The sequence below is a fragment of the Copadichromis virginalis genome, linkage group LG9 (genome assembly GCF_057382275.1).
Source record: "Copadichromis virginalis isolate Kocher_CV1m ecotype Utaka linkage group LG9, C_Virginalis_male_GT1.1, whole genome shotgun sequence".
NCBI lineage: Eukaryota > Metazoa > Chordata > Actinopteri > Cichliformes > Cichlidae > Copadichromis > Copadichromis virginalis.
Genome location: NC_140626.1, coordinates 10,951,561 through 11,095,739, shown reverse-complemented (window position 1 = coordinate 11,095,739; position 144,179 = coordinate 10,951,561). Strand labels below are relative to the sequence as shown.

General features: G+C 42.2%; 1 protein-coding gene across 2 annotated transcripts; it reads right to left on the bottom strand.

The window, feature by feature from the left end:
• Window positions 1–61,514: 61,514 nt before the first annotated feature.
• Window positions 61,515–139,206, bottom strand: mmp16a (matrix metallopeptidase 16a (membrane-inserted)). 2 transcript variants are annotated; one of them, XM_085467726.1, is made up of 11 exons: window positions 138,695–139,206; window positions 117,783–117,931; window positions 116,564–116,578; window positions 116,159–116,281; window positions 109,153–109,457; window positions 89,890–90,051; window positions 85,397–85,608; window positions 73,532–73,670; window positions 66,932–67,082; window positions 66,266–66,381; window positions 61,515–63,844 (listed from the first exon to the last, which is right to left on the bottom strand). In XM_085467726.1, exons 1-11 carry the CDS (start codon window positions 138,818–138,820, stop codon window positions 63,510–63,512), a joined length of 1,833 nt encoding a protein of 610 aa, XP_085323852.1. In that variant the 5' UTR covers window positions 138,821–139,206; the 3' UTR covers window positions 61,515–63,509. The 2 variants fall into 2 exon arrangements, with proteins under 2 accessions (XP_085323852.1, XP_085323854.1); XM_085467728.1 differs by lacking the exon at window positions 116,564–116,578.
• Between the last annotated feature and the right edge of the window lie 4,973 nt (window positions 139,207–144,179).

Below are 144,179 nucleotides of genomic sequence, written 5' to 3'. Positions count from 1 at the left end.
GATTATCATCTGCAGCCTAGTGAATGCCCCATTTTTATGGCTCCTTTTAGCCTGCTGCTCTGACATTACATCAGTTACCTTGTCATCTCTATACATGCTTCTGTCACTAAGATGGATCTTGGCCCCACACACACACACTCACGCGCACTGTTCTCCATCAATTTCTGCTCCAGATGTGATAGCCAGAGTGGTGGAGTGGCTACAAATTATTCAAGATGTAATTTTCCAGCAGGGAAATCATATTAGAGAATCTTAACTTGAACCTAGGGGAAACTTCAAGCACTTCATCAAATAATGGGCATGGCATCCAAATAATATCCCTGACCCATTTCTGCTCTCCTGTGAGCGAAACCATCTCAACCACTAAGAAACGGGAAAATTTGGATGTTTGATCCTCCTGCCAGCCAGGTCCAGTTAAAAAACAGGAATATATGGCATAATTAGAGCTGCTAAAGAGGCTGATGACTGCTACAGGATGACTCGCTACAGTTCTGCTTACTTTCCTTTGATCGTGTGAATATAGCTAAAAGCTTCAAACCTACATTTATCACATGTATGTTTTGCTTTTGCTTTGGAGACCCTAACAAACGCCTGCTTTCTTCTGTCCACCGTACAAGCCTTCTATCAGACTGCACTACAGAGTACTCCATTACCTCTCTGCTAAGGAGCTAACCACTCTATCTAATCTTTGGTCCAAGGACAACACTGCTCTGATGAGACTGCCATATGATTTAGAATGGATCTTCAGGGTTCACAGAGGGTGTTTTAAAGCCCCCTCCCCTCATGTCTCGACAGCCATCAAGGTACGCCTAACATCCCTCTTGACCAACCCTGGAGACTTCTCTCAATGTACCCCAAAAATGAATAGTGGCCCTCTTAGTGCGCATTTCCATGATTGTTTGGCCAAGTTTCAGTTTTGCTCCTTCCATCTTTTATGCTGATAGTCTCCTTAAATTGAAGAAGGTCTAATCCATTCCTGTCTTTGCCAATATGGATTTGGATATCAGCTAAGTTCAGTGAATCAATCCAACTAGTGTGCCCAACTTTAAATTAGTGATTCGACTAATTGGTCAAGACAGGATGCAGATTTTTTTTTTTTAAAAAGACTGTCAATGTTAAAGCAGTGAATTTTGAAATAGTTGCAACAGGGCTGAACCCTACATTTCCTGTAATACAGTGCAGACACCTCTGCACACACTGACTAAGATCCAAGTCTAGGCCGAGAACAGTGGTCAGATCAGGGTTATTTATTTTAATTGAAGAATCACCAATCAGAGAAGACTTTTTTCCCCATTTCTAAAACATTTTCTGTTTCTTTTCATTTCAGATAAACATGCATAAGAACTTTACCTTTGAACGCTAGCGTGTTAATGAGCTAACCGCACTGACGTGTTGGCGCCATGCAACCCCACGCACGGGGCAATCTCGCGTTAACTCGCGAACGGAGATTTGCCTCGTTAATGCGGTTATGGCATCATTTAAAAGCGATTAAAGCTGACAGCACTACTTTGAATGCACCGTGAAAACTTTCTCAAAGAGAATTTTGACTTTAGCATACAGCTAGTCAGAGGCTACGTCTACACTAATCCGGATAAATTGGAAAACAGCGTTTTTGTCTGAAAATGCTCCACATCCACACTATCATTTTGAATCATTTTCATCCACACTGAAAACGGTCCAAGGACAACACAGCTCTGATGAGACTGCCGTATGATTTAGATATACTGCGCATGCGTGAAAAGTAAGATGATTGAGCTGCGTCTTTCCATCTGCCGTTTATTTACTTTCCGGCTCTTTGAAAAGTCACGGCAAAATTTCAAGGAAAAGTTCTGAGTTTATCCGGAGCTATCTGGAGCATGTACAAACTGATATTAATCTTTAGTAGGGCTGTCAACATTGAGAGCAAACAAAACAAGTGCTGTACAATGCCGTCCGCCCTCTCAGTTGAATTGGTCACATGACTGTATCATATGACTAAAATGCTTTTTGAAAGCCTCGGTTTTCATTGTCCAAACTGCGATGCGATTTCAAATGTATCCACTTTGGAGAGCGTTTTCAAAAAGCTTTGTTTTCCTTGACCAAAAACGCCGTCTCAGTGTGGACGGAAGGCCAGAACGGAGAGAAAAAGATGCGTTTTCAAACGAAAACACATTAGTGTGGACATGGCCTCAGATTAGTAAAGTAGCACCTTCACCACAACTTCATGAACGTTGAACTTTAAACAGTATATGCCTCAACACCAATCTGGATGATCCCATGGACTCGACATAATTGGAATACCACATTCACATAGACCCTTTCCACATAGCATTTTTTCTGGTATAAACATAACAAACTACTTTTTTTTGTATCTTTGCACATTACATTACAGAATGCTAAAACCTCAATGGTGAGCAGGGGGACTTTTCCGCCTTTTTAGCCCTTCCTCTTTCCTAAACCATTTTCTTTGTCGTACATCAACAATACGATGCTAAAGTTCACAATGAGGTATTTCACATTTTGGAAAGTTAATCTGACTCTTGTGTAAACATTTGCACGAGTTTGAAATTTCTCCATGGGTGGCGTCCGATGCTTGTCATTGAGCTTTAAGTGGCTACACCCAATTTGAGTCTATCCTGTAATCCACATTGATCCCCTGCTCCAGTCAGTCCCAGGCAGCTGACCAATAACAAAAAGGATATGGGTCATGGAAATGTAAACCGAGCCAACATTTCAGCTCAATCATTACAGTATAATTAGATTTTAAATGCCCCGAGAGAACTGTTGAGCTCCAAATGCAGTAATAAAATGCAGGTATTCAAGTATTTCCTGCAGTCCTAACTGTGCTGTCAGCGAGCACTAACACTGTACAGTAGTGTGATGCCTAGTTACATACTAGGAAGAGTACGGGATTTGGTGAATTGGATGATGGTAATTAGCAGAGGTGTGGACTCGAGTCACATGACTTGGACTCGAGTCAGACTCGAGTCATTAATTTTATGACTTTAGACTTGACTTGAAAAAATGTTCTAAGACTTGTGACTTGACTTGGACTTTTACACCAATGACCTGGGACTTGAATTGGACTTGAACCGGTTTACTTGAAAAGACTTGATATTTTACCCCAAATATAAAATTTAAGATGCATATTATATGGAGATTGAAAATGTGACGTCATTCAGGGGTAAACCGCAAAGGATTCTGGGAACTCGTGGCAAGAGGTACTAGCGCACGCAGGCTTTCAATTGAAATCAGTCACACAGCGATAAAAAGAAACACAAAAATGTCAAGAAGCTGTTGTATTATTAACTGCAATAGCCGGTCGCATAACAGCCACGGGAAGCCGACGGTCGGTTGTTATCGGATTACGTCGTTGAAGAGAAATTGTTCGAGCCATGTTTCCGAAGTAACAAAGACGCGACGGGTGGCCTGGATTGCAGCCATTCAAAGACCAAATATAACGTCCCAGAACCCTCCAGCTCACAGGTTAGTCTGCCCCAAGCATTTACACGAAGGTCAGTCTGCTGTTGTAGTTAATGCGTCATTTTCACAACATAACTGGTGATATAGGTTACAAGCAAGTCTGGCGCTGAACAGAAATTGTCGCGCTATGCTCCTTTATTTATTGTGCATAAATAGTGAATTGTCCTGACACAATATTGCGTTTCGCTTCTGTTATTATGGTACATTGACAAAAACTATACTTTTATTCACAGGATAAAACAGTTTTTTGTATCACTAATTGCCCAGTACGATTACAGCATCCAATATTATTGTCACTGCTACATTTCTGTGATGCTACCAGAAATTATTTCCACTACTAATTAATTACCGTTGAGCTCAAAGGTCCTATTAATAAACGGTTAAGGAATGTGTATTTATGACGACGATTTGTGAGACTGGTAAACTTATGATACGTACGATGGTCTTTCGTTCTACACGGTGCATTTCAAGGTCCTGCACCCATCCGTCGGTAAACTGTACCTGGGCTTGTTGCAGTGACCGGAAGTTACTAAACTTCATGAGTGTGTGCACTCACTCCAAGAACCATATAATTATAAATATGCATATAAATGTGCTACAATGAGATAGCTGACTTCATCTAACTAGCAAATGTTTTCCAGGCTACGTTGGTGATGCAGTTTTTTTTAATGTGTATGATATTTTTGTCATGCGATTTTAAAGCCGGTCCTACAACCGCATCCAAGAATAACATGCGGCTTATCTCAGAACTGTCGGTGAAAATTATTCTTGGAGCTAGGTTTAATTGAGCTGCATTTTAAAGAGGTGCAATTTCACAATTTGTGTATATTTTCTAAGTTCACTATTTTGTCATGTGTTGAGAAAAACACAGCTTTTAAAATTACATGGTCTAATATTTACATTTAGCATAACTGCAACATTATTTTTTCGTTTTTTTCTTTTTAAAGACTCGAAAGGACTTGAAATTCAAAATTTCAGACTTGTGACTTGACTCGGACTTTTACACCAGTGACTTGAGACTCGACTCTGACTTGCCTGACATTACTTGAGACTTGACTTGAGACTTGAGGATAAAGACTTGAGACTTACTTGAGACTTGCAAAACAATGACTTGGTCCCACCTCTGGTAATTAGGTGAATAATGACTGGAGGGGATAGGGGAATTGAAACAGGATAGAGCTCACTGTTTTAGATTATTACAAAGTAAAGAAAATCCCAGCGGAGGGCCGGGCAGGAAGAGAAGGAAGACAGTGTGATTTTGGAAGTTTAGTGCAAAAACTTGAGCCACCTGTTTCAGATCCACCTTGGGGGTTTTAAAGGCCCAATCCTACAGTTTCTTATTTTCCACCAACAACTGCTCTTTTTCCCTGAGATCATCTTTGGCCTCCGTGAAGGCCTACACGTTATGTGTATATGTGCATCCTAGCTGCGTTGGTCTTACAGCCAACAAACTTTTCACATCTGGTGAAAAATTAAGCATCTATGAGCTGGTTCCTAGAATTTTCCCTTTTTACACGTTATCCGGTCAGTCTAAATGGCGAGCTATTAAATAGTCCCCAATTACACTTCACATTTTATTTCCAACTGTTCCTTTTCTGCTTTTTGCAGCATTACTCACTGCCTCGTCAAAGACCGTTCTTTTTCTTGGATAGCCTTCTACATCCATCTACATGCAAACATTTTCAGTCCTCACCGGCTGCTTTTCTGTGCCGTTCTTCGTCCCGTAAAAAAATAAATAAATAATGAAATAAAAAGATATATTCCTCTTCCTTTGACTTCCTTTGTTTACTTGGAGCTGATGGCTGCCTTTATTTCACTCATAAATCTCGTTGTCAGTCTTTGACTGGTAGATTGAGCAGACAAAATGGGCTGCAGCTCTGAGCCTAGAAGGAGTTTGTTCCACGACATTACACTGCTGTTTGCAGGATGCCTCCATCCTGAGAGAAAAGCGGTCCCGTTTCGGCACGGCGACAGGAAAGAGGAAAATAAATCCGTGCAAGGCCACGCTGCGAAGTGTTGTAGGACATCGCTCGTCATTTTTACGATGCAAATGAGGTCATCTGTAAACTCCTACATAGCAATTTCCAGACATTTAGGTCTGTATTGTGAAAAATGTTTATTTGCTGAAGTTTCTGTTATTTTCCAAAGCAGTGGAAATCCTGGCACACAGCAGACAGACTTTCAGCAACAACTGCCATGTCTTGGGGATTATTTAACCTCCTGTTAACTGCAGTTAGTGCCTTCAGGTGTCTTGGTGTCTTGGTATGTACTCAAGGGTTTAGTCTTTGTTACCCGCCTCTCCATCATGTCATGAACCCTCACAGGACTGAGAGCTGAGGTGCAACTGGGGACCAAATGGGCTATTAAACCCACACCAACTGGTGTTCTGGTGCCGATGTTAAAAAAGCACCCAACAGCATTTGACTCAGCCCCCGTCTTGCATGGTCGATTTGAAAGCCAATTCTTCTGAAACACTTGGTTTAATGGAAGGCATCTGGATATTTGAGCGTCTCCTGATGACCCTCCTCGGACAATCTGAGACTCATGGAGCAGCAGGGAGAAGGGAAGAGGGGAAAAGAGGCAAAGAGAAAAGTCTAATGAGGAATTAGAGGAAATGAGAGGGAGCATGTGAACGAGGAAAGCAATATAGGAGATGTGAGCAGAAGAGATGACACAAAATGAGCAACCGGGGAAAGTGTTTTGCTTTCACACTAAATGATCCACCTGCTGAGGGTTGTTGTGGCTGCAGGGATGAGGTTTGTTTTGCCCTCGGGATGTTCCTCATCCTCAAAGTATAAGCTCACAGCTGGCTCCTCATTCATCCGATGGTAGTCTCAAATTTAGGAAAGTAAACCCGCAGTCAAATCCTGTGTTTTTTAAATTCCTGATATCTTTCAGATAAATACTTTCTGCAAGGTGTGCGAGCAATGCAAGTCCTACGGCAGGAACAAATGAAAAAAAGCGTAGAGAATTTTGTGTTATGTTTGTGTTTTACAATACACAATAGTTACAATAGTACACACAGAGTACTTGGTATTGGTCTGTGAAGTTGTACTCAGAACAGTGCCAGCATCGCTTGCTCACACAGTGATGTGAGCACATACACGGTCGTGTTTAATAGGTGTAATGTTCTCCCTGATTAACAAGCTGAGTTTTGCAACAGAACATAAAGCACAGAAAAGGTATCACTGGGTTCCAGGTGCTCGTACTGGTACTTTGCTGTTGTTTCAAATGTTAAAGGTCCCCAGCAGAGTGTAATTTACGATAGTTTACATCTCGGGCCACTAAAAAAGACTCTGTAGTAGTATTTTAGTGAAAGTCATGCCATAACAACAGGTAAAAACTACAGTAATACTTTGTAGCATATAGGACCACTTTACTGCTAGACCAATGCAATTTTTGCCCATGACCTTCACCCCTTTTGCCGATAAGTATGACTACTTTGGGTGATGTAGGTCTCTAAAAAACAAAATAAATACTGTGAGTATTTAAAAGTAGAATGGGAGGCAGAGCCTTCAGCTTTCAGACCCCTCCTCTGTGGAATCAGCTTCCAGTTTGGATTCAGGAGACAGACTCCGTCTCCACATACACCTCTCTGTATTTAATTATTAGTTATTATTCATCTCTGGCTCTCTTCCACAGACTGTCTTTTGTCCCATCTCCCTCCTCTCACCCCCAATTGGTGGCAGCAGTTGGCCGCCCCTCCCTGAGCGTGGCTCTGCTGGAGGTCTCTTCCTGTTAAAAGGGAGTTTCTTCTTCCCACTGTTGCCAAGTGCTTGCTCATAGGGAGCTGTCTGATTGTTTTCATGGGGTTTTGTCTATAATATTGTAGAATATAAAATGCCTTGTTGTGATTTTCAAAATTGTATTGAATTGAAAAATAAATCAAGATTAATAATAAACAAAAAACAAACAAACAAAACATGAAACCACGACTACTGTTATAGAACCTACTATTTTAAAAAGTGCTCATGTATACCAACTGGAAATAAAGCACCCATCAAAGCTACCACTGTGCACATATATGTTCCATAAGATCCTCTGCTGTGCATCGTCCTTGTTTTCTCCCTTTTATTGGGGTTTCGACTTCAGATTGAAAGAGGACTGTCAACACCTGGTCACTGAAAACCATTAGAGTCTTCAGAAAAGTCATTTATTAAGTCATATTGGTTTGCCGGCTGGAGCTCCACGGAGCAAGGTCGGCACTTCTCGTGTTCTTCTTTCTTATTCTCAGTACATCTTTTGCACGTGACAAAAGCAAAAGAAATGAATTCATGGAAAGAACACTTCCTCTGGCTATTGAGATGTATCCAAAGTAAAGAGAAGAAAAACAGTCTCTCAGCAGCTCGCCTTTCTCTTCCCCCAGGACATCTGAAATGTGCCCTCCCCCTCCCTTCTTTTCTTTGATATGGGCTTAGAGTAGAGGGGGAGGCCCCTCAGGTAACCAGAGCTGGCTCTTTGGACTGAAGGGCCAGCCTTTCAGAGAGACGGATGTGTCATTGAAGTCATCCAACCGTGACCTACAGGCAGGCAAGACAGGCTGGGAGGGTCTGACAAACAACCACCAAATCTCTGCATGAGAACGCACTCCGCCACCTGTTTTTATGCTCTTATTATAATCCTGTTGAGAGGAAGTTTCATTCTCAGTCTGGGAACCTGAGAGGACTTCTTCTCTCTTTTCTGTTTCAGTCTTCGCTTTCTTGGTGAATTACATTTGATTTTGAAATGAAACATTTTCCCATGTGTGGATTGAAAATGTTAAAAACCCTGAAAATGTATTTTGTCAAGCTTCTCACAGTGACTGGGGGCTTCCTCCTGCTGTTCCAAACTTACCCTTTGGTTACTGTACACATTTTTGTCAGATCTTTCCACTGGTTTGGAGAAAATACCACTCAGTACATTATATTTTCTCACCAGCCACAGGTTAGCAGTGTTTGACTTTCTCTGTGCAGTATGGAATTAAACAGTGATCATATAAAGTGCCTATAGCAGCGGTCCCCAACCTTTTTTTGCGCCACGGACCGGTTTAATGTCAGACGATATTTTCACTGACCGGCCTTTAAATAACAAAATAAAATGACACGACCAAGACAAAAACTGTGGTGTTTTGTAAATATAATAATAAATGCGGATTAACTGTGTAATTGTGTAACTTTATTAGCAGCGTCCTCCTGAAATGCGGCAACAACATTGAGCGTAACATCCTCCTCTCTGCCCCTTAACGTTCTCTGGTCGCTATGGTAACGTGTAAATATTTCTTTCAAAATAAGACACACAACTACAACACGGAAAAAGACCCAGGAACACAGAGTTAGCGATAAAAACCTTGAAAACTATCACCGCTAAGCCTCAACTCTCGCGGCCCGGTACCAAACGATTCATGGACCAGTACCGGTCCGTGGCCCGGGGGTTGGGGACCGCTGGCCTATAGAGTATTTCTGGATGTAAATGTGTAGAGCTTCTCTTTTAGATGGAATGAAGAAAAGCTGTATTGCCAGCAGCAGAAACAATACCTTGTCACACACGCATTTGTAATTCCGGCTTCAAAGATGTAGAAAAGCGCGTATCTCTGGAGCTTGTGTTTGAACAGACTGCTCAAATACAGAGACACTAATACAGATTATAAAGTCACTCCTCTCTGTGATATCTGGAGGCTTTATAAACACTGTAATATTATATATGTGGAGGTATATTCACATGTGGCTTATCTGTAAAACCTGACAGCTTTGGCATCTGCCAGAAAATCTTTGCAGTTTTATCATCTCTGTCATACAACGCACACCGTGAGAGTCGATAGGCAAGCTGAGAGCACCTAAACCAATGGCGGAGACTACTGATCCTAATGAAAACAAATTGGGATAAAGAAAATGATGGTTTCTGGGTAAACTTTACTTCTGTGCAGTATTTAGAGGGGTTGATTACAGCTGCACACGGTTTAAATTAAGCTGCTAAAACTACTGAACCGAGACAGAAATCTAAATAGTAATTTGTTGTTGAGGGAAATGTAATAATAATGCTACCATATTTTTTCCTGCTGCCCAACAGCAATAAGTCGCCATGAAAGTAATGAAGCCTTCTCTGACTGTGCACTCCAGAGGATTAATGCGAGCTGCCTTTTCTGGCCTAGAGACGATGAGCTTCCAAACAGCCTCCGCCATCTTTACACTAAAGCTCGCTGTCAGGCACAAGTTGATTTGTAGAACGGGCTGGGATACTGACTCGCACGTGTAAGGGCTATTCAATAACTGGGGCTTTACACATTATAGTTAAATGGGGTCATTTGGCAGCCCGTGCCTACTCTCCCGCTGTGTATCTCTGACAGGGATCAATAGGACTCATTCTGTTCCATTGACTTTCAATCACTTTCCTCTGAGTTCCCCTGTTGCCCCACCAGCCACCAACCGCTGACTCATTACAGGGCTGGGTAAGGGTAACTAGGCCTTTGCAGCTGATGCATTATGGTCTGAAGGCCCGCGGGCAAAAAACCATCTCATCCCCTCCGTGGCGCTCTGATGACAGGACGCTGGTGTTTCTGTGGTAAATTTGCCTGCCTCGTTCTCCGTGGAAACTTTTTCTCGTCAGAGAGCATCGACTGGCTGAAATCATTTTGAAGCCATCTGAATCTCTAGCGCTGTCACACTCTGTGGCAACGGGTGAATTTGCTGAACGAATAATTGCAATAATTAGTCAACGTTGAATGCAATTGATTCTATTTACAGCACCTGGGAGCCAAATGATATAATTACAGAGTCTGACGGAAATTTGAATTTGAAAAGCTGCACATTGTTTTTTTTAGCTAAGTTTAATTTAGAACTCTAAAGGTTTCTGTGTGATGTAGATTCAGTCCACATGATGTGCCTTAAAGACATTCTGTTTTCACTGATCAGTGGATATACTATACTGTTATACTATACATTATTATGACCATTATTGTCCAGAAGGATCATAAAGGGGGGCATGCTTTAGGGTGTGTATATTACTCCATGGCTGCTGTTTGAGTGTGTAACATCGGTCTGGTTGTAACGTCTGGTTTCAAAAAGCAAAGACAGCAGAAAACATAAAGGTGAAGGTTTTAAAAGCCGGACTTGCTGACAGTTGCTGACGTCACAGTGGCACCGTCCATCTTTTTTATACAGTCTATGGTCTGTAACAATGTTTTGGTGGGTGGTGCGAGTTGAAAACACAGACAGCTCTTTAAAACAACTTTGTTTTGCATTTTAAAACTTATTCCCACCACTGAGACTGCAGCACTGGCTGTTTTTCCAACAGAGGAAAAAGTTCCCATTGGAGGTTTAACAGTTTTAGATCATGTTCTCTGCACAGTGAAGTTATTTGAGCCCTTTGTTCAGCTGTCTGTGCACCTATCCCTACATCAGTGCCGAGGCCAACTAACATCACTTTCCTGTGAAAATGACTAGGAACTAAGTGAAAACCTGCTGCTGGGAGCCAGCGCTAACAACACACATCCCATCTGTTCCACTAGTTCAGCAAAAAAGAAAAAAAAAAGGTTTCAGGTCCATCTGAGCAGACACAAAAAGAAAAACAGATTCATCTCCTTTGGAAAATATTATTAAGCCTCCATGGCTATGTGTACACAAGGTCTGCCTGCTGCCAAGCACACAAACACAGATGAGTTTTTACTGTCTCTTCGGCTTCGAGTGAGAGGTCAGCTGGGAACATTTCCTCCTCCTCCCCTTCTTTATTCTCTCTGTGTCTGTCGCACTGCAAAAAGTATCCACCTTAGTTTTTATGTGCTGTTTTGACAACAGCTATCACGATTTCAAAACAGCCGAGTTTGAGGGAGTATGTGACAAGATGTTTGAATTCATACTGTGCAGCGCACTGAGTGACAAGCTAATGCTACATTCACACCAACCACTCGCAGTCACTTGTCCTCAAAGCAACTTTGGTGCGTCAAGACAACGATAAAACAGTAATAGGAAGAAGTCAGTCTGCTATCAGTCTGCAACTAAATAGAGTCGTGTTGGCAATTATTTGCAATCTGTGGCAATTAACTGTGATAATCCAAAACTGCAGATCTGTTGCTGTCGACATATTTTATACAGAAATTTACATAAATTCGTAGTCCAGTCAGAACCTTACAGATTTGAAAGAAAAATCTTGAGATTTTGCCAAAATTAGGGACGTCGTTGCTGCAGGATGGCAATTTAACTGCAAAATGACACAGATAGCATCGCTTGCATGTAGCAGTACAAGCAGAATATGACCAGCTGGTGACCAGATGAGTCAAGGCCTTGACTGCGAAGAGATGCATCGTAGACGAGTTGATTTCACTGTGGTGGAAAATGCCTGCGTTGAATTAGAACGACATTTTTTGCAAACCTTGGCCAATTTGTCTGAGAGTGACTGCAGTCAGTCCAAGTCAGACTGTGACTGTGTGCAGACAGGGATAAGCATTGCAGTCCAATGTGGTCACCCAGAGGCTGAGGGTGTTACACTCTTTACCTCTGGGCAACCAACTGATCACCACAGATACTTGCAGTCGGTCACCAAATGCAAAAAAAATACAACCACTTGTAACTGTGAGGCAGCTGCATTTTCTCATCAGTAACCTGATGTCAAGGGTGCTTTCCCACATTCACACAGATTGTTTCAGTGGCTTAGTTATGACTATTCACTGGGCAGGAGAAACAGCAACAATGGTTATGAGAACCACAGGACACACAAGGACAACAGTCTAGAAATGTTGAATTTAAAAGCTGAAACCTGAGCTGACAGAAACAGGACAAATTTCACTTTCCGAGACCACGCCTGGAAAAATAAACATCTTCTGAACATTACTCAATGGTAATGTAAGTAATAAAATAAAACATAGCTGAACATTGTCACACTTGTAAGTTTCTAGCAAGACTGCCTAATTGAAGAGGAAGCGATTTGTTTTCGTACAAATGAAGCAGATTAGATATATACTGAATAAAAATGTGATTAATTCTTCAGTTCTTGGCAGCTTTAAAAACGCATGAACCAATTCCAACCTTTGGGCTGAAATGAAGCCAGTGAGGTGTCGATAAAAAGTGCAGTTCCTTCAATGTCCACTTAAGGCTGGCTTCAAAATCAGGCCAGTCCCTGTAGACTCATTTCCCCTTGTTAAATTATAGGGGAAATCTCCAGAGCCGAAGAATGAAACCAACACAAAAGTAGTCTATGGAGCTTGGAAAGAAAAGCGTCTGGACCTCTTTAAGTTTCTTTAAAGACGTTTCACTTCTCATCCGAGAAGCTTCTTCAGTTCTAAGAGCGATGGGTGGACAGGGCCATTTGACCTCAGTAAATCAAAATAGGGTGGGGCTAGGCTTCACAGTGGGTTCACCCGAAACCTTGGGTGATTGCAATGCACACCTGTTTTCACACCTTCGCTCATGTGATTAGGTAGAGGATCAATAGGGGGTCCGTGGCCCTATTTAGGACACTCCCATAGGGCTTAAAATCTGGGGCTCTCCACCAATTGCTCTTAGAACTGAAGAAGCTTCTCGGATGAGAGGTGAAGGTCCAGAAGCTTTTATTCCAAACTACAATGACCTGGATGGCTGAACCTTCACAGACAACACAAAGGTAACAGAAACTGCAGTTCCTCTAGGCACCACTAGAGGCTGCTTCCAAAAGCGAGTTAGTCTCCCAGCGTTAAAAAGCAGCCACGTAGACGATATTTGAGCTCTGCGGATAGTTTCCCCCTTCATAATAACTCAGAGTGGGCTGATTTTTCTATAACTCATCCACCTGGATAATTGAGTTAGGGGCTTAGCTGTGTTGATTTTTTTTTTTTTTTTTTCTAAATGACATCAGAAACAGCAGTATGCGACATTACGTGATGGCAGAGCTTCAGTTCATCCTTTGTCTTTTTTTTTTTTTTTTTTTTTTTTTTTTAATAAATAGGACAGGGGGAATGAATGAGAGAGAGAGGGGGAGAGAAAGAAAGAAAACCAAAGGGGAGAAGAGACGGTGAGAAGGGGGGGGAAGAGAGACAAAAAAAAAAAAAACTCCTGGGTCACCTGTATGGAGAAAAAAAAAAAACCCAAACAAACAAACAAAAACAAACAGAGGAGACAGCAAACAACAAAGAGCAACATAATAATAGAGAAAACAAAGCACCATCACAATAAACTAGCTAGTCATAGATATCAGTATTTACTAAGTAATAAACGATATTGTGCAGCACGCAAGATAGACAGCGCACAGTGTGCTTTGAGGCAGCAGCCAAGAAAGCTTTAGTCCGCGTCTGTGAATACCCATGTGTGCATACCTGTGTGGATCAGCATGCTTGCATTCCAAAGGTTTCTCCATGTAATGATCTGCTAGGGAGTGTGGGGGGGCCATAGCCCCGTCCTCCAGGGTGTGAAGCGGGTATGGAGGAGATCAAAACTCCAGACATCCAGAGGCCCCCAGAACACAAGAGACCATGGAAGACCAACAGAGGGGCAGCCGCGCCACTGTCCCAGTAAGAGCTGAGGAGAGTCCCAGATGAGGGCTCGCCCAGCAGCCGCGGAGCAGAAGTCAGGGGGAGTTGCAGTGACGCGCCCGTGAGCTCCGCCGGCCCCCAGCTGCGCCTGAGTGACCGAGCCCTAGGCCGAGAGGCCGGGGGCACCCCACCTCCAAAGGGGCCCGAGCGAGCCCCAGGCCCCAGGCCCCGACAAGCGGCCGCCAAGGAGTGAGCCGGTGTGTACCCGGACGCCCACCCCCAGACACAAAGAACCACCAACACACCGACACCTGAGGGAGTCCGCCACCGGCAGGGGAAGTGGTGGTGGGTGGAGATAGGCCTCCAAACCTTGGAGGGCCTGAGATGTCCCCAGAGAGGTGGCGTCTGATACCCAACCTGACATATAGACACAGACATACAGGCACACACAGACACAAACATCCATTCCCACCCTCATGCTCTCATGTGCACTCACTCCACACTCAACCAACGTGGAGACAGACATAAAGAGACGCTGTACACACAATCACACTCCCCAAGCGTACTCTACAAACCGGGTCTAGGTACCCTTGCCCCTGGAGGGGGGAATTGCACCCAGACCCAGGTGGTGTTACCCTTTTCCCTGCGGTGGGGAGAGGCAGACCACCCCGACTCCGCAGCAGCAGGGAGGCCCCACACCCCAGACCGCAGTCGGACGGCCAACTCCTCCTACTAGCCCTCCCGCTCCAGCAGGCCGCAGAGAATGGGGGTGGGAGAAGACTCCAAACCTCCCTCCACCCGCTCATTGTAGTGTTGATGCATATGTGTTCTAAGGTGCAATTAAAACCCAGGAGGGCATGGAGCTACCTGCCAAGGAGCAGCAGGTAAGCGCATGGTCCCTCCTGCTAGCCCTCAATGACTAAGTGTATATAAAATTGAGAGGTGGGCAACGACGTCAGGGGTGAGGTATACACCCTGATGGTGATTTGGACTCCGTGATTGTGCCCACCCCCAAGATCCTATATGTATGTGTAATGAGAGTGTGAATAATGTGAATGTCTAAGTTGTGGGATAAAATTGAGGCAGAGGCAGCCAGAAGGGGACAGGGGGGGGGGGGGGGGGGTAGCCTCCTCTGCACCCTGGTGACATACCCCCACTCCAAGGCCCTGCATGTGTGGGTGGTTGTGGAGGAGCGGGAAGAGGGAGGCAGCTGGAGATGGGGAGGGAAGGAAGGGAGGGGCAGGTAACCCCTCCCTGGGGCCAGCTCCCCCGCTGACCCCAGTAGGCACTCCCACCCTCCGCGACCCGCCAGGGAAGGGGGGCCCAGGCCCATCAGACCGGGGCCCAGTGCAGTAGCGCCCCCCGGCTCCACAGAGCCCTGGACAGTCCACCCAACCCCACCACAGAGAAAACTGCACCCACCCCACCATCCACTCATCTTCCAGACTACATAAGACAATAAACACCCAGGCTGAGATCTTCCTCCACCTCTCCTGTATCTCCCCCTCCTGCAGAGAGTTCCTGAGAGAAGAAAGCTCCTGCAAGATGTGACCATCCCCCCCACCAGTTGAAGAGCCCCCCAGGCGGCTCGATGCACCGGCGGCACCCTGCTCCAGGGCCGGGCCCCCATGCACCCACCCGCCCACAACCCCGGCAACACACCAACCAGGACCCGAGCCCCCGAGGCCCGGCCCGGGCCCCAGCCCAGAGACGGAGCGCCCCCAGAACCCCACGCCCATCCCGGACCCACCCAGGGGCAGCCAGGTTGCCAGGTCAGTAACCCGCGTCCGTCAGCACAGACCCTCCCCTAGCCCCGCTGCACGCAGCCGCGAGGAAACAGTCACCTGAGAGCCAACAGAGCCCTCAACCGGACGTGACCGCTACCCCGGGTTGAGCCCCCCAAGGAAGATGCCTCCGGGGAACCCCCCGACGCCCTAAGCCTGTCCCTACCCCCTCACCAATCACAACAGTGAAGGCGGGACCAAACTATGACCCCCCACCCCCACTAGGTGATGGAGCTGATAAAAGGGGCCCAGAGCAATTGATCTGATGTGGTGGCAGAGGCTGTATCAAGACTAATGTAATCTAATAGATAATTTCTATATTGGTTAGAATTAAGATTATTTTTATTTTTCCAGTTCATGAGGACTGTTTTCTTGGCTATGCATAGGGCAGTGAAGATCATATGGGCTATATTCTTTTCTGAAGTGACATTATCTAAGCTGCCCAACAAACACACTAAGGGGGAGGTTGGAATGTTACATTTCAGACATTTTGATAAGTCTTCACATATCTCGCGCCAAAACTTTTGCACTGGTGGACAGAACCAAAGAGCGTGGATGTAATTGTCTGGTGTATTGCCTTGACAGTGTGAGCAGTTGTTGGAAGATGTAAAGCCCATCTTGAACATCCGATGACCTGTATAGTGCACTCTATGAAGTATTTTGTATTGTATTAATTGCAGACTGGGATTTTTAATTAATTTAAAAGTTTTTAAGCAAATCTGAGACCAGAAGTTTTGGTCTAGGTTGACTGATAAATCTGCTTCCCACTTTGCAGTAGGAAGGGATATTGATTCATCTAATTTAGAAAGTGTTCTGTATATTTTAGATAATAATTTGGGGGATTTAAGAGTAAGAAAATGTGCCGCACTTAGTGGTGTTTGTAATTCAACTTGACTGAGGTTAAATTTCTAGCTGTGTTGATTGACAGATGTCTGACACAGGCAGCTGGACTCCGTTGGCGTCTGTTAGGCCTCATCCACTGCTTTGATTTATTAAACTGGACCTTTTCACCACATAGTGTGTGTGTGTGTGTCTGTGCGTGCACTGTTGGTTCCTTTCAAAGCAATTTTAATGGATTACCTAAGAAATATTATGGCTTGTTGTGTAGTCCACACTGTACCAGAAGTATGTTCTTCCATTTTGGTGAGTGAAATTCTAGTTTTTCTGATATGTGTATCTGCATGTTGCTCATGTACACTTTAAGAATGACTAAATTAGCCAGCATTAACAGATAAATGAGCACTCCACCTTTCATCTACAGTAACTCCAAAATACCCAACGTAGCGACGGCCAAAACATTAACGATAAACCTTCACAATGTGGAGTCCAACGTCAGGAACTGAGCTCATGGTGTCATCATCCATCTTTTATACTGTCTATGCTGTCCAAGTCTGGAAAATAAAGAAATAACCCTTCTTGGCTTCTAACCGGTGAGTGAGATCTGATCTTACTCAGCCATTTAGTTTTACATTATTACATTTTTGTCTTTTTATATTAAAGTGTTTTCAGTTTTATTACATTTTGTCTTTGACTCGCTGTTTTTGCTCGCTTAAGTTATGTCACTTTAAATCACTTTGATTTACAGATGCAGCCTGCGAACCCAACTCAACCCATTCATTGCTAGTGTTAGCTGATAATACTCATCCATGTTTGGGTTTGAGCTAAATCAAGACGGCTAAATTGTCAAAATCAAACGATGTTGTGACTGCAACCCTGTCCTTTTACACAATTTCTTTGTACAATTCAAATTTAAAAGGGTTAAGAGATAAAAATTTTAAATCAAAACCCAAATTAACATTTCTTACAGTGCGCTCTCTCCCTCGGGCTACTGTATGACATCTTTCCTTCCACGTTGCTTTTGGAAAGCAGGATGCACAAAGGGAGAGACATTCATTAAGGTGGCCTTGACATCAAACGGCAGAATGGAACAAAAAGTGAAGAAGAAGAAAGAGAAGAGGGAACAGCGGAAGCGAACTGAGGAATAAATGCCTGCTGAGAGTCAGGTGGAGGAAGAAGGAGGGAGCGTGGGAAGGAGGCAGTAACTGTGTGCGTGTGCTCGGCACACATGCCTCTGCATGCTCTGCCCATGAAGTTGATGGAGATTGAGCCATTAAAGGCATTATCATCGTTCTGCTCAGGGGGCCAATTGATGGCGACGCAAACAGAGACAAAAGCATCCAACCTGTCTCTTTACCATTTATCATTGTTAGAACGACAGCTGGAGCACTCCCAGTATCCCCGCAAAATCCCCCAAGTGTGTCTCTGTTTCTGCAAATCCCTCCATCTTACACTGTATATTTTACAATGGAGCCAATTTACAATGGCGCGAGGAAGATAAAGCCGAGGCAAACAGAGGCAAACGCAACTCTGATGGAAACATTTTATTTTGGTGGAGAATGGGTGGCCGGAGGGTCGATGGTGTTTTTTGCATTCCAGATGCTTGCTGGAAAATGGGCTGTCATCTGGGTTTCTATGTGAGCACAAGAGGAGACAGCAGGGGCGTCCCAGCACACGACTACTCTATACTCTTCAGCAAATAGGAATCCCTGGACGCCTATCCAAACAAACTTTTCTTTCTGCGCTTGTTTATGTGTATGCACGGTTCTCTGTCTGTCTGCAGACTGATTTCCTGTGGGGGCGTGCATGTTTGCATGTATGTCCAGACCCCTCAGGAGCCTGTCCAGGCGCACGGTGTTGAGCACTGAGCGTCGAGTCAGTGCATTAGTGTCACGGCAGATGTATCCTCCGGCCTGTCCCCTGGCTCTCACTGTTAGCCCATAGAGATGCGTTCAGCTGCAGCCAGCAGCACTTTGCGTGATGAGCTTGGGCAGTAGCCTCAATAAGGACTGATGGCACCATTTGGAGAAAAAGAAGGAAGGAGGCAGCGCACGGGAAACGAAGTGAGGGCAAGACAGATGGAGAGGAAAAACTAGAGGAATGGATTACTGAAAGGAGAAGATAGAGATATAAGGATGGAGCGATGCTCAGCAGAGTAATGGTGGGGAGAGATGGGCACACCAAGAGTAATGTTAGTTTATACTGAGCAGTGTGCACTCATATGGACAAACTGCTGGCTATTAAGAAAAAGCAGTCATGTTCTGTGACTACAGCCCGATCCGACACCTATCATTACCCTGGTGAATTTATTATGAGGTACTGAGAAAAAAAGTCTACTTCACAGGCACATTTAATCGATGACTGCAGGCTCGTTGGCAGCTGAGCCCGTGGCACGTGTGAGCCAATGGCACACTTTTATAAGCTTCAGTAAGTCTGCTGCTGATGGGAGGGGGCCGGGGGGAGAGGGGGTAAGCAGGGGGTGCCATGTCATTAGCACTTCACATCCATATTGCTGAGGACCTATAATTAGCAGTACAGCACTACGGGGAACCAGACATGCTGCCGCTGAAAAATCAACACAAAGGTGATTCGTTTAGATGAGGGTCGTTGACTTGATGAAGAGTTCGGTCTCCACATGTTGGTGGTGAGCTGTGAAGGCAAACATTATAAACAATATCATGTTTGATTTCACAGCTGATCAGCTGTTGTGTGCTGATCATTAAAAAAAGACGCAGTCAACAATCAGCTGACAGGTTTCTGCCCTTCACGTAACGCTGGACAAATCAGCAGGAGACAGGGAGCGCCGGGGTTTTCTTTTCATTCGCCCAAAGTTGGTTTGCACCCTTAAACCTAATCAAAGCAATATCAGTATCTAAAAATGCACTGCAGCTAAAACACTGCCAGACCAAAATCACTGAACGGAAATTTCTGGAACAGCTTTCTAAGGCTGCAGACGGGAGGAGAAAGACATCTGAAGAGTGTTTCCAATCCTGCTTTTCCTTTCCATTTTCACCGCACCGTCATTAGATGATACACTACTTTTAACTAATTTTAGCTAAATCATTAGATTTCTTTTCTCTTCGCGTGCATTTGCCCAAGTGCACTTGAGCTATTCCCAGATGCATTTACTGTCATGGTCCTGGGCCATGTTGGCCCAGTGTTCTTAGTTTCCTTGTATGTTTGTATTTTATTCCATGCTTCCCCTGCCCATTATGTTTAAGTTCTCCCCGTGCTCTCTCTTCCCCCTGTGTGCCCTCTATGTATTTATGAGCCCTCGTCCCCTTTCGTGTTTATTCCATGTCTCCCCTGCCTGTTACGTTGGTGTTCTACTCGTGCTCTCTCTCCTCCTGTACTTCCTGTTTCACCTCTCCCGTCAGTGTTCAGTTCACCCCGCCCTGTCTCGTTATGATTATCAGTGTCACCTGTGTTCCCCGTGTGTTCCCACTCCCCTCGTTAACCCTCTGTGTATTTCTGTCTGCGTCTCCCTCTGTTCAGTGTGACGTCGTCCCTCATGTTGTGTGGATCTCCCTGTGTCTCTTCGCGTATGTTAGTTTACTTTTCCCAGTTTAGTTTTGTATTTCCTATGTTCTGCCATTCCAGCATTAAAGCTGTGATTTTGAGTTCATCCCCGTGTCTGTGAGTTTTGCGTTTGGGTCCTCCTCCTGCCTGCCACACAGCCGCGCCTTGACAGTACGACGTCACCAGTAATGGACCCAGCAACTCACAACCCCTCCGCTGAGCTCCGGGAGGATTTGATCTATACGGTGGAGTACCACTGTCAGGAGTGGGAGGCGCTGCCAGGAGACGAACACCGGGAGGTCGTAGCCGCCCGTCTACAGCGGATGGTGTCCGGACTCCCGTGGCTGTTCGGCGCGCTGCACCCCCACATCCGGGACTTCCTTGTTTCCACCGTAGGCGTCCGCCCGGAGCTGCCTCTCCAGTGTGAGGGGTCGGAGGACGTTCAGCCCGGTCCGCTGGAGGATTCGCGGCCCGGCTCATCTCCTCCCCCCTCTCGGCGAAAACGGCGCTCACGCCGCCGCCGCCCTAACGTTTCTGAGCAAACTCCGGTGGTGAGTGACACTAACTGTTTCTTCCATGCCACTTCCAAGTCGGACCAACTCGGACAATATTCTGCTCCTGAGTCCGCTGTTTTTCAGGTCCGTAACACATCAGAAATGAATAGTGAGTTTGAATATGACTGTGTTTCCAGGGCTCATAATGTTTCTAAGTTCACCTCCGCACCTTTTAAGCACGAGACTGTTTCATCTGGAACTGTTTATTCTGGAGCTATGTTTATTCAGTCAGCTGCCCATCCGCTTTCAGCTCAGTCTCCAGTGTCCCCTGCTCGGCAGCCACCTGTAGCTCAGTCGCCAGTGTCACCTGCTCGGAAGCCGCCTGTAGCCCAGTCACCAACTCCACCACCACCACTTTCGCCTCAAGCTCAGTTAGCCGCCCGGCCCGAAGCTCAGTTAGCCGCCCGGCCCGAAGCTCAGTTAGCCGCCCGGCCCGAAGCTCAGTCGCCACCTCCACCACATTCAGCCTCGCTTCCCATAGCACAGTCACATCCACAGCCTGACTTACTACAAACCTTATTTCAATCCTTAGCCCAGTCAATAGCTCAGTTGGTAGAGGAATCATCAGCCTTATCGACAGCTCAGTTAGCTCCCTCGCAGCCACCCTCAGTGCAGTCCCCAGTGCAGTCCCCAGTGCAGTCCCCAGTGCAGTCCCCAGTGCAGTCCCCTTTAGCACAGTCACCCACTCAACCACCAGCACCACAACCATCACTACCTCTAGTTCATTCCCCTGTGAAGTCATTAACTCCACCACCTACTCCACTCTCACCACCACCGTTACTACAGACATCAGTTCAGTCCCCTGTGCAGTCATTTACTTCTCCACCGTTAACAGCTCAGGTCCCCGTGTGTCCAGCAGCTCAGGTCCCCGTGTGTCCAGCAGCTCAGGTCCCCGTGTGTCCAGCAGCTCAGGTCCCCGTGTGTCCAGCAGCTCAGCTCGCACCTGAACCTTTGGCCCAGTTCCCCGTAGCAGTGCGGTTTTCTAGCCAGCTTAACATTGAGCCCGGGGTCCCAATCCTCTCTGGCTCTACTTCAGCTCCTGCTGGAAGCTCGGATGAGCTCATCCAGGACTCCGCGGCTCCCACGCCGCCATCTACCTCGTCCGCTGGGGGTTCCAGTGAGCCCGGCCAGCACCTCCCTGTCTCCGCTGGAGGGTCCGAGAGGCCCGTTCAGCCTCCTGTCTCCGCTGGAGGGTCCGAGGGGCCCGTTCAGCCTCCTGTCTCCGCTGGAGGGTCCGAGGGGCCCGTTCAGCCTCCTGTCTCCGCTGGAGGGTCCGAGGGGCCCGTTCAGCCTCCTGTCTCCGCTGGAGGGTCCGAGGGGCCCGTTCAGCCTCCTGTCTCCGCTGGAGGGTCCGAGGGGCCCGTTCAGCCTCCTGTCTCCGCTGGAGGGTCCGAGGGGCCCGTTCAGCCTCACGCCGCATCAGCTGGAGGGCCCGAGGAGCCTGTCCAGCCTCACGCCGCATCAGCTGGAGGGCCCGAGGAGCCTGTCCAGCCGCCATCTGCGACCGCCTCGTCATCACCTGGCCCGGCTACATCCGCCTGTGCTTCTGCTACGCCTGGCCCGGCCGCAGCCTCCTCTTCAGAGCCTTCGTCTGCCGCAGCCTCCTCTTCAGAGCCTTCGTCTGCCGCAGCCTCCTCTTCAGAGCCTTCGTCTGCCGCAGCCTCCTCTTCAGAGCCTTCGTCTGCCGCAGCCTCCTCTTCAGAGCCTTCGTCTGCCGCAGCCTCCTCTTCAGAGCCTTCGTCTGGTCCAGCATCCTCCTCTTCAGAGCCTTCGTCTGGTCCAGCATCCTCATCAGCTGCCTCGTCTGGTCCAGCATCCTCATCAGCTGCCTCGTCTGGTCCAGCATCCTCATCAGCTGCCTCGTCTGGTCCAGCATCCTCATCAGCTGCCTCGTCTGGCCCTGCGCCCACCGGGCCATGGCCGGCACGCCTGGGACTGAAGGGCCGCCGCTGCCTTCCGCGCGGTCGGCCTCCTGAACTGCTCCATCGTCTCCTTCGCCGCCGCCGTTGCCTTGCGCGCGGCCGGCCTCCTGAACTGTTTCCGCGTCGCCGCCGTTGCCTTGCGCGCGGCCGGCCTCCTGAACTGTTTCCGCGTCGCCGCCGTTGCCTTGCGCACGGTCGGCCTCCTGAACTGTTTCCGCGTCTCCGCCGTTGCCTTCCGCACGGTCGGCCCCCTGAACTGCTCTGTGTTTTGGGTTGTTTTCTTGGGCTCCGGTGTTTTCTGTGCTCTTTGTTTTCTGTTCCGAGCCCTCCGTCCTGGGCCCCCGCCGCCCGCCCTGGGTTGTTTTCTGTTTGGTTTTGTTTTTCTGTGTTTGGGCTGTCTGGAGCCAGCCCTTGAGGGGGGGGTACTGTCATGGTCCTGGGCCATGTTGGCCCAGTGTTCTTAGTTTCCTTGTATGTTTGTATTTTATTCCATGCTTCCCCTGCCCATTATGTTTAAGTTCTCCCCGTGCTCTCTCTTCCCCCTGTGTGCCCTCTATGTATTTATGAGCCCTCGTCCCCTTTCGTGTTTATTCCATGTCTCCCCTGCCTGTTACGTTGGTGTTCTACTCGTGCTCTCTCTCCTCCTGTACTTCCTGTTTCACCTCTCCCGTCAGTGTTCAGTTCACCCCGCCCTGTCTCGTTATGATTATCAGTGTCACCTGTGTTCCCCGTGTGTTCCCACTCCCCTCGTTAACCCTCTGTGTATTTCTGTCTGCGTCTCCCTCTGTTCAGTGTGACGTCGTCCCTCATGTTGTGTGGATCTCCCTGTGTCTCTTCGCGTATGTTAGTTTACTTTTCCCAGTTTAGTTTTGTATTTCCTATGTTCTGCCATTCCAGCATTAAAGCTGTGATTTTGAGTTCATCCCCGTGTCTGTGAGTTTTGCGTTTGGGTCCTCCTCCTGCCTGCCACACAGCCGCGCCTTGACATTTACAGTCGATCATTTCCAGCGGTGCAATTTGCTCAACAGTCCGTCTCCTACCCACAAGTAAGGACAACTAATTTCCAAAGTCTGGTAATGACTTCGTTTGCTGAGGTCGACTCAGTCAGAGAGCTTCCTAATCAGGCGCTGATCACCCACCGACCTGCGACACCCACTTCCTCCGAGCTTGATTATCTCAGCGCTGATTTCCGGCAGTGTGGCAACGCCGCATGTCGTCCGAGATCGCTACTGATGACAGTGAGTGCTAATTAAGAGGGAAAGGATGTAAGGAAGGATTGACTTTCAGAATCAATGTGAGAAGAAGCTGTGGGATCGGACCGAATGGCCAAATAAAATGAAATTACTTCAAACATGTATTTCTGGATAGTATTATAACATATAGCATAGTATTATATCAAATCTGATATTCTGAATTTTTTAATTTCCTTTAGGAAACAGTTACTCAGTCCCGAAAGGAAATCATGAGCTATGTTATCACAGATATGGTGCAAATGGTTTTTCTGAATAAACGTGTACACTGAGCGCGGTTCTTATCTCCCAATAGGCTGCACTGCCCTTATAAAAGGCCTTCTTCAGTACACCAGTCCCTAGGGCTGCTCAATTAATCGAATTTTAATCACGATTATGATCTGGGCTTTCAACGATCATTAAAAATGACTGAGCCGATTATTAGTGTAATAATGTGAATTATTGTTTGCAAGATGTTTTGTTCCACAATAGATTGTGTTGCTGCACGGACGTTTTAGAGTGTCACACAAGTAAGGATTGTTAGGCTGTATGTTGCTATTGTACATGGCAGAGGACCAATCTGAGTCGCATGACTTGTTAATAAAACTTACTACCCCGTTGGGTAGGAAATAGATATTCTGGAGTCTGTCGTGAATGAGACCAGAATATAACAATTAGCCCCTCCCTCATTTATCCGCGACACCTTAAAGGCCGGTCCGTGAAAATATTGTCGGGCATAAACCGGTCCGTGGCGCAAAAAAGGTTGGAGACCGCTGATTAAGAGGACCCGAGGGAAGCCCGGAAAGCTAAGCAGAAGTTATTTGGAGAGTGACTGCCGTTGGTTGAAAAGAGAGTTTAAAAAAAAAAACTTCAGTGGTGTTGCACACTATTTTATATTATTTTTTTAAAGTCATTGTTAACCCTTTAAAGCCGGTCAGAGCAGCACGCTCCGTTTTGCGTAACTATTGTTAAATCCCTGTAGAACCTGAACCGTGTAAGCTAGCGCAATAATTTGTTTTGCATATGAAACTGGAGGAGTTGTACTTACATCTGATGCCATCAGCTTGTCCTCGGTCACGGTTTCGTTCCACATATAGCTTTGCAAAAATTGCATAAAAAGCGCTTGCAGGAACAAAAACATAATATTCCAGAAACACGCTTTGCCGTTCCTATCAGCTGTTCGTAACACTTCCCACAGTGAAATGATGCACATGCTGTTTTCTTTGCAAATTTGCATCATAGGATTGTTTTTTGTTTTTCCTGCAGTATATAAAAATTGCTGTATCTCCAAAATAAAACTATGAAGACACTCAAAATAAATTTCCTGTGGTGGGAAACTATTTTTTGCAACTTTATTGTATTTAAAGTTTTGAGGGATAAACCTCTTAAATTTCTCCAAGTAGAAATATATGTAAACAAAACAAAAGCAATTTTCAAATTTTTTTGTAGTTTATTGCACTTTTTTGCAATTTATGTAATTACTATGGACTTAATGCATACATATTATTAAAATATGGGCTATAACAGTTGTATTGATGTATAGCAACTTGAAATGCTCCCACAAATGGCACTACAGCATGTAAAAAAAATAATATAAGCTCTGGTGGACTTGGTTCTATAGTAGGTCTTAAAGGGTTAAATAAATATCGTCAAATAATCGTGATCTCAATTTCAGTGAAAATAATCGTGATTATCATTTTTGCCATAATCGAGCAGCCCTACCAGTCCCATCCCACCTCCTAGCAAACAGACCCACTGTCATTATGTTCCCATTAGCTCTCGCTAACTCCGCTGCTCCAAACATTATCACGGCTAGACGCTAATGTTATGACTATGATTATCATTATGTGTTCCTGGTTCTGGAAACACACACACCAGCACGGGAGACTTCATTCCATTTCCCTTCCTGCCGTGAAACAAATCAAAAACTAGTTATGCTGCCGTCCGTGAACGCCATCGCCGCTACCTCGCCACGACATTAATATCAACTATCGATAGAAGCCGGCTGAGAAACTGTCGACTGGGGCCCACTTCTGAGCTGAAGTCAATTAGTGCGGAGGACGACCTCTTCAGATCTACAATTATTACCCCCGACTAAAAACTCTCTGGTTGATGCTAGTCTGCTCTAATAGCATCTTTGGTCGGCTACTCAGTAGAGCTAATTCACATTTATGAAAGAGCATAAATGCGCGTGTATGCACAGTGTTGCTCAAAAGTTTCGAGTCACCCGTCCTTTCTTTATATTTTGTTGGGAAAATAGGTGCAGCAGTTTACTGAAACATATAGAAACATACATGGAAACACAGCTTATGAGACAAATACAGATGGTATGACCATCTTTATTCTTCAACACGGCCTGAACTCTCGTAGGCAGCTTTCATGTAATTTCTTTACGTAGTCTTCAGGAATAGTTTTCCAAGCTTCTTGAAGGAAATTCAAAGCTCTGTCTGATCCCACAAAGCTTCAATAATGTAGTGCATTGGGCTCCATTGTGCGTTTTTCTAGGCTGATAGGCAGTGTGTTTGGGATCATTATCATGGTGAAAAACAAAGTTGTTGCCAATCAGATGCTTTCCGGATGGTACTGAATGGTGGATTAAAATCTGAGAATATTTTTCTGCGTTCATTATTTGATAATTTTTAACAAGATCTCCATCATCACTGCCTCAAACCACGACAGCGCCTCCACCGTGTTTCACAGGTGGCTGTGGACACTCGCTGTTGTACCTCTCGCCTGATCTCCTCTGTATGTATTGAGGATGATTCAAACCGAAAATGTCCACTTACCTAGTTTCCTCAATTTCTTAAGGACACAAGTCAAGTCAATAATCCTTTATTTGTCACATTCATTGTTACACACACATGTCACCTGCAGTGAAAATTTGATCCCTTCCGACCATACATACATTGCACAAACATCACACTGGGAAGACAGGTTGGAGACAGGTAGAATGGTGGAAAAACGATGGAAATACACACACTACATGTCATGCTGAGATATGGCAAGTTCTCACCTAATAGCACTTTGAGAATAACCTTGTTGGTGTAAAAATACTGTTTTGTGCTGACAAATTGTGTAATCTTTGGTATTTTTCAAAAATTTAAGACATGGAAACTAATTATATGTTTTTTGCTACAGGCTGGAAAGTTGTTGTATTATTCCTTCTCTTTTATATTTTATTGCATCATTGTTGTGCATTTTACTTATTTTAGTTGCATTTGACATTGTTAAGCACTTTGTGCAGCATGAGGTGTTGGAAATATGGAATAAAAATAAACTTGACCTTGACCTTACACAATTTCTTTGCTAAGTTGACTATTAAGTGTGTTGCCAGCGTTGTAAAGACATCCTTCAAGTTTTTTATTTTCGAATGATTCATAGGTCAGTTTTAAGTGGTTCAGAAAAGAATCCCCCTGAAAATGCTCAGGTACAAGAACTGGATTGAGAATGAGTAAAAATGCAGAGAGTGTATCAAGAAAGACTTTTAGAAAGCTGGAGAACTATTATGACTCAAGACTTTTGCACAGCTCTGTTGCATGTTGCTTTAAAACTCTTCAGCTGCTCTTTGTGGACATGCATCCCAGCATACACACTGAGATAAAAACTGGTTTTCACAGATTGTGTTCCATTCTCTTGACAGCTTTCAGTGTTACAAGCCAAAGACAATGTTACCACAGTGAAATCGACTCCTGCTGCAGCAGACTGGATAATAACAGAGAAGTAACAAATACACAGTTTTCTTATATTCTGTAATCGAAACATCCGGAAAAGGGACCAGACTTTCAACAGGTTTCATTTATCTCTGTCTATTTTCTATTAACTTTTAACTTGGACGTGTCAAACTGTGCCCTGTCTTTGAATTACTGTGGTTTAGTAACAGTGCAGATAGATAAATGTTGACCTGTAGCATGTTTGTAAATGGTTAAACTTCCATTGAAAAATCTTGATGCATGCTCAATCATCTGGGTAAGGAAATCCCAAGAAGTGGATTCAGCTCATCCGGACGTAACGTTTTCAACCTTAAGGTTGGGAAACCTGCAGGCAGTGGACTCTGAAGAAGTCCCTGGAATGAGTGACAAACCGTTTGTCCCACTGAAAACGCTACGTCCAGATTAACAGAATCAGCTTTTTGGGATTTTCTTAAAATAAAAATAAATGAAAAAGACTCCACTAGCTTTATAAAGAAACATCAAACAATGAGAGTCCACAGAGGTCTCCAGTCTCCAGCATCGCTAAGGGAGCTGATTTCACTCACTGTAATCAACGTCTCTTTGCAGTTTATGCATCAGGAAGTGTTCAGTAAACCTAGTTTTGAGAGATATCGGCAAACAGTGAAGTTGGGATAACAAACACTGAAAATCCTGGAAAGTCCAGCAGGTCTTTATTACATCATAGCTCGGCTGTTTTTGTGCACAGCTGGGATTATTGGTCTGTGTTTTAGCTGGCATTGTGTTTTTCCACCGAGCCAAGCCAGAGCAGTGCTGCAAATGTGAGTTGTGTGACTTTTCCTGTGGGATAAATGAAGTGGACTTTTACTTCCACCCCAGAACCCTGAATAGGTTTTCCCACTTTGCAACTTACCTGTAAAAGTAGCATCTTAATCATGCATTTTGTTTGAATGGCCAGTGAGAGGCGACTGCTCTGGCTGCAAGAAGACATGAAGGTGTGTTGTCACCATTCATTCATCTCAATTCAGTTTTATTCATATAGTACAAATTCACAACAACAGTCATCCTTAGGCACTTTATATTGTAAGGTAGACACCCTAAAAGATTAGTAAAAACCCCAACAATCAAAGCGCTCCCTATTTTCGAGAGTGGGAAGGAAAAGGTATAGTTTCAAAACATTAAGCTGCAGACAGATAAAACTGCAAGCTTTATGCTCTGTAACGTACTACAGTGGTTAAGACTGTATTTTATGGTTTCTGATATATGATTGCAAAGTGTGTCTTGTGTGTCTCTTCACCTCCTTGCCTCTACTTTCTCTGCATCGTGTTCTTTTTCCTCTTTGATCTCACTCTGAAGCCTGCTTGGCTCAAAGTGCTCTCATTTTGTTAATAGGAGAAGCATGATATAAGCAAAATGCAGCTGGACTCTATTTGCAATACAAATGCAAATTTCATTTCCTCAGGAGCAGCGTGCATGTCTCATTCTTGGCATCAAAGATGTCTCCTCTTATTCTTCTCCAAATAGTTAATGAGTTAAAGCGATCCAGCATGACTTATTTATGAAATCAAAGCCAGTTCGGTGGGTCAAAGTTCACCAGTTCAGTTTAACATTCAGAGTATCACTGTGTCACAGCTTGTAATATCACCAGGTAATCCGAGCTGCGATCAATCTGCAGTCCTCTACCAGAGCACACAAATGTAGTTTCTGTCCCATATATGGAGAAATGTTTGACTTTTCCCTCATTTTTCTTTGAAGCCTTCAGAGTGAAAGTTTCGGACTTTGCAGTGAAGCCCAAATTGCACGTGAACAACATGGAAAACAGACAATTAATAGAAACACCTCCCAAACCTGCTCCATCCCCATCTGCATCCCTCAATTTTCTCTTCACCTTCAGCTCTCTAATAACAGTCTTAAGTTGACATTCGGTTTTTCCCAGGGCCAAGCACTTAGGGTAGTGCTGTCTGCTTTCTAATTGTAATAATAATTGTGGTTCCGGCTAATCTCGGCCAGAGCTGTGACCCTAACCTGCTGTGAGCGGATTTGAGATAATGAAATAATTGCCCCAAACGCTTTTTACCCAAGCAGTCGCTGAAACCTGAACCCCCTCAGACGAAGTGGCATCGACATTCATTCAGTCTCTATCAGCGGCGTTTTCCACTTTAATTGAAATTTAGATTGTTGTTGACCCTCTGGGTGAGGTTTCATGGACCGAAATGTGTTGCGGGAGGATAGCATGCAGCTCTAACGCAGCTGCCATCTAGCCATCACTGAATGTCTGTATGCATGTGTTTGTGGAAGCTCGTCTTGGTGTTTTCATAATAAAAGGATATCTGTGCCTTTTATCTTCCTCGGCCAGCTCTGCAGCCGTTTTTTGCATATGTGTGTTAGTGATTAGACAAGTACCCCACACACACTGAGTCCTAATCACTCCCTGTTTGTCATACAGTGCACACCATTCACCATCTCCTCTGCTATTTTATTTCATTTCTTTCTCCACAAAATATTGCCAACAAAAATTCCATAATGGAACAAAAACACGTTTCCTCTAACAATGAGGCAGTGCATCGGGCTGAATCGATTGTCTCTTTTGACAGCTTAAATGCCACGCTGCATTTAAGCTGTCAATAATTGCACAAAATTATGATAAATAAGATTCCAAAAGCTGAATTCAAAATACTCCTTTTTACTGAATAAACTGAGTCACCATTATGTAAGGAGCAGAAAGCCATGGAGTGGTCAATTCAATTCAGTTTGGGGTTTTTTTTCTAGAGAAAGAAGTCCAAACAAAAGTCAACGTGAGGCCCTTCATACTGTAAAGATAAAGATAATACAAATGTAAGATGGAAAACCTTAACAATCTGACAATCCCCATAAGTCTGGTTCTGTCAGAGGTTTCTTCCTGTGAAAATGGAGTTTTTCCTTCCCACTGTCGCCAAATGCTCAGTGATTGTTGCCGTTTTCTGTGTCATATTGTATTTACCTTACAATCTGAAGTGCCTTGAGGCAACTGCTGTTGTGATTTAGTGCTATATACTATGATCTGAATGAATTTAATTGATTAGCACCTTGTGACAGCAGGAAGGAAACCCTGGCTCAGGGAGGGGCAGAAGAGAAGACAAATGAAAACAAAGAGGAAAATGAGAGATAAAATACAAACTGTTGGAGAGAGAGAGCAGACACAGTTTAATGGCATGCAGTAGTGGTGTATAAACACACGAGGATTAAAAAGAAAGACATGGAGAAGAAGTGCTGATTGCATCATGGGAAGTCCTCCAGCAGCCTAAGCCTGGAACAGCATACTGCCTCTAAGACTTCTCAAAAGGAAAGCTGTACGTCTAATATTAAAAGTAGAGAGGGTGTAGGTCTCCCAGGTCTAAACTGGAAGGAAGAGAAGGCCATATTGGCTTCTCTTCATCGTTAAATCCAAAATCAAGCTGAAGATCCTTCTCCTCACATACAAAGTCGTGAATAACCAGACCCCTTCTTATATTAAAGACTCCAAAGTACCATCACCCTAATAGAGCTGCCATTTTCTTTCTCTGCATGTTTGCATGCCACTCTGCATTTAATCATTTTTTATTATTATAAATCACTGGCTGTCTCCCACAGTGAGTGTTTTGTCCTGTCTTCCTCCCAACAGAGTAACAAACACATGTACTAAGTTTTCAGCATCACCCTGACACAGGTCAAGTGGGTGATTTCTGACACGGCCACACTTCAAAGATAGATTGTGTCTAACTGCTCACGTGAAGTTATCTTATACTTGCGTTCTTTCTGCTGGCCAGCAGGGGGCGAGTCCTCTGATTATTTATTTATTTTCCTAAGAGAACACAATGTTTATTTTCATTTCATTTCAAGTTATGTCCCAAATTAAAGTCATATAGTAGTAGTAGTAGTTGTAGTATATAGTATACATATTACATATAATAGTATATAGTAGTAGTATATAATAGTAATATAATATAGACACCATGTAGTCGAAAGAATGAGTGAATATGGAGGAAAATTCCTGCAGAAATGAATAAAGTCTTAAAAAGCTCAAGCTTAAGGATATCAGAACACATCAGCTTCAGTTGTTCGAGTTCTGCATCCTTTCACTGAAGCACTTTAAGGACCTCAGAAGTGAAATCGACATGAGCTATCTATACACCAGCTATTCAGCACATAAGGAAACAGAGCTGAGCGTAGAAGTGAGTCAGCGTGATATAAACTACTCTATTCAATTTAGGAAGTACAATTTAAACAGTGTGGATTCAAATTGCTGAAGACCAAGACATGACGTGCAGTCATGTGCTGCATTAATGAGCTCTAACACTATAAAGGCTTATATGCAATGACTTTTCTTTTCTTTTCTTTTTTTTTTTTTGACGGCTATTCAATGATTCTTCTGTTTTGCACCTCTTTACTATTTTATTGACTTTCCAAGGACTTGACTCATGTGGGAGCTGCAGAAACCACTGGAATTTCAGGATGATTTGCAACCTGATTGGCAGAAAATGTCAAACGTGGTGCAAGTTTGTCCCTCTTTTTCCTTGTTAGGGACGACTTCACACATATCTAAAATCAGAGCCTAACACATAAAGATGCATATGAATTAGTAATAATGCAGCAATATGGTGCGTTTCACAATGATTTGAAAGGACATGAGAGTTGTGCCCTAAATGAACCACAAAGTTTCACTAAAACTAAAGATAAATACTGACAGTGTGGTTTTTTTTGTCCTGGAAAGGCGTATTTAAGGTGATCCAGAGTACATAAACAGATAAAAACAAAAATCACCAGGTATATTTATACTGAGATCTCTGCAGCAGATTACACAGCTCGGATCTGCTCTGTGGGTTGTATACATTTATCTTACCAACTTAAAAACAGCAACAATGCAGCAAAGAAACAAACACCCCCCCCCCCCCCCCCCCCCGGAAAATAATTCTGACTTGTACAAATAAGAACCAAATCTGAGAAGATGGAACTGTGAAGAAAGCTCAACAAACCCATGCATGGACCCAAAGTACAGTATCAGTATGGGCACCCAGAGCTTGCATCCATCTGGTTTCTTAGCTGCTTATCCAAAATAGGGTTGCAGAGGGAGCTGGAAGCTATCCCAGCTGTAATTGGGCAAAAGGCAGAGTACACCCTGGACAGATCGCAAGTCCAACTCAGACCTAAAACAAAGAGAGAGACCGACAACCCCACACTCTCAAATTTACACCTAGGGTCGATTTAGAATAACCAATTAACTTAACAAGCATGACTTTGGAGGGTAGGAAGAAAACCAGAGAGGCGCAGGGAGAACATGAGAGCGATTCTTTCTACTGTGAGGCAACAATACTAACAACTGCACCACCACGTCGCCCTAGGAAACATACTGAAATATAAAATCTGTTTTTTGGGGGTGTTTATGGCATCTTACAGCTTCAGTGTAAAAAAAAGAAGCCTTATCACAGCCAATCAGCTTCATGTTAAATATCTATAGAGATTTTTGACTCATTGGTGGGAGACACCGTGTTTACGCTGTAGCTTTGAGAGTTCAAATATCACTGAGGGGAATCACAGAAACATGACGCCAGGAAAGCAAGATTCCACAGAACGACTCGTGTAATATGGAAACCCCTCCTGTGCCCAGTTTGGATCGATATTTCTAAAGAAAATAGAAAATGAGACGTCTTCCTCTTGCAATATCTCACTGAAACACAAACACAGATGGAATGCACTGAAGCACACATAAACACATTTAGTGCGAAGGCCCATTGTGCTAGAATTGTAGTTATAAAAGCTATGACACAACAGCATGAATAATAGTGGCTGTGAATCCACTTCAGGGCCACAGTGGCCACAAGATCACGAATCAGTGAGCTTAAATTATTCAGGCTGTGAGGTGATGGGACTGTGAGAGTGAACATCCTGTTTGAGGATTAAAGGTACACGGATGAGCTGTATATATTCTCTAAACACCACAAAGTGACAGTGTTATTACCGCTGGCAGATTGTGTTGTATGTTATGAATGAGACAATCTTCCCAATTACATTTAATGGCGTTTATAAATGAATTAAAGTTAGTATGTTTATTTTTAAGACAGCCCGTGTTCAATCACGGCACGTTGACTTTTCAGCTTTTAAACCGCGGCTGCACCTCGGAAAATTAAAATTAAAATGGAAATAAAGGACAAAGACAAAGATTTTTGCTCTGACTCCACAAAAAAAGAAAGTAACGGCCTTTCTGTGCTGAATGGCATTTAGATCCTGTTTTTTTTTAACACTATTCATCGCACTAATTAAACTGACTGGGGAACAAAAGCCAACTTAGCCCATCCAGTTTCCTTAATTGCTTTTGACACAGTGCACAGATGATCAAAGATAAGATCCATAGTCAGTTTTAGAGTTAGTACAATTTTTAATTAGCCTCTTTTATGGAAGTAATTTTCATGGAGGCACCAAGAAAGACACACAGAGAGTTTTCCCGACCACTGAGAGTGCTCAGCTTCAGGCAGCACTCAACCGAATGTATGACCTGATTCATATGAACGCATTGCCTCTAACATGATGCTCAAATGTCCTGCAATAGTGTGAAAGGAAGGAGTCATGCTAAAGCAATTACACTGCTGGAAAAGGAACACTTTGAAATGATGCTGAATACCTATACTCAGTGTTGGGTAAGTTACTTTAAATTAGTAACTTAGTTACATTACTAGTTACTTCTATCAAAAGTAACTCAGTTACTTCAAGTTACTCGTTACTTTCAGAGTAACTAGTTATTAGGGAAAGTAACTTTGGTTTTACTCAGAATTCTCTTGTTAATGTGTTGCTTCCGTAACTGGATACCCAGCCAGATTGCCAAAAATCATAAAGCCTTTGAATGAAAACAAACACTGTTGTGACAGTGATGTACACTGTTTTGATGGTATGTATCAATCTATCAATTGTTTGGTGTAAGACTCAGATAATTATTTTTTAAAAGCGAGACATTTTAAATGAGAATAAGAAAGAAAAGTATTTCTTTGTGCCCCCCTCTCCCTGTTAATGCCCTACCTGGCCCCCCTGGCAAAACTTTGCTAGACCCGCCCCTGCACAGTTACCAGCTGTCAGCTACATTAAAAAAAGGATCCTGGTGTTATTTGTCTCTCAGAAACAGTTCATAACTTCCCTTCAACTCATTCATGTCACCTAAAAGGTAAACCTGTTTCTCCATCACAGCTCTTATGATTCAGTAAGGACATCTCCTGGTTTCATCTTCATGTTTCCCTCTCACCAGATAACCAAACCGACATCATGACCAGCAGCTTTTACAGCTGTGGCTCCAACAAACATCAGCCGAAATATGTAAGACTGCTTTCTTCCATTTGCGCAACATCTCTAAAATTAGAAATATCCTGTCTCAGAGTGACGCTGAAAAACTAGTTCATGCATTTATTACTTCCAGGCTGGACGACTGTAATTCATTATTATCAGGATGTCCAAAAAACTCACTGAAAGCCTTCAGCTAATCCAAAATGCTGCAGCAAGAGTCCTGACAGGGACTAGAAAGAGAGAGCTGATTTCTCCTGTTAAATCCAGAATTGAATTCAAAATCCTGCTCCTCACATACAAGGTCTTAAATAATCAGGCCCCATCTTATCTTAATGACCTTGTAGTCCCATATCACCCTATTAGAGCACTTCGCTCTCACACTGCAGGCTTACTTGTTGTTCCTAGAGTATTTAAAAGTAGAATGGGAGGCAGAGCCTTCAGTTTTCAGGCCCCTCTTCTGTTGAACCTGTCATGGTCCTGGGCCATGTGGGCCCAGTATTCTTAGTTTCTTGTATTTTTGTATTTCGTTCCTTATTTAGGCCATGTTTCCTGAGTTGTCCTGTTGTGTTGTTCCTTATTTGACTTCCCCTTGTGACTTTTATCCCCTGTGTGCCCCTCTATGTATCTGTGAGCCCTCATCTCCCCTCCTTGTGTTTCATTCCATGTTTCCCCAGCCCGCTATGCCCGTGCTCTCTCTCTCCTCCTGTTTGCACCTGTGTACTTCCTGTTTTACTTTGACAGTCTCCCGTCAGTGTTGTTTACTCCTGCCATGTCTTGTTATGTTTATCTGTGTCAGCTGTGTTCCCATGTGTGGCCACTTCCCCTGATCATCCCTCTTGTGTATTTAGTCTCTGTGTTTCATGTAGTCTGTGTCGCGTCGTCTGTGTTACCACCCCCTGTGTTCTGTATCTCCAGCCATAGCTTTTCCTTAGTTTATGTCCAGTTTAGGTTTCTGTTTGAACTATTACTCTTATGCTGCCCTCACTCTGTTTTGTTCCTTTCATCAGCCAGAATAAAAGGCTCGCTTTTGTTTAACTCCACTCCTGCATCCTCGCTTGTGTTCGCTCCTGGGTCCACCACACACATTTCCGCACGGTCTGCATCCGCAGACCGTGACAAAACCAGCTTCCAGTTTGGATTCGGGAGACAGACACTATCTCTACTTTCAAGATTAGGCTTAAAACTTTCCTTTTTGCTAAAGCATATAGTTAGGGCTGGACCAGGTGACCCTAAATCCTCCCTTAGTTATGCTGCAATAGACGTAGGCTGCCGGGGATTCCCATGATGCATTGAGTTTTTCCTTTCCAGTCTCCTTTCTCACTCAGTATGAGTTAATAGACCTCTCTGCATTGAATCATATCTGTTATTAACCTCTGTCTCTCTTCCACAGCATGTCTTTTATCCTGTTTTCCTTCTCTCACCCCAACCGGTCGCAGCAGATGGCCGCCCCTCCCTGAGCCTGGTTCTGCCGGAGGTTTCTTCCTGTTAAAAGGGAGTTTTTCCTTCCCACTGTCGCCAAAGTGCTGCTCATAGGGGGTCATATGGTTGTTGGGTTTTTCTCTGTATCTATGAAGCGCCTTGAGGCGACTTTTGTTGTGATTTGGCGCTATATAAATAAAATTGAATTGAATTGAATTGAACTGATAGTAGAAAGTAAGATTAAATAAATTCTAACAACAGCTGATCAAGCTTAAACGTGCTGCTGTTGTTTAATGCGACCTCCGCTGGTTTCCTCTTTCTGGCGCAAAGTGGGCGATAAACAAACAAGAGAGAAAAGCCGATCAGCTGATCATTGATCAGTTTCATGATTGAAGTAGAATGAGAGAAGAAGAGGCAGCTGTGCAGCGTAAACACAGAATAACTCCAGCTTTGTGTCTTTTTCATTGTAGCTGAAGTCCGGGACAAACTGTATTCCTTTTCACCTCAATACGAAACGTGTAATAATTTCTCTGAATACGAGACGATTCTGTTTTTGACGGGACGTTTGGCAACTCTAATAATTAACCTTATGAACAAAATAAAGTTCATCATAGCACCACCCAGCTGTATAGAAACTCCGTCATGCTAGCTAGCACGCAGTAGGAAAAAGTCAGCATAACGAAAATAAACTCCACCTAAACTTGGTTTATATCTGACCCAGATAGACTGCAGGTCATAACTTCTTACCTGAAGTTCAGTCACCTGACACTCGGACCGGCGGCCGCCTCGGGTCTCTCCTCCTCCTGCCTCCCCTTTCCCTCATCCACCTGCTGGCCTCCACCACTTGTTAATGTTACTGAATCTGTGGAAGCTCTGCGATAACCACCACACGAAGTAACGAGTAACGCGTTCCTGATTTTGGCATAATAACTAGTTACCGTGCTCGTTACCACAATAATAACGTAGTTACTGTAACGCGTTACCTAATAACGCGTTAGTTCCTACACTGCCTATACTGATATGCACTTTTGGTCAAGTTACTTGAAAAGAGTAATTTGTTACTAATTACTGAGTACTTCTCCAAGAAAGTAATCCCATTACTTCACTGATTAATTATTTTCAAAAGTAATTCGTTACTTTATTAGTAACTAATTTTATTACGTATTCATGACCTGAATACATAATAAAATTCTATTTTTTCTGCATAATCCATCATATAAAATTGAATCAATTAAAAAAGTCTCTTTTTAAAACTTCGTTTTATTCATTTTAATCTTTTAACTTCATGCACATTGCATCAAGCGATGCTTGATGTGTTTACACTCACTCTTTCAAATAGATGCAAGCAAAACACAGCAAAAAGGAAATAGAATCAAAGATTCAGCAGCACTAAGTTTTCACCTGTTTAGCAGGAGTGGGGCTGGTGGAGTTTTGCCAGCGTGCTAGGTGCTTGCTCAGATTTGAAGTTTAATTATTTGCTGTAGAAAGAAGTTTCTTCCCACGTAGAGTGTACAACAGACGCTAGTGTTTTTGTCACTTTTTACAGAATCAAACTCAAAGTAAAGGAAGTACTTCGCACTCTGTCCATGAGACTATTATCCGTTGTTGATCTACACACGTCTGTTGCTGCCACAGACGTTACACGAGCTTAAGTCACTGTCATGAGAAACTCTCACAAACAAAATCACGGTAGTAACAGTAACAGTAATGTAATTACTTTTTTGCAATAGTAATCCCTCACTTTACTCATTACTTGAAAAAAGTAATTGGCTCACAGTGACTGCCCATCTCTGCTGATATGTACTGGGTAATAATAATAATAATAATGGATTGCATTTATATAGCACTTTACAATTCCACTATTCATTCACTCACACACTGGTGGAGGCAGCTACAGTCGCAGCTGCCCTGGGGCAGACTGACAGAAGCGAGGCTGCCATATACTGGCCAATACCAGTATGCAGTAGGGTACAGTGGTCCTTGCCCAAGGACACAACAGGTATCGAACCGGCAACTTTCCGGTTACAGATGTGCTTCCCAATCCCCTGAGCCACGGTCGCCCATAATGTGTTAGGAGTGAAAGGATGCCCTGCTGTTTAATGGAAATGAAAAGTGATCAACCTACAGATTTAGAAACAATGTCATTGCAGCAATTTGAAATGGTACTCTGTTGTTTGCATGTCCCACATGTGGTTGTGTTACCATGTGAGCATTCATCAGTTAACTCTCAAAATAGACATTTTTACATAAAAACAACAAGAAAACGGTCTGTTCACCATATCCAAGGCGTCCTACAGAAATACAAATACACACGTTTGTTTATAATGTTTCAAACAGTATTTGAAAAAAAAGGACAGATTTTTTTTTAAAAGATAATCTTCAGATTCACCTCTACTATAAAAATGTTTTAAATCTGCAACTTCTTGTTTGACAGTCTTGACCTCCAACATGGCAACATGGCAGACAGAACCCTTCATTTCAGTACTACTGGTACTGGAAATTACTTTGCAATAAATGGTTTTTAATGTGTGGGCCCACCGTGTAGTTATTTGATAGTATGAAAAGAATTAAAATGTTAATTTCTAGAAAAATTATCAGAAATGTAAATTCCATTTAACCTCACAAAGACTGAGCAAACTAGTGGAGGAATGTTCCACAGCAGCTGGTCTCATATTCACACCAAAAAACAGCAACTCCATTTTACCAACTTGATGTAATATAACAATAGTAATTGCTATTAACGTGTGCTGTTGGGCATATGCACACTCAAGCCACACTCATGAAGTCTGTTTCTGATTGTTTGGTCAGAGACATTCCCATCAGCGGTGTCCTGCTGGAGGTCATTTTGGAGCTTTGGGCATTGCTCATCCTGCACAAAGCAGCTGATACTAGCCCCGCTGATGGGTTAAGCACCTTCTACGGCCCTGTCCAGCTCTTCTAGAGTAACCTCCTGAATTTCTTCCATGCTCTTGAGACTGTGCTGGGAGACACAGCAAACCTTCTGGCAGTGGCATGTATTGATGTGCCATCCTGGAGGAGTTGGACTACCTGCGCAACCTCTGTTGGGTCCAGGCATCACTCATGGAACTGACCCTAGCCAGAGAAAAGAGGAGGAAAATGTCAGAAGCCTCCACCTGTGAAACCATTGCTGTTTAACAGAATTTCCCATTGTTGCTCCTCTACTCCACCTGTTAATTCCCTTCATGCCAAAGCAGCTGAATCTGATTAACAGCCCCCTCTGCTACTTAACCGACCACATCAATATCCCACATGTTATTCATCTTTCTCATTGTTCAGTTTAATTTGGGCTCATAAGAGCTTTTCTAAAAATCCTAACTTTACCACATGTTCAAGAGCTGCAAGCTTGCATTAATAATAGCTGTTAAAATACTGGCAATTAATATGAACGTTTTAGAAATGACCTTTTGGTGCACTTTCAGGTGGCCTTTACCTTGAATCTTTGACTATTTTCTCAACACAAGAACACAAAAAAATATATATACTGTAATCAAACTCAGATGCTGAATTCCTTCTCATTATTTATTTATTTTCATTACTTGTACTGTTTATATCAGAATTAAAATAAAAAATCTCATGTTTTCACTCAAAGTAACATAAACATCTTCTCTGGCAGGACACACAGTTGTGCTTAGCCGATGATCCAGGTAAATCAGACGATCTCAGACCCGGCCAGCATCAGCCGATGACTAAGCTAATAGAGCTTTATGCATCCTATAGACAAAATACATCTGCAAACCCATTTGCAACCCACCTTCACCGCAGCCCCTTCATTTCATTGTATTCATGCTATTTCTGAATGAAAGCTCCCTGTGTTCGATAACATGGCCTTGCAGTTACTCTCCCTGCCTTTAGGTTCTTGGAGGAGAGAGCTGTACTGTCAAATATAAATGACTACAGATGGAATAATAATCCCACCACTAACACGATAATGACAGAAACCTATTTAAATGTGCTGAAATCTGGTTTCTTGACACTGAGGAAGCTTTAATTCCCAAGTACACAAGAAAAAAGAAACGGCTTGTTGGGTAACCATCTCATAAATTTATGAAGTACATTAGTCTGTGCTCCCTTGGATTAGTGGGGAGATTAAATCTGATCAGAATCGGAGACGTCCTCAGTTATCAAACACAAGGCCTGAGCTGACAGTCCAGGCTGAATTCATATAGTCGAGTGTGTCCACTGAAAAATGGGCTACATCTTACTTATTGATAGATACAAGCCTCAGAGTTAAAAATTAAACCATACAGAACATTTTAAATTGAGTGCAAATTTATGTTTCATATTTGGAATAAGCTTTTCCGAGTATTTTAATCCAAACATTTCAGCCTGCGCTCCTGAGAGGTTTGGAAATGAGATTCTGCTGTCGTGTATAATCCACTTCTATAATGACTTCTCTGTAAAAGGGATAGATAGTCTGAGGCCACGGGGGTTTGCTAAGTAACTCTGTCAGAGAGCTACAGCTACTCACCACTAACACAGCCACTTACTAAAAATACACACCGTCTGCTGAGTAGCACATTTCACAGCTCTGCTCGACACTGTAAATAGACATTTTTCAGTGTCCTCACTGTAAAGGTGAAAACTTTGAGTCACAGCCAGCTTACAGCAGAGGCTCAGTGAATGACTGTTTTTAGATACCCCTACAAAGGGCCATCTGTGGTGCACAGCCACCGTTTTATCATGCCTGCCACTGAATCATTAATAATGAAAATTCCATTATGAAGTCTTAAATCGATTCATAAAGTGGTGCCAAGTAGTGCCAAGGTTTAGAGTTTGATAAGGAAGAAAGATTCATTTTTTTAAAGAATCCACGGTGTTGGTGCAGATGAAGCCATTTGTGTCCATTCTGACAAGATGCATGAACGAGCTCTAATGAGTGCAGTTACATGAATGGTTTTTATCTAAGGCAAAATTACATGAAGTGATTCATTACAGTTTCAAGAGAAAAAATGTGAACAGTTGGATTTTACTCATAAAATGTGGCCAAATCTGAAGACACTCATTGCACACAAACAGCTGCATTTTTAATGGCTTTGTTGAACTGCAGGCTGGAAAAAGTAGGTAAACTCTTAGAACCACAGTCAGAGGCTTCCTGCAGCTGCTTATGAGCCTTGTACACAATAATGAGGTCAATTTTTGATTATTCCTGCTATTAAACTGTTTCAGTTAGTCAATATCTCTGCTACGTCTTGATCTTTTTCAGGTTGTGCTACTCCCATCGCATCTCTCTGACTAGCTTATTCCAAAAAACTTGTTGTTTCTCATGTTAATTTGTTTTTAGTCTTGGGTCATTGCTGCATCGCCAAACCTACCTGCTATTCTGGCATCCACCTGGAAGTGTTCTTGATAGAATCCAGGTCCAGGTTTGCAAAGCATCCAGCCCTTGGGTAGTAAAGCAGCAACAAACCACGAGTCTTTCCATAATTTTCCATAGCTGTTATGGTTTTTTGTGTGTGTTTGTGCGTTTTGGTGTGCAGTTAAATTATGTTTGCAAATGTATTTTGCCAAATTGTTTTCACTTTTGTCACATCTGTTGACTGTTGTCTGTTTTGTTTTATACTTTGTTATCCTTGTGTGAAGCACTTTGTGATCTAGAAAAAATAAATAAAGTTTTACTTACTTATTTATCTGTGCACTGAACACTGTACCTGAAGTATTATGGAACATCTAAACGCCTTTAGCAAACCTGTAATACCCTACACTGTATTTTTTTAAGGTACAGTTATTTGCACTGATTTGTGTGTAATTCCAACAAAATTCTCCAAAACTTTCTATTAAATTAACCCTTTAAAAATACATCATATGAAAATCACCATGTTCACACACACTCTTGAACCCAGTATCTGAGATGGAAATCACTGTTTCGCCCAATCATCTATTATATATGTGGCTACAGACAAATACATATTACGCCAAAGGCAGAGGAGAGGTTTGCTTTGGAGGCAAATTTTAATGCAAGTCTGCACTTTCAGACACAAAATATAAAACATAGGTTTTATCATAGGTCCCTCTTCAAGAGACAACCCCACTGGCATCTTAATAAAATGTCTTTCTCCTTAGCTTAAGTCACGAGTCTAACATGAAAACATACCTGGGCTCATGTATTTAATCCTGATATTATCACAATTACCTATTGTTAGCAGATTAGACGTGTATCCGTCCCATCTCTGAACAGGTGACAACGAGTGGGTTAAGCAACACCTGGTTATAAAATAACGTTATTCAAGCTAAAGTAAGGTTTCCTATACAAATCACTGTTTGTCTCTGATAGATCTACATCGAAGAAAGTTTGACTAATGCTGGCTAACAGCAGCTAACAATTCACCTTAGTGTCGCTGTTGTCACCCAGATATATGTGACTCCTTTCTTGAAGATTTACAGCCTCTTCCAGAGTAGATACAGAGTTGTTTGTCTTACAGCTGCCACCGTAGATAGGATTATGCACTTGAATTGGGAGGGGTAAGAAATCAGAATTCCTCTGACCACAATCTACTGACATCTAGTGGTGAGATTTTACACACGCTACCTTGAAGAGTGATTTCCTTCATGTAAAGAGGTTGTAATTATTTCTGCACGTGTCAGTGAATAAAAGCCAACATTGGTTGATTTCTACAGTTTACAAACAACATTCTCTTTCTAAATTGATTAACCTCCAGGTCTTTATAAAGGTTCTACTACAGTCATGTGAGGGTTGTGATGGTTGGTATGTTTCATGCTGACCAGTCTTCTTATGCCTTATTCACAGAGACTTAGACACTGTTTAGTTACAATCTGGCAACCACAGATCACAATTGTTGTTGGAAGTGCCTGCTGGCTGTCGCTAGCTAATCAACTACTAAAGCCCCTTCATTCAGGCCAAGAGAACAGTCAGTAACCCATCAGCACCTGCCAGTTGTTAGGAAAAAGTAAGGCACAACTTTAATTTTGACCATGAATGTTTTCTGTTTCCATCTTTTATTCTACACTTCTAAATCTCACACATCTCCAAGAGTAGAAATTGTCCATGCAAGCCAGAGCAACCACAGAAATCTGCTTACAACCAGTGCATCACAAGAAAGTTTTTGATGTTGCACCCTACTTTGTTATTTATTTCACCTTGCATCAGTGAGCAACCTCCCACAACCACTAATAACTAGTTGAAGAATACACCTTTCCTTAGTGGTTTAGAGTCTCTATGGAAAAGTGTTTCTACAACCCAAAGACAGTTTTATCTCCTTAACTAGAACACCTTACCTCAAGTAGCTTTTGGATAAGACGTATATTTTATAGCCTGGAGTGTGAATGGCTAAGGATGAAAATACCTGAAAGCATTTAGTGTGATAGCGGCTCTGAAGAGACCTACATGACTGCACAAGCTTAGGGTGAGAAAAAGAAGAAAGTTGCTTTATGTTATTAAAAAACCACAAAAATAAAAGACAACATTAGTTGAATACAGTAATGTGAGAAGTCTTATATCTAAATGTCAGATGATAACATTTTTAGTGGGTCCTAATATCTGGTGCTACAGCTGTGGTGTTCTGGCAGAAAACGGTTTAAAACCCTTTAAACTTGATATCTTAGAGATATTATTTATTTTCCTTTCTTATATTTATATTTGATCTGAAACTACAACAAAACTGTTGTGCAGTTTCTGTCAAACTATCATCTACAAGAGGGTTTATGAAAACAAACAAAAAGCTAAATTAGATTGCCAATGAGTGTGACAGCACCTTCAATCAAAAGACTGTAGCTAAGCAATTTCTATTAGATAAAGAATTATAGAGCAGGCAGTGAACTGAAATATTTTCTTATGCTTCACAGAATATAAAGTATGAGGAGAAAATGTGGTTGCAACAACCTCATCACCTTGAATGGGGCAAAAGCAATATCGTATTGACTTCCCAATTACCAGAAAAGAATATGTATGTAGAAGCAAACCCTTTCTCATCCTTTAACTGGCACGTGTTCTCTGTGCAGAGCAAAACAAATTCAGGCCAACCAGCCACACTGCTATAATGAGACAAAACAAGAAAATGAGCTTAACCGCTGCAGAAACTTTTCAGAGCTTATATGCAAATTTGCATTGATTTGGCAATCCCCTGTAACTGTACGGACTAAACATCTTTCTTTCAAACAATGTCCCCTCATTCGGTGCTTTGGTGATGGTGGCGGAGGCGCCTCCTAACACTGCTGACCCCAATCTCCCTGATTTGAAATGTAGTGATTAGCGAGGTTATAGCATATGATTTACATCAGACACCACTCCAGTAAGTTTGTTTCATCATAGCGTTATAAAAAAAAATATTCTGAATGCTGCTCACATTGTGCCAAAAAACAGTTTGTTCTATGCGCACACTTGCCTGTGTTATGTTAAAATCACACCATTTGGCATCTGTTTAGAGAAATGTGAGCTACTTGCTACTGCTACTATTTCATTCAATTCAGTTTATTTAATATAGGTAGAAAATAACAACAACAGTCACCTCAAGGTGCTTTAAATCGTTCGGTAAAGTCCTTGCAGTAACAGAGAAATTCCTAATAATCAGCTCTCCTGTGAGTAAGCACTTAGCGACAGTGGGGCAGAAAAACTCCCTTTTAACAGGAAGAAACTTCAAGTAGCAGACACTGCTGAAAAGAGCCAGAGATTAATAATCACTAATGGTTAAATGCAAAGTGGTGTATAAACATGCAGAGAGTGAAAAGAGGTGAGTGACAAATGTACATTTCATATATATATATAAAGTTTACTTTAAGTGACTTATGCAACAAATGAAAGAGCTTCTTTGTGCATAGTGCTGGGTGCAACACATTATAGTTTTCAGTGACGCAGTAATGTAACGCGTTTCTGTGGACATGGAGGAAAATTGTGGAGCAGGAGTGGAGATATGGACACTAATTGTTATTGCTCAAGAGCGCTGTGGTAAAGGTAAAACTGCATTCAGGACAGAATCAAATGTATTATATATATATACGCATGTGTCTGCACAGATAGCATGCTAACACAAAGCTACCCAAGAACCCAGAGTGATGACAAACCTGAGCGTTTGCTGACTCTGTAGCCTGATAATTATGTGACAGTGCGCTCCAGGTCATCTTTATGGAGTAACGAGAAAGTAATGTAACAGGACGTGTAACAAATTACTTTCTCTGGCAAGTAGTTAAGTAACACACTGCATTACTTTAAAGAAAAGTAATGAGTAACGTGCTATAAGATTCTTTATTTGAGTAACCACCTCAACACTGCTCATGGATAACCAGCTTCACAGATATTCTTTAACAGAACAGGAAAAAGTTTTTAGCACTGTTAGCTAAAAGTCCTATTTATTTATCAGGCATTCATTACAAGAAACAGGAAAAAGTGTTTATTTATATTATAAATCATATATAAGATTTCATTAATCGGGCAAATTATCACAAATTGTGCCCAGCACGGCTCACACAGTCACAATATTTTTCTCTAAAGGAGATTAGCATCCTTTACATTTTCCTTAGCGACTCAATCCTAGTTAAAACCATCAGCAAAACCGCCCCTACATCCAATTAGGGAAAGGCTCCTCTGTCTATAATTTGCTCTAATTATTTCTTAGATTTGACTTTTCAGGAATTTGGTTCAGAAATAAAATATTATAGCTGAACCTACTTTTCCTATTTTCAGAAAAATAAGCCAGGAAAATGTAGAAAGAAAGCACTTTGTGCATGTATCTGAGTATCCACCAGTTTTCTTATTTGCTCAGGGTCGCAGGTGTCAGAATGTAAATTTGTGCAAACCTTTACAAATATTTACCATTGCACCTTGGGGTTTGAATGTGAGTTGCCAATTTGGGCTGGATCTAGCATGCATATACTGTATGCACCCTAAAGGTGAAGGCTGCATTGTATGACCCAGTAACTGGATGCTCTAGAGTGTGAAACCAACACATCAGTATGCCCATGACTCATGCTGAACTCACACCCGTGCTCAGGCATAACACAGATTGGTGTACACAGTGCACACACACACATTTCACACTATTCAGGCCACTGACCATACATGCCTCCTGTAAGTAGAGCACCATGCGGCAGTACTCTTCAGTGCTCCTTGTCAGCTCCTGTGTGATCACACAGTACAGCATACATAACATGGACTTTGTGTTACAAGGGCAAAGCCCCGCATTTCCTTTGTGAAGAGCCATTTACATCAGGTTGACTGCTTCGTGGAGCTCCTCTCTTTCCCACAGTCATTTATCTCATGCACCCTGCTGTCATCTTATTTTAACCTTCACTTCCTTTCCTTTACATATTCCTCAGAGACTCTGTGTAGTCGAAGCCTGCTTCCTAACAAGACTAAAACGTTTTTGCTAGATATTAAGATATAGATGTGGTTGATTTAGGCTTGCAAAATTTTGCAGATCTTATCCCAACTGCCTGAGATTTGAGCAAAAAAATAAAAAATAAAAATGCTGATCTACCGATCTCTGGAAACAAACCAGGGTCCATAATCCCGCTGGTACCAAAAAGTCCAGAGCGGTCATATCGTCGTCATATGGAGGTTTGAGACAAAGCAGGAGAAAGCAAATAATATGAATTGCCAGCGAGTAGCCGTGCAGCCAGCCTCTGCGGGCTGCTTGAAATACGTAAAACTTCCTGAGCCTGAGGTTCCCCTCACAGAAAATAATTGCCAGAGACGGGGGTGGGGTGGATGTCTGGGGTGTGTGTTGATTTAGCAGATTTGTTGCTGAGGCCCTCAAAAATGGGAGCATTGAACATGAAAAGATTGCATCCCATGTCTCCTGCTGATAAAACTTTATCACTGTCAAAGGAAGCTGTGAAATCAGCGCAGGAAAAAATAAACAGACATTTTTGCTCTCGGGATGTTCTCACGCTCTTGTATCCACTCGCGTAAGGGTCAAAATGCGGACTCGTAGCACTCAAAGCCACCGTGGCAACTTTTATAAAAGGCTGCTGCGGTTATTTTAAACACGGAGCTCAGTATGACCAGTGCTAATTGCTCCATGAAAACAGTTACATAATGTCAACTACAGCTCTGTAAGGGAGCACTCCATCATCGAAGAAATAAAATAGCCCTGCTGATATCATCAAGGTTTGGGCCCTAAAAGCTAAAAGCTTTGTATCAGACTGGGGTATGGCTGCTGAAAGATATTTATCAAAAAGGCAGGTTTCGAGGGGTTCAAATGCAAAGTGCAAATGGCAGAGTTACAAAGAGATTTTTGAACTGCATTACATGTAAGAGTACCAGGATACTTTATTTATAAAGTGCATTTGATGCACAGGATCAGTGAGTTTTGTTTCCAATAAATATTAAAATAACTCTGAGCATTTGTTTCATGCCAAAGAAAACAGATTTATGAAAGCTTCTCTTTAAATATCAGCAATTTATTCATTGTCATATGAGTGGAGACGACTGAGAACAACTGTTGGGTTCTATTAAGATTTTGTTTTAATGTATTAACCGCCTTATATTAGGATGCCTGGGTGGTTGATCCAGGGTTTTGAGTTTATTGTATTATTTATCATTTCTATTCTTTGGTTTCTTCGTTAGATTTATGTCTTATGGTTTATGTCTCTGTGTAATCCTTAGTTGCTATATCCCCGTGTCCAGTCAGTGTCTGTCTGCCCTGGTCCCATGTCTTTGTTCCCTCTGTTGCAGTGCCTGCATATGAGTCTGTGTCTTTAGTTCAGTCTGCATTATGTTTCCTGTTTTATTTTGAAGGTCCATGTCTGATGTTACAGGAAAGAGGTTGAGCTCCTGACCACGTGGTGCAGAGACAACAAGCTCCTGCTAAATGTCAGTAAGACCAAGGAGATTATTGTCAACTTCCAGAGAGGCCACACCTGTCACCCCCCATTGACCATCGACGGCGCTGCGGTGGAGAGAGTGAGCAGCACCAAGTTCCTGGGGGTGCACATCAGTGAGGACCTCTCTTAGACCACCAGCACAGCATCACTGGCCAAGAAAGCACAACAGCGCCTCTACTTCCTGCGCAAACTCAAGCGGGCAAGTGCTCCACCACCCATCCTGACTACATTCTACAGAGGAACTATTGAAAGTATCCTCTCCAGCTGCATCACTGTGTGGGGCGGTAGCTGCACTGACTATAACAGAAAAGCTCTACAACGCATTGTGAGAACAGCTGAGAGGATAGTTGGTGCACCACTCCCCTCCCTGCAAGACATTTACACCACTCGCTTCACCCGCAAAGCCATCACAATTGTCAACGATGCAACCCACTGTCTGTTCAGCCTCCCGCCCTCTGGAAAGAGATACAGAAGTCTCCGCTCCCGCACTACCAGGCTCACCAACAGCTTCATCCACCAGGCTGTGAGACTGCTGAACTCTCTTCCCTCCCGGCTCCCAGCCAGCAGAATCACCAGATTGGCAGAAGTATAGGAAGACAGATTGGACTCTACTCTCCCCCCCCCCCCCCCCCCCCCACGCACACTCTCCAACAAGGAAACACTCTCTGAACCAAGAACTGAAAACATTCCTGACTTGCATTGCAATTGCACACACCTGCTGCTATATATATATTTTTAGTATTTCTTTTAGCACTATTTATATTACTATATTACTATTTATTACCTTATTGTTAGGGCTGTTTTTGTTGTGCATCTGCACCTTATTGTTGTCAATGTCTACGCATGGGACAGTGTGAAACGTAATTTCAATTCCTTTGTATGGCAAGTACATTTGAAGAAATTGACAAATAAAAGTATTCTATTCTATTCTATTCTATTCTATTCTATTCTATTAATGTATCTGGTTTTGCTTCCCCTTGTCTCGTTAGGCCTGATTTGCCCCAGCTGTGTTTCCCTCCTGTTACCTATTCCCTGATTGCTCCCTCTGTGTATTTAAGCCCTGTGTTTCTGTGTCTGTGTCATGATCTACCCTTATCTTGCTGTGCGTTCTGTCAGTCTTCCGGTGTAAGTTTATTTTGATATATCCAGTTATGTTACATTTGAGTTTAGCATTAAAGCTGTTTTGAGTTCAAGTTTTGCCTCCGATTGTCTGCACCTTGGGTCCTATTCCTGCCTGCACACAGCCGTTCATAACACCTTAATAATCACACTAACATTTCTACCATTGTAGAGCAATAGAAATAACCCCAGACTTTATGGATAAGACATAAAATGATATTACTGCTCTAAAAATGCTCAAGTGAAACAGATATGAAGTACAAAAATGCTCCATATCATCCATGTCCATAATAATACAACACAGGCTCTTCACTGAATTTGCTTTGCTTGGGCTTTGTGATGCATTTTAATACCATACAAAGTCATGTGAAAAAGAAAGTTTCCACTTACTGTAGGCACAGAGGGTAAGTAAGAGCCAGGTGCTGCTAATGAAGTGCACTTCATAACTTGATCATCAGCAAGTGTGAGCACCTCTATAAACACAGAAGTTGTGGCAGTTTTCTGGTGTGAATTCAGGTGCGTGTTAACACTATGCTGCAATTTTCCTTGGAGTGAAAATCGCAAGACATTCACCACACAGGCAGACTGTGCAACGCAGATGCTCGGAGAAACTGCAAAAAACCTAAGAGCTAACTTTAGAACTCAGTTAGGATGTTAAATGTTCCTGACAGAACAATTAGGAAAACATATAGAATAGATTTGATTTGTTCGGAAGTCCTGCCAGCGGAAAGATTCTTCTCTCTAAAAAAAATAAAGATGGCAGCACGACGGCTTGCAAAGTGACAACCTCTGATTGCTGCCCCTACTTGAGCCTGGTTCTACTGGCGGTTTCTTCCTGTTAACAGGGATTTTTCTCCTTCCCACTGTCACTAATTTTTTGCTCACAGGGGGCTCCTGATTGCCCCCAGAGTTTTCTCTGTATTGTTATAGGCTCTTTACATTACAATACAAAGCACCTTGAGGTGACTATTGTTGTGACTTAGACGATGTCCACACGTACACAAGAAGATTTTACGTTTTCGTTGTTTTTTTACATTGTCCACATGTGCAGTTTTTAAAAAATCGAAGTCAAACGCTGTCAAGAACATGCCAAATCCTAACCGTATAGAAATGTTGGCCAATCAGGAGTCTAGAAGCCTGCGAGGGAAAAAGTAAACAGGGTTTTGGGCCCGGACAAAACCTTAAGTACTTCTGAAAAGTTTTTGTGTTTTTATGGGAAGGCAGCTAATTTTGTGTTATTGTTCAAGTGGCTTCATCATTTCAAATGTTAATTACTAAAAACAGTATTTTGGCTGGTGTAGACTCACAATTTAGGAATGAACAAAATGCATACAGCATACATAAATGAAAAAATATATATATTCAAAACCGACGACGATGTTGGCGTCGGGATTTGTTTGTGAGAGCATCTGTGTTGAATGTAGAAGCCACGTCCTAAGTTCACTCTGACACCTCTGTCTTTCTTAATGGAGGGCCGGTAACTGTGTGTGTATATGTGAGCGTGTAAAAACTGCAGATGGCAGGATCAACAGCAACAGTATTTTGTTGAAATTAATCTCATGTAAGCAATAACGTGGCGCGTGACGTCAAAAACAGCGCACACCTTTGACATGACTAAATCTCACTTTTCTGCTAGCAGCAGTAAGTGAAGGAATAAGAAGAGTTACACTGGTTGTGATTTCCAAGCCTGACCACTTCCAAATGTGATGCGGATGATCACAACTATTACGCACAATGCATGCATTTAAATGTGTTTTTAAATGCAGATAATGTATTCAGATACAGCTTCTATCTTGTAGATGAAGTATCATTGAAACAATGATGGCTTCATGTTTGTGGGGGCCATGACTGCCAAAACAAAGCCTCTAGGTTTTGGGTCACATTGTGAACTATGAAAACTGTCACGAACACAAGTAGACACAGTGAAACCTCTGTGGAGAAAGCATCAGAGTGACTGAAGGAAAGACATTCGGTTTATATGTGACACACTTCGGTAAGGTCAGCATCAATCAAAGTGAATATTTTTTTATCTCCCTCTTAAATCTCACAGCGCATGTCTGGGTTAGAAGACAACAGGTAATCTATTGGTAGGAGGAAGGACTAAGGTGGCAATAGAAGAGTAAGATTTAAAAGTTTTCAAGTAAGTTATGAGTCTCTCTTCTCTGAATGAGCAGGGGATGGAAAAAGTTTTTAAGCCCAATTCTTCTTAATCTACACGTAGACAGGTATCGACTGTTCCCTCAGACTAAAGAAACGTAAACAGCAGAAGAAAACAACCTCCAGATAAACATCAGACAATTCAATAAAAACTATTTCTTCACGATCAAAACATATCATTTATAGTTAACCAGAGACCCACGCCAGTCTCTTAGAAGTTCATAAGTGCTCCTTGTGAAGGAGAAAAAGGAAGGGTCATTGCTTACTGCAGCTGACCAAATCAATGGTGTGATTAATGGAGCTAATTTTACCTGGACACTGTGGATCATTACTTCCTGCTCTCCATCTCCTCCTTCCTCCTGTTTATATGGAAGCCAGTGTGGATAATGTGTTTGCTTCTCTAATGAGAGCCCCGCAGAGACGCAGAGGACAGTGGAGGGTAAAAGCCACGGACGACATGTCCTCTGGGACTGCGGCCCGCCGCACAGAGATGATATCTGCAGCAGTCGCTGAAAGCATCACCACAGCTTACAGAGTCGTGACCTTCCACCACTGACAATGTGCTGACTCAAATGTTACCCTGCATACCTGTCTTGTAACAATATTTCATTAGTCTGGAATTTTTGCCTCAGAAAAGATTAACATGAACAGAATTAAAATCCCCAACCCCCTCCCCGTGGCAAATGTTGCTGCCCGTTGAGCTTTCCATTCTCGTACGGTATTAAAGCAATTCCTGATTACAGCAGCAAAATGCACAATTGGAAATAATGAACTTGGGTGATCCTATTTGTATTTCCTGAATGAACTGACCACTGTAGCTAACTCACTTGGCAGACACTCGAGTTTGTGGAGTGGCTCTAAAAACACAAAATGCACTGCGGTTAAGATAAGGTCAACATATAGTGCGAGTGCTACGTTTAGTTTTCCTGAGCCCCTGCAAAGCTGACATTTTGGAATTTTTCATCCAACATCAACAGCAGTAAGTAAGAGTTGACCTTAATGCTGAGTTTGACAGGGTCATATGTGCAATGGCCTTCCCTGTGAGCTTCAGCCACGGCCAGCTGCTGCAGTGCAGAATGCAACTGAAAACATGGAAGCTGGTGGGGGCAGTTTCAACAGGATGACTGCAACAATGTCCGAACTTATGACCTGTGAAGGAGAAGAGAAAAAAGTGGCCCACAGAGGCTCACACCACAGTATATATGAGTTAGGTGAGCTCTCTCCATCAACTACTGAAGAGTGCTGTGTCCCTTCATCAGCAGTGTGGAACCTCTTTTGTCTTTATTGCCATGCAAATTGTTTGGGTTTTATTTCATTGTGTTTCGAAGAACTCCATTTATTATGTTAATGACCATGAAAAACTTTACACCAAACAAGCGCTCCCTATAAAAACGACTGACAATGTCTCCTCATGTAGAAAGACTAAACAGAAATCCACAACAGTCGCATGAAGCATTAAAACGTCAAACAGACACTTGTGACGACAATGAAGCACGTGTAAAAAGATGTAGAAGTACTAGAAGACAGGAAGTAAAAGCATGGAAAGCACACAAGTGACTGGACAGGAAGCGCAAAGCAGAAAGACAAGGGTACAAAAAGTCGAAATACTATTTTTGAGAGAAAAGCTGAAATGTGGAGAATACCGTTGTTGTCTCAAGACAGACTGCCGCGGCTGCTGTAGCCTCTACACAATGACTTAGATGAAAAACTGAAACAAATTCATCAGCCGACTTGTGATACAATATACATCCTCTTTCTTGCACAATATAACCATTGATAACCTTAAATCTGTTCATTACAAGCCATTTCAATCTTCCAAGATTGTGTGTTCTTCCGTCTGACCAGATGCAGCTGTCTACACCTTCTTTACTACGTCCTCACACTTAACACCACACTGTGTTTATGTGCTCAAACAAATCATTTCCTTCCTTGTAACTAAAACCAGTTCTGAAGTACAAGTTCACAAACTGTGGCACAGTGGTTGCCTCACAGCAAGAAGGTCTTGCGTTCAATGTCATCATCAGGCTGGGCTCTTTCTGTGTGGAGTTTGCATGTTCTCCCCGTGTTTGCATGTATTCCTCCCAAAGACATGCTGTTAGTTTAACTGGAAACTCTAAAGTGCCCATTCACTCTAAAGTGTGAATAGTTGTCTGTCTCTGTGTGTTAGCCCTGTGACAGACTGGCAACCTGTCCACGGTGTACCCTGCCTCTTGCCCACAGCTGGGATAGGCTCCGACGACCCTGAAAAGAGGGTATAAACTCAGAGGGTATAGCAAAGTCTTGTTTGTCTTGAAACAACAACGTTAATCTCCACGTTTCGAGTTTTTCTCAAAATACAATTTTGACTAATTTCTCATAGTGGTAGATTACATATTTTTTTCTTAATTTGGCCCTAATACTGGCCCTAATACTCTGTCATATGATGGCACACATAAATAGACAAGATAGAGAAACACTGGGGACATCAGGAAAAATAAAAAAAAAACATTATAAATTCAAAGTGAGACCTGAGAATTATGCCCATGAACTATAGCGCCTCCTGCAGGTGGTGAGTCTACAAGAGAACAGCTCCATGACGCTTCTTCGAGTTGCTCCCAGCTGGGCCTCGCAGGCTAAAGCCACACGCACACTCGAAGCGATTCACAGCAGTGATGACTACACACCCCACAAAGTCAAGGACATTCAGGAACTTTCAGCAACAACGGCTGAAACAACTGTTGCTGACAACAAGTGATGATAAAGCGATAAAAGTTCATTTCAAATACAGGGGAGTGACGTTAGCAGCTACCAGTGAGAACAGAGGGTTGACATATAACTTAGCAATAAATACGCAAGAGGTTTACCTAGGTAATCTTGGAATATCCACAAGCAACCAGCCATTTCTTCCCATGTGTATTTCCTGATTGACAACTGTTGCTAACTTACTTGGTGGACACTCAACGCCCCAAAAACATTAACTGCAGCGCGGTTAGAAAAGGTGACGGAGAAGAGAAACACTGTAGGCCTGTTCTTATGCTGAAATGCATCTTAGTTGCTGTCTTTATAATTAGCCATAGCAATATTAGTGGAAGGTTTTTGCTTGCAAAGTTAGACAGTAATGGAGACCTCAAAGTAGCAGAGGTTTCATAGCTGAAAGCAGGATCAGGGTTTAATTGATAAGCAGATGGCCTTTAAGTTCTATGCACTGAGTCTATATGACCTTAATCTGCATAGTAAGATAATGTCTGCTGCTCCATTAATACCTAATTGTAGGTTGTGCCATCTTGTGTTTGCAGTACCATTAAACTAAATGCAAACTCCAGTAGGAGGGATCGCAAATGGACCCAACAGGAAGCAAGTGAAAGCACAGCATAGAACTTTTTCTTCACTTCATTTAGGCCTGCTCTGTATTAAACCTACTTTCCTTTTTGTTTCGATCCATCAGCCCCATACCATTGAAGCTACTGATGTGAACACGGCACGTATAAGAGCAATGCGGGAGACAGTCGGGGAAGCCCAAACTCAAAAGCTTTCAGTCATAACATGGTGGGAAGGCTAAACAGAATGTCAGCAATTAGAAAAAAAAATCTAATACTGTTACAACAGCGCTGAAATACTTTCAACAAAGGCCTAATGTGTCTCATTTGAGTGTCTGGAATGTACACTATGCCGTGGGTATGTTTTCATATGCATGTAGGTGTTATTCTAAGCAGATTTCAGTGAGAAGGTACACCATGGAGGAAAAAAATCCCATTTGGAACCAATGATGGAAATGATAGAAATTGAAAACAGATTACGAGCCCGTCTGGTCTGAGCAGTCCGTGCACAGCTAGCCGACACCAAATGGGCACTTCTGTGCAGATGCAGAGCTGAGCGTGCTGCGGCCGAGAGGTGCCGCTGATTGGTTCATTCAATCTCATTCTACATGGTGCTGTGTTTGAAATTCTCCTGTCCTTTCCGAGGTGGTTTATAGCTGCAGAAATATGAAGATGGTCTATTCTGTGGTATGAGGAGAAAGGCTCTATGCCCCCTGAATAGACCTGAGGGAGATTGGAAGATGGTTTTCATCTGTCACACTCCACATGCTGACAGTAACTATTCTATTTCTTTACAAAGAGAAAAGTGAAAATGGCTCCGTTCATCACTTTGAAGGAGTGATGAAGGATCTCTAAATGGATGTGGGAGGAATGGCATGAAAGGCAGGCATATGATCAAACTCCATATGCAGCACTGGAGGGGGTGAAATTGCCAAAAAGGATGCATTATAGATCTCACAGGTATGTCTGATTCATAGTCAAATGCAGATAGATTAAAGTTTAAAAAAAAAAGTTCCATCTTTAAAATTTTCCCAGCGTCAACCTGTAGTGTCACGACTGCGCGAGCGCGACTTTAATACTGCAAGGAATGGTGGCGGGCGAGGACTAGGCATGGATGAACACAGGCACCAACAAGACAGGGATGCATGTAAACGTCTGAACAAATGTATTTATTGATCGACAGAGCACTGCGTTGAAAGACGGGCAAGAACAGAGGAAAGAGGAAGAAAGATGTTCAGAGAGACAGGCGCTGGGGGGGGGGGGAGTTCATAAAAGAGCCTACAGGGTTTTTTTTAATGGTTGCTATCACAGGGCCTCCTCAAAGATGATGAAGCGACGGACAGTTTATGGTTTGTTAAGAAATCACCTTTCTTCCTGTGTTTGCCTGTTTAGCTCCCTGTTCCTGTATCAACCTTACAGTCCTTGCAGCAGCAGAATCACCACTTTATATTCGTGATAACATTTGAAACAGCAAGTGCCTGATTTTACACATTGGTAGACCAAAGCAGGCTTCTCATTCCTGCTGAGCAACTGATTTATGGCACTTGTGCCTTTAGTTGCTGTCCATGTAGAGTGACTTAGATTAGATAAGGTAATAACAGTAACCCAAATAACAAAGTCAGATCATGCCACAGTCCAAAGAACCAGTAGAGAAAAAGGTCCAAAAAAGCCAGTTCTAAGGCTTTGTAACTCATGAACCACAGTGAGAGCCATTATCCACTAATGGAGAAAACCTGGAACAGTGGCCGACCTGCTAAAATTACTCCAAGAGCACAAGAGGAGGTTACAAAACAACTCAGAATCATCTAAAGACCTCCAGGCCTCACGTGTCTCAGTTAAGGTCAGAATTCAACAATAAGAAAGAGACGGGGCAAAAATGGCATCCATGGGAGAGTCGCAAGAAGAAAACCCCTGCTGACCACAACAAACACAAAGCCTCGTCTCACATTTGCCAAAACACATCTTGATGATCCCGAGACTTTTGGGAAAATACTCTGTGGACTGATGAGATGAAAATTCCCGTTGCTGCTGATCTCAAACTAACACAGCAGTTCACAGAAAGAACAGCACAGCAACAGTCAAACACAGTGGTGATAGTGTGTGGAGTCGGGGCTGCTTTGCTACTTCGGGACCTGGTTGACTCTCTAAGAAGGCTCGGCCATCAGTTCGTGTCCTGAAGCTCAAGTGCACTTGCACACACAAGCAAGTCCAACACTGAATGACTAAACAAACAAACAACAAAATAAAATAATAAAATAATGAGGCGTTGGAAAGATCTAGTCAAATTCCACATTGGAATCCAACTGAGATGCTTTGGCATGACCTTAAACAGGTCATTCATCGTCTTATTTAAGGTGATGCCAAAGCAAAACCCTCAAAACTCTCTAAGAAGGCTGCAAAGAAGAGTGGGTCACAATTCGTCCCCAGTGATGTGAAAGACTCGTTGCCGGTTATCGGCAGTTATTGGTTTGGAGTTTGAAGGGCAAGGGAGATTTGGATCACTTTTTTACCCATAATAAATAAAATTCTCATCTGCATTTTGCATTTACTCTGGTTATTGTCTACTTAAAATTTGTTCAAAAGTGTGACAAATATACACAAAACTCAGGAAGAGGCAAATACTTTCACATCACTGTATTTATCTTTTGCTTAAAAAACAGAATTAACACTACATCGTGTCAGGTAGCATCCTTACGGCCAATCATCCACCCACGATCAAGCGTTTTACGTGTGTTTGTGTATGTGTGGCAGTAGAAGTCAAGTTTGTTTGTTTTTGTATGTAATCTATAACCCTAAATATGAATGCCTGTCTCTGGTAGTAACTCCTCATAACCGAGCTAATTATATACGCATGCTAATGATGACAGCTTCCACTAGGCCTGATAAACACTGTTTATACGTTCGCTGTTTCTGTGTTTCTGGTCTCGAAAAGGTTTTCAATAAAGGGCGTCAAATTATCTGGAGTGGCTCCACACACATAAAACTGCAATGCTTGACAAGCCTGTTTGGTACATTTATTTTGGGGGAGGTTCAACAAACGGTGGGTTTTGACAATGAGTGAGCTGAGAGTCGAGGAGGAAGTGGTGGTGCTGACAAGTCTCACAGACACAAATAGAGGAAATGTCATCAAACTCCCATAAAGACCCAACGAGCACGTAACAGAAAACAGGGAGAGTCACACAATGTTTGTTTTTTGCTTTCTCTCAATATAGATGATGCGCTGGCCTTTCTGCTGCAAGACAGTACAAGTAAACAGCCATTGATCTGCGTGTGCATGTGTGCAGTTATGTGTTTTAACCTTTTTCATCCAGTTAAAAGCAACAGCTTGATCCTGACTGACCTTCAAGAAGCTCCGTTCAGCTGCTGCCTGTTCTGCACTAATACTAGGAAATATGGTCCTTAACCTAGAATGAACCATCAAGAGGTGAATTACAAGCACTTGGGTTAAAGCATGAATTCAGTTCCCATTATAATAATCCGACAGCAGGAGGAGAAGCAGTGCTGCCAAAAATGGAACTGTTGAAAAAACGCTGGGTCCAGCGTAGGTCAGTTTAGCACCCGTGTTTCAGCCTGGCAGGAGCAGTGGAGCCTGGTGAGCCCATGGGGTTTCGTCCAGGCTCCAGTTGTGAGACTAAATGCCCTCAAACACATATTCACTCTCTCTTGCATTGTACACCAAGCATGGAGACCAGAGAGGGATCTAGGCACAGATGCAACATGTTTAATGCACACGAAGCACTCTGTGTGTAGTGTTGCACATACAGACTTCTTTGAAGCTTTCTGACTGACTGAACAGCTTATATTGCTGCTAGAGGAAAGTACATACACTAAATACACCCCAGGCCATCTGAGGGAGAACACAAACAGGGACGTGGACACACACTCTAAGTCTGTATTTACAGAGACAATGACTAAAAGCCTCCGGAAAAGAAAACAGCACCGATCTAAACATAGCTGAGCATATAATGCCTTTGTCTAACAGCAGAGGCAATTTCACCATTGCACAGGCCTATGACGAGAACCGATGAAGGGTTTTCCCTAAGAGTGTAATTTCATCAAACACACCCACACTCGGAGTCGTGACCACAGTCAGTAAACTGGCGTGACCTCACCCACTTTGTTGTCAGTAACTATATGTCAAATGTGTCCCAGCGAAGCTAGAATAAACAGTATCGAGGCATACGCGGCTCCTGTTTCACATTCAGTCCGCAATAAATGCCAATGCTGCACCTCTGGGACTGCACATCCAAAGAGCCGATTTTAATCATGCCACATAAAAATACAGCAGCGCACAATACCAGAGGCCTGCTGAGCCCAGATCAGCACGCACACACATTTCTCTGAGCGTGTTATTTTTTATTTCTTTTTGTATATCTTTCCTGCCGATGGCTAAGTTTAATCTCTGGAGTGTAGAGTGCACCGTGGGCTGAGCCAATACCTGTATTTACTGTATGTCAGCCCTCTGACTGCACCGTGTGGGAGGGCACAGTGAACGCTCCCAGTCATATTTCATGTCAGTTTGATGAGCTCGATATCGCCCTCGCGTCCGCAATCATGCCGCTCTAACCAGCAGCTGATTAGTTTAGCTTAGGATACACACACTGGGGATGGCAACTATGTGCTCCAACGTTAAGAAAACCAAGCACTTTTAGAGCTCGGCAGATAAGTTGTATCTTCCTGTTTAATCCATAAAAAACTTAAGTGTAGAGGAAGTGTAAAACCATAACTGATAATTTCACCCTGTGGCTTGTTACACAAGTCCAAGGGTGTAACACTCTGAAGCAGAGACTGAATTGGACTGTTTAGGAATTACAACCCTTTATATGCATTGTTTACCATTTTGAGAGGCTTAAAAATAATCAGACAAACTAACATTAGTTTAAATATAAGCATTATTCATAATACTTGGATTAAAATCCTCTGCAGGCAATGATGGCCTAAGGTCTAGGACCCATAGTCCTGTGTTTCCATCCTTAGATGTTCTGCCACCTTATGTTGCTTCTTGCATGTGGGTCTGCACTTAATTAATAGTTTTCTATTTAGCAACTGAAAAGCAGCTCGGCGATATGCACCGAAGGTCGTGAGTTTGAGTCGTTTGGTGTGGAGTTTGCATGTTCCCCTCGGTTACTCCGCCTTTCTTCCACAGTCCAAAGACATTAGGTTAGTAGATTACCCATAGTTGGGACTGTGACTGTTCTTTATGTTCTGCAACAAAGTGGCAACCTGTCCTGGGCTGACCCTGCCTCTTGCTCTATGGCAGCTGGGATAGGCTCCAGCCTGGGGCAGGTCGGAGGTTTTGTGGTTTGATTCCTGGCTGCTCCAGTCTGCATACCAAATATCAAAGTGCTTTATGTTGCATAAAGCACTTTGAGTGGTCATGTAGAGTAGAAAAGCACTGTACAAGAACAAGTCCATTTACCATTTTTGTGACCCTGAATTGTAAGACTGACCAATTAAGTGGAAGAAAAGCCTGCTCTGTTGGCCATTGAAGAATTTGTTTTTGTAGCATGCTTTGGACCATTCACCTGCACTGTGACTTGTCCGATCAGTTTTGCAGCATTAGCTGAATCTGAGCAGAGTATAGCCCTTCACTTCATATATCCAGCCTCCTACTTCTATCAGCAGTCTCATCGTTAAACACTAGTAACCTGTTTCCACTGGTAGCCATGCATGCTATAACATGCTCTCTTACCTGAAGACTTTTTAAAATTAATCTTGAACACAAATACCATTTTGCTGCTTGTTTTAAACTCTGTGTATTTAAATTAATGAAGCCTGCCTCTTTGAGTGCTTTGCTGAGTTGGTAAGATGTTGTGAAGTTGCTTTTCCTAACCGTGGAAATAATTCTGTCATCATGCACTTTTAGTTGTCTTCTCTGGCCTTTCAGGCCTTTTGGTGCTGCTGTGTTTGCTAGTGCATCGTTCTTTTTAAGAATAAACCCAAGTGTTGAGTTAGCCTAGGTTTTTCTGCTAGGATTTTGCACTGATATATAATTTTGATGATGGAACAGGACTGCTTGGGAGCCAAGGGTCCCGTTACGTTTGAGGTTGGGAAGATATGAGAAAGGGTATGAATATGACAAACTAAACATTTATCACAAAACTTTTGTTTCTACACCTGACTGATTTACAATCCACTGTAGTGGTGTACAGAGGCAAAGTGAATGATCTATGAATGTAATGAAAAACTAACTCATCACATTGCAACAGAAAGCCGTTAATATCTGGTTTAAACAGAGGACGTTCTGTTGTGATGGATATCGAATAAATAAATAAAAATGTCCTCATTAACAGTATGTGTCAAGAATCGATGCTCACTATACCTTTTACTTAATGTTTCAAGCAGGGTGAAAATAAAAATAAAAGCGAATGCATGAGGACAAAAACTATGATTAAATGTACTGAAACTTTCATTAAAGATGGCAATTTACCTTTTTAAAAATCTTTTATCACACATTTATGTTTTGCAGGATAATATAGAGTGTTGAAGGAAAACGCCACACCCATACATCACAAGGCTGTAGTGGAAAATTCCTGGACACAAAGGACAGGGCATAGAGTCTGAGGTGTGTGTCGGTACGATGGAGTTTTGTTTCTCTTCACAGGGAGAAGATGCCCGACTGGTGTTAAGATGTAAGATGAACCAGCTACCAGACCAACTGCCAAATTGGGAAAGCCAAGTTTCCCTACAAACTGCATCTCCTTTCCAACTTTTTAACCAACCATACACACATCTTATTTGTGTGATACAATAAGAAGTTCATTCACTAGTGTGGGCGGGTGTTTGACAGGTCCACAGCGCTGTGTAACTTGAACCTTCAAAACATTTAATTAAACTTTGAAACTGTATATTTTACGTTTGCTCACCAAGAAAACATAAGAAGCTTTCACACTTTAGATTGAGTCTGCAATAATCTTATGATATTTAACCCTATAAAAAAAAACACTAAAAAACACTAAAGCTAAAAGGATTTAGATGCCTGAACACGGTTTCAAAATGCAGTCTACCTGCTGAGTTTAAAAAAACGAGTAGAAAGTTTGAAGGCGGTTCTTCATTGTATATTGATCAGTTTATTCATTCAATCGGGACATGTTTTTCTCTTGTCCCAAAGTCTTACACAAACAAGTCATCGTGACATGTCCAAGTTGTTTTGACCAGAAAACAGGAAAGAAAGAAAAAAAAAACAGTATGTGATCATGAAAACAAACACACATTCAAAGACTACCCGTCATGTCTCCATGACACTACGTGTTTGGTTCAGGCCAATTTGACTTGCCAATCACCCAAATGTACCACTTAAATCTTTTACAGTTTGTTTGTCTCGGATTTAATTGTAGCTGGAGGAAGGCAGGCGGTGGGACCGGGGTACACTTAAAAGATACAAAAGTGAACATAAACAGTATTTTTAAGAGAAAACTTCCTCCTCGGCTCGATGGGAGGGAAGGGGGTCAAAGCCATGTTGAGCAGAACCGATAGGGTCGTACAGTAAATGCTTGCATGCACGTTGACACAGGCACTGATCTTGACTTGCTGTCTCACTTCAGTCTTCAGACAAGAGCATTCTGGGAACTGTGAGCTCTCTCAAACAAGGCAGTCAACAGGATTTTATTATTATCATTATTTTTAATTAAGTCCATTCACAAAAAAGAAATAAAAAAACCCAAACAAACAAAAACAGAGGAATATGGGCCAAGGACAAATCCAGAAACAAGACTCCTGTCAGCCTGTCTTATGGAAATATCAAAACTAACAGTAACAAATACCTTAACACACAAAAATAGTGGCTTTACTCCAGAACCTTCCAACATCTTTTTTTTTAGTATACAATACATTACTTTCAGTACAGGCTGGACCTACTGTATTAATCTGTCCAGAATGGCTCAGCAAGCCAGTGCTGAGGATTCTGAGTAACGTAATAAAATTCATAAAATACCAACCACAAGAAGCAATTAAGCAGCTTCTTTAAAAAAAGGAAGAAGAAACAAAAAGAAATAATAGCGGTATACAAATTAAAATAATAAAAAAAAAAAAAGAAAAACACCAAGAACAGCAAAACCAAGCACAAGTAGTATGATGTATAATTAAGGCGAGTTAAAATATTGCAGAATAATTTGGCCCCTGTGTCTCAAACAGACTGCCACAACAGTCAGAGCTCCCCCCAACTCGTAATCGCTGCAAGGATCCAGAGAAGGGAAAGAAGGAACTAAAGAAAGAAAGAAAGAAAAATGTGATCCTCTTTGGAGAGAGATGGATTTTATTTGGTTTTGTTTGGTCTCTTCTTCAGGGATGTCTTAAAGGGAACAGTGAGGACCTCTTTTCTCACATGAATTCCAATAAAAAAAAGAAGAAAAAAAGAAAAAACAAACAAAAAAACAGATGAATGATTGGTTACGTAATAAAGTTGTGTTTATCTGAGACTTATTTTTTATTTTTTATTTTTTCTGAGCCCAGTCTGAAGCTGGAGGAGGGGAGGGGCACGCGGATCAGAAAATAGAAAGCTGTTTATCAACAACCTGATATGACACAGTTGACAATGCAGTGCCCTGTGGGAAGAGTTTGTTCCCCTGAAAGTCCTCCGTCTGAAAAGCAGTCGGGCAAAGAAACAAAGAGGACGGGGATAGGAAGTCGAGTTTCTGAGATACAAAGTGATGCTGACCCTCTTGTTGATTTTTTTTTTTCTCATTATTTTTGGACCGGGATCGAAGGTCACATCCGACAAAGATCCCCCTCCACAAACTGTCCCTCTGGGCCCCGTTTGTTAAAAAGGCTGGGGGCTGGAGAAAGTCAGCTTAAAGTCCTGGGAGTCGCCTTTTTTTAAACGCGGGATCACCGTCAGACTTCTCGGCTGGTTCTGCAGGTCTGCACGAAAGTTTCGATCGCCGAAGAGGAGGAGGCGTGGCTTGTTGTTTTTCCCATAAAGCTGTCCAGTGTCCACCGTCCTCCTCTCTGTGAAAAGTGGGGGGCTGTTGTACTGTTTTTCCACAATCCTCTTAACTCCCACCCTAGCTCTGCCCTCTCGTCTCTTAACCCCACCCCCCTCCAAAAAAATTCAAACCCATTCCTGCATGGAGCGTTTGCAGTACAGTATGTGGCGAGGCGTGCCCTTCCTCTTGAACTGCACCACGGTGTAGACCAGCACCAGCAGGCACAGCGCGAGCACGCAGGGGATCACTATGGCGATGGCCTTCACCGTGTTGGCCTCGTTGTCCAGCTCGATCACCACGTCCGAGTTGCCGTCGTCGGCCGGTGGGCGGCCGGGGTCGATGGGCGTCAGCTCGCAGCCCATGAAGTCCTTGAGGATGGAGCGCGGGTAGCCCGGTTCCACTCTGAGGAACTGGTTGCTAAACTTCCAGTACTCCTTCCCCTTGTAGAAGTAGGTGAAACCTGAAGCAAGGACACACGCACACAAAAGTTGTTAAAGAGTGATTTAGCACGTTTTCAGCTAATGCTCAGCTCTGTCAGTACTGTCAAAATGTGCATTAAGCTGTCACCGAAAAGCCATCAAACTGGATATAATGATAACAATTTCATTCAGCTGACGGAAAGGTCACCAGCTAGGGCGAGTGCTAAAACGTGAGGAATACGTCACATTACTAGCTTATAAGCCATTTGCTGTTAGATCCTCATCGATACACGTCAGGCATCATTTTTACTGCTAACATATACTGAAGTAACCGGGCACAACTGTTGCTTTGGAGGAAGCTCTTTCATGTATTTAATAAAGTCACGAACTGTTCAAAGAATTTATTACTAATTGAATCTTTAAAAAAGAAATCACCTTTTATCTTAAAGGAAAAAAATTATTCAAGCGAAGTCAAAATGAAGATAACCAGCCAGTAGTGTGTGTGCTGCTCTGATGCTGAGCCACAGTTTCGGTTTCAGTTCAGTTGTTCTGCTGGGATATCTGTGCCTGTCCCTCAGGACTAATTATACCGGTCATGAAAGAGAAAACACACCCGAGCGGGAGTCAGGCCCCGTAGCTACGCTCACACAAAAGCGCAGCAAATGTCACTGGCAAACAAGGCGCTTTCTAAGCCACGAGAGCGACGGTCGATTTTGTGACGGGACGTGAGGGCGACTGTCCCAGCGTCCCCCAAAGATGCACAGATCCGCTAATGCAGTCGGCCGCCGTGCATTCAGGTGAGAATTTACCCCTCCTCTCCACAACGGCTCCAGCGATGGAAAAAAAAAAATCATGAAACACAAAGAAACTATTTTTTTGTTGTTCCATGCCCACAATATGTTCATTTCAAACTTTGCCTCCACCGTCGCTCAAATGCTCACTGGGAAAATGTGCCGTGTAAAACTGGTCCGGACAGCCTGGCTGAATCCTCGAGCTCTCCTCTCCCTCGTTGGCCTCCTTTCACACTTTGTGTTTCCCCATTTGTTATTTATGCGCACTCCTCTCTGAGAAGATGAGGAAAGAAATGTTCTAAGTTTCCAGGCGAGGAAGGCCAGCGCTTTTTAAACAACGTGTCGGTTGGAGATGGTATGAGCGAGGAAATGAAACAGCGTAAGGTGGGATTTTAGATGAAAGAGGGGCCGGCCTGGCCGAGTGGGAGACTTGATCACCTTGTCGGGCAGAGCTCTGTCTTCACAACCTGGCCGCGTATAGTGAGACAGGCCAAACCACACAATGCTCTTTGAATTAGTATTTAGAGCTCAGCTGAGTATTGTGATTAGCTGATGAATTACAGCCACTGTCGGGATGCTCCTCTTTCTGATCTGGCGGCAGGTTCTGTCACACTTTTCTCCTACATTTAACCCAAATTAAGCGAAAAAGGGTTTTTTGTTAGAAATAGAAAGATCCACATGAAGACTAACTATACAGCTCCATAACAAGTAGAACTATTCACTGAGAGACACAGAGGGGGAGAGCAGATGAGAGGTCAGACAGGCTGAGCTTGTGTGGGTTAGAACCAGGTCAACGTCGCCCTGGGCTCCCCGCTCCGAAACGTGCCGCCTCATACACACTGTCGTGGGCTACAGTGGCGTGCTCAATTACGCCTGGCGATCTGGGTCAGTGTTATGAGCGGTCCACTTGGCACGCTGTCTCGGCAAACAGCCGGCTCTCTCAATAAACGAAGGCCGACACATTTACGTGCAGAAGCATACACAAACAGCCATCATCCGCTTGGATATCAGTCCATCCTTCATGCTCTGATTGATGCCCGCTCCACCTGGCCTCACCGGCAGAAATGCCCAGCTACAGGTCTGGCGGGGGATCTTCGGCACAGATGGCGCGAGCTTTCAACACCACCTGCTCTGTTTTTTCCAAACGACTTGCAGCCAAGACCAGACCCCAAACCCACCTGGCACGGTGCATCCAATGGGAAAAGATTATTTTTGTAGCCTTGCCATCTGAGCGGCCTATCGTTGAGCTCCCGGCGAGATTTTAATCCCGCCTACCCAAGCCTGAAGAGAGTCAGTTGGCTTAAAACCGGAATGAGCACCCAGCGGTGGTCTTGTCCTTTCTGCTTTCCACAGTCCGGCTCCGACTGGGTCTTATGGCATTCAGAGCAGGATGGACCGATTACGCAATATTTTCTTGTGAAACAATTCATAAAAAACAGGGACAAAATGTATTTCTGGATGATCTGACCTGCTTTTTGTTTGGAATACGCAAAAAACATTTCCCTCTGTATTGCATGTATGGAAGCGTGCCACACACTGAGACTCAGTTTAATAAGTGGGGCAAATTTCAATCAATGCTACCCTGCCAGTGACCATCTGAAATCAATGCAGCCTGGCAAACGAACTGCAACTTGCTTGCCAAACCAGAGTATTGTGCAGGACAAATCGTACCATTGGCTTTGTCCACGAAGGCCCCCTGTGGCGATTCAGGCACACCTCTCCACACTGTGATAGGCTTAGGATAGCCAAGGTCCATGATTCTCATTTCCTCATTGTAGCGCCAGTACCTAAACAGGAACAAACGATGAGCCACGGGAAGACAAAGCAGGTACTATAAGGCTAGAGGAACACAGGGCTGAAAATGGAAACAGATGGTATTTTATGTGTATACCTAGTATCTTACTATCACACTGTCAGCTTCCTCTAGTGAGTTAATTCAAATAATACCTATCATAGCAGGTGTGAGAGGCATGGGGAAAATCTAACTCTATCCCACATTTTCCCTGAACCTTTTTCACCCTGATGATGTGGGACAGCAGACAAACAAAGAAAACTAATGAACCGTCCTCTAAGAGGAGTCGCTGACCTGATTTTGTAGCAACATATTACAGATGGTTCTTTAGCACAAGTGTCAAATGAAATCAGGTTGAGAGCGACTCTGTGTCAGATCAGAAACGCTACTTTAAAACATTCTTCCCGTTCTTGTTTAGTTATACTAAATATCCACCAATTTAAGATCATACGCTTCGCTTTTAAGAGACCTTTGCAGGCTAAATTTGCACACGGCTTTCAAGGAAGAAAGTCCAGAACTGATCTAAGACCTCCACTCGTACCCACCTGTCCCCTTTAAAGAAGTAGGTTTTGGCCACATCCTCCCACCACAGGGCGGTGTCGATGCTCTGTGAGGGCATGCCATGGGCAAACTGGGAGATGTCCTTGGGGTATCCGGACTGCAACACCGTGTCCTTAAACACCCAGAACTGCTTTCCTGCATATCGAGAAAGAGAGTGAGAAAACAAATTAGAAGGAGGACGAGTAACCGTGGGGATTACCATACAGGGGGGCAAAAGACCCCAAAACGCACTGAACACACGGCAGGCAATAACCTGTTGCGTTGTATTACTGTATTTGATGCTGATACTGTTGAAAGAGGGAACAGAAATGGTGACAAGCTCCCCTTGCCCTTGCTTAGAGGTGCTCTGGGAACTTTTTGGCGCTGGCAAACTGAGCTGGTAACTGCTCAGCTGTGATAAAAGGAAAAAAGCTGCAAAGCTTGTGGGAAAACTGGCAACCAAACAGTCAAATTAAAACCTTTATTTTTTAAAAGTTTCTTGGATCCATGAAGCCAAGAAAATACTTGGGTTGTGATATTGTTGCTGAAATATTAAAAACCATATATCTTTTTCTGCTTTGTTCCTCGCCTCCATTTTTTCCTCTCTACAGCCTCCTTCCTGTGGAGTAATTAGGTTAAACAGCACATTTCTGACACCGCGTGACCCCAGGAAGTGCATTTCTTCATCAATGGTGGAGGCGTAGGGTGGGTCAAGAGGAAATGTGTGTTGGGGTGTGTGGGGGGAGGTACGTGGCAGAAAAGAAAAAGGGAAAGAAGGAGTAGGAATGACAAAGGCAGAGCAGATGGCGTTTTTATTATTCCCTTTTTATGATTAAATCAAATGAAACGGAGCCTGAGGCTATGAATGTTTGCTGTTTTATGAGCGGGAAAAGAGCAATCATCGGTTTAATATCTGCAAAATACTTACAGTATTTCTTTCAATAATCGCGGCGCTGACAAAAATAAATCAGGGTTTGGAGGAAAACATAAAAAAGGGCTGACAAGGAGGAGTGTGTGACATGTGCAGATGTCAGACACACACACAGTACACTTCAGTCGCCTCTGAAACTCTGTAACATTCAAGACATTGAATATAAGTAAATTGAAGTTTTTTAAAGCTTGTTTTTAAGACAAAAACAGAGAATCAAAGATTCAAACCGTGTTTGCAGAATCCGATTAACTGGCTGTGTTTAAAGAGCCGGATCCTCGCGTCTCCCTGGTGTCTAACTAAACACCAATCAGCCTGAAACACTACATGGAATTTCTGCAGGGTCAGCTTTACAGATGACCACACAACTTCTTTCTTTCTTTTTTTTAACAAATGGATGTCAAATAAGGGAGGCAAAATCCCAGCAATATCTGGCCTCATTCATTTTCTTCACAAATTCCCCATGTCTGACATTTCACCCTAAAGTATTTAAACAATACGGATACCTTAGAGATGGAAAGGTGGAAGGAACAGTAGGACAGGGTGTTGGCTGAATGTTAAATGGGAAGGCGAGACCTGCAACGGCCTCTTTTTTTCTCAAAAGGAAATTCCTGTCATTTCAAGTCATTCTCTCTCAGCGCTCCGCTCACCGTGGGTCACGCTTCCTCCCGGCCTTGATACGCCACGCTAACACGCCACACCCTGAGGTTAATAGTGACCCGTCCCCAGAAAGAATGAGTTCAAATTGATTCATAAAAAAACTCCCAAACTTTCCCTTCTCTCACTCTTTTTTCCCCCCAATCCCACATAGAATGGGATTCTCCGTTCTCGCTTTCTTTTTTAAATTGGAGTCGACTTGCATCGGCCTCCACATAAAAGTCGAGCTTCATCTTCAGAGCTGTGAGGGCTGCTTTGATGTAGTGGTGGCTCTGGCATCTGCTGCACTGCAGCGACTAATCCCCCCCCCCCGCCTGCCTCAACAGTGTATGAAAAGTGTTATATAGGATGAAGATTTGTTCCAAAAAGGAGACGCCTCCTCTTTACACAGGCCACACACAAAAACGGGAAAACCAGGAACCACACATGCGCCTGTGAGTACTTAACTTATTATGCATACGCACGTCCAGTGTGACCCCGTGGCTTTAATGTCTGCTTGAAATCATCGCGTTCAGATCTGGAAATGTATTCTTCGACACGGCGTTTAAGCAAAAATCATCGCAGGCTTTTCCACGTACAACAAACAGCCTATGGAGATTCTAAGTTTGTCAGATATTCTCCCATAAAACTAAAAACTGCTACAACTGCGCCGATGGAGCACGAACCGTGCTGACTGCTACTACTGAACATAAACCAAACATAACCCCCATTTCTCACAAAAAACAGAAGTGTAAACTGACTGCTATTTTGCATGATACCTCCATCTGTAACCCTGTGTTATAAGGTAGGGAACAGTAAATGTACTAAAAGGTTACACTGTGTTAGAAGAGTTCCTGCTCAGGACCCGAGCATTCACCCTTTCAGAGCCAAAATGCCAGGGTATTAATGTTTTGGCTAAAATTAGATGCTCTGTCCTAAATGTTTTATTTCGTCTGGGGCAATGAGCATTCATACCTAAATTCATTATACCGCCCCCTCTTCTCTACTTAATGTTTCAGATTAGAATCTGCTGCTGAAAATATCTTTGTTTGAGACATTTTATCCTGCATTTAGCTATCGAGTACATACAAAAACCTCTTCATGGGGCAACAGTTTTACAAAGAACAGCCAAAAACAGTAAAAATGTTAATAAAAACTTTATATAATTCATGGAGTTAACATTAGCTGCAACACTTGGTAGCTAGCTCTGATGCAGAAGTGACAAGCTAACAGTAAGTGGCTAACAGTAAGTGGCTAACAGTAAGTGGCTAATAGAAAACATACGTTACTGTAGAGTATTATATAAAAAAAACACTTTTTCTACTTTTGTTTTGCTTTATTAAACTTCTGTTAAGTTTTGAGTGTTTTTGCAGCATGTTTATATTTGCCGGTGTTTTCTTAAATTGCAGAGCATTTGACCTCTCATGGCCACCGTGAATATCTGCACTGACACAATATACCACACAGGAAGAGAGCCAGACATAAGCAGGATACCAAATACCTGTGGCTGTGTATAACTGTAACCAGCACCATGACCTCAAACTTGAAATAAGACCCTACAAGAATACGGAGAAAACCTCTGAGCAAGCATTTGGAAACAGTGGGAGGAAAAAACTCCCTTTTAACAGGAAGAAACAAGAACAAAGCAGAACCAGGCAAAACTGGTTGGGAGTGAATTCAATGACATTTTTAATTTAAAATTCAATGTACACGCCAATACTGGTCCAGCCTACAGCTCGAGTTCAATGTGAGAGTTTTGATCATCTCTAAGTGATTAAAATTGGACGTGATGAGCGAGTGGTGAGTGTCACTGATCTTTTATGACTCTGGAGGGGACCATAGGGTTGCCAAATGAAAATCAGGTTATATTTAGAAAGACTTGAAACTAGAGATGGCACGATACCACTTTTTTATGTCCGATACCGATACCGATATCATAAATTTGGATATCTGCCGATACCGATATGAATCCGATATAGTGTTTTTTAATCAACAAAACTGTTTTTTAAAATATCTTGCTGCATTTTGCAAGTCTGCAAGTTCATACTCAAGTTTAAAACAACAACTACACTAAAGCTATTCTGTTATACCTGTATACAAAAAAAATATTTCATAGTTCAGCAATACTGATCAATCTAATAAACTTAGACCTACACCATCCTCCCTATTCTGGTATTTTAAAGAGTACTTAGCGTAAATATTAAGCAACCTAACTAATAGGGTTCCAACTCCCAGCAACAACAAAAATAAATAAATAAAAAATAGGGAACCACCCCTCACGCTCCACCTTATGATGCTTAATCAACGTAATCAACCTTAATTTGATGCAGTGTGAAAAAAAATGCACAGAAATCAATTATTTTTCAAGAAATATTAAATAGATTCAACATCTTTCTTCAACAAAATTGCAGACTGCACAGATGGTACCTTCCCAAAGGAAAATGTACTATAGCTTACTAGGGTATATATATTAGACTTAATAGTCACTATATACAGTAATGGACTTCTATTCATTTTACATCAAATTAAAACTTTGGGTGTCAGATAATTATTTATTAAAAGCTAGACATTTTAAATGAGAATAAGAAAGAAAAGTATGTCTTTGTGCCCCCTTTTCCCAGTTAATGCCCTATCGGCCCCCCTGGCTAAACTTTGCTAGATCCGCCCCTGCACAGTTACCAGCCGTCAGCTACGTAGAAAAAGATCCTCGAGTAGAAAGTAATAATAAATAAATTGTAACAACAGCTGATCAAGCTTAAACGTGCTGCTGTTGTTCAGCCGCTGGTTTCCTCTTTCTGGCGCAAAGTGGACCAAAAACAAACAAGAGAGACTCACGACAGAAAAGCCGATCAGCTGATCATTAGCAGTTTCACGATTGAAGTAGCAGCCGGAGAGCGAGAGGCAGTTGCTCGTTAAGCTTAACGTGGGAATGCTTTACAAACATTCAGAGATGGACTTACACACTTGCTTTACTTCTCTCGGGGATAACTTTGTCGGAGATGAAATGCCAGGTTGCTAGCGAAGCTCCAAATGCTATCCAGACCACCGACAGGTCCCGCATGCCACAGCTGCTCTATCACGTGATGCATACTGCTCCGACGTTCTGAGGCGAGTTATGGCGTGTTGCAAGTTTTGTGAGGTGCTTTCGTGATATTTAATGGATCGGATTACATTTTTTGTTTTTCTCCGATATCCGATCCAGTAATTTAGGTCAGTATCGGACCGATACCGATACGTAATATCGGATCGGTCCATCTCTACTTGAAACTATCAATCAAAGTCAAAATGCAAAAATGCAAGTTTAACCTACCACATTAGCCGAGCCTGCGTATTGTTCTGCTCTTAATCTGAAATAAAACAATATAAGCCATGTCTGCATAATTTAGATGTAGGGAGTAGCTTTGTCTGTCCTCTGACACAAAAGCCTCAATCAAGCTCTGATTGGATCCTGCCTCCCAGGAGGAAGATACATACCCCTATATGTGTGCTGTGCATATGCAGGGCGCCTCCGAGTAAAGCTGCAAAAGCCCATGCTAATCTGATTAATTTAATTTCAATTCACAACACAGCTTCTTATTAATCAACATTTCTCCATGTAAAACACTCTTCTTCTAAATCTGCCTGCATGGTGTTGCCAAACTGTGAATGGTAATTCTGTAAGGGCATATAGCCTGATTAGCAATCCACACAGCAGGCCCGGTTCGACTGATGCGTTTAAAATTCATGAACTTCTTGCGTCTCTGAAGAATTCAGCGAGGGAAACAACTAATACACTGACATTGGCGTAGGAACGAAGAGCACACTCTTAATGTATACTGTGTCTGTTTCCAGACCTGCCCAAAAAGCACTAAGCTAATCAGTGTCTCAGCCATGACAGCCAAAGCAGACTCCAACGTCCCCATCTGTGGATGTATTTTAAGAGAATTCATCAGACGAGAGCTGTTCAGAGTATATTCAAAACGCCTGGTTAGACGAGGAGTTAACGTGCCGCCTTCTGCTTTCTGACCGAGTTTCTTCCTAATTTTTCTTCCAAATGGTGACAGTCAGAACAAGGCCTTCTGGGAAATCAGCTGCATGTGTTCAAATGAAAAAAGGCATTCTGTTAGTATGAATTTTCTAACTCCACCGCTGCCCAGTAAAGAGCAGGGTGGAGGAGAAGGCAGCGAAATCAAACTTGCAGAGCTCGTGGCACACCCGGGACCAGCAGTCTGCATTTCCAGGAATTGTTTGGTGTTGGAAATAGAAACGAGTTTGAGAGAAGATTTGTAGTTTTTTTTTTATCATCCCAGCAGAGTTTCGTTGTTACCTACGTCTCCTTTCATCAACACCCTTCCTTCCCCGCCTTTCCCTGCCTCCCGTCCTCTCTGTGTGTATGCAAATACGAGGGCCGTGTTTGTTTGCTGCTTCTTTTAAGTGGCTTTGCAGCTTCAGACATAATTAGTCGTAAAGCTGTGTTTTGGGGGCTCAGTCTAGATTTGAATGTGAAGACAAATCTTTCAGCAAAGCAAAAAAAAAAAGAAAGAAGAACAATTAAAATCACGTCTCATCAAGCGGCGAGGCTCTCCTTGCACATGCTGTTCCAGTGATTTCCTAGACCTGTGCATACAGATTGTGTTTAACTGCAGTGGACGATTTTATATGAAAATATATCACTGGAGCAGAAAAATGCAACACATGCATTATTAAAAGGCAAAACTGTTTGTGGTAAACTTTCCTACCAAAGCAAAACAACTGCTTTAATCCTCCCCAGACTTGCACTAAACTCTGCAGTGCTCAGAGGGAGCATGATAACATAAAAAAATCCCTCTATTTTCAACATACACACATGGAAATTGAATATAGGAGGAATGAGCGTCCAGCTTATACAAGACGATGACTTGTAGGGATAACAGAGCAGACATGGAGCTACTGTAAGCCGGGACTGCACGGAGGCAACTGGGCTACAGCACTGCAGGATCAGATAAAAAGCTTTATGATGCTTTGCCTGTAATGAAAAACAGCTTTACTAAACAGTGATGGTGGTGGAGTGTAAAGGACTCACCTTTGAAGAAGACAAACTTGCCCTCGCTGTTCTCATAGACTGCATCTATCTTGGGCGGCAGGCCTCTCCAGAACATTCGGATGGGCATGGGGTATCCCTGCATTACAGAGTTATCTTTCACCCGCCAAAACCAGTGGTCCTGAAAGGGAACAGAGGACTATGTTAGGAATAAATGAGAACCTTTAAAGGTCTGACACACAGATTGTCAGAGGTAGAATATACCCTTAGAAGTTGAAAGCATGATGTCTGCCGTCATCCTATAAAGGCCTTTTTGGCAAAAAACCCCAACAAAAAACCCAACAAAAAGCCCGCTTAGCGAAGATTTAGCTTTCCTCTTTCAGTGCAGCAGCAATCACAGGAAGAATCCAGTGTGTTCTAGAGAATAAGACGCACGCATGTGTGAAAAACATCATCAGAAGATCAAGTAGGAAAAAATGCACATGAATGTTTCTAAGATCCCAAACAACACGCTGCCCTGATCTAAGAACAGAAACAAACTACAGCTATAAGGAATTTCTGCATATAGTGACACAGCTGGCAGTGAATCTATCTGATACGCTGAATTCAGGCCAGCGCCTTGCTTTGCTGCTCATGCAACAAAGCCTGCTGGTGACAGCCGTGATGCTTTTAAGACACACATGTGCTTTCTCAGGTTGTCTGGAAAGCCTCGGCGACTGTCGCTACACATGCAGAGCCTGAAGAACATGCTGGGAAAACCATCAAGTAACAGGGGCAAAAGTGATAGTCAGGAGCTTTATGAGGACCCAAGGGGCTGACTTCTTTTTTTTGGGGGCGGGGGGGACAAGTGGAAGGTGTGTCTTTTTGATGTTGGATGAAACTTGATAACAGAGGGAGCCGGGGAGAGACACAGCTGCAAAAGCCATTAGGACTCAGAAAGATGTCCCACCCTTTGGCAATGAATGGCCAATTGCACCTCCTTAACACGCTGGGCGCTCGGGCCAAAAAAGCCCGACCTCGTAGCGAGGGATGCAGGGGAGACAGCACATCATCGCACCCTGCCTCATTCACAGCGAAAGCTAAATAAACAGCCAATTTATCAAAGACTCTCTGCACAGCTCTCTTTCTCTCTCTTTGTCTAATCCAATTGTTTCTCTGGGACTCTGCACTCTCCCTGGACTCGTCCTCCTCTTTCTTTTCATTTCCCCCTTGTCTCTCATTCCAGTTCCTCTGCTTTTTCCTCTCCTCTCCCACTCTCGCTCCACACCTACTGCCTCCATAGATTTCAGTTGTTCAGCATTTTCTTCTGTACGCGGCCCGGCCGAGTAATTGAAAACAGATCAAAACTGTGAAATCTGAGCCATTTGAGTCCTTTTGACTTTATAAAAAGGGAAAATGTTCTTTCTCCCGCCTGCCCCAACTTCCCACTCCCACTCTGAAAACAAAGCTCGGGCGACTTGTAGAAAATTTCAGCAGGCGCTTCTCAATTACAGGAACGTTCAGAATAATCAGAGCGAGTTCAGTCTTAGCGAAAGATGGAAATATCACACCGCTCTCCGCTTTGAGGAAAAGGGCGGTACCGAGTTTATCAAGTATACAGTCTCGTGGCACATGACGATGCATTCAGAGCGATGAGGCTGAATTCAAATCTGGTTTCTACAGGAATATAAATTCTGCCCTCCTGGATAAATAAAAAAAATCTGGTTCTACCGATGAGTTTTTGTGCTGAGGAAAGTTTGCGAAGCGGATCCCAAACTGCCTCGCCGACAGCTGAACCGAGTGTTTTGTTGGCAAAATCAATACTGCACAACACACTGGTGTACTGCATGAAGTACCTGACCTGCTGAGCTGACAAATCAACAAAACACACACACACACACGATGGAGAGCACTTTGCACTTCATTAATTCTGAAATGAACAGGTATCTGTTTAGCGCATTAATTCATGAGGATTCTGCCGCAAGATGACTGGCAAATAATCATTACACAGAGACACCAATCAGCAATCCCGACTAAAACCGTGTGCCTAATTAATGCTCGGATCCTCCTCGTTCCACCTTAACAGCTCTGAACCACCGCAGCATTGACACCTGACCTGTGGGAATATCTTTTGGTGTCTGCTACTAGTAGGGGTGGGGAAGATTATTGATGACTGATAGATTCAACAAACAAAACAGCCTCAAGTATCACTTGAGATTTAAAGTGGTGCAAAATACTAAAATGAGGCGCAAATCAGCCATAACATTACACTGAATGACTACAAAGAGGCGAAACAACAACAGAGTGAAGCCAAATGTGCCCAGACAGCCAAAAAAACTCGAAATGACTACAAAGAGATGCAAAAAAATCATAAAAGTGACACCAAAAAATGAGAAAGAAATGCAAAAGAACAAAAAAATGCAATAACATGTACAGAAATCCAAGACAATTGCATATGTAGGCAAAATGATTAGTAAAGCGTGCAAGTGAACAAAGTTACACAAAAAGATGCAAAACAGCCATAAAATGACAACCAAGTGACACAAAATGACCACAAAGAGAACACAACAACAACAACAACAACAGCAAAGTGGCGTCAGACGTGTACAGAGATCCAGAAAATCATAAAAAGACCAGCGATGCAAACGACCATAAAATCACAACATAAAATGGTAACCAAGTGACACGAGACGATTAGAAAGCGAGGGGCAAAAAAACGATTACAGAGATTCAAAACAACTCAGCATCACTAATCTTTGTGAGCCGAGCTGAAACACACTGGTGTGAATTACACTACGCGTTCACATGCCGACCCTTCACAGCGGCATGCTGGGTACATGACTCAATCAGACTCTTAGAAAGTTCGAGGCTGATGACTTACAGACTTTGCCCCGACGTAAAGCGCCAACACAGGAATGAAAAACAAGAACACGGCACATTTAAGAAGTGACTCAAATCGTTGAACACTGCATAAATACTTATCAATCAATGAAAATGAAAAGAACCGGCGTGAAATCTTTCTGCAAAGGACAAAAGAGCAAGTAGACCGCCCTGTTATTAGCAAAGAACAACAAGTGGAGACAATGAAGCTATTCCGAGAGATCAACGCTTTTTTGAATTTGTTGTGTAAAAATGAGGTTAAACCTAAAAACCTCGACACCCACGTCAGCCCCGGGTAAGCATCTGCTGCCGCCTTTTGTGTTTATGTGCTGAGAGAAGAGGTGAGAATATGACAGGCAGTGATATCTGGATGACAGCCGCGTTGACCTCTCACTCGTCTAACATGACGCACGCACTCGGCTTGAGTCGTCAGCAGAGCACGGGTGCAAATATTTCAGACGGATGAGGATTAAGGTCACAGTTATCTATCTGCTGAAGTCTACTCTGTTCGCTGAGGAACTGAACTCTAGAAGATTTTTCTTAAATACATGTGCGCTGATGCATTTTGTACGCCTTCTACATGGAAATGGAAATGGGGAGGTTTCCATCTCGCTGCAGGGCAACCTGCTAGTGACAAATAAAAGCTGTTTCATTCATTCATTTCATACATGTGCTCAAGGCCAAGAAGCAAGACTGCAGGGACGTAACTGTAACTGCTGTAAATAATGAAGCGCGACCTTCATCAGCGCAACAAAACACGGCAGCTTTCACTTCTCAACCTGCAGCTCTTTCTTTCCGTTAGATTTTAATTCTAATACGCCAGCTTTACAGTTCATCTTTGTGGGGACATTTTCCAATCCAATAAATGTCAGCGTGGCGCTCTGTGCACGATGTAAGCCTCCATCCCCAAAGTCAAGAGTGCAGAACGGTGTTTAGCAGCTCCGGCATCAAACTGCCAAAATGACTGGCTGTGTTATCAGTTTCTGCAATTTTATACTCTGAAATAAACTTCAGTCGTATTTTTTAGAGAACAAAAAGTGATTTCATGGGAAACAACAATTGCAACTGTTTATTTTAACTAGGTGTGTTTATGTTTCGGGAAAAACTATGTCATCATGGGGAAATTTGCCGCTGCTAAAAAGGCTAAAAAGCAGGGGTGTCAAACATAAGGCCCAGGGACTAGAATTGGCCGAGCAATGGCTATAATGGAAAATACGATGGATGGCATAAATTTGTACCTGTATTTGCTACACCAAAGATAGAATAGATAAACCACAGAATGACTTTCTGCTTAGTGAGCAGAACTTTTTCTATAATTTTATGCAAAAAAAGCTGAGATGTGCTGTTAAAATTACACTTCTTCATCTTATATTAAGATATCACAGGGATTAAATTAGTAGTTAAATGTCTGTAGGTTGACAGAAAGTCAAGTTTCACTCCTCTTGTCCAACCTGAGATCAAAGTGGGCTGTACGTGGCCCCTTGATATAAAATAAGTTTGACATTCCTGCTCTGAAGCACTTAGGTACCAATCTCACAGGAGGACATTAAACATATGGTAAGAGAAAAGGATCAGAGAGTTAGCTTAGCTTAACATAAAGATTAGAAAATGGGCAAGCGGCCGGCACATTTCAAACTGGAATGTGGGTACAGATTAAAACAAATGATAACACATTATTAAGTGAAATTCAGAGGTGCTGGTAGGGGGTTTGTTACCTTTGAGCATGCCCAAGCTGGCTGCTTCCCCCCTGCTTCTCATCTTTCTGCTCAGTTAAACTAAGCTAAGCTAATCACCCAGAGGCTTTAGATTAAAATTAGACACGAGAGTGGTGTTCAGCTTTTCATCTCTCTTTCTCTTTGAATTCTCAGGACACCTGAAAAAGAAGTCTTACAATTGTCCAAAAACTGAATTGGTGGCATTAAAAATCCACTCCAGACGGACTCTCTCTCTCTCTTGCTTTTCATTCCACTGCTCAAAAAGATATTAAGAAGACACGACAGCTTACTGCCCATTTGGCAACTGCTTTCTCATTAATGGATGTCATAGTCAAGGAGCGTGGCTCCGGCATCGGCAATCCTGAACAGCGAGGCGCCCCGCGGCAGAATCCCCTGCTCTATATCTGTCCACACGAAGGAAGGAAGTGTCCCTCAGTGAGTGGGCGAGAGGGGTGGTAGTTTCCATTTATTATATGTCTATATAACGGGCAACGCACCAATAATGGAAGCTAGAGTAGATGAAAGCATTAGTGTGTCGAGTGTTGGGTGGAAGCTTATATATAGACCTGTAGGGGAAAAAACGTATACCTGCATGTGGGCACAACAAAAGGCTCTAATCCTGTCCGTGTAATGCAGCTACAAGTGTCCGAACATAATGAGTCACTGTTAAACGACAGCAGAGACATAGTGGGTGAAATGAATTTGGAGATTTAAACTATCACCTAACAAGAGCTACAACAATTTCTATAGCACCGCTTTCACAGAGAGGTTTTACTGAACAGTGAGCTTTAATAAAAAAAATTAGCTTTAGGGATAAAAACTACTTTGGGAAAAAAAGAAACCTTATAGCACAAAGAAAAGCATGAGCACAGTAATTTCCCTTTTTGTAATCCTTGCATCCTTGTTTTGAATTCTTGCTCCATAAAGGCAATACTGCAGCTATAAGAAAAGCATGTTGTAGGGAATGTTTAGTTAAAATCCTCAAATCCCTGTTTGGATTTTCTGCCTCTAAAAACTGACAAGACAGCAGTGAGCCATAAACCCAAATCCAAACTTTAATTATGATGTCTGAGACTCCATCCATATTTTACTACAATCCAAGCCTGATGGGAATTGAATGAACTCCTGGAAACTTTTTTTTGGTCTGCTTGTTGTCAGACAGCATAAGCGTCACACGCGGGCACGTTTGCGGTACAGCGGGAAAAAACTGGTTGCAATTAAAGCCCGAGAAAGCACTCTTCACCAGTGTACGCATGCATATACATGAATGTGTGTGCTGCTTCCAGCTCCGGTGGGAGAGCATATGGCCTGCGGGTTCACAGAAAGTTGAACCTGAAGTGGCTGCGACCATAAAACAACAGTAACTTTGTAGCTTTACGGGGCATTTACCGTTGACACTGGATCTGTGAAGTCATCGGTGAACCCCGGGTGACCCCGTGTCACCTCACTAGGAAAGAAAAATGAGCCACCGTAAAAAAACCACCTTTAACAAGCATGACTCCCGGCCTGGCTGTGTAGATTAATGTTAACCCGTATAAATCAGACATCTTTCAGCACTGCTTGAAAGACTAGTCTATCCCAGCATTCTTTATAACAAGGACTTCTGCGTCATAAAGAGCCACAATCAGGGCGTCTCAGCCCTGAATGTTACTCATCGATCCTGAATCTGTAACGTTACGTGAAAGTGGAACATTTTTCCCAGCGAGTCTTTGATAATCTGCTCTCCGTTTTAAATTCACAGGTGGAACATGTGAATATTTTCTAAAAACAGAAACCTCTGTCTCTGCACGGCAACGTTGTCGCTCTTGATTCACTGTTTTCTGCTGCTGTTTTAGTGCCACTCGTTAAGAATACCTGTTCTGTGAGCATCTGAAGGTCTAGAACAGCAAAAATATTTGATGAGTATCCGACAGCAATCATCCAAATATCCTGGTTTGATAAGAGATGTTCCGTATACAAACCTGTAGCCTCCTATATGTTTTAAAACAGAATACTTGCGATATCCAAAGTTTCGACATACATCCTCATCAAAGTTCTGCCCTGAATGATCATTTTAAATACAACAATACTTTTTCCTGCAGCCTATTTTTCCTTTTGCAGAGCAGCGGGTCCATGTGAAAAGAAATCCAAGCTCTGAATTGCTCTAACAATGAGCTGCAAAAGCCTACTATGATGCATATCAACAATGAAATTGCACTGAAAACCCCACTGCTCCCAGTGAATTTCACCAGATCACCTTCACTTTAAAGCTCCCTACTTTACATTGCTGGACCACCTGTCAGGGACTGAGATCTCTGCTATAATGACTTGGCATCGACTGGCCTTTGGTTTTCCAAAACAATCAAGCTGGGATGGTGAATACAACCCAGTTATGCGGGGCCAAATGGACCCACAGAGCAAAGTAACCAAGCAAGGAATCAATCGAACAATCAAGTAAAGAACAAATCAGCCTTGTGAAGTTAAAACCCCCCTGAAAACTCAGCGAGCCATCGCTGCAGCCAGTCTGTAAACTCGTGCGTGTACATTGGCTGGTTCTGAAGGGAATTTATCAGAGTCCGGAGTAATCCAAACATCTCTAATTATGATTCCAGATAAACTGTTTTACAGTTGGGCAGCTTCATCTACCAGGAGGAAAGAGGCGTTAACACGATACGTCAGTCTGCTCGCAGAAAGTTGGCAAAATACTCACTGAGAATCAAGAAATATTAGGACCACCTGCTCCTCCAGAAAAGCACACTTGGAGATGGAATCCAAGTCAAACCCGTGCTCCCTTATTCATTTCACTTCACTAAACACACTTGATTCACGGGCTGAGACGCAGATTACTCTAAGGGGAGAACAAATCATCATGACTCTGATATTGCTGGTGGTCTTAACGATGTGAACACAGTGGATTTACAGCTACGCTTACATGTGTTCTGCAAATCTTTCCCCTTCGCTCCCCGGGATGTTTAGGAAAATGTGAGGCGGTGCCAGCGAAACGCTGAAAGCCAACAAAATAATGGAAGCACCATGCCAATTTAACATAAGTGGATGCCCACTTAAGCCGAGCAATTACAGGTTCCCCTGCTTATTTATCACACTATCATTAACTAAGACAAATTGCAAACATGATGTCTTTTGCATACGGGTTGTTTTTCAAGCACTGTGCACATAAGCTATCATACATCACAGCTTTACGTTACAGAGTTTGTGAATTATGAAACAATTGATAATACAGTGCTTAATAGAAAAGTGACAGGACTAAGCCAAATGATGCGTAACAAAACAAGGCTGCAGTGTACAGATGAGCAGCAAGTGCGACACAAAAGAAACAGCTGAAATATGACTTCATCAAAATGCTCCTTATCGTTTTAATATCTGTTTGCTAAAATGGGCTCTCTCCCCACAAACCATCACATCTCTGCAGGTCCATTGCATCCTGGAGAACTATTGGAACATACAATAATAAAAATGATTCTTTTATTTTGAAAGTGTAAATATAAGTAAATAAATCCTAGCAATACACAAAAATGAAATCAATACAAAAAATTACTGAGCAAAGGGTTTAGGCTAAAACTTTAGCTTATTACACTTACAGCCTTTTATAACAGGTATTCATTTATAAATAACTGGACATTATTAACTTCAGCTTATTGTTATTATTATCTATATAACTAGGAAGCTCATTCTCCTTCTCCTGACGATACTTTAAAGATATAACACATTTTGGGATCACCTTAGCAGAAGGCATCGACAATATCATTTCCTAAATGTTGCCAGCATAAACAAAGGCAGTAAAATTTTAGCCTCATTTAAAGATAAAAGCCATTTTTACAAAAGTTTGACCTTATTTGACCTTGAAGAAGAGGTCAGAGGTCCAAGGTGACATGGCATTTAGAATCAGCATAGATCATCACCTGTATGTTGTCAATGCAAACAATGGCAGGTTTCAATAGTTCCAAATAGCATTATTATCACTTTGACCTTCAGATTAATCTATTGGCTTTAAAGGAGATGTCAGAGGTCAAATGTGACATGCTATTTTAAATCTGTCAACAGTACTTACTATATGCTGACAATATACACCACACTAAGAATCGTACTTTCTAAGTTACGAGCCTTTTTGTCAGTTTTCCACCAATAAATCGTGAGGATGAGCTTGAAGATGTCGGTGGATGGAAGCCAAATTTTAGCATGACCCCCTCTACACCCCTACAAAGTTCTAGCAGAATTCATTCACAATGTTCGGAGCTATCGTGTGTCCTCATCACAACTGCCAAGGACGTTTACCCCTTTTACAGAAATACATCTTTCCAATATTTACACTGACCCCTGCCTTTTAAACATACTAGTGTCTAATTTTAAAGAGCCTCTAGAAGCAGATTCTTTTGTGCTTTACACATCTTCAGCACAGTGCTGAGATCAACAATATCCTACAATTGTAAGGTGTGAGTTATATGAAATGGTTGGCTCATAACAATAAAATCATGACATCCCTTGTTTTAGGTCCTCACAGTAAAGCAGCGGAGCACATACACAGCATCCTTCCACCAAGGCTGAAAATTCACTCAACACCGAGCATCAATAGAGTCTCTTGATCCAGAAGAATCCAGGTTTGTGTCTGAAACCTTCTTGTGAATATAAGGATGATTTCTCACCTCACTGTTTTTTTCCCATTTTAATTGATATTTAATTGTAATAAATAAATATAGTCTGTGGGTCAAGCCCCACCTCTGCAAAACTGTTGTTTCTGAATAATAATTTTTCAATAATCCTGAATCCTGCAAACAAACTAAACCAATCACATAACCTCTTTGGCAAAGGTAAATATATAGGTAGCCATAAATTTAAAAAAAAATAACGAAATATTCATGTAGACTGTGTTGGATTGTAGTGTTATTTTATGCCATGTTATACCCCGAATTAAAGATTGTGAATTATTATGTAGATTAGTTTGCATTATTCTCCTGAATTAGAAGAAGGTGATAACTATTGCATTAGCTAAACTGATTTGCATTACATTAAACTGCTGACTTGGTGTGAATGAATGACATTGCTTTATGATGCATTATACTGCTGAGTTATAAGAAATACTGTTCACAGAGAGTTATTGTCTTATTTGTCTGATTAGAAGAGAACAGAATATGCTGGAGTTTTCTGCCCCAGAGAAACAGGGAGCCAAGGTCGTAGCTTAGGCGCTGTGTGAGAGAAAGCATGTAAATGTTTAGGCTTTTTATGATAAGGTGGAGGCACCAGAGGCTATAAAAGTTTGAGCAATGCTCCACCATTTTGAGATTTTGAGGCTGTCTGCATCAGTGTCCATCTCCCACGCGTGTGTTCATTAAAATCATCGTTTGACTCAACCCGACCGGACCAGTGTTGTTATTGTGGTTTTTTCTCTTGTTTCCATCCCCAATTTTGAACCTTAACAACTGAGAAAAAACAATGCTTGGATATTTAAACAGATTAGATATAAACAATATCAAAGTCATGCTTGAGAAGACCAATGTGATAAATTAAGACCAGGAAACTTCTGCAGCAGTGAACCACATTTTAATTTCAGACGCTGGGATCACTGGGACAGATATTTAGAGCCTTTCTCCTTCACTTCCTAAAGTCATAAAACATTTGGCTGATTGCTGAACATCTTTTTTATCTCAGCACTACCTCTGAGCTCTGTAGACATCCCATGATCCTCATCACTCCATCAGGACAGGCTGTTGCCCTGGGAGTAATGAAGGCTGACAGTAGCTGCTGCTGCAGGCACCATGTGAAAGAGAGAGGCTGGACTAGACTACTGTGACAAGCAGGTATTGTTTCCACAGCCAAACCAGGCTCAGTGTGGGCTTCCAGTCTAATTTTGGGTAAATATCCTTACAGGCAGCAGCTTCAGCTCCACGAGTCCTTTTTTTTTTAATTTATTTTTTGAGTCAACAAGAAGAAAGTTGCAGCGAGGGGTGCAGAGAGGACGAAAACTGGTTTTACTCTGGCTCCACAAGTCTCTTATTTAACCAATGAATACTGTCTACTTATATCCACAGAAAATACAGTCACACTCACATAAAGCATTAGAGGCACTCTTTCTCCTTTCTGTGGAGAACACAGGACAGCTTTGTGCAGCCCCAGGGTTTTTCTCTGTTCCTTACTACATGTTGCCAAGGTCTCGCTCTCACAAGCTAAGACCAAGGATAAAGATGTGTGTTTTTTCTCTTGTACTGGAATGAAAACCAAGCTGAGCTTCTCTAGAGAAGGAGAAACTGTATTCTACTGTGCACTGCATGCCTTTCCTTCTTTGTAAATTCTAGTTCAATAGACCCCAAGTTAACTAGGAAGTCTTCCTTCAGACATAATAGCCTCTTTAATAATGGGATAAAATACAGAGGCAACAGCTTCAAGAGAACAGAACAGGTTCCACAGTATTTCCACAAGCTAGAACCGCACTGTGAAACTGTGAAATAACTTATATTACCATCAAGTGAAGTTTTTCCACACTATGCACATGCCAAACATGAAGCAGAATAACAGAAAAAGCTCTTATTTAGGTAATAATATTTAGATAATCCTCCAAACTTACAGCAATTTATTCTGCATGTAACTACAACCCAACTTTAAAAAACAAAACCAAAAAAGTAGCTGATGATAACAAGCAGGATGCAATCAATTTAAAATCATGTATATATTAGATCCTATTATATGAACTATTGTGTATTAAACGATTACACATTTTATATTACACAGATTTATAATACATATTTACAATATTGTTGTTTCAAATGGAGATTATATCCTCAAAGCTAAACTTTGTCAATATCTGTTTAATCCGATTAGATAAAGTTTTCTACTTCAGTTATTTCGTGCTGCAAAATGAGATTGTTGAGCATGCTAACACTGACCTTATGACCTGTCATGAATCCTACCATAAGACCGAGCCGGGCTGCTATCAGTCTGAAATTGAGCCCTCTTGTTAGTAGGATTCCCAGTGTATTTTCATGTATTTATTATTAATTGTGTTTTCATATATTTAATAAAATATTTATCACAATTTTTCTCTGTTGGTCTTAATTAAGACTAACAGAGATGGACTGTAGGGCCAGGTTGTTCTTGTGTTGGTGTTATCAGCTAGTCAAGTTATGTATTACACCCAGACGTATGGTGCAGGGATGAAGTCTCTTCTAGCTCAGTGGTGATTTGGACTGGGAACAATGATTTCTGTGCTCCCACACAGCTAAGAGATCCAGGCTATTGGTAAAAGAAAAAAACAGCTCTTGGGTTAAAAACTTGAGATTGCTGGAAACAAACCAAACGTGAAGAGCCCCTAGCTTTGTTGTGATATCACATGCTGTTGTTTTACCTTGAAGACGAACATCTCCCTTCTCAGTATGGCCAGGGTGTTGAAGCCTCCATCGCAGATGTTGGGTTTAGCATTGGGCTGCGACGGTCGCGTAGGCAGCATTGGGAGTTGCGTCTGCCTGTCTTGTTTACGAGGGTCCGAAGGAGGATGGGAGCGAGGAGAGGGCGCCGTTGGCAAAGGCTTGGTGGGCTGGGGGAGTTTATCGGGCGGCCCTGCGGGGAGTCAGAGAAATACATCTTATACGTCTCCGCAACATGTTGTTTTGCTTTTTCATTACTTCACCAGTTGAAGCTAACCAGCACTCTGATCTTGCAGGAGAAACGAATGTTCAAGCCAAGTTTGGTGGTGCCACTTGGAAAAACAACAACAAACAAACAAAGGTAAGAAGTGATGAAGGCTGCCAACGAGGACTCAACAAAGATATGAGAGAGAAAGGAGTCCACGGATAAACAAGATGAGGTCAGTGGGTAGAAATCAGTGGGTAGATGTTAACGCTGCAAAGTTTAGAGATTCAGCTTAGCAAAGCATAATATCATACGCTATAAAGACACAAAAAAACATCAGAGCAGAATTAGGTTTAATAAATGTAGATCATGTGATTTCATGCCAAATTCATGAATTACTGTACGTGATAAAGGGAAAGGAGTTATGCACACTGAGGCAGTGGCTAATAACAAATGGGCGTTGCCTATGAATAACGCATGACGCTGCATGATTAACGCACTCTGTGACTGTAAGGGGATGAGGTGCAGACAGACTGAGGAAGACAAGACTGTGACAAGACTAACGCTTGTTCCATGGTACTGCGCCTGTGTCACGTTTGCGCAGGTATTTGCCTGCGCAGAGCTTTCTAGAGTTGTTTTCAACCTGTGCTAACGAGATCCCGTGCAGACTTCCAAAGATAGAAAATTGCAGTCTTAAAAGTACAGACGCTCATTTCACGTCAGCTCTTTGTGCTTATAATTTTGCTGACTGATTGGACCAACAATAACACCACATACTTGGCACGCTAGCCTCTATCTGGCAGCAGACGCTTTCTGCAGGTAGACGTTTCGATCCGTACATCCCTACAGTCTGCCAACAGAGACCAATATTCAGCCCATAACGTGACAGAAAGACCTCACCTTAATCAGATAAAATGTATGATTTTAATGGCCTTCCATTCTTTCAGCAGACGTTCACAGACTTGCAGAATCAATGCCAAGGCCCACTGAAGCTGTCCTGGCAACATATAGTGGCTACTTAGACATTTTACGTTGGCTCTTCCTTTAATGTGTCATCCATCTGTAGTTGACAAACCAGACAATCGCAGGATTAAGCCATCACCCAGTCCACAAAACTGATCAGCGGGTCTACACGAGAGTGATTCCATTCACTGACTGAAGTTAATCCCCTGAAATACATCCCAGATTAGTGGAGCCAAAGTACTCTGAAGTTATGTAAGCATGGGGGAGATTCACAGTCAGATGGACGTGTAAACAAACAGGCAAATGTGTACTTGCAGCTACATTGTGGTAAACCGATGACAAGAAAAGATTAACACAGCTTTTTTTGGGGGCAGATTTTGGCTCTTTTGGTCACCCTGTAATTTCAGCATCTGGCTGTTGTTAATTTACTGGAGATGTCCAGGTGGCCCACGTGTTACACCAGTACTGTGGTGACTGGCTGGACCAATCAGCTAATTCCACCGATCTGTGCACTTGAAACAGGAATCTAATCAGCGAACTCTGTGGGTGGGAGTGGGAGACAAACTTCCCACACTTACAGATATTAGTGGAACACAGATGAAAACCAGCAATGCAGCCTAAGAACAAAGGAGCTGGAGAGCCTTTATAACCACAGAATTCATTCATGAACCACTCGTAGTTCACGTTCATATTGCTGATCTGTTTGGATTTAAATAAATACTGTGTATTATGTAAAACACTCAACACAAAAAGTTCAGACATTTTTCATAGTGCATGTTTGAGGTACTTATTTTATTTTTAGTGGGCTACATACTGAATTTAGAGCACAGAAAGAAAAAAAAAATCAATCCTATCACACTAGTATCGATCCGATACTGATACCAGCATGAGTATCGATACTATTGATATTTGGCTCGATTTGCATCATGGTTTCACCTTCTCATGTTGCAATTCCCTGACCACTACCTCAGCTGCTGCTGACCTCTCATCCCTACTACTAAAGCCATTAGCAGGATGTGAAGAGATGTAAGTGCAGAAACAGGAGGCCTGTGTGACAGAGAAACTTCAGAAGTATTACGTGACAGTCATGGTGGAGTAGTAAAGGATAGTGTTATTGCTGTAGCTGACTCCAGGGTCACTACTGATATGTTAGCCAATCTATGTGGACATACCAACTAGCAATGTGGATATGCTGACGCCTGTTTTTAGCATGCTAGTGTGGTTAAAGATATAAATGTGCAAAGAGTGAACATATACAGAAAATGAGAATATCAATATTGGAGTGTTTTATTGTTCATAATGGAATTATGACACAGGCTAATGGTCATGGTTTAAAGGAAAAATATCAAACAAAGATTTAACGAGGCCTAAAAGATAAGACATGTGAGACTTTTAAAATTTAATGCAGCTCTTGTTGGGCATCCGGCCATTTAGAAGTTTAAGGCAGATTTACCCTTTAGTTATTTATGTAAAATTAGATTTAGCTCATTTTGTTTTCTTTAAAAGGTCCTAAAAATATAAACTCCAGCCCAACTTTTAAATCATGTTTACTGTTTGAGGGCTTCAGCTGAATTTCAATACAATTATGGCCTGAATAACATTAATGATTTTTGTTTCTGTCATCCCAGTCATCGACATCATGGTGCCTGAGCTCTGCTGCTTCTGTAAAAAGGAAGTGGGCTCTGAGAACGCAGGAAGTCATTAAGTTCAAAGCCCAGTGGGAACATTTGGATTTGTCCAGGAAGAAAAAAAGATTACATGACAGAAATGCCACATCTATAGGTTTGAATGTGATCTGTACTTCATTCTTTACAGTTTCAAGCTGCCAAACTTTTTATTCACATAAGTCAATACATATCGAATGCACTTTACAGTGTTTTTTGTGACTACGGTTCAAAGAGTTGAAGGAATAAACAGAAGCAGCAAAGCCAAAACGTCCAAAAACTCTAGAGGTCAACTGATCCTCAGCAGCTCTTAGCTTCCCACAGTTCCTCGTATGATTGTGCCCGACTCTCCCAGACTGCAAGCCAACAGCTGTAAATGAACGCCAATTCACTCGCATTTCCTTCACATCTCCTTATACCGCTTCACCTTCACACAGAACCAAGTCGCACTTTTTTCCTACTCAACCTTAAGTGCATCACCTTGTACTCGATGTAAGCTGTGTACCTCCCACCTCTTCTCCTGTTTAGTACCACATCTAGCACCGGCACTGGCATGTGGAAAAAAAATGGAGGCCAATTACTGCGAGGGGGGTGGGGGGTACGAAGCTGAGAGCAGAGCTGTCATCAGTCGTCCTGCCCTTCAACTCTTGGTACGACACAGAGGAGAGGGAGGGAGGGGCAATGCAGAGGAATAAAACACGAGAGAGAGATTTGATCGCTTGCCCAGGTCTGTCACTCCCAGAGGGACGTGCCCTGACCATGTAAGCAGATGGCAGGTTCTATGTGTGTGCGCGCATGCAGCCATTCAGCAGAGTGTGACTGGTGTACAGTGTCGACAGCAGTAAGGAACGATGCTGTCATTCGCCAACGAGTCGTTTCCGAACTTAGATGTCAAGCTGAGGTTGAGACGACAGCATCGGCACTCCCGATAACACATTTAAACATTAAGGCTTCCGCCTCCACAAGCCAGCCTCGTCTGAATTATCATTACAAGTATCCAGACTGATAACTGATTTTTGTCACTGCAATCTACTAATTCAACTACGAGTGAAAAAACCGAAGAAGCAAACTCTGTGGGTGCTTCCATAAATCCTTTGCCGTCAAATTGAATTTCACACTGCCGCCCCAGAGCTATATCAGCTTTATGAGAAGACAAAGCACTGTGCAATCAGCGTCTGTCAACTCCAAATGTGTGTCGATGAGGGATGCGTGCTGTAGGCGCTCTGATGATGAAGTATGATCGGAAATGTAGGTCTTAATTGAATTCAATTTAAGTATTTGAGCCTTAATTTGAATCTTGGTCTTAATCTTATTTCTGTAACTGTGAAAGTTTGTTACAATAACGCAGAAAACAAGAGCTCCAGGTGAAGGAAGATGACTTACTTTAGCTATGCCAGCTTCATATGGTTAGGTGTGTTGGGCAGTGTACTTATAGTTGAGCTCTTACATGGTCTACTGACTTGATATGTCACAGGAAGATGACTATGAATGCTTAGTATGTTATTGGCTTGCTTGTATGACAGCTAAAGCCTGAAGACTAACTCCTCAGACCACACTGATAAACTCTAATACTTGGCTGTGTCCTGCGTTTGCTTAACAAATTGCTGAATTTAAATAAAAAAAAGAAAAAAAGAAGGCTTACCATAAATTTTCTGGATGCCTAGCAGGTCATCCATTGGTAGTTTGAAGTCATCCGTGTCCATGTACTGATAGAAAGGAGCCATGATAGCTGTGGGGTCGTTGGAGTGTTCGAGGCCCAGTGCGTGACCAAGCTCATGGACGGCTACCAGGAACAAATCGTTACCTAGAAACACGAAGAGAGAGTGAAGGAGAGAGCAGCTCTGTCAGTGCTGTTGGACGTAAACGAAAACAAGCGAATTCGAAAAGAAAAAGAAAAGAGAAAACTTTGTCAGCCCCGGGTTATTGTGGCTTGTCATGGTCCACCTGTTCTAGTGCCAGAGAGGTTCCCTCAAAATAAGGCCAAGTTTTGAAAGTTTGTACAGTCGTGTTTAAATAAGCAGCAGCCCTACAGGGGAAAAGCTGACTGTGTCTTACAATATGCATCCATACATATATAAGGGTCTATGCATGAGCACAGATAATCCACCATCTGCGCTCCTAATCAGTCCATCTTCAGACAGAAACACAGGCTCGTACACATACACGTGTAATAAATACAAGTGCACTTCAAAGAGCACAGGCAACCCTGCGAACTGTAATTAGTCTCTAGCTGCGGTAAGCTGAAGACTACACTGGGTTCTTGACCTCTCGACTCAGAAACTCTCTGTGGCTAACAGCCAAACCCCAGCCCAACCCTAGCTGTATTAAAGCTGAGATATTTGGGATTGAAAGCCTCCTATTCCTCAACTTACGTCACTGGCAACCAAAACAACAACAAAAACCAGTCCTCCTCATCCTCCTCTCTGATGTTCTGCCAGCGTTTTGAATCTGACCCATAAAGAAGCTCATCATCATACAATTAGGGTTAGACTGCTACGTCTTCTATTATTTGTGGCTATACACGGGCTGTCTGTGGGAAACTATTAACCTGATTCCAATGAGATGTCTTACGCTGCAATATGTTATTGCTGAACTTCAAAGGAAAGCTTTTTTTCCTAGCTGTCAGACACAAAAAGTTATGGTTTACCGTTATGCATGAAAATGTAATAGCAGTTAGACAAAGGTCGGCTGGAGTTTAGAGTCAAACTGGTCAAAAACAAAAAAATATGGGGTGAGCACCATCACCTCGCAGCAAAAAGGGTATGCTCTGGATACTCTGGCTTCTTCCCACAGTCCAAAGACAAAGATGGGGTTAGGCCAACTCGTGACTCTAAATTGAGCTTGTCTGTCTGTGTTAACCCTGCGACAGACTGGCCAGGGTGTGCCCTGCCTCTCGTCCTGCGATGCTAACCTGGATTAGTGGAAGAAAATGGCTGGAAGAAAAAAACAAAAAGGATTTAATGTGTTTTGAGGGGGGTTTCTTTTGCACTCTCCAAGCTGCCATCTCTCTTCAGTTTTACCTTTGCTTTTTTTTTCTTCTCCCCCCTTATCACAACAAGACTCAGTGGGGATAAGCATCACTTATTCATTGGTGTTCCTACGAAAGTGAGGCACTTATCTGCTGCAAATCTGTCACATGAATAACGCTTCAGCAGATACAGAGACTGAGATTTAGATCTCTTCATCGCAGGTACAGTGCGATACTTAGGAATTTACGGACAAGGCTACAACAGAGAAACGGGTTAATTGGGACCTCATGAATGATATTTGACTGTATAAATGTCAGCAGGTCTTTATAGGCGTGATGGAAAGCTCTTGCGTTAATACCCAGGTTTTCGCTGAAACAGCTTCGGGTTTCAGTCCAAGTCGTCCAATGAAAATAGATGGCTTGTAAAAGTTAGAGAAGTGTAGAAATTGAGGCAAAATTTATGCAAGCTTGTAATATTGAACAAGTGTCTGAAGATGTGGTTTATAGCAAATAAAGAGAGGCAGAGAGAAAGAAAGGAGATAAAGAGGAGAGAGATACAGCTAAGTGATTCAGGAATTATTTGAGGAGGAAATCGGGCGAGCCAGCTCTGCAGCTGAAGATCTTCCACCCCCCGCCCGAGTTGTTTCCTGGGATAGCAGCGGAAGCAGAAGGGTAAGAGTGAACAATTAAGTCTAAAAAAAAAAGAAAAAATCAAATTAATTCTATGAAAATAGCCGGTAGAGTTACAGCACACAAATGTGATGGTGGTCTGTGAAGAGATTTTGATCTTAGTGTAGCTGTACACGTGCTTGCTTGATTTACCCACACTAACTGGCATCATTTCTGACTTCATAAATCATATTAATAACTCACTGACCGCATCAGCACTCACTGACTCACTGACCTCTTTTTCTTTTCTTACCAAAAAAGACTTGAAGCTCAGAGGAGTGTTAAAAAAATGTGTGTAGCACGTTTTGACATCATATGTGAGTAAAGTGGAATTATTGACTGTATATGTAATATTAATGCGACTACATTTACACCAGATCTCTGTCACCTCATCATACCTGATCCTTAGTACCCAGAAGGTTATTAGTAAACAAGTAAAGGTTTATTTATGTGGAACTTTTCACAGACTAGGCAGTCACAAAGTAAAAAATATTGACTGTAGTAAGTTGTCCCAGTATATATATATATATATATATATCATAGACTGTTTTATTGAGAAATACAGTATATGAGAGCTATTGCACAACGAGTTCTGACACTACAGATGCTCAGGTCATCAGTTGCACGACTTAAGTGAAGAACTGTCTCTGTCGTTTTCCGTCTCCATCTCGTTCCATCGCTCAATCTTGAGTCAGCCTTCCTGCCTCCCGGGTCCCTCTGAGGTCAGTGTCGTCGCTTTGACTCGGCTGCTTATGTAAGTCACGTTGTGTTAGATGGGGATGTCCTGTCGACCCCGGGGCCACAAACAAAGCTAAGGCAGTTTGTACCGCCTGGCTAATTATCAGCTGGAAGTTACAGAGAGCCCAGAGAGAAAATGGTGACGCCTAGACAGACGTGGGTAGATGAAGAGGATGGAGCCAGATGAAAGAAACAAAGAGCAGTGCACAAGGAGGGAAACCAAGCGAGATGAAGGTGAGAGAAAAAGTTATAGAATGGGGAAACAGAGGGGGGGAGACAAAGATTTGATATAGTGGATACATAGAGAGATAAAAAAGGTGAAGTAAACCAAGGAGAAAGGGCGTTTGGAGTGATAGCTACATGAGGGAAACTGGGGGGAGAAGGATGATAAAAAGAAATAGAAAAAACCTGAGGCGAGGAAAACGATAAGGTTCGGGACAGTGTACTATCGTGTAAGAGTGCTCCAGTATTCGTTCAATCACAGAAGACGAAAATGATGAATTACACGACTCCAACCTCTGACCTTGGCATTTATAACATCGCTCTACTGTCAGTGGCCCAATCGCAACCCCAAACACAAAATAATAACGCAGAAAATAGAGGATGCAGTTGAAGAAAACAATGCCAGGAGATGAAATGCATTACAAATCTGTGCAGGGTTTGTGCGATAATCCACAGAGGGTCACAGTTTTTGGATTGGGGGGATTTGAGTCCTGTATTTTCATTGTGCGGTGAGTCATCGTTATGATGTGTGCCGTTTGCGTATTTGAGCAAGATTTCAGCACAAAAAAAGACAAGTATTTATTTAGCACATGAATGAGTTTTAAGTAATAAAAATCTGCTTGTGTTAAATGATTCAGCAGGTTTTTTGGTTTTTTGTCCTGTTAAGTGGGCAACGATCAAGCGGCAGCTGCAGTGTTGCCCACACTGCTCAGGATAGGGTCAAGGTTGCTGCTAATGAGGGTCGAGGAGAAAGAAAAGAAAAATGAAATTTAAAAAATTGAAATTGGAATGAAAGTGGAGATTTACAATCTTTGCCCACAGGATGTGCAGTAAGCAGGGGCTTTGATTAAAACGCAGAAACCTCTACCTGCTCTCCCTGAACTTACCGCGAGGAGTGCAGAGAGACTGCGTAGGGTTGGAGATGAACACACACTATGGTCACCACTGTTCAATTGCAGTAATAGCTCAGGTTGTCAGCAAAAGCCTCCAGGGGCCCATAACCCTTCCTGCCTGCTTACTGCTTAACTAAGTGCCCGTGGTTCACTCAATACATGACATCTGATGTAAGCTACAAGCCTGGGTGACCAGCAGTCAGCCCACTTGTAAGTGTACCTTGTTCTTTATCCCTCCCAGCTCTCACGTTATCACATTCTTGTGCTTCTTTTTTACTGTACAAATCCCAAACGCCACCAAAGGACCAAGTTTTCAAAAACACAGCATCCCCTGTGACTCCTAACTACACATCAACATCAAGCTAGTGAAAGGTGTCAAACAAAGCAATTACAACTCTCACTTGTTTTATTACAGTGAAGAGGGCACCCAGCAGAGATGAACAAAATTCTAACTCCCCCACCCTTTCTTTAGAAAACACAGCTGTTATTGTGCCGTCCGAGTGTAAGCAAGCATAAGCACTCTCTTTGTCTCAGGGGATCACAAATGTTTCCTATTGTTCAGCTCCCACAGCGCCCTGAATGGCTGACACTATGATTTCAAGAGTGGTGTTCGAAGAAGCAGCACTGCACAGTAAAGTAAATGCAAAAGGATGTTAATTGCCACCTCAGGAGCGTCTCTGGTGGATTGACAGAGCACAAGAAACAAGAGCAAGGACACTGGTTCCTTGGTTTCATACGGAAGTCTCAGCAGAACCTAAAGCAGCCCTCACCAGTTTTTTTTAAAGCCTTGTCTAAGCCTAAATTGTAGGTCCAGGTCTAAGAAGTTAACCAAGGAAGTGTGACACTGAACCTGCGCAATTATGAAGTAAGAAAAACACTGTTTTAAACAAAAGAAGCTAAGCGTACGTTAGCTCATCCTAGCTGCCATCTCTTGGCTGCATAATCCCTTCTGGTTCCTTTGCTTTTTTCTACTGACTTTAACTGTTTTTACATTACAGTCAAACTATTCATCAGTGTTTAGCTATGACTTTTAGCTAACTACTTCAGTTCCTTAAGCACTACTGTACTGTTAGTTAATTATTAGCTATTTTAATAGTTCAGCTATTTGTGCATGACTTTAGCTTATTATTATTTTAACTGTCTGTGCATTATTTTAGCAAAACGTGTCAACTGTTTATTCAGTGCTGTTGCAGTTCATTACTTCTGTTGTTTATGCGTTTATGTGTTTATTCAGCTCGTTAGTCATTAATTCTTAGCTAATTATTTGCTAATTTTAACTATATATTAGTATTCAACAGTTTAAGCATCACCTTTAGGTGTTTTAACGATTTATGCATTTCCATCAACTAGCTGTTACGTGACCTTTAGTTGACTATTTCAATTGTTTATCCATCATTTTTATGTTTCTCCATTAAATTTTAACCCATAAGTTTATGACTTTATACTTTAACTAAGAATTGTTAGAACTATTTATTTATCAATTTCTTACAATAAAATCAGTAGCTATGTGATGTAGTGGTTACTACATGTTTCATGTGTAAGGTGACATTATCAGACAAGACTTTAACCATTTAATCATTTCTCCCATCCATAAAGACTCAAACAGAGCTACATATACTTTCAACAACTGCAATGGAGACCCAATGAGGTACTGATGCAGGGTGTACTGTGTCATCAGCCTTCATGAACATGTAAGGTAGAGAGAGGATACAATCGCATTGTCAAGTAGCTGTACTAACAAAATTGCGTTTGTGTCAAAATACTAGTCATGCAGACCCTTAAAGATGCTAACCTAATAAGGTTTATTAAAAAACCTTAGCCTTTTAAAAAGTGCTTGACTAGAACAGGTACAGTTTACTGTCTGAAAGGAGGAAAAAAAACAGAAATCAGCTGTTGTCCTCCAGCTGGGGTGAAGTTCACGATACCGACACAGGATGCTGTTTGTCCAACTCAGTACGTCACTGGAAACAAGAGAAGCCCTGACAGGGAACCAAGCTGGAGATATGCGAGTCCACAGAGGCAGCAGAGAAAGTAAAACCGAGTGTGAGTCAATGAGAGCACTGGCTGTCCAGGAGTACTATGCTGTGCTGACAAGCTGCCAGAGGATCTCAGCCCAGTGAATCAGTGCCTGGCTCAGAGGGCCTGGGGCACGCAGACCTCTGCTGGCTGTCAAGCCAGAGCTGTGCGCCTGATTTGACAGAGTGACCATTGTGAAGAATGCAGCCAAAATACAATAGCTGCATTCTGCTCACTTCACATTCACACCCTCAATACTTCCAACACACCCTCGCAGGACAATACAGAAACACGCTGTGCGCCACTCTGTGCATTTCACCAAATCAGCTCACAAGTATTGCAAATACAAACACTTGAAAACAAGATTTCAAAGCGTCAGACTGAAACTTTTGCCCCATGCTGGTTTCTTGTGGGTACAATTTACAAATAAAATGTAACACCACTCTTCCAGTACTCAATTATATAACAGAAAGAGACTGTTTAGTAGCCAAAGTAGCCACAACACAATCTGAATACTGTTCGTAATGATGAGATGAGCTGCTTTCATATTTAAAAAACACTGCAAAGAGCAGTGGAAACTGATTAACCTCCATGTTAGTGTTGTTGAGTTATTCAAACACTCCTATAGTCTAGCCTTTCTCTTTGTCTGTCCTCTCTCTCTAGGTTGTAGACACCCTGGCTGAGCAACACTTGTGCTTTTGAATCTATTACCCTTAATTCTCACAAGCGTGTCAGAGAACAAAGCCCAGCTGACGTGAGCAACATATGTACACTAGAGTAATTATTTATTTACAGACTGCTACAGACTGAAATTCGGTGTTGGGAACATTGCCAGGGATCCAAAAAATTGGCCGTTCCAGTGGACTCAAGATAAATAAACCAGCTGAAAGGAGGAAGAAAAAAACAAAAACGCTGCCAAAGAAAAACATCTTTTATTCGTGTCATGTTTATCTCTGTGCAGCACCTGTGAGTGAGACGGGGATGCGTGTGTATTTTCATTGTGATCATTAATCATTAATAATGCATTTGCCATGGTAAGTGCAGCGATGGTGTATGCATGTGTGTGTTTGCACATCCTTTGGCGGTCTGTTCCTATAGACACTGCAGGCGGCAAACAGCCATGAAAATGGTGCAAACAAGTTTCAGACCTCGCTTTGCAATTTGAAATAAAGCTAAAAAACACTAGAAAAATACTGGCTGCATCAGCATGCCTACAGTGTTTTAAACATGCCCTTCTTGTAGCCTTGCAGGTAATCACAATTCCTGATTAAAGAAGAAGAAGGCACAATAGTCGCTTTTGCCATCCCTCTGCATATTCACCTGACGCTCTTCTTTGTCTTATTTTACACACTTTTACACATGCCCGAGTGCATTTTCTAACTTTTTTTTCCAAGTAGCTGTTGTGGTGGTCCTCAGTGTCATCTAACTGTTTTGTATCTGTCGTCCAGCAGCTGGACAGACTCCAGCACCACCATCTTGGACTGCAGCTGGAGACTAGTCCTTGCTCCGCTCTGGAGGTCTGCTGCGAGCTGAGGGCCACTCCATCCAGAACCTGAGGCAGATGGAGAGCCGGTGCCACAGCGCTGAGCTCACCGAGGCTGCAGACCAGAACAAGGTCTTAAATCAACAGTTGCACGTCAAGACGGTGGAGCCCGTCCACAGGACCAGGAACTGGCTGGAGAGGAAGTTGTCATGTAGTTTATAATAAATGATTAATTCAATTGTGAAAGCAAAGGTACACCCAGCTGACTATTACCACAAACAAGGACTAACTCTGTGGCAAACACTGAAATCCCCATCATTTATTTAATGCCTTACACTTCAGCTTGGCACCTCCCTTCCAACTCAGTCAGGCCTAACACTTCAGCACTTTCAGTTCACCTGCTGCAGCATTTTACCTTCTTCAAAAGTTTGGTAACAAAGCCTGAGATGCACTGATGCACGAGCCATCCTAAAACATACCCACACATTACAAAAAAACCTCCCCTGAGAAACCCTGATGGCGACACGGCTACTCCCATCCTTAAAATACAAAGAAAATGTGCACAGCACATCAGAGCAGACGCAAGAGGTACTGTTTCAAGAGTGTCTTCAGAACAAAACGAACCCCGGCCAGGTTTGTTTACACTTTTTGTTTACCGAGGATTATGGGTATGAGGTTATGACAGCATCTGACTGACTTGTGGGAGGGCGAGCCTCCCGAGGTGTGCGATTTGTTTGCCTCTGAGAGTGTTAAGTGTGTGCGTGAGCGTATTCATGTGTGGGGGCAGAAGAGAGCACAGCCACCCACGTAGAAGTTTATCCTGCTGTCAGTAGGCAGCCGTCTATTTCTAGTGGCAGCCATAGTGGGCAGGAACACATGGTGATCTCTCTGCTGTCTTTGTCTTTCTATTTCATTTTCTTTGGGAAAAAGTGGAAAAACTGAATGCTTTTTTTTCCTCTTCAAACAGATACATAATATTCGGTGTGCTAAAGATACTGCACCTGGCAAATTCAAGAACTAGTAAAAAGAAGATCCAGAGACGAGGTGGCTACATAATCTAACGCCTGTATTACAGCCCATGGTTGTAACAGTGCAGTGCAGCTTTCATGGCATTCTTTAATTACTTGCTGTACATTAATCTGTCAGACTAAAACAGATACAGGATCCCAGTCCTTTCTGTCATATTGATGTCTCCGGTGGCCTGACTTTAAATTCAGAAGTGGGCTGGACAAAATGAAGACAAATGCTTTAATTTGCAAACGTTATTTTCTGCACTTAACTCCGCTTATATAAGTGACACGCTTTTGTAAAACAAGACAATTAACTTGAGATTTCGCTGCATTATTAGCTCCTGTGTGCCACATTCACCCAGTGCCAACTTCCTTCCAGCTTTATTGTTGCCTGAGAGCCAAAGCCGGGGGCATAAAACCCCATTAACCTCTTACTTTTTTCTTTTAACATACTCATCTGTATGTATTACATCACATTTCACAGATATGCCTCGCACAGTGTTGTGTATATGCATGTATTCGGTTATATATTATTCATCGTGCTCCCAGGCAACCGTTTCAAACCATACTGTCAAATCATTCCGTCCATGATGCAAGAGACAAACTGCCTCATATGTAGCACCACTGCACTGGGTTTGTATATGTGTGTGGACATTTCTGTTCTTCTGTTTTACAGCATGTGTCCTCCCACAAACCTAGCAACCCAGCCATCGATACAGTTCCTACCACCTGCCCAAACAGCCCTGTTTGATGTCCTCGAGATTCACGAGTACACGTGTTTCCAGTAAAAAGATAAAGATCTATTCCTCGGGTAAGAAAAAAAGAACTCACATCTGAATCTCCCCATTTATTTTCTCCATCTGGGAAATAGAGAGCGGCAGCAGGAGAGCAGGGGAGATAGGACAAAGACAGAGACTGAAGGGCACAGGAAAGATTACAATTCTTTATAGAAACTGGCAGATGATGAAGTGCAGTTTTGTGAGTGGGACAACCTTGAAAGAACTTTTCTGGACTATCCTGTAAATATCAGACATAAGTTGTGTAATTAAAAAGAAACAGCCCCTATTAACAAAACAAAACAATACAGAAGGAAAAAAATAAACTGATGAATTTTCATTTAACTAAATATTGCTGAGAAAGGCTAAAATGGTCATTTTACACCATTAGGGCTTCAACGCTAATTCAAATTGCACTTGCGAGTTAATGGCTTTCACAGTATTTCACATTATTAGCGATCCTGAGGAAACAACACTTTTTTTTTCCTGAGACTTTCAGAGCTGCGTCTGGTTCCAGTACAGGAGTATGCTGCCAATTAATTTACTCGTTTACTTGAACAATGCACTGCAGAGCACCAGAGCCCAACGAGAACAGACTCTGATTCATGCTGGAAATGGACCGTGAAAGCCACTGTCCTTTGCTTCGGCGTACAGTACTCCGTGTTTTAGTCAGCAACGAGCCTCTAGTCTATCCGGTGAAGTCAGTGGGACACAAATCAAAGCATCCAAAGGCTTAATCAATGTTTCGTCTCTGGAGGACGAGGAACCTCTGGAGGAACCCGGTGAGTTTGGCCTGGAACCAGGAACGGGAGGTAAAATAAGATCCAGGAAAATAATTTGACCCTTTAAAAAAAAAAGCAGCTGCTCAAGGGAGAGAAAATGAAGAACAGGTTTCAGATCATACCTCATTTCATTTCAGATTTAGAAGAAATAAAACAGCTGAGAAAATGCTGGAAATCTGTGCAGGCTTACCCCGCCTCCGCAGAAGATCCATCAGGAACCAGAGTTAAGCAACCTTGGGGGGTGGGGCCTACAGCACTAAGTGTTAATGATTGGTCAAGTGATTTGATATTCAATCAATTAGTTGGTCAGAACTGGTTTACTTGCTTTAGGCCTAGCATTTTAAGTGTTGGGTATTTGGTCAATCAACTTTTTGATTTATCAATAATTATGGAAAAGATGCTCGGTGTAAAATGAATGTAAACCAATTATGTACATTTCATTTGATCAGATTCCTTAATCTGACGGCTGTAATTTTTTAGATTGTACTTATATGACAAAATTACATGGAAAAAAAGTTAAAACCTTGACCCTATAAGACCAAATGTATCATATGGGATACGGTAGTGTTTGTGTTTTTGTGACTTTCTGAGACTTCTACAGCATCATTTTTCACCCTCCTCTAAAACAATCTGAATAATCTGCACAATACTTTACCACACATACCAAATTAAAACTCATATGTGCAAATTACTATTTCATTTTGTTTCTTTTTTGACAAAAGGTTCAATAAACACTCCATTCTCAAATAGTTTTTTGGAATTTTTGCTGAAATATTCTGGAAATTATTGCATGTTTTAAGGACATAAAGTCAGCATTTCGGACTTAAATATTTTTTCGTGTGTCAAACTCACACTTCGCTTTTAGGGAAGAAAGCCACTACATGTCACTTTTAACTAACAAAGTTATTTATCAAATGAATGACTTTACGCCCTTTCCTGCTCTGAAGTAAACAGGCAAAGGAATCCCCGAGCCAGCTCCTGACATCACAAACCTGAGCCAGCCACAAAACACAGAGGAGACGCCACTTTGGAAATTAGACCAAATTACGAGGGAAGAAAAATAGAAATACATCACTTGCTGGAGTGGAATGACAAATCCAAACATGCTGCAGGAGACTTAAAAAGAATAAATAAATAAAAACCCGATAAGAAATCTAAAATAAGACCATAGGAGCGTACAGACTGAAAGACCGTAGCCTGACAGCAGACAGGCCAACCTTCCCAAAACGTTGTCCAAACAACATGCAGAGAACTTCCCCATTTGGAAAAATATATATTGTCATTTTAATGTCTGGACAACGAGGCAAAATGACTCTTCAATCCCGGCAAGTGCTGCCCATTAAGCATGTTTCTGCCGCCACAGCCAGAAGGAAATATCAGCGAGTCAATCAAGCAAATAAACTGGGTTCCTCGGGTTCTGGCTTCGGGATACGCAATCACCCATATATCTGAATCATAACTGCTTTTTATTTTTGTTGTTGGATTGATTTGTATTGTAGCCATTACTATTTTAACAGCTTTATAACAGTGCTTTGGAAACACATCAAGTGCTACGCCAGCCAAACCCACTGAACCTAATGGACAGAGCCAGTGCAAGAATGAAAGCGAGGAACAGGAGAACAAGAGAAACGGGGTGGAAAAGACAGAGCGCACCGCTTCCTCCTCATCACCCAGTAGGAGTAGCCTAAAAATAAACCTGCAAGGACACCATATGTTCTTCAGTTCCTAAACTACTCTTCCTTTTCTCTCTCTTGTACTCTACCTGCTCTAACATCTCTTTTTTTTTCTATGTGTGTGTGTGTATTCTTCTGTTTTCTTATTCGTTACGGTACCCTGACTCAACAGGGGCTGCTGCACATAACAATGCCAGCTCTGCCTGCCGTGGAGACGCCTAAAAATCTATCGCCTTTCATCGTCAGCAGGTAAAAACAGCAACAACAACAAATAAAAAAAACCCAAAATGGCATCTGCTTTGAATGCACCACTGGATAACAAGGACCGGACGTCGATGATAAACTGTTTTGGCGAATGTCATCGGGGATCTGAGCTTTCTTCCAAGACCATCAATCAAATGTGTCGATCCCGACGTCCACTCCATCAACCAACCTTCACTCGGTTATCAAGTGCCCCACTAACACCCCAAATTTTCTAATCCTCCTACCTGGAAATGTAAATTCTTGGTGTATTTTTCCTTGGTGAGGGTGTGTTTTTCTAACCTCCAGTTCATTTTTGGGGGGTAAGGGTGAAGAACATAATAATGCGCTGGAATCTCTCATTTCCTGTGTGTAGGTCTAGCCTTCATGCTGTGTTGTTACATAGTTTCCCCTGATATTAGCGAAGGCTGGAGGTCCTTGAAGACATACCAGGCCTTATAAGTCACCCTCGGGTGAAACTGGGTGTTTGTGTACAGTCATGGTATGCAGTGAAGGTGATGAAATGTTTCTTTAGTGCCAGGCTGGTTTTTTTTGTTGGTTTTTTCCCCTCAAATCCAGTCAGCCTCTCTGCGACTTAAAATCTAAATGGAATACATCTTATCTGTTCCTGCATCAATCGCTTTTGGTTTTTCCACAAAGGAAAACACAGCGGCCTCAGCCCACGACGATGACCTCGTGATAAAGCACAGATGAGTGTTGATGCTTATTTGCCTCATCTTTCTTTTTTCCTGGTGCACAAATGGAAAAACTGTCAAAAAATAAATAAATAAGTAAATAAAACAACTTTTGCAAATGTGGTCACGGCATGTTGAGATCTGCTGAAGAGACAATCTAATCATCTCCATCTCCAGTTCTAGTTCTTTACTCCTTATCATGTGTTCATGCCAAATCCCTCCAATCTTCTCCTCTTTGCCCTCCAGCACTCCCCCCCCCCCCCCCCCTTTTTTTAAATTTATTTATTTTTCCATGATGTCTCACGCAATCCTCTTATCCTCCCGGCATAATTTTCACATCCACCCTCCGCTCTCCTTTCGATTGTACCCTATGACATCTTTAGCCCGTTCTCTTATGCCTCCATCTATCCCTGCATCTATCGATCTCTTACAGCCATTCATCCATCCATCGGGCTCTTAAGCCAGGCATTTGGGGAGTGTACAGCAGCTGCAGGAACTCCAGGAGCACTTCTCTCTGTTTTTGGCCACGGGGTTTTTGCAAAGCAGAGCAGAGATAGTAACAACACCAATTGAGAGAAAGAGATCTCCAGTATCCCACTTTAAGGTAAAATTACATAACAGCATTGCTAGCCGCACTCCAGGATGGATACACTAATCAAATCATACACAAATCATCAGGCTGCATATGTCCAATTTACCGTTTGTCCCTGTTAGAGGTGATTGTTAAGGTGTTTTAACCAGAGTTGTTTAAAGAAATCAAGCAATGTTTGTTTGAAAGCAGCACAAGAGGCAGACACGCCCTTTAAACACAGGCTTCTAGGAAAGCGATCTCACCAAAGCGCCGTGTCAAACAACCTTCACGCGCTCTTTTAAGGCATGACACCCTGCACGTAAAGGTGCGATATGATCTGTGTCTGAGTCTGCTCGCTGCAAGGAAGAGGAGAGGGTTTAGGGTGAAGCAAAAAAGCGATAACACCGGCCGGATGAGAGTAACTTCTCCAGAGTTGAATCAATGACATGAATCCCGCTACAAGCAAACACAGTCTAATTTCCAAAATATCTGTATGCTAACAATTCATGTGTTGTGACATAGCACCTTTATAAGGATGAAAAATTAAAAAGGGAAACAAATTCATTTAAGTCTTGCAAGAACTCTTTCATCAGTCGACACAGGTCAGCGTGAAGTTACAAACATAACACTATAAAAATGTTGCGGCCATGCTAATACTATAAAGCAGGAATGGGTGATCCAGCATCAAAGGAAATTTGTGGTACTGACATTTATGATGATGTAGAAAAATAAAATACAATATTTAGCAGGGATTGCAGCTTTCAGGCAGAAACATTAATAAATGTAAGCAAATCAGGGATGTTGTATGTTGTCTCGGGCTCTTTATCCAGCTGCTTAAAGCCCTCATTTTGCCACCGTGTAACTGCATCAGTAATTTCCACCGTTTGGCTCCTCCTTTCTTAAGCAGCGCAACTCCAGAGATGCACGGTTGAGTCACTTGTTTACTTTTGGGTTGCACGTCGGCGGCGACTAGCATGTCCTCCTTATGTCGCAGCCGTGTTCTACTCGACCACGTGTTTGTTGTCTCGCCTTTGGTGGGAACAGTTCTCCTGCATATTTTGCAGTATTGTGATGTGTGAGAGGATTGTTTTTATTAGATTGTTATTAGAGGCTGAGATGATGCTCTCGCTCTCAGACATTTCAGGGCTTGTCTTGTTGTTGGGAACATGAAAACACATGATACTGCTATAGCAGGACACGAAAATATGGCACTTTTATATCATCATGGACAATATGATATGGCACAGCACTACTGTAAAGAACTCAAAACCCTTAGATCTTAATATTCAAAATGCCTTTTCACTTTTTCATCATCCTAAACTGTATCTGAACATGCCTTCTTCCAAAAAGCAACCACAAGCTCGCGTTATGACTGTAATTAATATTATGTCCATTTCCACACTAAAAGGAAGCTTGGAGACCTCTGCTTATTTCTCAAAGTACCGTTTAGTTTTTAATACAGCGTTGCACTGTTGGTTACAGAACGCAGCATTTGGCTCCTCTAAAATGTGATAAACAACTCTTTCAGAGATGCATTAGACTTGAAAATGAGAACTGAAAATCTCTCATTTTTGATTTTGGTTACATCCAAGTAAAAACTAGACCTGCAAATGTTTAAGTGGCCACTTACAGTGCATCCACTTGTTAAACACGACTCTCAAAAACCCCCACATGATGTTATTAGCAAGCAAACAGCTAATAAGTGGGTGAAAGTGGAGTCTCCACAGATGGTCTGGCACAGCCTTGGTTTGTTTACTTTCACATTCAGGATCCATTAATGTATAAATCACTTTCTTAATTAATTACTTTTTAGCGCAAAAACTGATATTAGGGAAACTTGAGGCAGCAGATGTTTAGAATTCTTAGCTTGAAAAACAGATTTAAATTTTGGCAGAAACATCTTCAGGTACAACACGGTTTTCTTTTTTTCTTTTGTCACGCTGCCGTGGTTGTAGCTTTTCTAGTGTGTTTTAATTTAGAGTCGCCACCTTCTCTCCTTTGTGATAAATGTACCAAAATCAAACACACATAACAGCTGCATGTTAGCTACTGTATATCAAGACTCCCTCAAAGATTACACTGAACTGTTGTTATGGCACTCTACCATATAGACCATATACTAATATATAGACCAAAGCATTTATGGTGTAGTACTTATAACACAAATTTGATCATCAGATTATTGTAAGAACTCTTGGTCATGGTAGCCTAACGCTAGCTAAACTTGAACACATTTCTTGATCACAAAAACAACAACCAATGTCCAAACACAAAATACTTTACAAAGACTTAGTGACAAGTCGGCACATAAAATGTATATGCTATGACTGATAACTCTAACCCTTGCTATAACCACGGAGCGGTAGGGATGCAGTTGTTCGCCTTTAAAGTTGTGTCTTAATGATTTAACCAACATCCCTCAAAGGCACAGCTTTTACATTGAAAGCAAATGGTCTCTGTTTCCAGTTTGCATCACATTTTTTGCAGTTTCTCTACCACTTAGCAAAAAGTTGGCAAGTGTGCTTGAGACCAAAGCAATCACAAGGAGGTTTTCGGTGTTACCATCAACACCTGTGCTGGAGTGTGAGTGGAACTGTACATGTGAGTACTTAAACACACATGTATGCAAGTGTTTGTCTCAGCGCAAACAGGGATTAATCCTTCAGCGTGCATCTGTGACACCATTGTCCAAAACAACAACAATAACACTGACGGTGTGACGCTGGCAACAGTCGCCCTGATGACTGATATTTTTCTTTTCTCTCGACAACAGTGCAGGGGGAGGATTAGGTATGACAGCTTACCAGACAGCAGCTCATCTCTGCTGTGTGCCTGTGTGGGATTGTAACTTTGAAACACAACAAAGAAGGAGGGAGAGGAGACTGAAAGAAAGAAAATAGGATGAAAAAAGGAACTGAAAAGCTAAAAATCATGTGCTGGTCTGAGCAAACATTACATCATTCCCAGCTGTTCTTACAAAGTGTGGGATGAATCAGAGATGGATTACAGATCCTTGAAATAGCATGCACTGGAAATATATGGAATTATCCATCCCCGCCGCCACAACATCTAGATTAAAATGAACATCTGCGTGCGTGATTTTACTGCCGCCGATTCCAGATAAACAAAAGCGAGCTGAGTTTCGCATCTTTGGCTCTTAAATCGTGATGACATGACATGAAAAAAAAATGCTTCTGGAGATATTTCTTTGTAAATGCATTGCATCGTTTCCATTTTACACATTAGTCATAATCTAGGAAGCATCACTTCAGCGTAAGACCACCTGTCTGCCTATTGTTTGAGGAGGAATATCGACACAGCAGCAGTGCCAGTGCAGAAAGCTCAGAAATGTACTGCACTGGCCAATAAAATCCATGTAAAAGCAAGATTATGACAACTCTCCACAGAGCCTCGTCTCTCTAGTCTCCATCATTAGAACCTCTGTGCAGTTTTTCTGGCATCTGAGGAGCTTTCAGTCTCATTGAGCTGTTAGCACAAACACATTTTATCATTTCTTTGCCTTTATTTGACAGCAAGGACCTTGCACTTACGTGACACTTTATAATCCATTACCATCCATCTACTGTATAAGGATGCAAAAACACGGGAGTAACTGTAAATGCCTTAAAATACAGTACATGCTCTCTTTTACTTTTTCTTTTTTTTTGTTTTCATCTCTGGGAAGCTGAGCAAATAAATGGCCAGAACAAAAGAGCTCAGACTTTATGTGTTTACGAGATGAAATAAAAACACCACTAACTGAAGCAATACTGCAGAGATTGTGTCATGATACATTAATCTGATCACAGCTACACTGGCTGCAACAGTACGCGGTGCAATGAAACAGGACTATGTTTAATTATTAGTACTGAAGTTGTAGCGTTATTGCTTGCGGTACTATTATCTTACAGTTTTTAAGTGTTCGTCTGCCAAAAGCTACACTATGGCTCAAAGCCTCGCGACCGTGCCAAGATGAGAAAAACAATCTGGCAGAGCGATACAGAGCCTGATATTTGCAATAGTTTTTGGCATAGGGATTGTTACATTTCAGGATAAGAAAGAAAAAAGCTTTGAGCTGTGTGCTTCTTCAAAACTCATCTAAATGTAACGCCAGCCGTCATACAGGAATAAGGGCAGCCCCCGCCACGGCGAGCAGTCAGGACTCAGCCAGTAAACACTCCCATTTGAAAAAGAAAAAAAAAAGCTGGAGAGAGCGTAATAGAAGTGCCTGCATTATGGGATGTTTTCACAGAAGTGTGGGCCACAGCAGGGCTGTATTAATACTGCACTGAGGGGAGGAACAGAACGTGTCTGCTAGAATCGTGGCCTTCAGTGACAGCTGCTTGTCAGCGTGCGCGTGAGTGCGTGGGTAACGTGCGGGTCTTTACCTTCGCGTGTGCTCATGTGCGTGTTAATACATATGTATCATGTCAAAGAGTGGAGCAGAATGAACAACCAGCATTGTCGACGGTTACTAGAGGTTATCGTTATCCTAAATAGAGAGTCACACTGATCGATCAAAGCTTAAAGAAAAGCTGTTCACTCTGTTCTGTCTGAACCTGCCAATGCCCCTCCGCTCCAACTTAAAATTCTGTCTTCAACAGCAAGTTACTTACTCTGATTTCCAAAGTAGTGTTCACCAGCTCCCACTCGTCTCCCTCTCTTGCCTTTCCTCTTCAAATGTTTTCTTTACTCCTCACTACGCTGCTCATTCAGTCTTTCCCTCTCCTTCTGTCTCTCTTATGAGCGCTTAAACTTCCAATATTTGTCTAATGACACTGTGTTTCTCTCTGTTATCCTCTCTTTTGCTTGCTGTTATCTCCGCTGCCTTCCCGCTAGGAATCTCATCTGTTTTTATGTATCTATATTTTTTTTTCATCTGTGTCCCTCATTCTTAAGTGTCCCTGTGTCCCTCATCCTTGGCGCTGCATCGGTTACCACTGCTATTGTTTTTTGGCTCATGACTCGCTGACAGCAGGGCGGATCAGCTCCTAGAATTTAATGAGGGATTCAAGCAGAGGTACGTCCATCTTTTGCAAACTCGGACAAATCTTATTGTGATTGGATCATCTTTGCAGACCTTTCTTTCCACCCTCTCTCGCTCTTCATTGACTCTCGCTTAAGGGTGCACAGAGTTCAGAGTTTCACCTAGGACTGTCTGCCACTAATACACAAAAAACACAAGTGGAGACCTGTTGCATATCAGCACAACGACTTGGACGGCAACGCGCCTGCTCAGACTGCACCATGCAGAACACATGGCATGCAGACCCCGCTAAAGGCGGGCTGCAAGGCTCCAAGGGCAGGTACTCAGCAAGGGCACGGGCTTGAGATCGGCGCAGAGTGAGAGGGGATATGATTACTGTTGTTCAATGAGGGTGGTATTTGCTTTGAGAAAGCGAGATGAAGCAACAAGCCTCAGCAAATCACAGTTGTAAATCACAGCAGAGCAAGGAATGAGTAGTGACCTGACCCCGCAAAACCAACAGCATCACGACGCATGGCTCCGTGCAGACGTACTGAACATAAAATACACTTTTACCTTTACAATTACCACAGTAAATATGTAGTAAATGTGATAAAAGTATTAAACCTGTAACTATATCTGTAAAGCCACATTGACAGGTTGGAAAACAATTTCCTGTTTTACTGTTTTGGATGCGAGGCCGCGGGAAATCCTGTGTCGCACCTCAGGGATCACGATATCCTGTGTCGATCATTTCTGTCCACTTTTGGTGAAATAAAACAGGCGAGTGAAAAAAAAAGGGCAGAATACTCCACAGTAAGGATGTGTGTTTAACGTCATTGCAGGTTACCTGAAATCGATAGCAACTTCTGAGCATTACACATTGTTTAACGTTAACTAAAAATGAACGCACAGCCAAGGACTAATTAACAGTGTGACGAGTTTGTGTTTTATGGACATTCTGTGTGTGAATTAAACTCGTTTTAAACCTTATTGGCTGCCATGTCTCTGCAGAAAACGAATTAGCAGCAGGAGCTTATTATGCGTAAGGTCAGCAGTTTGGCTTCTGGTCGAGCTGCTGGGACTATTTTGTTGTAAATACTCAATAAAAGCCACTGTTTTATGACTGACGTCTGGTTTTGTTGTATTTTTGCGACAAGCTGATGAAACCCTGAAGGTCAACAGTGTATTTACCATCCTTACCATCGTGGTTGGGGTTGCCCAGCGTCCAAGGCTCGTCTGAGTCAAAGTGTGTGTCGCCTCCTATTCCCGGCCCTGGAAAGTAGGCATGGGCCAGGAAGCCCCCCTCGCCATCGAAGGGTGAGCTGTCTCCGTGGAAACCTGAAGCAAAGATGATGGTGATGTCCACGTCTTTCTTGCTCCTCTCCAGCTCACTGTAGGGCACAGCCTCAAAGCGCAGTGGCGTCACGCTTTGCCACACGTCGAAGGCTCGCCGAATGGCGTCGTGGGTCTCCTCAGCACCCACTTTGGGTGTCACGTTCTTTATGCTGCAGAGATGTGAGATAAAAGACAGGGGGTAAAGAAGTTAGACTGGAGAAATGCACGCAGGCCAGATCATTTTCTTTTTATCATCAAGCCTCAAATCTGGATTTCTCTTTCAGCTGTCAAGATGAGCAAATCCACTGTAAATTGGTCTAATAAGGAGCTCACAGCACTGGGTAAAATAAACACACTGAAGAGTGGCTTATTGTGCTGGATGACCACTCAGAGGAAAAAGAAAAAAGACAAAATTAAAGAACAGAATCAAATCAGGGACGAAAATAAAGTCCTGTGAATCTGAGACATGGCAAGGCAGAAACTGACAGTGAGTTCAAGCACAACGGCTGAAAGAGGCGAACATCGCTGCATGTCAATCTATGTGATCTCACTACGCCAAACAAGAAGAGGAAAAAACCCAACTATCACCGCTTTTCCCTGCACGCTGCCATTTCACGCTCGTCCTGCTCGCCAACAGAGAGCTAAATGGAGCGATTTGTGAGAGAAAACAGCTGAGTCCTCCCCCGCCGGCTTTGAGTCGGTGCAGGTGTGGAGAGGATGGGACAATTTCCTGCCTCTGGAATTTATTTTCTAATTAAGGATTATCAACAGTCCACTGCCTGCTGAGAGCCACAGTCTGGTTCGGGCAATCAGGAAAAACCTCTCTCCGCTTTATTCTAGTCTGACAATATCTCAGTGTCACGCTCTATTAAAATCTGGTTCGTCTCCAGGGATAGACAGATAGGTGTAGCTTACATCAGTCAACTTAAGACACTTGTAAACACAAGCCGCTCTGTGTGTTCTTCTGCTGCTGCGTCTGATTTGGGAGGAACGATGATGTTTAATTTAAGTGCGTAAAAAAAGTGGGAGTCAAAACAGCTCCGCGTCAGTTTCTTTGTTTTCTTGTTCAACTGCTTCAGGTTTATTCGAAACTTCCCTGTTATCGCCTCGCATCCACCCCGTCTCATTTGTGTACCCTCCATCACCTCGTCACCTTTGTTCCCGTTTTTGTTTGAGTTCTTCACAGTTTCTGTGTTTGGCTGTCAGCGCTGTCGTTTTCCATAATAGGAATAAATATTATCAGAACGCCTTTGTCTACCATGGGGTGGCTGTAGCTTAGGTGGCAGAGCAGGTCAGCCACTAATCAGAAGGTCGGTGGTTCGATCCCAGGCTGCCTCCTGGCTGCATGCCAAATATCCTTGGGCAAGATACTAACCCCATGTTTGCCTACTGGTGGTGGTCAGAGGGCCCGGTGGCGCCAGTGTCCGGCAGCCTCGCCTCTGTCAGTGCGCCCCAGGGCAGCTGTGGCTACAATGTAGCTGCCATCGCCAGTGTGTGAATGGGTGAATGACTGAATGTAGTGTGAAGCGCTTTGGGGTCCTTAGGGACTAGAAAAGCGCTATACAAATGCAGGCCATTTACCATTTACCATTTTACCACTGCGAGGCACATTTATATACACTGCAAATTGATACCACACGTAAGCTCCGATTCATTATTGAATCACATTTGGTGAAGAGGGAAGCACAAAGGCTGGTCGTGAATTATAAATACTCTGCTATTGAATCACCTGCTACATTCCTTTGAATTGCTCTTAATCACTTATAGCAAAACACAATCTGCTTTTCTTTCTCTGTCGGCCGCTTCAAGACTGACTCGCAGGCGGCCGACCACCACTCTGCCAGAGACGTGTTCGCTTTAATTGCACTCTCAAAAGTCTTGTAAAACTTTCTCTTTCTGATAATGATTTCAGAACTGAGGCCTGCAGACACACACACACACACACACACACACACACACACACACACACACACACACACAGAGCGAAAGTAAGAAAGTAACAGAACATACGTCATGATAAAAGACGAAGAAGCAGGGATGCTTTTAATTCTTTTTTTTTAGAGCTATGTCTTATTTTTGATATCCTAGCATCCTTCCTGTTAGCCTACATTTAGACCTCCACTGTCAGGCAAACAGCAGCTGGTGCATGCACTGAACCGAGACTGAGAAGAATCAGCAGCCAGAGCAGTGTTTTTGTCCACCTAAAAAAGGAAAAAAAAGAACATTCAACCTCCTTTCAGCTTCCCAGTAGCTCTTCAAAATAAAAGTCTCTAATATATCTTTAACTGATAATACCGCCATTCTGTTTGTTATTTTCACATCAACTGTCGCGTCTCACACTGTCGAGTACAGCCACAAAACTCTACAAGCGTCCAGACGATGCAGTCACACTGGTCAAAAAGTTGACTGTGGAACGCGATACACTTTTCTCCCCCTACGCTCAATATCTTGGCTAAAAAGCGAAAAGCGAGGCAGCATCACAACCCGACGGATTTTCAGTGCAGTTCTTGTGTAATCTTCTTTAAGAATGGCTTCTTGACAGCCACGTTCCACTGAGACCATTCCTGATGAGGCTTCACTGATGCATCTCTCAGGCCTCTGCTGGATTTCTTTCCCCCCCCATTTCTTAATGATATGAGCTTCAAAGATATACAATAATGTCTTTGAAGCTGATATAAGATAAGATAAGATAAGATAAGATAGAACTTTATTAATCCCTCGGGTGGGTTCCTCTGGGAAATTCGACTTCCAAAAAAAGCACAGCAACGACCGAAGTTACAGTTACAGAACTGTTATATATATATATACACACACACACACACACACACACACACACATATATAAATACAGAGACAAATATAAATAAAATATACAAAGGGGATAAATAGAATAAATAGGAATAAAAAATAAAAATACAAGTGAATTGCACATTTCAAGTATTGAGTATATACTAATATTAAGTTGAGCTTAAAACTGTGTAAATTTTGAACTGTTCTACAGTTTAAAGTGCAGGTACTAAATGCTGTTATCTTAACCTGGGAGCTGACAAAGCCTTAAATTCCAGAGATAATCTTGAACATCATCTAGAAGTGGCATTAGCTAACTATTCCTACCTAATTGAGACCACTTAAAGTGGCATCATGAATAGCCACTTTGTCTTTTAAAGGGCTTATGTAAAGCAGACTGAAGTACAAACGTGATAAAGACAGGGAAACAGTCCGTCTTTTGAATCAATATCAGCTGACCCAGAGAGAGTCACAAAGGTACAAACGTCTTCCCTGTTATTAAAAGTAACACATAAACACTGTAGCACCACCAGGGTTCTGTGTGAATACATGCCCTTGTCCTGTTCTCTCTGAAAGGCCTTATCAACAACTGAGGCCACTCAAGGAATAAAAAAAAGATGGTTTTCATACGAGCCTGTGACCCAACCCTCTGTATGTGTGTCCTATTTTAAGGACAAGCCAGATAAAGAGGGTAACACATGCAGGGCGAAGCTGCACAATAACAAATGGAAATAATCCCTGCCTGCTCTGAGGCCACACCACATATTAAACTCCATACTGCGAGGTGATAATGACTCCGAATGCAACTCATGTGCTGTAATAGTACCTGCATGCAGGGAAAACAGTAGGGATGCCAAAGCTAATTAGTGCCTCCCCACAGAAAGTACTGTATGTGGCTACACCGAGACCAGCACACACCTGGGGCTTGCATGCATTTGTTATACTTTCCAAATGTCAGTGTTATTTTTTTCAGGACTATTTTAAATGCTTGAAGCCTGTAACAGAAAGGCAGAGGTTCTTCGGGGAGAAACAAGAACAAGATATCCACTTTTTAGTTAGATTGCTACAGTTTAACTGTAGTGTCTGTAGAGATAGTGTTTGTTTTGAGGTAGTGCCTGTTCCTTTCGCAAAAGACACCTGGGAGTCCAGTGACTGTGTGCAACAAGAGCACCTGATCTGGGATTGAATGGTTTAGATGCAGTTTTAAGTTTGATATTATATATGATGAATTAAGCCAGCGCTCATCCTCTGCACAGTACCATCCGTGCAGTGCAGCACGGCGGTGGCAGCATCATGTTGTTGGGTGTGTGTTTTTAAAATTCATTATGTCATGTCACCTGAGCACTCATGATCTTAGACTGAGCAGAAAGTTCTTCCATCAAGGCAATGACCCTCAACACACAGTCAAGACATTGACTAAGGGGCTTAGTGACTAGGGATGTTCTTACTAACTTCCTTGTTAGTCAGTCTAATTTTACATTTCTTTTTACTCAACAAATCATTGGGTAATTAACAATGACGGCACATGTGCAGCCTTTGACAGCTGTTAGATGACCCAATTTCATATTCAGCTTTTACACTTCCAGGCATTACCACAGTCAGATGGCACTGCATAATATCTTTGGGCCAACGGTTAACATAAACATAAAGTGGCCAAGTCACAGCTCTGGCTTGAACCTATCAAATATTTCAGGAAGTATAAATACTGTGCGAATACTGGCCCAACTTGACAAAGCTCTGGAAGGCGTGCAGAGAAGAATGGTAAAGATTCGCAAAAAGATTCGAGGTTATAACATATTATGTTATATTATGTTTTATAAGTGGGGAAATGTTTATTCCAGCATTTTATATACATAGACAAAACCTCTGTATCAAACACTCAGAAGTGTTCTAGCTAGCTAATGCTAATCACATTTTCATGTATGCTTTTACTTTCTTTACCATCGTCATACGAAACATAAAAACAGTTTAAGTCTACTGGCTAATTTTTGTGTTTACTTCAACTTTGATTTGAATTTTAAAGATCTGCGACTCTTGAGAACTCTGAGAACATGTTTTATGACTGAGGTACAATATTCCTAAAAGTCAGCATCCTAATAATTTATGGGCATAAGGTGCTTTGGATAACCGTTACCGTCACTGTGACTCATAGCTTTCAGCACCTAACCTTACAAGTTCCCTTGCAGTTAGCACAATTTTATGTTTACCACCGTCCATCGGTGAACCTCAGTTATACTTGAAAACGTTTTTTCTTCAAACTGAGAAGGAAAGATGTTGCTTCTTATTCTGACACGAATGCATAGCAGCATTTCTTAAATTACTGACAAGATTTTGATACTTGAATCAGATTTAAATGAGGTGACCCGTTCTAACACTACATAAAGAACATTTAAGCAGATTAAAAGAGTCGTTAGACGATTGCATTCTCCAACTACCTCCATTGCAATCTGACATAAAAGGAGCAGCTGAAGGCACATCTGACAACTGACTAGAGGCCACATCTATGTACACATCACACACACACACACACACACACACACACACACACACACACACACACACACATATATATAAATATATATGCACACACAAATACACACACTCAAAATGCTCCCATTCATTTACATAACCCTAATCTGTCAGAGAGTACCCTCTGCCTTCCACCAGGGTTTCCTCCTCCTCCTCTCAGCTCATGTCTTTCTCTCTGAATCTGCTTCTCCTGTTCTCTTCTCTTTCCTCTCTCCTCATTTCCACCCTTCTCCTCCTCCACTCTGCATCGATCCGCCTCATTGGTTTGGTTTCTTATCAGTGGTGCTGCAAATGAACCACGTGCTCAATTTCAACTCAATCTCAAAAAAAGAAAAGGTTATTCGAGGCCACTGAGCCATACATTATATTTAGCAGGAATTACCGCTTATGCAAAACATTTTTAAAAATCTAGAATAATAACTGAAAAAACAAGAACAGCACTTGAGGATTGTCCATAAAACACGAAGCTGAGGCAAGCAACAGTATAACACACATGAAATATTACAGAATCTGGGCTACTCACTACATCTTAGCAGAGAAAAATTATATAACCACAGAAAGCTGTCCTATACATTATTACTCATGTAGCGGGATGTCAGAAAAGGCGCTGGTGAATTATGAAATCGGTGAGGTCACCAGTGCGCGTACACTCTTTTTGCATTTGTGCTACATGTTCTGTCAGGAGCGAGACGGCTCCGGCAGTGAGAGGTTTGATGGACACGGCCTGTGCTGCTGTTAATGTGATGTTTAAGGCTCTGAGTGACGTGGAACTTTACTTGACCTTTGCTTTTGTAGGTTCGCGTCCATTACGCAAGTTCAAATATTGTGCTTCTTTCAGTGGAAATGAGGAAGTGAAATCAGGGATGTCAAAGTGATTTTACTTGGTTGGCCACATACAGCCTGTCTCAATACAAGAAACAGTTTTTGCACATGATAAAGAAGCTGCTAGAGTAGGGGTAAGACATCTGTCAGCGTGACTCTTTGGGCTTTAACTGCAAGAAATGAATGTGTAAGAAGGATCTGGCAGCTCATTGCCCAGACTGTCCTGTAATTATTACACAGATTTTGGTTAATCCAAAGAAAATGTCCCCTTTTTTTCTGTAGGCTTTTCTAAAAGAAAAACAAAACTAAAAAAACCAAAACACAGAAATTTCTTTGGTAGTTAGTGAAAAAACATCTGTCAGTTAATAATCTGTCACTTAATTACATTGATGTACCATGAATGGGCATGTGGGAAGTCTTTAGCAGAGGGAAAATCTTATGGGCTGGATTGGAGTCTTTGCTAGAATGATTCTGGCCCACAGGCCTTATGTTTGACAGCCCTGCTATAAAGCTTACAGGCAGGGACAGGTCAAAAGCTCAAACGACTCGGAAATAAAGGAGCTACTGAAGAAAAAAGTATTCTTTCTTCCTATCTCTATGTCTCCCACACGGCTGCTCGGGTGATTGGGGTCTCCTCGCAGTTTGGGGTGTGTTTCTGGGGTTTTCTGAACATGCTGTAGTGCTAGGTAGCACTGAAATGCCTTGAAAACAAAAGAAAAGCTGAATCCACCCACCTGTATGTGATATGTTTGTGTTGCCACTTCTGTCCCGTGAGGGCGTACCGTCGTTTCCTGACACTTAATCTGGACACACCCCCTATTTGGTCAGGAACCCCGCATCGGGGCTTCTTCATCCACCTGTGGAGAAAGGCGGGGAGGAAAAAAGTTATATCGGCAGCAGCACATTACCTCCCCCACCCTGACACAGTGATGTCACTGGCTCACAGGAGCCAACTCTGAGCCAGTGTCACACAGAACAGATGTGCAAAATAATTCAATATGATGTAATTTTTGAACATTTATATGTAAACGAAATGCAAAGATGACAACGTGTTGATAACAGAACACACGTACTTCATCGTAACACCCACACAGTGTAAAACTACATGTATTTAAATGTACAAAAAAAAGGTGCCTCACCTTATCGTGTTATCCCTACATTAATCGAGAGAAGCAGAAGGGGGGAAAAAGAAACAGGCACTGTTAGCTCATCACATTTCACTCTGTTTCAGCCCAGCGGTTGGATAGCTGTTAGTCTGCATTCACATAGCTGGCCACCACATCGCCACATCACAGTTCAGTGACCAATGTGAGCTCTTTTGCTGCGTGTGGCATGGATGGTATTTCGCTGTTGGTGCGCACAAATGTCAGCGAGCACTGTTTTAGTGATTTGCAGGTATAATGCGGCGAGGTTAAACCCGGGTAAATCCAGGGCTGCTTTAAAAACACAGATGATCTGTGTCCTCGTGCCACTGCCGCTCTCATACAGATGAATAATTTAAAAACATCTCTTTAAAGACTTATGAGAGCCCCAGGTGGGTTTTCACTCCACTACACTCCTGTGTGCAGACAAAATATAATATAACAATGAGTCTTTCCATTAAAAAGAAAGAAAATCCAAACCAACATGACCTGCTTGATTGCTTGTAGCTGCTGGGCTGAGGTTGGACTGTTCAAATGAGGACAAAGCCAACCAGAGTCGCAGCTCTTCTGTTTCTTCCACTGTCTATTAATACTAAAACATTGTGAAGTCTTTGATCTGACATCGGAGGTGTACTCTTGCAAAAAGCCTCTTTGATCACATTAATAAGCCCCACTTAGTCTACGTTACGCCAACTTTGCGTCTGGCAAAACGACTCTGGTCGCCTTAAAAATGTAAGACGGGGCGAAAAGAAACACAAACAGCCTGTACCTCCATTTTTGAAAATGTCTAGTTCACTTGAACTGTGAGTCCTACAAAAAAGAAACACAAGCAACACAGTTCGCAGTGTGTTTTCCCTCCTCAAATTACAATAAAACATCTACCTACAGTATGCCCGAGGCCCTCAGCGAATTTAGATTTTTAGTCTGAGACTGTTCATCAAATCATAAAAATCAATCTGAGATCCACATCTCTCTCTTTTTAAAAGCCACATGAGCAATTCAACATATCCCAAGTAATTACTTGTATTCAGGCGAATACAAAAAATGACCAAAGCAAACACCACGGTTTCTCTGTAGCTGTAATTTCACACTCAGCCGCTTCCTGTTGTATTCTTACCCGTGTTTTCTTATTTTGGGAATAAACCCATCGTGAACCTTGTGCATAATTCATACTGTGGTGTCTTTAAGGGTATTTTTAAAGGTGTGTGTGACTCACTCTATAGTGTTGCTGTCCAGCGTGCCTGTGACATTTAGGCCGTAGCGGCGCTGCATGGCAGCGATAGCAGACTGCATGACTCGGGCAGAACGCAGCACTGACATTCTGGGGTCTGCAGGAGGGAGGTAGCCATACCTCTGGAGCCATGCCTATAAACAAGGAAACAAGGAGGAAAAAGGTTAGACATCACTGTAAACTCCAAGGAATAATCTGCAAAGACTGATTTTTGGACAGGAGCTAAACATGATCTCAAAATCATAAATAGACATTTGAAGACAGGAGGCAGCTTAGCTTGAGTATAAAGTTTGAAAAGGTGGGGAAATATCCAGCTTGGCTCTTCCAACAGCTATAAAGCTCATTAACCGCCTCCGCTGTGGCAAGACACTTCACCCGCACCCTGTCCAGCTGAGCAGCGCAGAGCTGCTAGTGCTGAAGTGCGAGTCCAGAGTTCCTACAAGTAAATTTATGGTGTAGTTTGTTTTTTTTCCTGTGCATGAGAAGCATTTTAAGCAGAAAGCACACTCCATACGACCTAGAACAACATTTAAATGTCATCAAGATAAAACTCCGCATTAAGCTACACAGAGCAAAGATCAGCTAGTAACCGGTCTAAGGACACATCTGAAAAGACATTTGTAAAAGGGCATAAGTAGAGACAGAGAGAAATCTCCATACCAGTCTATAGTGCAGAATGTCATCCGTTATCATGTCATTTTACTTGTCTGGAAAGGGCTTTGGTGTAATAAAGCTTTGAGTGTCCCTATAAAATCCAGCCAGAGGGAATCATTGCTCAGATCTTTGGACCAAGCAGGAGAAGCGGGAATCGGCCGGGCGTCCCCACAGAAGAGGCTTTAGGGATTTGGATAGTCTCAGCCTCTCTGTATACACTCAGTCCTCATCGTAAAAATGCCAAATGTGGGATTAGCTAACTGCTGCATATCGGAACACAAAGCCAACAGCAAAACGAGGGTTAAATTGTTTTGCTTGAAGAGCGGGGAAAGTGAAACAACACAACGTTGGCCCGGAATCTCAAATATCCAGTGAACTCAGAACTGCCGCGTGTTTGCCTCAGACCTTCTTATTTCTCTTTCAGCAACTCTGTGCTGTGAAACCTGAGCGCCGTTCTCGTGCACAGTGTTTTCAAGCTGCTTCAGGCCCGCTGCTCAGGATAGCATACACACTGAGAATGAAATTTACTAAACAGGGAGGAAAGCCCAGAGTGCGAGAGCGAGAGGAGAATGCAATAAAAAGCAAGAAATGCGAGTCTATAGCTTCGTTTACGATGACTGCGCTCCACATCCAAGCAGTAACAATGAGCTCTTTTGAAACTTATTGTATATGCTGTTTGTAGCAGCGGTGCAAACAAGCTGATATGTATGACTGTTCAGAAGGTGAGAAGAACTGAACATGTCACTCAGCTAATGTGCAAATGAGGACACTAAATAAAAAAATCATGACACCGGGAGGATGCCCAGGTGCCTGAGCATTGTGGGTAAGTGTGGTGGCAACTGCACAAAGCAGATCCTAGCTGAGAATGTGAGTGATCTCATAAATAGTTCATGCAAACATGGGGATTCCTACTGGTAATTAACAAAGCATCTTATGAGCAGGAAGAACGAGCAAGATCATTGAAATACATTTCTTTTAAAGAACTACATAAAGCTTCTCCATTAGGTGATTGTGCAACTGAAGGGTGATTAGCCTAGCTTGACTTCAGATCCAGATAATGCCCATGTTTGTCCAGACTCTAGGGGTGGGCAATTAATTATCCCAAAGGGCCACATGAGAAATTGGGACTGCTGTGAGTGGCTGCACCAATAAATAATAATTAACTTATATTAGCTTATCAGTGTGGCCCTCCAAACAGTCCCACCTTTTGGGAAAATTAATGCCCACTCCAGTCCAAAGCAAGGGCGAAGCTAAAGGGTGGTGCATGCCAGTGTAACAGGGCAGCTACATCTCTTTAATATATGAGCAACTCTAACCCACATAATTTTCTTATAGAATAATAAAGTATGCTGATTATGATTCTGATATGTTTGTGGAGACAGGAGATCTGTACTGAACTTTCAGCCAATTTTTAAGTGATTTCTTTATTGTTTTTTCATTTCTAATGAGCTGGTTGGAGCCCTGCTGTATTTAACAATACATGTCCACCAGCCTGCCTAAAGCTCACTCTTTAACATTTTATATATAACCTGCTTTGTTTTAAGGCAGCTTGATCCTTTCAGGCAAAGCCAGACTTCTAAACCTGCTAGTCTTTATGCTAAGCTAAGCTAACTGCTGCCAACTTAATTACCAGCCTTACTATATATACCATATTGTTTCTCGCAACACAGGATTAAGTTCTTTCATAAAAAGGTGACCTGGAAAAATAACTTTCTTTTCTTTCCACACAGCCAGTTATTCTGAATCCCAGACTTTTCCTTTAGTAATTTATGAGAATAAAGCTAAGAATTATATTGACAAAATATGTGGAAATTATGTTTTCTATTTAATTATTAAAGTAACTTCATACATTGTTATTACACTTGAGATAAAGACACATTCTTTCAGTAAGATCAGAACTAGCCAGCAAAACAGCATTTCTAAACTTTCTACTTTCTCTACCCTGAAATTGTTTGATGAAAGGAAAATATTAACAGTGCCAATGACAAACCCAGTTACTAATATGTCTATATTACATTGGAATATAAATAACATTTAAAAAAGCGGCTTCTCATTGAAGTCTTAACTCTAGAATAAGCGAGACTTTCTCTCTGTAGTTTGTGTTGTGACTGGCACATCTACTGAGACCTTCATGAAGAGACTCAAACTCTGCATCAATGACTTACAGTATCAAACTCCACTCTCATCACTTTGGCAGATGCCAAAATGTTACACCTGTGTCATGATTCACACTTCCAAGTACCTGCCTGTAAACCCCAAACCTCTCTTTGTGTATTTTCTTTCTTCCCTTTCTTTACTGCACGCTTTGGTGCTTTTCGTGCCCATCCTGCAGCCGCACTCTCCTCGTCCCCCTCTCGCTGTGAGTGGGTGGGTGATAACATTACAATGTGTGTCAGATTTACTAGATTCAACTTTAGTTAAAATAAATGAATAAATAAATCTGCAAATCTGACTACACATCAAGCCACTTGTTACAGTTACTCCATTGCGTTTCCCAGCAGACTTCACGAGTACCAAACACTGTAAGATCTTCTCTTCTCTTCTCTTTCTATGCCCACATCTTCTCCACCTCATGGCACTCTCTTTTCCTTCCAATGTCTGCTTTAATTCTTCTTGTCCTGTAATCATCTCTATGCCTCCCTCTCATCTCCTCTTTTTTTTTTTCCCTTTGGTAACCAAACTTTGGCTCTGTCCTATAACCACTGCCCTAGTGCTTTCAGAGGGAAAAGGGAGAGAGGAAAGGGAAAAAATAGACGATACAGATGAAAAGCACACAAGTTCAGACGTGGCACTGCATATTTGTAGCAGAACGCTTTTTCTTTTTCTTCTGCAGTTCTAAGAGACTACTGTAAAACCTGATTTCATCAGCAGAGAGATATTTTAATTCGACGCCAGCTTCAATTGGCTGGATGGGTTTTGAAAAATTTTGGGCATATATTTCCTCCTGAGATAAAAAGAGGCTAGGGAGGCCAGTGTATTCGTTTTCCCAGAGGAAATATTTACTTCTGAAACTGAGATGTTCATGAACTTAAAGAAACTGTCAATTTGTGACCAACACTTGGTGTGCGGATGTCATCGATGTTTACAGAGCTACGTGACGATTATGTAAATTAAAGGCTGCAAAGAAAACTCGCTTTTTTTTTGGGATGCAAGAACTAAGTGATGTGTTTGTGCTTTGAGTTATTGCGGCTGTCGCTGTCTACCACTCAAACATTGAGGGGATATTGGATGGTGCCAGTTCGAGCGCGCAGGAGGGGTGAAGGGTTGTTCGACGTCCCATATGAGAATGAAACATGGTGGCAGGATGTGGAGGGTGTAGCTGTCATACCGGTTCTTTATGTACACCACCGTGGGGAAACAGCACGACAGCACAAAAGGATGAATATAGCAGCAGAGGGCGGCCGGTAATTCCAATGAAAATTTCCGCATTGACAGCAAAAACAGTCAGCTGAGTCATTTCGGTCATTGTGTCTCTGCTACTACAACGTTTGGCAGAATAACCAAAATAAGGGCTATTGGTTCATGTCCACTTCCTCTAATCTCTGGACATCCGCTTCAAAACGCAGCCTCACTTCTTTTTAGAACTTATACTCTTGATACGTCGCTTTGACATCACCAGGATGGTTTTCATAGAGTCTCATTCATTAAGCTAAAAACACTCCAAACTGTGTTTGTTGTAGTTTTTAAAAAAAAGCTCAGATTACTTCAAAGCTTTTCCTCAAACCGCCGCTTTTGCTCGCATTTCCTCGTGTCGTCGTTCACGCGGAAAACCAGAAACTTCCACAGTCAAACAAAAAAAGTTGCGACAGTTGCAGTTTCAGGACCAAAATCCACACGCTGCAACGCAGGAATCAAAGAGAAGCACGAGCTCAAGGCTCACATTTATTAAAACTGCACACGTTCAAAGATTCAATCCAAGGCTTTGATCTTTAATTCCGTCATCGTGCCAAACTTTATGTGACTCCGTTGGGAGAGAGGTTAAAGATGGAGGAAGCACAAGTATAAATTATTTCCAGTATTTCCAATATTGCAGAATTTGAAGCTATAATAAACCGTGAGTATTATGTCCATTCGTTCATTCAGAGTTGACTTTTACAACCTTCACGATGGAGATCTTATAATCAGAGAGAGAAAAAACTGAAGATCTAAAGACGTGTTCTGCTGAATCAGTGCCGAGCACTTTACTTTTTCTACATTTCACTCTCCCATCTGTCCTTATCTCTTTCTGTTTTCTTTCATTATCCTCCCTCTCTGCTGCTGCCCACTTCTCATCCTCATCGATTTACTCTTTCCCTTTGTGATCTATGGTTCCCGGGGTTCTGCCGATGCAAGGGTTCCTGAGAGCAGGAGGCTCCACTTCGACAGCATCCTTTATTCAATAAGACAGAAATTCTTCCCCGTCCTGCTCTCTGCAAAATGGATAACGAGGGAGCTTGTGAACGTAGATGGTTTGGTTCAATAAAGTTGCAATTTGGATTTCTTGTCAGTGTAATAACAGGGACACAGAACAGTAACCGTACTTTCTGTAGTCACAGGGATTGCAGATAGAAATAGAGCCCAGGACAAATGAGCAGGAGATGGTAAAACCATGAACACATCAGTAATTCAGCTCCCAGATCAAAGCATCAACACTTTTTACTTCATACGCTTTTAGTGTTTGCAAAGGGAGCTCAAGAAAGGGCAGCTACAAAGAATCCAAAGAAATATTTGGAGCACTGATGGAACAGTTCTGAATTGTGATAAATACACCTTTCAACTTGGATTTTTTTGTTATTTTTTGCACAAAGCAAGATATCTTTTACGACTAAAAATGTCCAAATAGCTAATAAAAAGAAAAGGAGCCCAGTTCCCCTAGAGGTCTGTTGTTGCCGTCTCCAAAAGAGAGTAAATGGTAAATGGATTGATTCTTATATAGAGCTTTCCTACTCTCCAACATGCCACACTCACCCATTCACACAAGCACTTTCTTCTATGCTTTAAGTGCTTTCTATCTGCCATTCACACACATTCACATCCAATGGATGCATCGGTTAGAAACTTGGGGTTAGTAACTTCCCAGGCATGCAGACTTGGGGAGCCAGGAATCAGACCACCAACTTTCTGATCAGGAGCTGACATGCCCTACCTTCTGAGCTCAGGAGTAGGGCTGGGTATCGTCACTGATTTCTAGAATCAATTCGATTCAGATTCACGAGATCCTGAATCGATTCGATCCACGATTCGATTTGATTCAATTCGATTTGAATCTGGGAAATTTTGCCTCAGACAGTCAGAAATATTATAATTCAGATCAGGACATTTACATATTTTTGTATCTATAAAAAGGAAGCTGACACTTTCGAGACTTTATCAAAGGTGTGAGCATCACAGCAGATGCCTTTGTGTCAAAGTAGCTGAAGATAAATCACAGAAAAACATGGTGATTTTCCTGGCCTGGAATTTTATAAAAATATTCTGCAGTACATCAAAAACGAAAGAAAATCATTAATCAACTTATGAACATTACCTCTGAAGTTACAGAGGTTTTATTAGAGACACGGCTAAGTGTTTTGCATTTTGTATAATTTTAAAAAGTTTAAATTTGTTCAGAAGTTTATTGAATGGCAGAAATTAGGTTTTCATTTCGGAAGTAAGTAAAAGGAAAAAAAAAACATTGGCCGACAGCGCTGTAAACAACGGTAGTCTTGTGCGTAACAAGCAAGCGAATAATGCAGAAAACATATTTCGGGGATAGACGGGAAACTGTTCTTGAAGTACACTGAGAAAGAGAGAGAGAGCTGTGCATGAAGTGTGATTTTATTGTGGTGGAAGCAAAACAGCAAAAGTAAGAGGGAGTCCATGACAATGTTTATGTGAAGCTTAGTTTGGATCTTCTTTTGCTGCTGGTTCGGTCAATATTGTTTGGAGAGAGATCAAACTAACAGTTTTAGAATCAGCGCAAAGGGGGCGTAAACACAAAGTCAATTCTCATATTAGATCCCTATGTTAAAATGTCTTAAACTAAACTGTTTAAAGTGGTGTGTACAGCTAATTACCACCTCTATTACAACTCTGTGCTAATCAGCTAATTTAGGTTATTGGACTGGACCTCGTGACTGATCAGAGTCAAGTTTATCCTGGCAAAAGATGATACTTTTAGCAAACAAGCCACTTATGGCTGCTCCCCTTAACAAGGGGACACCGTCACGGCTAGCTCGGCATGTTTGATTTGGCAGCTTTAAGGTGCCAATGTACCGGTATGTACAATGTAAAACCGGCACGATCGTACACTCGTGCCCCAGCTGTGACAGCTCCAAGTTACAAAGCTCAAGAGGTGCACTGTGGTGATAATTTCACAGTTTTCACCACAAACTAACTGGAATTAATCATCATACCTGGTCGATCAATTTGAGCACTCACTCCAAACCAGCCAAGCATTGTTCTTTAAGTACTGAGCGTAGGGCTGCACGATTTTGCATAAAATGAGAATCACGATTTTTTGGCTTAGAATTGAGATCACGATTCTCTCACGATTTTCTTTTCCAGTATAAATATTTATTGCACTTATTAACTGCACATCAACTTCGTAACAGTTGAAACTAAACATAAAAACAATAAATAAACATAAAAACAACAAATGTCTCACATTTTGTTGTTGCCGCAAAATGTTGAACTGCTTGAAATTCCGTCTCCATCGTTGCTCGACACTGCGTGTATAGAGCAGGTAGTGCAACAATAGAAAAATAGTTGCGGGACGGCACTGTGTAGCGTTTGTCTAGGGTATTGATCATTTTCCTAAATCCTTCATTTTGCAGTGTTGATGGGAGCCATATCTTTAGTCAGGTGATAAGTGATAGCCTCCGTAATTTCTTTGTGCCTGCGGAAGTTCGACGTGCATAGGGAAGCGCTGTATACGGTTCCCGTTATTGATGTTTGGGTGGTTGACCGGACGGATTTTCTCCTGTCACTTTCTCGTCATCCCTGACGTGCTCTCCGTTGTTTTTTTCCCTGCCAATTTTAGCAGCCAGCTTCTTTATCACGTGGTATAAGGCTCCGCCCTTGTCATTTGTGAGCGCTTGTTTTCATGCAGATTACGTCCCAGATCAAAATGTGGTACAATTGTCATCGTCTTTTTTCTTTCTTTTTTTTAAATCGTTGTCATTTGGAAATGAGATCGGACATAAGTATGAATTGAGATCGCGATTTTCTAACGATTAATCGTGCCGCTCTAACTGAGCGCACCCTGAAAGCAGAAGGCAGCAAAAGCGCTATAATGAGGTTAAACTTCTTCACAAATCAAGTCCCTCTTGAAGTGGAAGGATAAGGAGTCAACCAGCAGTGCCCTGACAGAGGCTAAAATCTCTGAAATGCATCAGTGTCTATTTTTGGGTTCTCCACACTTGATTTCACTTTACTTTGAAGTAGATTTCTCTCATGCTTCAGATGTGAGAAGAACCTGGCCTCCCCTAACCTGCCTGCACACTTCTTCACGGTAAGTGCATTTCTTTTTCACCCTTGTCACATTATGAGGAAAAGAAATCCACACACACACACACACACACACATCTCACGGTTTCAAATTTCCATCCTCAAAGTTGCCCTAAAAAGCCTCTTCTGTCCCATTTTACACCTTTACCTGTTTCTCTACGCCTCTCATTCAACTACTTTCAACTACACTTTTCAGTTAGAGAATTGTCTCAAACAGAGACTAAAACTTGTATTATCATTAGTAAAGCCATCTCAGGTGAATTTGGGCAGCATTCAGGAGAGGCTCAGACATCCAGATGTTCGACACGAGTGCTGAACTGAGGTGAACTTCGTCTCATCAGACCACCTTCCAACGAGCTGACTTGGCCTGTGACTTAACGAGCAGAAGGCGGGCTAATTAGCCGATGGGTGCCATCAAAAGGCCACCTTGTAAGGCGACGGGATCACTCCATTATGGATGAGATGTGGCTCAGGAAGCCCGGTCGTCATGGCAACACACCGCCATCACACAGCAGCTGCTGATGTTGGCATTTGTGACTGATCAACTGATAGGGGCTTGGTCCCCTCAGGTTACAGAGACGGCATGTGACCTATGTTGGAGACCACATTTGCATTAGCTGTTCACTGTGAGCTTCAGTCAGAGGATGAGGGCTGTAGAATAGCTACAGTTAGTGTGCAATACAATTGTTTTTGTTGTTGTTGATTTTGTCTCATGAACAATTTACAGATATGGCCCACGTGGATTTCATGGTATTCTAACTTTCTGTAGGTTTTTCTGCTTCTCAACCTTAGTCCCTGTGATAAAGGGACAGCAACATTTTCTCAGCCTGTCTGCAAATCTCTGAATTACACTCCTACTTGGAGCAGGCTTGTAACAGACCCTCAGCGAACGCCAGAGAGTTTGTTTACAAGCTTGTGAGAAATTTCACAGGCATGATGGAACAGAAGAGATCAACTGTTCATCATATTTTAATTGAGCTTTGTCAGGCTGAGCGCACATGCTGTTGCTGGAGATTTATAAGAAATGATATTCTATTATATACAGACAGTGATAGAGCCAGAATATGTTAATCGAAGCAAGAAAGTGCTGAGCATTTCTTACAATGCGGTGGGACATCACTTATATTAATTTTATCTTTTTTTCTGTAGGCTAAGTAACGCATTTCCTTGGTCACTTACTTTTACTATTTGGTGATACAAGCATGACATCCATCTAGAACATACCACGAAGAAACATTTAGTAATTTTATTTTATGATCAGTAGCTGTGAAAATGTTGTTATTAAGCATTAATAAAGTGCACAAGCGCATTAGAATTTAGCTGAGTGATTGTGCTCATCAAGTGTGTCCACATGGGAGTGAGAGTTGCAGAGAAATGGTTACTAAAAGTTACTCGTGGAAAACAGCTGTTACTGGATATAACTACTGTTCTCTGATTATGTGTTTAGCCTTCATTACACAGGCCTAGAGACCGGTCTGCACCCTCCTGCCAATGGAGAATATCTACCTCCAGAGTAAAGTTGTGCCTCAGATCTCTGAGGCACAACTTTACTCTGGAGGTCAACACATCAACACAATCAACACATTTCAAAAAGTGCAACTTTTACTTTGAAGACAAGTGGTCTCGGTTTCCAGTTTGGGGTTATAGTTTTCAGTCTGCAGTCTTCTATGCAAAGAAATGGCAATCGTAGCCACCTGCTAACAGTCAAAGAAACTGTAAGGAGAATTTAGGTATTACACCCAATATCGCTTTGCCACTAATTTCCTGCTAGCGGCTGGCAGCAACCTTCACCAACCACTTGTCAATCAGTCACTTTTTTTTTTCCTAGCGACAGGTGGTTACCATAGCATTGCTGACCAATCTCTAGGCCTGCATAATCGAGGCTCTAGCAGTCAAATTCACAGCAGCTGCCATGAACCATTTGCAACTAGTGAGAGAATATTCATTTTTCTCTTGTTGCAACCAGTGGTCGTCAGCTAGTCTCCAACCAGTCTGTGTGAACAGAACTTAAAAGCCTTCACCTCTGTCTGGCCCATGGATAGACACAGAGTATGCCTCAGCTTGAAGATACTTTTTAAAATGTGGTAGTGCTATTTTTAAATTAGATTTTATAATTAAACAATTTTTCTGGTGGCTGAACTAGTCTTTAATTATTCAGGAGGTCCACATGTCGAAACTGTGATCAAACTGAGATCTAGCTGTCAAGAAATGGCCAACCCGCCTTTTCACAAATAGGTAGCTGCATTAGCAGAATGGAACTCTGTGTGTCAGTTAAATTGTTGCCGAGACAGAAATACAACCTGTTAAAGGGCAGCACCTGTCAGTTGTGGCCTCAGACACTGAAAGCCCTTCTATTTTCTATTCTGCTCGTCTAATGTGAATGATTTACACCCCGGCATGCTGACAGAATACAATTAGCTCCCTGCTAGGACAGAAAAACAGTATTGGAAGACCTTGCCCAGAGCCTTTTCTACACTACAAATAACACGCTGACCAATTACTCTACACTTTAAAAAGGAGAATGAATGTACTTTTTTAAAAATGATTTCAGCTGCAACTGTTAAGAAAGCCTGTGCCCAAGCATTACTGTTGAGCACATCCAGCCACTTGATTCATTAATAAACATTTAGCAGAGTAGAGACATTACATCAAAATGTCCTGTGAGTATACCCAGTGATGATGGTATGAAGTGGCTCAATCTGTGCTGCAAGTTGGAGCAGAGCTGCTAGAAGTGATCATCTCTCAGCACAGGTGACTTGTGGGAACAAGATCCCAGCCTTCTGGGGAAGCCTGCCACCTCTGACCGCCCTGAATTATTCATCGGTTACATGCCGGACCACTGCGAGTATGCCAGGGTCGTCAAGGCAACCGCAGCCTTTTCCTGCCCACACAAATAACCACATACCCACATGATTCAAAGTGCCGTACTGAAATTCATACTGTAAAATTTAAACGAGGGAAAAAAGAATCAACCTGACTTTTAATGAAACCAAAACCATCGTCTGCACCTCATGACCCCAATGCGATGCGATGACTGCAGCAGGGCGCTGCAGCACATTTAGCCCCTAGTGCCTACACACACACGCACACAAACACACAATGGCTTTATGCATGCCATGTCCACCCTCTCAGTGGCCCCATTAGGATGAAATGTCACAAAAATGTCATGGAAAAATGTCAGAGTCTGATCATACATACTGATCAGAACAGCGGGCTTTAAGTGGATAATCTTTTGGGAGCTTGTCAAAGTATTTTAATGACTTAAGATAATGAAAAATGACAGCAAGAAACATCAAGATTATGGCATGTGACAGGAGCTGCAGTATGACATCAATCCTAAAAGACAAAAACCTCCATGAGGCTGTTTGATATTCAGGTTTCAAAGTACATTAATTTCTGCGATGAAGCCCAATCGCTAATTTAAACACAGTGAAATGTGATTACATGCACGCAGGAACAGATTGAAACAGTTGTCATGACTCACAAAACTATGCGTACGTTTATATGTACACACACACCCCAACACACCCCTGAGCGTTTGTCAAAAGCCTAATTGACAGACTTACACGTGATGCCCCATTGGCATCATCTAATGTTGCTGTTGTTAGTGACATTAAAGATTTAACAGCTCAGTAAGCTGTGACCAAAGACGTGTCTTAGAAAGAAGGAGACTGACATGCAGGGAAAAATTCTGAACAAAATATAATAACAAGTGGCTGCTCAGAGAAAGTCAGGTGTGCGTGCGTGTGTGTGTGTGTCTGCTTGTGTACGTGTGCATGATTATGAATCATTTACGTCTGTGCAGGTGTTGTTGTATTTCTCCAGGATTGGGTGAACAGACTGACACAGACACCCCAGTGGCTCACAAATCTGCTCTCTTACCAAAGCCAAATGACGTCAAGAAATGGTGTGTGTGTGTGTGTGTGTGTGTGTGTGTGTGTGTGTGTGTGTGTGTGTGTGTGTGTGTGTGTAATCCATATGATTCCTCAGTGAGAAACGAGGGCGAAGCGCACCAATATAAATACACTCATAAATATGCCTGCGTGCACTCAGACACAGGAGGTGAGCTCATGCACACTAAGTGTACTGTATGTAGGAGGAAAATACGGCTGCAGGGAAACAAAAGCAACAATTTAATATTGACTTTGTTAAAGATAAATTGTTAAGGAATAGCCAGCCCAGTCACTGATGGAACACGAAGCCTGTGCCGCAAAAGGACGTGATGCATTTTCAATTGGGGGCTATTTTGGAGAACTGTGTAGTTAAGTTGTTAATATCAGTGCTGATAACCACCGTGGCGCAGGGAAAGTATAGAAACATTCAGTCTTCATTAACTGTAAATTCAAGGAAAAACACACCAAAGTACTAAGCACACTGTTTGAGTGCCAAGCAATTTCTGGGAAATAAAAAAAGAAAAAAAAAGAAAAAAAAAAAAAAAACACACAGTGAACGATTATCACCAAAAATAGCAAATGAGGTCTGTTAACACTGTTTTCTAGTGTATGATGTTATATTAAAACATAAATTCTCTCTATGACCTGCAGGACACACAGGCACATGGTGTGTCATCCACACACGTTCGCATCAATTGTTTTCCATTATTCAGATGCCACTCAGGGGCTGAGCATGCCAACTGGTAACATGAGCTGAGATGTGGGGATGAAGCTCTCCCATTCCTCACACAGTGACAACAGCACTGAGTAGTTTGCACTGGGCAGCACTTGAGCTTGGCTTTAGCCCAGTGCTGAAAGCAGCTACACTGCCTACATAGCTATGTAAAGAATATAACACAGTAATAGTTTATTTAATTATTGTAAACTTACTCAAGGGATAGTTTGTCAAGCATGATTTTGTTGCCACAGTTGGATGAGAACTTCTCATCCCATTCTTGTTTTGTGACCATTTAAAAATTACGCTAAATACAGAAGACAATAAGCTTTGATTAGCATAATGCCTAGCCCAGACTGCACAACATTTTTGCCCTTTATAATTAGGGGGGGGGGGATGTGTATCTGAAAATCTTTCCTTTCTGTGACCTTCTGTGCGCGCTGTCTTTGAGGACACGTGCGATGGTCATCAGGAAGGAGACTCTAGCTAGAGATTTGCAGAAAACAAAGTGACACTGGATGTGCTCAATTTCAGCTCCAATACCAATGCCAATCACCACATCGGTCAGTTCAGTCACAGACTTGAAGGAACTGCCATCGAAGACTCTGAAAACTTGTAAGAAGCTACTTCCTCTGATTGCAGCTCTGACTTTCAGTTGCTGTGACACACTATGAAATACAAAATGATCAAGTTGCACTTTCATTCCTGATGCAAAGCAACACCCTACTTTGTTTGTTGCAGGTCATAATCAGGCTCAATTCATGTAGTCTGACCTGAATTTGAAGCTGATTCAGAACAGCCATGTAGTTAAATGTTAAACTAGCAAGTTGGTATTAAAAAAAATTTAATCACTGCATAGGTATAACTAGAGCTGGGCGATAGAACGATAACGATATGTATCGCGATATAACTTTTTCTCCATAGAAAAATTAAACTATCGCGATAGACCTCGCCGCTCTTGTCCACTTAAAAAAAAAAAAGAACAGCCAATCCAAATTACGTAGCGCAGAGCCGAACCAATCACAGCCGCAGCGTCACGTCACGTGACTTGTTACGTACAGCACAAGTGCCAAGCCGCACATGTGTATTTGTTTGGGAAGCAGCCAGCCACCGTACCGCCCGGGTAATGGAGGAAATGAGTGCGCCGACTAGAAAAATCAACCGAGCGTGACCGAAGAGAAAACTGATGATGATTCCAATGCCGGAGAGATTGTCGAACGGAAGAGCCATAGAAGTTCCGTAGTGTGAAGGTATTTCGGCTATTTCAAGTCTGACAAAAAACAGTAGCGTGCACTGTAAATTGTGCCGAAAGCAAGTCTGGAAATACAATAAACTGGTGCATGCGCTACGTCCACACGTACCCGGGTATTTTTGAAAACGCAGATTTTTCTATGCGTTTGCACCTTTCGTCCACACGTAAACGGCGTTTTTGGTCACTGAAAACGAAGATTTTTGAAAACTCCGTTTTTGCATTTACGTGTGGACTAGAAAACAGGAGAAAACGCAGCGTCAAAGGTGTGCGCATTTTTTGACGTCACACTGTGCGCCACGTTATTGTTTCAGTGAAATGAATTTCTACAATACTGTTACTGTTAATTCTACTCTCTGCAGTGTTTAAATGCTTACATATACACACAGTTACTGTCCCTCCACACATACGACTCTGTTCTGCTTCTATGCCCCAGCTTTGTTTACTTTTTCCCACGGTTAGGAATCTAGCGCCACCTGCTGCTTTGGCATGTTCATAGCAGCGTTTTCCTTCATTTCTGCCTTTATGTGTGGACGGGATTATTTTTTAAAACGGAAACGGAAAATCTCCGTTTTCAAAAATACCCGTGTACGTGTGGACGTAGCCTCAGTCTCTGACTGGAAGCGCTAATTCGTCATTTGGCTTTTGTCAGACTAAAGTAACTGTTAAAACTGTTTGAAAAGCTCAGCTATACAACAAGGAGAGATTGAGAATTTCCTTTTAGTTCTCAGTTTATTTGATATTGACAAAAGTTAGTCAGTTTTGTCTGTTCTTCTGTAAAACGAACTAAGATTTATTTTTAGAATTAATATTTTGTTTCTAAGTGGAATTGACAATTTAGTCTGTTTCGTTTGTTCTATTTTGAAACTTAAACGCTTTAGCGGCTGCCTTTTGTGTAGTTTGCAATATTTGCCTTTATTTATCTGAAAAAGTCTCATGTTCCTTAAGTACATCTACCCTGTTGAACTTATTATGGGAAATAAATATTTAAATAAAAACAAGCTGCTGATTATTTCACATTTTACTTGTGAGCAACGGCACATTTAAATCTTACAAATATAGTTATTTGGCTTATATCGTGATAGATATCGTTATCGCCTGAAATGAAAAAAACATATCGTGATATGAAAAAATCTTATATCGCCCAGCTCTAGGTATAACAATACATTCCAGTTCAAGTTTGTAGGATAATTAATATACATGTAAATACAGATGTTTATTGATGCTGATTGATGCATTTATAGTTTTGGACAGAACAAAGCAAGCCATCTTCATTTTTCAATTATGCTAAGCTAACAAGCGTTTATATTTGTTACAAAGATGTAAAGTGTATGCTTCTGTTTTACACTTATGGCCGGTCCATTACTGTGCAACAAAAGATCAAAGTTCGGTTCTGCCTTATGATTGATGATGATCGGCTCTTTCGCGATTCCTCACTAACAGGTGAGCAAACAGAGCGAGCTGACAGAACTCTTGGTTGGAGTTAATAATCACAGCCGACAGTCAGCAGAGTCTAGCCAAACCACCTTTTATTAATTCATTCATCCATCTGAGAAAGGATGTGTTAACAGATGGGAGTACAACTTTGCGCTGTCTTTGTTTTACAGTAAATTATCTTTGACTAAGCAACTTGTCTTTGTCTCTAGTTGCACAGTGGCATGATTCAAACACTTCAAACACTCAGAGCGCAGCTCTGCACCTGATGCCTCCCAGTGAAACACTGAGTGTAACCAAGGCAGCGTGACGCTCACGAGGCTTTAGTGGGTGCACATCGGTGTTGTTGTGCTCCAAGAGAATCTCAAATGTAAATCACAGATCACAGAAATACCTGCAAGCAATACAATTAACATTTTGAGTGATTCGGCCATCTTTGGACACAGATGGAAATGTATATGGTCATGTTTTTATAACATAATAACATATTTATATTCATATAAACATATTCAAAGTATTCAAATTCCAGAGGAAAAACAAACACTTAGGAAATGTTTCAGACACACTTTTCTCTTAAAGTTGTTCCAGTGTTTCGGCAAAATTCTGCTTTTCTTCCTGTAACTGACAGGACACATAATCATCTTTGTAAGGCTTCTCCAGTGGAAACTTATGTTATGTACATAATAAATGAGTGACTATTTGTAGTGCTCCATATTACAGCTTTATTGTACAGTATAATTCAACTGAAAATGTACTGTGAAACTAAACAGATTATTAATCTCACAGTGGTTAAATAACAAAAATATGTAGATTAGCAAAGAAAATTAGGAATCAACACATGCTACACTGGCAAACTTCTGGCTTCAACGTTAGCATTAGCATTATAAGGAACCCAGACAAAGTCCTTTTAGATACTGCACTTTGTGTCATGGATATATCTTCCAGCATACCATGTTAAAGTTGGCTCAGGGGCTTGCATGCCATGTTGCTAACATTAGGGATGCAACGATACCAATTTTTTCAAACCAATACAATACCGATACTTGGATCTGAGTACTTGCCAATACAGAGTACAAAAACCGATACTTCTACCACACACACACACACACACACAAATGCAATGAATTGGAAGACAGGTTTTATTTTATTCTCTGCCGATAAATAATATATTAATAAAAATGACCACAAAAAAATTTCAAGTGACAAATAAGCACTTCTGTTAAATTATTGCAGAGTCTCCACATTGAAATTTAACAAAATATCACTGAACTATTGGCACTGTCTCGAGCTTTCGGAATAATAAATAAACACTTCTGTTTGGAATAAAATAAATACAAATTAGGTTTGAGAATAAAATAAACTTTAAAGTTGTTGCAGAGTGTCCATATTGTAAACAAACAAACAAAATAACGAAAGTATTTGGCATTGACGAACTCCCCATCTGCCCGTGGATCATCAGTCCACTCTGCCGTTAAACCGAGGACTGACATCGCGCACACACTGCTTGTCTTTACCTCTTTAGAAAGTTTTGGCACCATTATCTCCCTGATGTGTGGGCGGCTGGGAATTTCATATCGCAGCTCGGGTATGCTGAGAAGAATCCTATGTTTTCCACGACTGGCATTGGCTGGTCATCCAGAGCGATAAAATGAGTCAGAGCCTCTGTTATTTTAACTGCCCGTGGATTTTCTCTTGACATTTTTCATCGCTTTTCCAAAACCTGAGTTAAAGTTGGCTGTTCCCAGTCCACACTGCTGACATTTTGTTTAGCCTAGCTACAGCAGCCTCCAGTTTCTCTTTTTTTATCTGGAGCTGCCAGTCTGACTCGTCTAACCCTGTGCCTGTTTAACGCAGGATGTCCCCCTAGTGGCCAATCTAAAAAACTACAACAAAAATGACAAGCCACCCTCTGATTAACGAAATAAGTTAGTATCGGTTCATGGTATCGGTTAACTTTTACGAGTATGAGTACACACACATTTTACAGTATCGGCCCCGATACCCGATACCAGTATCGGTATTGGTGTATCCCTAGCTAAGATGATTTTTGATTATCTGAATAAGCATCGAGTTGTAAGAAAACTAGCTACTTTATGCAACTATTTTTTGTTTAAATGATATACATTTACTTTACCTGGTAGCATGCTAAGCACTGCCACTAAAAGGTAGTGGTAAAGCATATAGAGGCTTTATTTACCGACCACTATTAAACAACAGAACAGAAGAAGAATACACGATTAACTGCGAAGTGACAGATTGATGAAACATCTGTGAGACTATACAGACAGCTACTTTCAACTTTAGGAAAGAAAAGGAAGGAAAATTATTTCAAGGCCAAACTGTGTCAGGTACAGCTAGCAGAAGACAAGAGTACCACAACTATACATAGTCATTTAAGGGGGGTTTAAGGGTAGGAGGTGATCTTGGAAGTATAACAGTGTAAAATGGAATCATACATTTCCTTGAAATGAGTATCTCCAGTGTAGTTACATTTTGGTATGTGTGTTAGAAGATCAGCATGAAATCAGATACACCAGAGGCTGATCAGCCAGTCATCCATCATGGCCAATCAGCTGAAAACAGCCGACTGGCCCATCGATCTGTGCATCTCTACTTCAGACAAACTTGGAGCGTGGCCGAGCACAGCTCGGCATGTCTCTGCATTTGTGACACTAAGTGGAGAAAACGCTTATAAAATATTAAGTTACATTTCTCCCTCTAACTGTCTGATATTGTCAAACAGGGATAGGGGGGAAATCTCTCTGTTTTAATTACTCTGAATTATGTAAGAGCTAATGATAAAAATAACCTGAGATAAATCAACTGCCTGCAAGGCCCACCTACAGTATGACGCCTCGCAGAGAAAGCACTTACTTTATTGGCTGTCGCACAAAAAACGTTGGCTCATCCATGTAAAATCAATCTGGACTGAAACAGAAAATAATACTCACAAGGAGATAAACAAAATTAAGTCAAGCCTGAGCCATTGTTAATGGCGCTGTCCAATTTGCAGAGAGAATTACTTCAGGGGAGACAATCGAATGGACGAAAGCTGAAGAGCTTTCAGAAATCTTTCTGCAGTAGCCATGTATAGTGCTGAAGTGTGTTACACGTTCCTATTAATTACTCTTATCACCGAGTGACAGGCTGTCCTTCCTGTGAAAATGTCATCCAAAGCAAGAGGAAACAGGAGAAACAAGTGGGGGAATGACAGCATTACAGCCACTTTGTCTGTGAAGACAAATCCAGGAAGGTCGGCAGCAAAGGCTCCATCCAAAAGGGTGAGGTTTTCTAAAAGACCGCAGTCTGACCAGTAATCACAGGGCAGGCTCAGGATGACCTCCCACCTCAAACCACACCTGTTAATTAGAGGAAATACTCATCTGTGTCTACTCTCTAGAACACTTGGTGTAGGAGTAAACACAGCCCTAACAGCTGAGCGAGTGGCTCCAGTGAAAGCAGCAGTCTCCAAACAGAAACTGTTTAGAAAGATTGCGAAACTGCAGCCAAATTCTACCAGCCTGGAGTGGGACTGCACAGCATGTGCTTTACTGTGACTTTGCTTTTCTTTGAATACCCCTTAGGATCAAATTAAACACTTTCTTTTGGGGGTTTTTCTTTAAGCCTCATTCATTGCTCTTTTCTCCCATGCCGGGCATTCCCAATTGAAGCAACTTGTCAGTTTAAAGCCCACCTGATGCTTAAATCAAACTTGTTGTTGTTGTGCATAGCAGAGTGCAACTTTCGGCAGCCTCGACGCCTCTCTCGTCTCATTTGTGACAAAGACGACAGCTAAATTAGGGACCAGAAAATGTCTCGCATTACAGCAGAAAGCCCACTTTTCACTAGCAAATGAATGAGAACGTGTGGAGGCTTTTTCAGTCCTCCACACGTGCATGAAAACACAGAAATCATAGATATCAAACTACTGTAAGCACGCTTGTGAGCTCGCTGGCATCTTTACCTGACAGGCACAGCAGGGGCTCATCTTGAGGTACTTTGCATTAATATGCACACTGGTGCTGTTGCATTTATTTGTAGGTTGTCAAAGTTAATCAGCTCCAGACCATTTGGCTTCCTGAGAATGACTTATTAAAGTTGAGAGACTTTGAAAAAAGACAAAAAAGAAAAAGAGAGCCACGACCGCTGAGCACATTCACAATTCAGTGACACAAAGAAACAACAGATGCAAGGGCTGGAGGTGGATAATAAGATTCAAGTGGAGGTGGACGACGTGGGAGAAGGGAACGCTCTGCGAGAGAACGATGATGTTAACGCTAATAATGCGTTTTTCACCAGGTTAAATGGTACCGAGCAGCACGGGTTATTATTATTATTTTTATTTTTTTACCAGAGATCAGGTCAGTGCTGCCTCTCTGCCTCTGGCATGCCCAGCTTGCAAATCATGTGGAAATGTGGATGTGGGACTCGAGTCACTGTCAGTACACATGCCAGGATGATCCTGTGCAGCGGCTCCTGTTTGCATGTGTGTGCATGTGTGAGAGAGACAGACAGGAAAGGGGCTGCTGAGCGCAGTGTCACAGCCTTCTCTGGATGTAAAAGGGGCAGACGTGCACGGCAAAAGCCACAGATTAAGTTGCACACCATCTTGAAAGAAACACTAGCAGAAGTTGGAGAGATTCTTTTTAAAAGTCTGAGTCTCAGAGTTCATTGGCACAACACTTGTAGCCTGAAGACGTTCAACTACCCATTAAGCCGGGCGGTCGTTTCAGAATACAAGCTGCCTTTGTGAAGGAACCTTCCCTGCTTTGTTAAATTCTCATCTGGCTGCCCACATTGTTCTCTGTGACCCCATAAGATCTCCTTCCTGCAGAGTGAAGCCTTAGACCTGAGTTTGTTTGTTTTTTTGTTTGTTTTTGCAGACACGGGGTATGCGAATGCAGTAAAACCACTAAAACACAATAATCTCGCACATACCCACTCTGAATGTCTGCCCATTGACTTCTGACATCGTTGCTCATGCTGGCTCAGTTTTTAAAATCATAGGGTTATGCATTGTTTACATACCTAGATAAGAGTGGAAATGTTATTTTGTTTGTGTGTGGTTTTTTTTGTTTGTTTTTTTACATTAAGGTAGCCCACATTTTGTTTCAATCCAAAATTCAATGTTTCAGCACTCTGAGAACACAAACAAGCACAAGCTGGGGAGGGAAATAAAGCTTTGAAACCCTCTAACAATACCTGCACTTCCATTCAGAAATGCACATTCCTTGGGAAACTGTCTAAAAGCGGCTAACGAACTGGGTAGAACTACAACCCAGCTGGGCATCTCACAAAGGCTCTGTTGTTGTGGTCGGTGAAACATCAGCACAAGGGACTGGAGTTACAGAGCAACTCTAACACTTTATTATTATTATCATTCTTTTAAATGAGGATAAAAATAACACAGTTTAATTTAACAAAAACCGTGAAGCTGTTGTTGTGCGGGAAAATCTCTTGGATGTCAACAAATCAGTCCTCTTACCTCTACACTGAAAGACTGCTCCTCTCCGTTCACGGCACATAAAATCCACAGCAACAACTGCAAGCATAACGTCCCCATACAGCAGCTATTAAGACATCTCCTACTGCGGAGCGCCAATAAAACCATAGTGACACCCGCTGTTGGAGCTTATTGTCTGCGCTCAGTTTTATTTACAGGCGACACAGAGAAATGGGCAGCGGGAATAAATCCTACACATTTGGCAGCAACATCGCTGATGTCTCGCTGTCTCTCTTGCGGTGCCGAAAGCAGAGGACGGGGGAGTGAAATGGGCGAAGGAGCGGATTCGTCGAGCCCTTGCACCCGCTGCTTTCGCCGCGGTTTCGGGAGGAGGTTATCCCCGGGGAAAGAATCGCTGTTAACGCCTCTCAGGCGCCTCCTGGTCCCACAGTCCCCGGGTCAGTCCTCCGGTACACCGGCCGTTGTTCCAAGCGGACGCGTCCAGCCCGTTTTCTGCACCGCGCGGCATAGCTGCCCGTTTTCAATCGTGTTTCCCACCGAATGCGCATGTGCACACTGGCACGAGCGCCCCCTCCCATCCCCATCCTCATCAAAATCCCAGATAAAAACATAACAGTCCTCATCCTGCCAGTGCAGTTTGACACAAACGTAAGAAGCGCTATTTTCCCACTCAGCGTATTCTGCTATTGTTCTTCTCTTTGGGTAAATAAACACGCAGGCTTCCGTATTTGGCTCCATGGCATTTTTCACATGGCAACAAGCAGGGACAGCTTATTATTGTGCTAATATAACCAACTTTATTTCATAACTTGAGACGAGTAGAAAATTGTGACTGTTCATAAATGCCCCATAAGCTTTTATGATGTAAATATTAAACTGAGTAGCATAAAAGTGCAAGTTAAATATATTTTAAAAATAATAAAATGTTTACATGGTTTTTATATCGTTTTTAATACCTTCTCCCTATACTGCTATGTATATTTAGATTTACATTCTTATTTTTATGATTTCTATCAGCCACAGCCAAGCTACATGTAATGTGCTCCTGTGCCCATGCGTATGGGATTTCTGTATCCATGTTTTAAACCCTCCTTTGCCAATAGAGGGCGATGACAGGCTCAGTGTTCAACCACCACCCTCAGTGTGGGTGTGTAATCCTACTCCGATATCTCCTGTGTGTCAACTTGGCTTCCAGTATAAGGTAATGATGCCATCAGGAGTGTTGTCACCGTAGAGAAAGTGATGTGTTCACGGTTTAAGAGCGCTCCTTTTACAAAGAAACCTTTCATCAAAGTCTCATCTTTGCATTAATAAAAGACTGTGACAAATCTGTGTCATTTATTATTGGTAAACAGAGTTATATTGCTTTTGCAATGGCACTTGGGTCCTCACTAATACACAAAAAGTGCCACATTAAAGAGCCTCTGTTTAATCTCCTCGTATAATAAAGAAGGGGCAGGCATAATGACCCAGGTCAATGATTTTCTACTTAAACTAACACCAGGGGACGAGGAACAAGCAGCATGTGTGCCACAGCAAAAGGTAGGTGAGCCACACTATTAGGCTATTAATGAAAGTTGACTTTGCACACACACTCCAGCTTTATCCTGGGACAAATTCTCACACTAAATGGATAAAACTCCATTTAAAGTTTTGAAAAACACTAGGAGCGTCAGAACAGGCACAGTTTGGCTTGAACCCCGTGTGATCCACGTGAGTTCTGCAGGGCATCATGTCACGCTAACTCTTAAAAAAAAACATCATCTTGCTTATTACACTTCATGGAGGAAGTATTAATTATAGTTTGCAGATGTAAGTTTATTGTATCTGGACAGGAAATGACAAACACTTTGGAGCACTGTGTCAGCTCATAGGAAAGGGTAAAATTTATTGTGTGTCTAACAAGGTGAAGCTCGGACTCATGAATTATTGATTCTTCTTTTGCACAGCTCTGTTCTGAAGTGGTTAGGATGCCTCGTCAGTGATGAGAATGTAGACACCCAGTAGAGTATTTTAAAATTAATGTAACAAGCTTTAATTTGCAAACTTTAGAGATGACGATTATTAATTTACAGACAGACGTCTTGTTTAATAACTTGTAGAAACATCATGAAAGCATGCATGTATATTATGAAATTTTAAAAAAAGCAGCTTCCTGGAAAGCAGTGAAATTACCAGGTAAAGATAAAATTAGATGCACAGTTAATGGTAGATGCCTAATGTGACTCACAAATTCCAGGAAGAATTAGCTAGTGGCAATAAAAAAGAGAATGTTAAAAAAAAGACGAGCTGACTCAGAGTACTTAAAGTCTCTACAGGTCGCATAAAATCATAAAAAGCATAGCTCCAATTTAGATAAAGATAACATAATATATTTATGTAATCATAATTATGTAGAGCACATTTGGCCAGATGTTACAGTGTGATTACAAAGCATAAAATGTAATAAAAATCAATCCAGAGATGAAAAAATATGCATTGAAAAACACTTAAATGTAACATTTTATTTCAAAACAGTACACAAAGTACATAAATACATGGAAAAAAACCCCAAAAAAACCAAATCTGCCACACGTGTCTAAACATCCATCCATCCATTTTCTTCCATTTATCCAATTCAGTGTGATGAGGGGACTGGAGTGTAGCCCAGTTGTCACAGGGTGAGAGGCGGGTTACAAAGTGGATAGGTCGCTAATCTGTCACAGGACTAACACAGAGAGACAAACAACCATTCAGGGCCAATTTAGAATCAGCAGTTAACCTAACCCCACTTAATTCATGTGTTTGGACTGTGGAAGGACACCAGAACGCCACACAAAAGACAGAGTGGATTCTAACCCAGAACCTTCTCGCTTTAAGGCAGTACTAACAGTATCAACCACTATGCCACCAGGCTGTCCCATGTCTAAACAGATATGTTTTTATCTTCCATTTAAAAGAATCCATGAAACCAAGTCTTTTAGCAGGTGTGTGGGACAAACAGCAAATTTAGCATATTTGTCTGAGGGTAAAAGACAATACTACAATGCTCTGTGTGCATGAATAAAAATATTAAACTGGATCCTGAACGTGAGGAAGTATTTAACATAACCCACAAGACTGCCTAAGAGAGTAAAAGCATACTACGATTGTTGATAAACAACAATATGAAGGCATACACGAGCATCTTTAGCTGCACATTTAAAGCTCTAGTCTCAGTTTTCTGAGGTTTGTTATGTTCATCTGAACCTCCGTCTTTTCAGCGGTAGGCCATAAAAAATGGTAAATCATAAAATTAAGGCATTCTAGAAGCCAAGATAGGAGATAAGCTGCAATGACTTTGATGAAAAATAAAGCTAAATATCTATCTAAATTTTTGATAATGAGTACTTCAAAGGCAACAGAAAAAGGCCACCTAGGCACCTTGCAGTTATTGAGTCAGCCATGAACTCCTCAGACAGCCCGTTCTCACTCCAGAGGCTCCTCTGTTCACCACAGTATTATAAAGTCGAATGTAGAGCCAACATCCTAGCTAAATCTGACAGTTAAAGCTTTGTCCAAACTTGAAGGTGCAACTGGAAAATGATCATCAGCAAAGATAAAACAGAATTACCCAAAAAAAAAGGATGAAGTTGTTGCAAAGGCCCAGTCAAAATCCAGACCTCATTCTGACTTAAATGCTGTGGAAGGACCTTGTTAGAACTGTGCAAAAATAATGTCCTGCAAACCAAACCAAAGCTGTAGAGTGGGCTAAAAATTAATCCACAACAATGTTAGAAACCTTAGAACTGACAGAAGATGTGCCTTCTTTTTATCATGACATATACAGGACAGCAAAGGCCCAAGAACTGAGCCTTGTTGGACACCACAGGACAGCGGAGAGGAATCTGATGAAAACCCTACAGAACAAAAGAAGAAACCTCAGTCAATGAAATTAATTAAGGTGATGATCTATCTTGCAAACCCTCAGAAGACGACCTCCCAAACTCTGACTTAAACGTGTCGTTATTTTATTCCTTCCCATATTCTTTTTCTTTTTTTCAGTTTGTTGTTTGGTAAAAACCTCTCTAGAATAAGATCACAGCACACCCTGGCATCACCAAAAACCATAGTTACTACTATAGTATACGTATAGTTATAGTTATAGTATAATATGGTATTGCATTCAGTGGGCTAGAGGTTAACTTCATTTAACTTCATTTAGTAATGAAGGCAGTAATCACTGCCTCTGACAGAAAAATACAGTAAAGAAGAAAGAGGTGTCAAAATGCAGTTGTTGATAATAACAAAGGCGTTCTTGGGATTCATTTTTGAGGAAGAGATTATGTCTGCAAAGTAACCAGTCGAGGCTTCTTTTACCGAGGCTTTAAACTAATACAAGCGATCTTTAGAGCACAGACAGTGGAACTTGAACTCAGTGGCTTTCCACAGTATCTGGGTCCTTTCTTGGGTAGCAGACATGTGTTTATCTTTTTCTGTTCATATAGGATCCACCTCTTTTTGAAAATCCAGGGCTGTGACAAAATTGCTAAAGATGAATGGCAAATTATGAGTTCAACTGAACTCAATTTGAACATTTTCCATTCATAAATCCACTGTGCAGTTATTAGCACAAAAACAACTTCTCTCGTTGGCCATTGTGGTGTCATTTACTAACAGTATGAATACATGTTTTTCCTAGAATATATTGACTGTATGTTCCACAACTCAAAACCACTCGTGTAATCAGTGAAGACGTGTAATTTTTATTGCATGTGATAGTCGATGCTGAATAAACTGCACAAGCACAACCCTGCTGAACTGCTCTGTCACTCATTCTTTGTGGGAGTTAAATAACTTCCTCATTTCATGCTCACTTTGTAACGATGCAAATTTACAATGATTTTTACCGTGTTAAAAATATGAAGTCTTTTCTTTGTCCTCCTTGTGCTCATCTAGAAGTTTGTTGGATGGTTGAAATCATTCGCTCATCCACACTTCCTCTCTCTTTTGGCTAACTCTTTCGCACTCACGTCTCTCTTCCTCTCCACTCCTTAATGACTTCCTCTCTCACTCAATAATCCTGAATACCCTATTTGAAAGGTTCTGGCCCTTTCCAACTGGTCCTCCCACCAGCGCAAAGCCCTGCCAGGCTCCTCAAAGCCTCCCTATGCAAACACGACTATGTCTCATAACTGCTGCATCTGCTCCCAGTCAGACCTCCTGGATCTCCTGGCAGCATGAATTTAAAGCTGCCCGTCTGTCTCCCTTTTTCAAGGAACAAAATAACAATAATAATAATTTTTAAAGAGATATGATGAAGAGAGAGCAGTAGTTGGTAATTAAAGAGTTTCTAATCTCCTTTGGGGATAAGTAATCCCATTACACTTCCACATTGGATAATTGGCCAAGACGTTAAATAGACCACAGTTCATCAGCAAAATGTAATTTGAAACAGGTATTTCCCTCACTTTGTTGGGATTCATGACATGTTTAATTTGTGATGTGCTTCCTGATGTTGGGTGGGATCACACTGGCTCCTATCCCC

What these genes read in the sequence shown, in the direction of transcription:
- mmp16a (XM_085467726.1), bottom strand. Translation starts at nt 138,820, where the DNA reads ATGGTTTTATTGGCGCTCCGCAGTAGGAGATGTCTTAATAGCTGCTGT. An exon ending in CACAAACATATCACATACAG is followed by an intron (nt 109,458 to 116,158) that starts GTGGGTGGATTC and finishes ACATCTCTGCAG; the next exon opens with CATAAAGAACGTGACACCCA. An exon ending in TACTTCTTTAAAGGGGACAG is followed by an intron (nt 66,382 to 66,931) that starts GTGGGTACGAGT and finishes GTTCCTGTTTAG; the next exon opens with GTACTGGCGCTACAATGAGG.